This window comes from Molothrus ater, chromosome 20, assembly GCF_012460135.2.
Source record: "Molothrus ater isolate BHLD 08-10-18 breed brown headed cowbird chromosome 20, BPBGC_Mater_1.1, whole genome shotgun sequence".
Lineage (NCBI taxonomy): Eukaryota > Metazoa > Chordata > Aves > Passeriformes > Icteridae > Molothrus > Molothrus ater.
Genome location: NC_050497.2, coordinates 334,223 through 469,103, shown reverse-complemented (window position 1 = coordinate 469,103; position 134,881 = coordinate 334,223). Strand labels below are relative to the sequence as shown.

At 55.2% G+C, this 134,881-nt stretch overlaps 11 protein-coding genes across 18 annotated transcripts in view; 9 read left to right on the top strand and 2 right to left on the bottom strand.

Moving 5' to 3' along the window:
* Positions 1-38,832, top strand: part of RABL6 (RAB, member RAS oncogene family like 6) — a 53,930-nt gene extending 15,098 nt beyond the window's left edge. The window contains exons 4-15 of one of the 2 annotated variants that reach the window (XM_036393868.2): positions 4,127-4,179; positions 5,257-5,348; positions 6,200-6,340; positions 7,381-7,486; positions 11,862-11,965; positions 21,382-21,734; positions 23,977-24,106; positions 31,175-31,393; positions 31,975-32,320; positions 34,347-34,518; positions 36,075-36,124; positions 36,764-38,832. In XM_036393868.2, the coding sequence (XP_036249761.1) occupies positions 4,127-4,179; positions 5,257-5,348; positions 6,200-6,340; positions 7,381-7,486; positions 11,862-11,965; positions 21,382-21,734; positions 23,977-24,106; positions 31,175-31,393; positions 31,975-32,320; positions 34,347-34,518; positions 36,075-36,124; positions 36,764-36,967 (1,970 nt within the window). In that variant the 3' untranslated portion in view covers positions 36,968-38,832. Of the gene's footprint in view, positions 1-4,126; positions 4,180-5,256; positions 5,349-6,199; positions 6,341-7,380; positions 7,487-11,861; positions 11,966-21,381; positions 21,735-23,940; positions 24,107-31,174; positions 31,394-31,974; positions 32,321-34,346; positions 34,519-36,074; positions 36,125-36,763 lie in introns of both variants that reach the window. The other variant, XM_036393867.2, reaches the window with a different exon arrangement.
* Positions 38,833-48,832: 10,000 nt separating this feature from the next.
* AJM1 (apical junction component 1 homolog) lies at positions 48,833-57,726 on the top strand. 3 transcript variants are annotated; one of them, XM_036394107.2, is made up of 4 exons: positions 48,833-49,075; positions 52,114-52,187; positions 52,437-52,515; positions 53,925-57,726. In XM_036394107.2, the coding sequence occupies exon 4, from the start codon at positions 53,985-53,987 to the stop codon at positions 57,213-57,215; it is 3,231 nt and encodes a 1,076-aa protein (XP_036250000.1). In that variant the 5' UTR covers positions 48,833-49,075; positions 52,114-52,187; positions 52,437-52,515; positions 53,925-53,984; the 3' UTR covers positions 57,216-57,726. The 3 variants fall into 3 exon arrangements, with proteins under 3 accessions (XP_036250000.1, XP_036249999.1, XP_054372963.1); XM_036394106.2 differs by lacking the exon at positions 52,437-52,515; XM_054516988.1 differs by lacking the exons at positions 52,114-52,187; positions 52,437-52,515.
* A 280-nt stretch (positions 57,727-58,006) lies between these two features.
* Positions 58,007-59,677, top strand: PHPT1 (phosphohistidine phosphatase 1). Its single transcript, XM_036393708.2, has 3 exons — positions 58,007-58,249; positions 58,392-58,516; positions 59,287-59,677. The coding sequence occupies exons 1-3, from the start codon at positions 58,108-58,110 to the stop codon at positions 59,377-59,379; spliced, it is 360 nt and encodes a 119-aa protein (XP_036249601.1). The 5' UTR covers positions 58,007-58,107; the 3' UTR covers positions 59,380-59,677.
* A 96-nt stretch (positions 59,678-59,773) lies between these two features.
* On the top strand, positions 59,774-73,057 carry MAMDC4 (MAM domain containing 4). Of its 3 annotated transcripts, XM_036393704.2 has the most exons (30): positions 59,774-62,009; positions 62,125-62,611; positions 63,116-63,229; positions 63,639-63,812; positions 64,007-64,147; positions 64,399-64,544; positions 64,667-64,751; positions 64,992-65,120; positions 65,361-65,507; positions 65,657-65,751; positions 66,009-66,167; positions 66,463-66,547; positions 66,959-67,108; positions 67,437-67,541; positions 67,730-67,861; positions 68,105-68,235; positions 68,322-68,427; positions 68,702-68,818; positions 69,035-69,169; positions 69,281-69,411; positions 69,483-69,699; positions 70,047-70,184; positions 70,289-70,410; positions 70,496-70,586; positions 70,793-70,939; positions 71,229-71,363; positions 71,617-71,744; positions 71,825-71,939; positions 72,080-72,255; positions 72,799-73,057. In XM_036393704.2, the coding sequence occupies exons 2-30, from the start codon at positions 62,566-62,568 to the stop codon at positions 72,838-72,840; spliced, it is 3,639 nt and encodes a 1,212-aa protein (XP_036249597.1). In that variant the 5' UTR covers positions 59,774-62,009; positions 62,125-62,565; the 3' UTR covers positions 72,841-73,057. The 3 variants fall into 3 exon arrangements, with proteins under 3 accessions (XP_036249597.1, XP_036249598.1, XP_036249599.1); XM_036393705.2 differs by lacking the exon at positions 64,992-65,120 and having other exon boundaries at positions 62,125-63,229; XM_036393706.2 differs by lacking the exon at positions 66,959-67,108 and having other exon boundaries at positions 62,125-63,229.
* Positions 73,058-74,118: 1,061 nt separating this feature from the next.
* EDF1 (endothelial differentiation related factor 1) lies at positions 74,119-77,289 on the bottom strand. Its single transcript, XM_036393707.2, has 5 exons — positions 77,159-77,289; positions 76,981-77,032; positions 75,822-75,982; positions 75,178-75,271; positions 74,119-74,655 (listed from the first exon to the last, which is right to left on the bottom strand). Exons 1-5 carry the CDS (start codon positions 77,234-77,236, stop codon positions 74,594-74,596), a joined length of 447 nt encoding a protein of 148 aa, XP_036249600.1. The 5' UTR covers positions 77,237-77,289; the 3' UTR covers positions 74,119-74,593.
* A 3,041-nt stretch (positions 77,290-80,330) lies between these two features.
* TRAF2 (TNF receptor associated factor 2) lies at positions 80,331-102,622 on the top strand. Its single transcript, XM_054516977.1, is given in 11 exon segments — positions 80,331-80,368; positions 81,573-81,793; positions 82,383-82,461; positions 82,812-82,910; positions 92,363-92,434; positions 93,976-94,050; positions 95,606-95,936; positions 95,939-95,964; positions 96,934-97,111; positions 98,607-98,755; positions 99,449-102,622. Coding segments are annotated over 10 exon segments (1,416 nt in total). The 5' UTR covers positions 80,331-80,368; positions 81,573-81,605; the 3' UTR covers positions 99,668-102,622.
* A 946-nt stretch (positions 102,623-103,568) lies between these two features.
* FBXW5 (F-box and WD repeat domain containing 5) lies at positions 103,569-116,861 on the bottom strand. The gene is given in 10 exon segments (XM_036394133.2): positions 103,569-105,410; positions 105,879-106,091; positions 107,132-107,279; positions 109,778-110,258; positions 111,588-111,736; positions 112,989-113,015; positions 113,018-113,162; positions 113,777-113,934; positions 116,199-116,409; positions 116,788-116,861. Coding segments are annotated over 9 exon segments (1,758 nt in total). The 5' UTR covers positions 116,389-116,409; positions 116,788-116,861; the 3' UTR covers positions 103,569-105,163.
* Positions 116,862-117,276: 415 nt separating this feature from the next.
* On the top strand, positions 117,277-123,258 carry C8G (complement C8 gamma chain). The gene is made up of 7 exons (XM_036394226.2): positions 117,277-117,432; positions 118,248-118,387; positions 119,050-119,120; positions 119,423-119,530; positions 119,822-119,923; positions 120,098-120,136; positions 123,143-123,258. The coding sequence occupies exons 1-7, from the start codon at positions 117,292-117,294 to the stop codon at positions 123,211-123,213; spliced, it is 672 nt and encodes a 223-aa protein (XP_036250119.2). The 5' UTR covers positions 117,277-117,291; the 3' UTR covers positions 123,214-123,258.
* A 28-nt stretch (positions 123,259-123,286) lies between these two features.
* On the top strand, positions 123,287-125,890 carry PTGDS (prostaglandin D2 synthase). Of its 2 annotated transcripts, XM_036394279.2 has the most exons (7): positions 123,289-123,453; positions 124,401-124,540; positions 124,623-124,699; positions 124,817-124,930; positions 125,137-125,238; positions 125,439-125,464; positions 125,724-125,890. In XM_036394279.2, exons 1-6 carry the CDS (start codon positions 123,355-123,357, stop codon positions 125,462-125,464), a joined length of 558 nt encoding a protein of 185 aa, XP_036250172.1. In that variant the 5' UTR covers positions 123,289-123,354; the 3' UTR covers positions 125,724-125,890. The 2 variants fall into 2 exon arrangements, with proteins under 2 accessions (XP_036250171.1, XP_036250172.1); XM_036394278.2 differs by having other exon boundaries at positions 123,287-123,453; positions 124,623-124,930.
* A 916-nt stretch (positions 125,891-126,806) lies between these two features.
* LOC118693498 (lipocalin-15-like) lies at positions 126,807-129,312 on the top strand. The gene is made up of 7 exons (XM_036394141.1): positions 126,807-126,902; positions 127,519-127,658; positions 127,849-127,913; positions 128,203-128,316; positions 128,795-128,896; positions 129,009-129,030; positions 129,186-129,312. Exons 1-7 carry the CDS (start codon positions 126,807-126,809, stop codon positions 129,187-129,189), a joined length of 543 nt encoding a protein of 180 aa, XP_036250034.1. The 3' UTR covers positions 129,190-129,312.
* A 1,279-nt stretch (positions 129,313-130,591) lies between these two features.
* On the top strand, positions 130,592-134,176 carry LCNL1 (lipocalin like 1). Of its 2 annotated transcripts, none has more exons than XM_036394001.2 (7): positions 130,592-130,702; positions 131,150-131,289; positions 131,773-131,843; positions 132,427-132,537; positions 133,054-133,155; positions 133,386-133,411; positions 134,000-134,176. In XM_036394001.2, exons 1-6 carry the CDS (start codon positions 130,607-130,609, stop codon positions 133,409-133,411), a joined length of 546 nt encoding a protein of 181 aa, XP_036249894.1. In that variant the 5' UTR covers positions 130,592-130,606; the 3' UTR covers positions 134,000-134,176. The 2 variants fall into 2 exon arrangements, with proteins under 2 accessions (XP_036249894.1, XP_036249895.1); XM_036394002.1 differs by lacking the exon at positions 134,000-134,176 and adding an exon at positions 133,854-133,987.
* Positions 134,177-134,881: the final 705 nt, after the last annotated feature.

The window sequence follows — 134,881 nt, the reverse complement described above, 5'->3', positions numbered from 1 at the left end:
AATGTAAAAATTGAATCATGATGATGTTAATGAAATCGCATCTTTTCCTATTGCCATAGCGTTGTGAATTCCTGATAAGCATAGCTTTAGGAAAATGTTCCTATTAAGCAGTAAGAACTTGCTCATATCTAACTTTCATCCTAATGTTATGACATTTTTGTTTTCCTTCTGTACGCTTAGGACAAAAAATCCTCCTGCGTGATGCTTTGGGTGAGAGCCAACTGGACTGTAGACTTGCAGTAGTAAATATCCAGTGCTGCTGTAGCATAGTGCTGACAAGACTTGATCCTCCTTTTTTCTTCCCTTGCCTACCAAATCCTGGCTCATGTGCATATTTAGAGTTGGGCAGAACACTGCATTTATCAGGCTGGATTTGAAACTGTCAAAAATGCATGTTCTGAGCACACATTTCAACATTAAATTTTCCAGGCTGAAATTCTTTTGCCAGCATTTCCCTGTTTCATTTTCAGAGGAAATTAGGAGACCTCTGTTTAAATGATGGGGGAAACTGTGTTGAAAGCCCTCATGTGGGTTGTAGCTTAACTAACTAACAGGAGCATCCATGAACTGCAGTTTTCAGCTTCTGTTGTGTAAAGCACCTTTAGGCTCTCACCTGCTGAGCAGTGCTGCAGTTCTGCAGTCACAGGGGGCTGGGAAAATTGCAGGAGTTGCACCCTGAAAACTTGGTGTGCATTTCTGGACTGAAGTTAACGGTGATTTTCCTGAGTGTTGTTTCTCCTGGTGCTCCCTAGAAGTGTCCTCCCTGTCCTTGCTGGTTCAGCAGTATGGGTTTTCCCTCCAGAATCTACTGGGATGCAGACGGCAGCTCTGCTGGCCCTGCCTGGATGGTGACTTAGCTTGGTATTGGTTATTTAGCGTCCAGATGATAATTTGGAAATGTGGGGAGGTTTGTTGTGAAAGCTTAAAAGCTGTGATGTTGATTAGTGTGGTGAGGCAGTGGGGAATGGCAGCTGTCAGACTGCACTGCTCCTCTTGGCTTGCTCTTGACTATTTGGGATTCTTTTTTAAATGTGCAGACTCCCTGGAGTCCAGACTTCCTTGCTGCCTGCTGCATTCTCCTTGGGCCTGCTCAGGGAGCTGGGATCATGTCTGGAAAGCTGCCGTTTGTTAAAATTTTCCCAAGATGAGCTTGCCTCCAGCCATGGATTGTATTGGATTTTGTGTGGCGTGTGTAGTAAATATCTCCTTTGCTGCTCTTGGAACTGACAGAGCACAGGAAAGATCTCTCTTAGCAGAAGTCACAATCCTGACTCATCTTTCTGTCTTTGCAGAAGTTGTGTAACTGCTGCAGGTCATAAAGCTATAATAGATCCTGAATTTAGAGAAGCTGCTTGAATGCAGGGGATTCAGGAACAGTTGTAAATTCCTGTCTTGTAATTTCTGCCACTTTGGTTCCCACTTATTTTTGGATACCTGACTGAAGGCATCAAATCATATTCTTCTTCTGTTGCCCACAAGGTAGACAAACATTTTCCCTTGAATTGAAGATTCCTTTCCTCCTTGCTGCACCTTCACCCCTCTGTCTCCCAGACATGTCCTACAGGAAGAATGAAAGATCAGAATTCATATTCCTATTATTTTCAGATGTTCCAAGTTAGATAACACAAGGGATGCACGTATTCCAGATGTGTATTTTAGACTGGTGAAGGGTAGCAGCCCCCTTGCATGGTGGACAGCATTTGTTGTACTGAATCCTTCTATCCTGCAGCAAAACTGATGGTACATACTGCTGCAGAGACTCAAGTGATGATCACAACCCCATTGTCCAGTAGGAGCTGTTCTGCAGACTCCTGGGCACAGCTGCCAAGTGTATTTAGTGCCAGAGTTGCTCTTATGCCTGTAAATGAAGAGCAGCCTTTGTTCTAGGGAGGGGACCTGAGCCATAGCAGCATACAGACCCGTGTTTTCTAATTGAAACTCCTCCATTACACATCAGTACAACCTCAAAATCTGGATCTCATGCATACAGTGACACAATTGTCACTGTGCCCTTGCTTTATAGGCTGAATTACATCTTGTCACTGCATAGATCTTATCTTTGTCTGGTTCATCCTGCAGTTTGGGTTCCAAAAATAGAGGCTGTGCCTGAATCTGTACACACATGCGCTTTTCAGCTCTCTGACTCCTTTGAGGTGACCTCCTTTGCAGCACTGATGAGCAGTGTGTGAGAATATTAGTCATTCCTCTGGATACACACAGAAAACCATGAGCATGGAGAGGGGTGTGGATTCTGTATTCTGTCTCAAAGCATTGACTGCAAATGTGCCCAGGTTAGATAAGACACCTTGATTTCTCAGGATGGGAGGAATGATGGAGAGTATTTGTGGTGGCTTGGGCTTCTCTTTTTAATACCTAGAAATGTAGGTCATGCCAAGCATAATTCAGCAGTGACTGCAGAAATAGTGATGTTTGGATATTCAGAGAAGCCACATAAATGTCACTCGCTTGAAATTAATTGAATTGAAGTGGGAAGAGACATGCATGGCCTAGACATCCCACACCTTCGGCTGCATGGGGAAGAATCAGAGCCCATACTTGGATCCCTCAGGGAAATACATTGCCCAAATGAAGAGGGATCAGGATTAATATTTCTGCTGCTTTCAGTTGTCAGCAGTAAGCTGACATGAGTGGGGCAAACATTTTGCAGTGATGCCCAGAAGCACCCCCAGAATCACCTGCTATAACATGCAGCATTCAAGCTTTTCTGAATAACTGTATTTTCTTACTATTTATCCCTGAGCTGTGTGCAGGAAAAACAAACCCTGTTTCACATGCAGCATCTGGCAGAACCCTGAAGTCCACATGTGATTCAGCAGAGTTAAGAGCTAGTGGAAGCTATTTTGATCCTCAGTGTTAGAGAGTCTTTTACAGAGTCAATGGGAGGGTTTTTTCAGGTGCATCTGAGCTGCCAACACCTTCTGTTATCAGCGACACAGGAAATTTCTAGAAGTGATGAGAGGCAATTCCAAGACTATGCCAAGTATAATTTAGTTAACTCTTCATTATTTAGCCTAGGAAAAGACACAACAAAGTTATTTCAGAAGTACAGTTCTTAAATGCTGTCAGTAACATCTGGGATGTACTTGGTATCTGTCAAACATAACTCCTGATCTTGCAGGGTTATTCTTTGTGCAGTGCTTACCATTGATAAAATTCTGGAAACTCAGAACATTCAGTTTAAACAAGAAGCCAAAATTTTTTCATGGTGTGTCCACACTAAACCTCTTTGGCGGTAGGTGATAGAAGATGTTGAGATTCCTGTCAATCCTTAGAGCCAAGTGTCTACACCAGAAAATCATGTCAGCTGATGGCTACTCTGTTAATCATAGCTACAGATATACCTCTCTGCTGAGACTCCAGGCTATAAGATTTGGAAACACAGTTAGTGTGTAATTGACTTGACACAAAGTTTCCAGGGAGGCTGAGGTTTTAAAAACACTGTTTCTGGGGTGCTGAGTTAAATGCTAGTGGTACTTCAAAACGTCAGAAAAATGCTTCTGTAAGGTGTAAGGAAAGAGAGAAGTCTCAGGGGCTGCCCTTTAACTGCCTTAGAGGAAGCAGATGAGTTGATATTCTTGTAGGTGGGACCATGGCTGTGGGACTGCAGGGCAAATCTCTAGAGTGGTTTTCTAGTGTCTTTCACAAATGTTAGGCTCGTTGCTTCTTGCACTTTTCTGGGAGCCTAGTCAGAGTTGTACCTGCTACCTGGCTTATTTTTGTGTGCTTTGGGTGGTGCTTCTGGAGGATTTATTTTCTGTGCCTTCACTGATGATGGCCAGACCTGACCCTCTGGCTCTGGCCTTTGGAGCACATATAGGCTGTCTCTCCATCTTCACAACTTCTTTCCTGCAGTTTATTTGATTTCTCTTGGATTTCTTCCTGGATAAGTTCTGTCGTTGGATTGCTTTACTGCTCCTTTTTTAATAGACTAGCTGGGATTCTTCAGCAAGGCATGCCTATCCCACCCCTCCTCACCCCCCAGGCTTGCAGTAGAAGTAGGATTTGCTTTGAGGTTGTGTTCTAACTGCAGTGCACCTGTCCAGACTCATCTTCCAGTTCTTTGCCCAACGTAATGTTTTTTATATGTTTTACTATTCTTTTTAAGGAAAATGCAAAAAACGAGGAGATGGTTTGAAACTGGAGAATGACCCTCAGGAGGTGAGTCACCTAGAATTCAGAGGTCTGAGGCCTCTTGTCCACCTTTGGTCCATGAGGACCAAGTTCTATATTTGTTCCTGCCCTAAGGCCTTCCTGGCAGGTGGGTGAGGGACAGTGGGTGATGCCGATGCTCTTAATTTCCTGCTCTTGCATTTCAGCCCTGCTCCTGCCCTCACTGCAACTTCCCTGCTGTTTTCCATTCTGTCACTGGGAATGACTGTGCCCCAGATGTTTGCTCAGCAGCTTTGTACCTGTCTTCCTGTGGGCAGAGGCAGAAATTCCTTTTGTCAGGGCCTTCTTGTGGGGCCTGAAGAAATGACTTGATGCCCTGCTCTGGCCGCACCTCGGAGCTGGGCTGTTGCACTCTCACTGGTGCCCATCTGTTCAGGCTCAGATGAGGAGAATTTTCCTCAAAATATTCTCCCATGGGAAAAGCCTTTATGAGAACAGTTACCACAGCTGCTTCTTCCTTTGCAAACGTGGGTGCATTTTCCACTCTGGGAAAGGAGTGAGAATTATTCCAGGGGCACCAAATTCCAGTAGGAGCCATGGGGACTGAGCTGGGACCATGGAGAACAAGCTGAGACCAGTACTATGTGGACTTAGCAGCATGCAGAGTCCAAATGATGAAAAGCCAGTTGGGTACTAATCCTGTCAGCCATCCATGGGAGAAACTGCCCCCTGCTTTTGGACACCAGCAGCATTAAGAGTAGAGCCAATATCTGAGTCAGAAAAAAGATGGAATGGGAGCTGTGTCCTCTGTCCTCCACTCTGTGGTTTGTATGGACTTCTCTTGCCAACACAGGATTTGGGAGCACAGGGGAAAGGACAGGGTTGGGTTTTAGCATGTGCTGTCAGAGACCATCAGGTGCTTCACATCCTGTTCCTATGGGAAGTGGAAACTGGGAACCACCAAGTATCTTATTTCAATGATAATGAAATAAGAAATCCACAGGTACTCCTCACAGTGGTTGTCACTTTAGAAAGTTTGCTCAGTCAGTACTGTATCCATTGTGTTCTGTATCAGCCTGAAGTTGAATCCAGTTATTTACTGCTTCTTTGCCTTTATTTCCTCAGGCAGAATCGGAAATGGCTTTGGATGCAGAGTTCCTGGATGTCTATAAGAACTGCAATGGCGTAGTGATGATGTTTGACATCACCAAGCAGTGGTAAGAGATCTTTACTGGCACCATGTGATTCTCCCTTGTTCAGGCAAAACAAATGACTTCCAGATTTCCAGATTCCCAGTGTAATTTGGAAGCTGATAACTTGCCTAATGAGTTGGAGCAAGCTTGTATCCTTTAAAATAAAAGCTTTATCTTGTGACATGGCTTTTAATACAGTCCTCTCCTGGGCTTGTTCCAAACAAGTAGTGTCCCAGTGGGTTGTGTGCTGCAATTGCTGATATGCTGCTGGCTGAGGCTTGATAATTAGTGCTATCACAGGTGCAAAGTGCATGTTGCAAACCCCTGCTCACCAGAACGCAAGGGAAAGAAGGATGCTAGAAATTCCCAAGAAACTGGAATTAGTAAGGATTATTTAGAGGCCCCAGGCTGCCTTAATCTACAGAAGTAATGAACTGTTGGTTTTACACATCTGAGGAGAGTAAGAGAGATAAGGAATCCAGACTGGAAAGAGGAGGGGGTTAGAGCTCCTGCTTTATATTTAGGCTGCTGTTGTTCAGGTTTGGTGTGGATCACTGAGCCTGTGGACAGCTGAAGGGAGGGAATCCTTCCTTCTGACCCCACAGTTTTGCAGGACTGAGGTTGCTGTAGGAGATGTGAAGGTTCTGGTGAAAGTGGATTATTGAGCTTTTGAAATTGGTTTTGAATAAAGAATCATGCAAACATACTGAGGGTTAATGTGTTTCTCTGATGGGGTAAAGAAGTCACAGACTTGGAAGGATTTTGGAAAAAAAATTCCTGTGTTTTTTTTTCTTTGTGATTTGTGCATGAAACTGCTAACAGAAGGATGTTCCCACTTATCTGCTCTCTCATCTGCTCTCTCCCCTCTGATGAAGGACATTTAACTATATTCTGAGGGAACTTCCTAAAGTGCCGACCCACGTTCCAGTGTGTGTGCTTGGGAATTACCGGGACATGGGGGAGCACCGGGTCATCCTGCCCGGCGACGTGCGGGACCTCATTGACAACCTGAACAGGTGAGCAGGCAGGGCAGCAGGGCTCAGCTGCTCCCTGCCATCCCCTGTCAGTGACCATGTCCCTGCCGTGTTTCACATCCATGTCACGTGTGCCCTCTGTCCTACCGCCTGCCTTGGGCTCCCAGAGCTCCCCGTGTCTCACAAGCAGCAGCTGCTGACACCATGGGCCCTTTGATCTGGACCAGATGGTTTGCCATGCTCCTGGAAACAGCATGAGACAGCATGTGCCCGGCAGCATGTGCCTTTCAGAAGTGCTGTTCCCAACAAATCATCTTCTTTCTGGATAGTCCTTCTCCTGTGAGAGAGTCCTCTCCCCATAGCACAGCTGTTCTTTGGTCCAAGTGATTGAGCTACACAAGAGCCAGCCAGTACAGCTGTGTCCTTGTTCTGCCTCTGAGCGTCCCTCATGCAGCACTTTCAGGGCACAGCCAAGTCAGATGTCCCTCACCAGCCAGACAAGCATTTCCCTTAAGCAGAGATCTGAGGTGCTCTGTTACGTGGTACAAAATAGTATTTGTTGGTCAAGATTCAGTAGATGGTACCTTTGTATGTAATTTTATGTTTTCAAGGTATTTTTTAATTTTCCTCATTTCTTGTTTATGTATGTGCCAGGCACAAAGAAATGGTGTCAGTTTATCATTTAGACTTTATCCATTATGAAATAATTTCTTTACAAAATAATTTCTCAATATTTTTTTTGTCCGTCCAATTGTGGTTTTTAAAACAAAGACCTTTACTGTGAAATGAACAACTTGTAAAGCTGTGAATCCCCAGTTAGGAAACCAACATCCTAGTGTCCTGACAGAGTATTTCTTAGCCTGGCAGGCACATGACACCGTCACACACCAACAGCCACCTTCTGCCACCCTTCAGTGTGAATTTTGGCTGTACACAAAATAATGAGTCCAAGCAGAATGATGCCCTGGGCTACATTTGAGTGTGGGGGCTGGCTTGTGGGGTGGCTCATGGTGTGTAAGTCAGTCCTGTGCAGGCTCTGCGGGTTGTGCTGGGTACAGTGTTTTCCTCTCTGCTCGGCACAGGCCTCCCGGCTCCTCCTATTTCCGCTATGCTGAGTCTTCCATGAAGAACAGCTTTGGCCTCAAGTACTTGCACAAGTTCTTCAACATCCCCTTCTTGCAGCTGCAGGTAAGGCAGGGATGTTATCCTGATGTGCTGCGTGTGTGGGACAGATTGGATTTGCTTCCTTTCTGAGGCAGGAATTTGGCATTTGGGGTTTCATTTGCTGTTAAAGTATCCTGAGTAGATTCTTCTTTTCATTAGACTTAGTATAACAAAATTAGTGCCTGTGAATGATTTAAACGTGTCTCTGGTTGCAAGAGGCCAGCTGTGCTGAGTTCCCAATGATGACCTCTGGAGAAAGGCTCCATTTTCACTGGCATGAAAATGGCATCCAGTGGTGCAGTTGCCAAGTCAAAAATGTAAAATACACACATCTGTTAAACTTTGAATTTCAATTCTGTTCAGTTAAAACTGAGATGAGAAGAGATTTGGCTGTTATCTGAGTAGTTCAGGAACCTCCATTTGCTGAAAATCTTAGCCTTAATGGTAAAGGGCATTAGATATGAGATCCATGTGGTTGCATCCTGTTCACATGGATCCAGTCTCATATTTCCTTCGTATCTGAGGATTCTTGGGAGGGCTGAGGGAAGGGCAAAGGCTCCAAAGAGTGGGATTCTCATCTGTGGGCCTTTAGAAGATGGGCTTTTGGGGTGATCCTACGGGGGTCATTTGGGATGAGTAGCTCATGCTTTTTGAGGGCACATATGATGTTGTGTCACTGTTTTCTATTTGATGGGCAAACCCCAGGCAGTAGATCTTTATTATTTTTTACCAGTAATTGAAGTGTATGTGGGTATTTTTATATAAATAATCCCCAGTGAAATGCTAGTTCAGAAGGAGCTGAGATATATTAGTGGATGTTACCAAGTCCTCAGGCTGCAGAACAGAAAGAACCAGGATAAGAGAATTGAATGTATAAAAGCTCAGTGAAACAAGTCAAACAATTTTTTGAGGGGGGGGGTTGTAGAAATATGAGCCGTAAATCCAACCTGCTGTTCAGTGGAGAAGATTGAAATTTGCCAGCATGTTGCTAGTGAAATGTTTGGGTTTATGACACTGCACATTTGAAGGCTTTTGGTTGCCTCCACCCAGTTTTTGGGGCTTTACTTGATGTCAAACTTCACCTAAGATGGGCTGCATTGGTTTCTCCAGCACCCCTTGCACTTGTGCCTCAGGTTTATGGGCAGTGCCTCATGCTGCTCCACAGTAGCTGCCTTGGGGCACTTCACTGCTCCCAGACACTCACTGGGAACCTTGTGTTGGAGTGCACAGGGACCAGGGCTGGCCCTGTTCAACATCCAGTGCAGCATGAGCTGAAATCTGTAGGAAAATCACATCTAGGCTTAATTCCTGAAGGTTCTTCTTGTATCTTCAGAGATCCTTGTCAGTACCAGGCTCCAGAAGGGAGCTTCTCTCCTTGGGGCAGAGCAGGATTAAAGGAGAGGGATGCTGCCTGGTATGAAATGCACATAGGATTCAGTCAGCCTCAGACATTTCTGTGCCTCTCAGTCTGCCCTCCACAGCTTTCCAGGGCAGAGTGGTCCAGCTGTATCTGAGGCTGTCTCTCAGCAGGGTTGGGGTCAGTGTGTGGTTTTCAATGGCACATTCCTGTGCTCATTTTATAGTCACACATCTTCCCCGGCAAAAGCAAGGGCTGAAATCCATACCCCCCAGTTCAGATCTCATTCTCTTTGTCAGCCTGAGCTCTTCAATTATTTATCAGTTCCTTTACAGGGGCAGGATTGGCAAATCCGAGGATGCAGTTCAGCTGTAGGTATATCTGGAAACCCACAAATGGCATCAGGTCACCCAGGCCTCCAGATGCTGTGCTGGAAGGAGACAGGATTCTGCAGACAGCTGAGATTGCCTTTTCCCAGGAAGCCCTTGCAAGTGCCTTTCAGCTAAAGCACTGGTCTCTAGCATGTTATTTATTCCCTTCTTTTGGGTCATTGCAAAAAATAAGCTATTTCTTTAATATTTTAATAACCAGCATGGTAAAATAGAATATATTTTTAAAGTGTTTGAAGGTAGTGATTTTTAAAGTGTTTATTAGTAGTGATGAATTTGTACAAAATTGATTGCACGTCTATCTTTATTAAGTATATATTCTTGATTTATTGTGATCTGTGAAAATGGAAATAAATAAAACTGGTGTATGTCTCAGTACCAAAGTATAAGGCAAGGCACACCACTTCTTTAATAGACAAGTCTAATTAAAGTCATTATCAAAGAGCCTAAGGTAAGCACTGGAGAGCAGTAGCCCTTCTGTCTCTGTTTGTTCAGCTAATTTGCTCAGCATGTATTTCACTTGTCTTAGGAAACTGGGGACAAAGAAGCAGCAGACTTGCCCTTTTTTGTCTCATTTTTGCTTATACTGCATAATATGAAATACTGTAATAATATGAAATGATGATATCTAATGCTTCTGAGTTCTTGATTTTCTTGAATTCTGAAATCTAGAATTTGAATTCTCAAGTCCTCATTAGTACTTCTGATAAGGGTAACAACTTTAAATATGAATAGCATATTTTGCTAAATCTTTCTTGTCCATAAATGACGATAAAGGAATTGGCATTAAGGAATGACTTCGTAATTCCATGCATACATGTTAATTAAAGTCAAGTTTCCATCTGCAGAGAGCACTTGAATATGATGAATAGAAATTACTCAGCAAAGAAAAGAGAGATTGCTCCAAGCTCTTAACACAATGGCAAAGGTAAACATGAAGACTCTAAATGCTTTGGAAGCAGTAAATTAGCTTAAATGATCACAGAAACACTTACATTTCAAGAAGGGCTATGTCTTCCAGTAAATTAGGGTTATCAACTGTGATGAGTCACCTGGTCTTACAGTACAAAATAAAAATTACTTAAACTTTTTTGCTGATTTCAGTCATAGTAGAATCTGACATGGAGGGCTCAGGCTGTGTTGTGACCATTCTCCAGAGCACAGCACTTTGTGTGGTTTGTGTGAACCAGATGAGTTAATTGCTCTTCAAACCTGTGCAGTGGCTTGATAGCTTCAAAGTTGTCACATCTATGAAACCATAATGCTAGCAGCATGTGCATGTAGAGACTGAACACCATTACTTCATGCAAATATTTGTCTTCTCAGATGGATATTATTCTGGGAATTATGTAATAGATTTCCTTTTAGGCTTTTAATTTGATGGGATCTTTCTGCAGTGAGTTCAAGTGTTGTCAGACAGGGAATTAAGAATTCACCATGGTTATTGATGCTAGCCTTCAAAAATATTTGTCAGAGTAAAGCTGAAATGTACTTGGAGGATAAGGCAGTTATCAAAGCAAAAATCTTGGCAGTTTGGAGGAAGCCTTGGGTTTCTCTTGCATGTCCTCCTGCCCAGGCAGGGATGCAGCCTGTGGCACCACAGACCTGCTGTCATGGGAACTGTGCAGGGCTGGGAGTCACCAGCCCAACTCAGCACAAGCTGGCCCTGCTCCTGTGCCACCTAGTGCATAGGCAGTGGGAGAGGGAGGATTGATGCCCTCAGGCACAAACACGTGGCCTTTGACTCCAAAATTTGGGAAGTGAGCTCATGGGCAGGGCCAGTGCCCGGCTGTATGCCAGCCAGCTGTGTCTGAGCAGAGGGGATGGGGCTGTGGGGCAGCATTTGCACCACTGACAGCTCTAGTCTTGTCCAGGGGATCCAGAATGATGTTTCTGCAGGAGTGGATGCTGTGTCAGCCCTGCAGGGCCGCAGCCCTTGAGGCAGCTGGCTGTGCCTGTGGATATCGATCTCTCCTTGCTGTCGTCTGGATGTCAGGAAGAGGGAGCCCTTCCCCTCAGCTGAGGTTTTTGTTTGAGTTCTGTGGGAAATGTGGGAAAGGAAGGACATAGTGGGGCAGTCCTGGATTACATTAGTGCAGTCAACTGACTTTATTGCCCATTGAAAATGGGCTAGGGTGTCTGTCCCCCATCTGTGGAACAACAGCTGGAGGCAGAGGGGCAAGGACTTCCAAAATGTCACTGAGTTGATAGGTTATGCTCCCTCATCTACCCCAACAGCAAAAAAAAAAATTATTGGGAGGCTTTGCATTCAGCTGGGTCCTGCTTCCAGAGGGGCTGATCTAGCACAGAGAAAATCAAAAGGCCTGAGTGAATGAGTTGCACAACTGATCTCTGCAGGGGCTGAATCCTTTCTCCAAATGTAACTGGTGCTGTGGTGTCTGAAATAACATATTATTGATTTATGGCTGAGAGTAGCTGACAGAACAAGGTGCTTCTTACACACAGACTTTATGGATTATCTGCTTTTTATTCACTTTCCCTTTGTGCTCTGTATTTAAATGGACACCATGATCAGGGCCAGGGCTCCTGTTGCACATGATGTTGTGGTAAAGTGGTGACACAGGATCTTAGTGCACAGAGATCTGTTACAGTGACCCTTCTGCTCAGACCCAGCTTGTTTTCCTTTCCTCAGAGGGAGACGTTGCTACGGCAGCTGGAGACAAATCAGCTGGATATTGATGCAACTCTGGAGGAGCTGTCAGTGCAGCAAGAGACTGAAGACCAAAACTACGAACTGTATGTCACTGAGCTGTCTTTTCTGCTAACTAACTGCTGCTTTGGGTGTCACATGAATGTTGGGCAGCCCCAGCTGTGGCATGTGGCCAGGTTGAAGGGTCTAGCGAGTAACGTTTAGGGATCCTTTGGATAAAATGTTGCTTTTGAATGTCATCACCTGAAGAAAAGCATGCACCTGGAGATCCCTGTGAAAGGTCTGGTTCCTACAGGCACGTAATTGGGGAGGGCAGGGCAGGTGGGGCTGAGCAGCACACCTGGAGCCAGCACGTGCTGAAGTAGATAAAGTGCTGGAAGGGGATATTTTCCATCTCTCAGCTGCTCAGCACACAAGTTGGTTCCACTCCTGGCTGTTGCACTCCTGTGTATTTTGTCTTAAAACAGCAGAAAGTAATAGCAACAACACTGCTGTCTTTTGTTCCCTTTGAGCACTTCTGAACTCTTTGGTATATTTCTGTGTCTGTTCTGCACCCTGGCTGCTTGTAATGGTGTTTGCCAGCTTTAGCCCCATAAAGCCAATGCACCTGTAGCACAGTGAACAGGAATCCATGTTCTGTAAATTCCCATGACAAGGCCTTTATTGCAGTGGTGTGCAAGCCAGAAAAGTCAGCCTCAGAATGTATTGAAAAAGATTATTTACAGGCAGCTTTTGTTTGGAAATTGGAATCGATGATTATGAAATATTCATGCACAGGCTTTTGGACAAGCATTTTTCAGACCACGTTTCAAGGTTCTATAACCTTGTTCAGCATGTTTTCACTGGAGGGCATTGAAATACCCCAATTCACACAAAGAATGCTGTTTCCAGAGCATTCACCTCATTCTTATCCTGAGGGACTAGTTAGTCACCTCATGCCTTCAGCACTTCTGTTGATGTCCCTGCTCAAAGGACTGGGTTGCATGGGCTGTGCTGTCAGATTGTTTTCCATGCTTTTGTTTGTACTTCTTCAGTAATGGGAGGATACTTAATAGTATCAGGAGTTGGCAGAGCTGTTTCAAATTCACAGCACAAGATCTTTCTGTTTTGTCACCTCTTGCCCTTCCAGCAGCTTTAGTGTGTGCTGGGTCTCCATATGTGTCACTTCAGCTCACAAATCCAGCAGAAAAACAGGTTGGATGGGGCTAGGAGCAGCAGTGAAAGGTGTCCCTGCCTGGGGCAGGGGCATGGAGTAAGGCGAGCTTTAAGGTCCCATCCAACCCAAACAGTCTGAGACTCTGTGACTGTGAAATCTATCTTTGCTATATCTACCTCGGGGTTAGTCTGTGTTGGGCTGGCTCTGAGAAGAGATCTTAGATCTTAAAGGCAGCAGCAGCAGTGTGGTAGTGCTGGAGGGGTGGCCAGACCTCCTAGTTCCAGCAACAGGTAGTAGATTGGATCATCCCACCCAGTGTGGCCACACTGCCCTGCTGGGAGGCTGTTGGCACTGTCAGACTGTAGATTAACTTAACGTGGCCTCAGAAATATCAGAGCCTGACAGAGGAGTTGATGAAATATTAAAAGCAAGACTTTTCTCTAGGGTTCTGGTTTAGCAAATAAAGTGACATCCTTATGCAGCTGGCCAGCTCCTGCATGTTCATATCTGTACTGAAGCCAAAATTCTTCACTCTCAGAAAATAACACTTCTTTAGAGAAAGGGCTTTAAAATGCCACTGGATGCTTCCTAGCTAGAGGCATAGATCCCAAAAGAAAAGCATCAGGGAGTGTCATGCATCAGTACTTTGATCACACTGGCTAAAGAGAGCTATTTTAGGGTTTTTAAGGTTTTTCTCTGTACCCCAGGTAGAAACAGAGAGTCTGTTTGTTTAAATGGCACCTCTGTGGGACAGATGAGCTGCAAAGGGGTTACTTCAGCCCTGGAGTTGAAAGGTATGCACTTCTTACACTCAGTTTTTATCCCTGCAGGAGGGATAAAAGAGTTTTTATCTCCAAGCATGAGTTTTATAGCCAAAGACCCAATTTAAAGAAGTACATTCATATGTCAGAGAACCCAGGTTTGGGTAAAGCCTCAACCTTAGTAAACAGTTTGGGCTAGGAAACAGAGTACATGTAGACACAACAGTGTGTGATGGGAATCAGAGCTTGCAGTGGTGAGGCAGGTCTGCACTGCTCATTATTAGGGCTTGGGAAGATCCTTGCAGTGATGCTTGTCAGATGCCCCTCATTTTTGGATTACCAGGTGTCCTGGTTTGAAAAGACAGGTGCCTGCTAAGGAAGGCAGGAACCTCCCTTGAAATGGAAAATGCTAACCCCCTCCCTCTGAATTATTATAATTTTGAAATCATGGGGCTCTCAGGCAAAGATATGGGAGTAGGAGTAACAGTTCTTTACTAGGAAAATTAAAAATACAAATGCAATAGTACAAAAAAAACCCCTACTGCCAGAGTCAGAGCAGGAGCTGACCCACCCCCTGTGTGTCAGGGTGGTGGCACAGCCCCATCCCATGGGGGCTCAGCCCTCCTGCAGTGCCAGCTGTGCTGCTGCTGGAGCAGGGATCCTGCACAAGGGGGGAGTTTTCCTCTGCAGCTCCAGGGCTGCTGGAGATGGGCCTGGGCTCCCTCTGGCACTGCAGGGCAGCAGAAGCTGCTCCTCTGGCAATGCACTGGGCAAAGGCTGCTGTGCTGTTCCAGGCTCAGATTGGATCCAGGTAGGAATGCTTGGCTCCTGCCCTGGGCGCAGCATCTCCCCATGGGATGCTGGAATTGGATCAGCCATGCAGGGACACTCAGTGGCCCATTAACAGAATATATTTTCCAGAGGGAGGATTGGTTGTGGAAGAGATAAAGAAAACTGCCCTACCTGGTTTTAACAGGTTGCCCAATGAAGAGAAGAAAACTGCCCCACACCTAACAGATGGCAGTAGAATACACACCCAGATCTTGCATTTTCCAAACTAAGACACCAGGTTTAATATGCTACATCAGTGAATATCCAAGTGAGCACATTGTCTGCTGCACTGGCCCTGTTGTGTACAGCATGTGTGTTGGTGCAGTGTGACTTGGTGACCCTTGACAGATCACAGAACTGTGGAATCCTTAGGATTGGAAAAACCCTCTGAGATCATCAAGTCCAGCTGTTAATCAAGCACTGCCAAAGCCACCACCCAACCATGTCCCCAAGGGCCGCATCCACATTTTTCAAACACTTCAGGGATGATAGCTCCACCACTGTCCGGGCAGTCTGTTCCAAAGTCTGGCTGCCCTTTTTGTGAAGAAAGTTTGCCTAATATCCAACCTGAACCTCCTCTGGTGCAACTTGAGGCCTCTTTTGCTTTTTCCTTTTTATTGCTTGGTAGAGGAGCCCAACCCTCACCTGTCATACCTCCTGTCACGAGGCCTTTATGTTAGTTGCTTCAGTTCAGACAGCACTGTGAGTTCTGCTATGGGTCACCCAAATTGCACAGTAAGGGGAGATGACGCAGGTATTTGGGGCCACAGGCCCTGGTGTGGCTGCTGCAACACTTCCTCAGAGGCCATTCCTGCTCTCCTGCCATAAAATCAGGGCACAGAGCACAGCGAGGTGACAGCACTAGGACATCTCGGTTATTCACCCCTGTGCACGTCTGGTAGCTACTCTGTCACAGTGACCACTGCTAAATTTGGCTCAGTGAGAACTGAAAGAGAACAAGAACTCTTCCTCCTGCTCCAGCGGGGGGGACGTGAGGACAAAACGTCACTGATGCAAAATGTGGATCCCAGAGACAACACGAGGTGGCACACGACGCTGCCTCTTCCGCCTTACGTAAGCCAGCCTGGGCAGCCACTGCCTGGATGTGCCTGTTGGATACACAGTCTGCTTCCAGTTCTTTCCCTGTGTTTAGGCTTCTCACTGCCTGACACACCTCTGGATCTGGTACTGTCCCTGTGCTTTCAGACTTTACATCTTCAATGCTGCTAAAAAGAACATTTCACCCCTTTTTGAATTCTTGAATTCTTATTAAACAAACAGTAATGGCTTTTATGATGTTCTGAATTTGTACCTAATTTGCTCAGTTTCTCCATTTTTAATTGTACCCAGCTTATCTTCTGTTTTCAAGGAAAACTTGTATATGTTCAATGTGCCCATTCCCCCACAGAAGGGTGCCAGGGCTGGGCAGCACTTTTGGTGAAGAAATTTTCCCCAATACTCAACCTAAACTTCCCCTGGCACAGCTTGAGGCTGTCTCCTCTCACCATGTGTGTGCCAGACCAGTGACTGCAGACAGATATTTGGGCTCTCTTGCTGAGGACTCTGCTTTGGGGAGACACATTCCCCAGAGAGACAGCTTTAGTCACTGCAGAATCATTGGCTAGGGGGTTGGGGGTTTATTTGCTTTTTTTCCACATTGAGCATAGCACATAATTTCAGGAAGACCGTGGTGCTGAGTAACACTCGCACAGTGGCAGGAGGAGCTGCTGTTGGAGCTGTTCTCTGGCATCCTCCACTGTATGTAAATACAGGTCCGGAGTGACACCAGCTACAGGCTGAATTACCAGATGGGAAAGTAAACCCACTCCTGCTTTCTCTTCCCCTTGCCCCACTTTTATCTTCTCCACTTGCTGTGAATCTTTGTGGTCATCAGACAGGTCAGGAGCCAGCCTGAACTGGAATGGGACTTTATCTAGGTCATATTTTTTGGGGGTGCTGCATTAAGAATTAAGTGCATCTAAGCCTGTCATCAGTGTTGCTTGAGAAGTGGGGACATGGAGCATGTCCTATATTTTATGGAGCAGGGAGTTACCCTGCTGCATCCATTTTGTCAGGTGGAAAACAGGATGACAGCAGGAATTAAACCTGCTTGGCCGTTGATTCTACATTCAGGGACCTGGGCTAGGGGGATTGAGGAAGTAACTTTAATGAGCCCAAAACAAATATGTGAAAATCTAACCCTTGCTAACCCTAGTTAAAATTATGTCATCCAGCCGATTAATCTTCATTTTCACAATTAATAAAATAACCCAAAGCCTTTCTTGCCACATGAACAATTTATCACAGCACGTTAGAACGAGGAGCCAAAAAGCTTTAAGCTGCTCCCACCTTCAATATTAAATGAACACAAGCACTGACAATTTTAGGAATTGTGAGGCTAACAAGTCCTTTTGTGTTTGCCCTGGGGGCAGAGCAACAGGAACCTCAGGCCTGGATGAATTTTTGTTCCCACAGAGCGTGCTCATCTTTAAAATTGCATAAAAGTCTCCTCTTGCGAGCAGGTCCAACCACCAGTGAATTATTCAGGAGTTTGAGGATGTTTTGGACTTGTTACTTGGTCTATAATGGAAGGATTGAAAGGCAAATAAGGAGCCCCTGTGTGTGAGGACAGATGACCCACCTGGACATGCACGGTATATTTGCAGTCTCTGTATCCCAACGGAATAAAGGTGCTCAGGTGTGAGTTCACCTTGTGCTTTAGTAGGACCTGGTCTGCTACCTCCAGAGTGGGCACAAATCTGCTTATTCCACAGTAAGGTTTTGAGGGAGTGCTTTTCCAAAGGTCTGATGGATAGAACGAGGAATGGACAGATTGTGTAGAATCTGAGCAAAAACAGACACATGGCAGGTTTGGCCTGGTGTGTTCCCAAAACAGCCACACTTGTGCCTCTAAGGAGTGTGTGTAAAGCCAGAGAAAGCATTCATGCATTATGTAGTATTTTCAAAGTGTGGAGGATGCTTAGACACCTCCATCCTGGAAATTACTGCGAGCTTGCTGGCAGCATTTAATGTGTGCTGGTTTTCCACCCACCTCCCTCACAGAAGATCTGTCTATAAAAACTCAGCAGAGTTGGTTTCTGCAGCCTGTGTAGATAGAACCAGTGTCAGACCACCCTGATTTCCCCAGTGTCACAGCACAAGGCTTGGCCCGCGTCTCTAGCTGGTCAAGGTGACATGAAGCGCACGTGTCACAGCTGTCCTCAGTGCTGTGCTGGGGTAGGAGTCTGTGTTGTGCTGTCCCCAGATAACCATTTGTATCTTCCTACTAAAGAACTTGCTGTCTCCTGTTTTTATGCCCTTCACACACCACAGGTGACTAAAGGTACAGGAGCACAGGTGCAGACAAAGCCTGCATGTGTTTTATGCCCCAGTCTGGTTGTGCTCGAGGGAAGAATGACACTCTTTATACTTCAGTTATGTAGTGGGGTTTTTTTCCTCCAGCTCTTAAATTTCATGTGTTTCTGGAGGAAAAACAGGTGGTAGTCACAGCCTTCCCTCCCTCTGGAGCTGGCTACTTTCCCAGAACAAAGCAGGTTGTTTCCAAAATGGGCAGCTTTGGCAGAATCACGTACAGTAAATCTTTAAATACTCTGGTATTGTTAAGAGTTTTCTGGGCTTTGTTGAGTCCAGCTTTAACTATTCTTTGAGCTTCATAATCTGTATACTGATGTGAGTCTATACATTCTTTGTGTCTCATCGTTTCCAAATCTTCAGTGTACAATCATCTTACCCTACCTGAGTCAGCCAGTTGCCTCGATGGTGGGACTCAGCAACTTGAGGCTCAGAGGTTGTTCATTCTGGTATCAAACTGTGTTGGTGATTTAGGTGTTCCCACAGTCAGGAGAGCAAGTACTGCTGGCAGCAGTACCTTGGCTGCTGGGTGCAGCAGTGCCCAGGCTTGCAGGCTTCCATCCAGAATTGCTGTTGCTCTAAACAGGAGCATGGGTGCATGTAGATCATCTGGGATTAATCTCTCCTCACAGCTGGGAGGCAGGAGTCTTTAACACTGAGTGGGTCTTGGAGGAGGAGGAGTGAGTACCACAAAGCAGAGCTGTTCAGTTCTCCTGTCTTTGGCTCACCAGAAGGCCTGGATCAAAGCTGAGAGAGGAGGAATGGCAGAATTCAGCACTCAGCATGTGATGTGGAGCCGAGGAGTTGTACATTGTGTGCAGGCAAAGCTCACAAACAACTTTGCGGGCCATGGCAATTCACTTGGTGTGGGGATAAAGAGCCTTAGCTTTGTTGGATGGGGGCTGAATTGCAGGGCCTCGTGGTTTGTCTTTCCCACCCCACAGACGCCATGCATACCCTCCTTGGAGGATGCAGAGTCATGGCCCCCCTCCTCAGGTAGGGAGCACAGTGATGGAGAGGTATTGAGCACACACTATCATGTTCTTGCAGCATGTGTGATGTATTGTGCACCTTCCAGACCAACCTGATGCAGTCTCCACAGAGCTCAGTGCAGGAGTTAAACTCTTTTATGTTTTTTCTCTGGTACATGACAAATCCATGCATCATTTTCAGTGGAACGTGTTGTCGCGCAGCTCGCCCCAGGAGAGGGAGGATGGGGACTGGATGCTGCATCACATACTCTGAGCTCAGCTCTGCCAGGAGCTTATGTTGGTGTAGCCAGTGTTCTGGGTGGAATAGGCACATGGTCTTGGCCTGGATCCTGGTGGAAGCATCAGTGAGAACACCACAGCATGGCACTGGTGTAGGTGCCTTGACAGTCTGCAGCTTCCTTATAAGGGACAGTGGAGGTGCAGCACCAGTCTCTGCTCTCTGTGATCAGGGACAGGACCCAGGGAATGGCTGGAGCTGCATCAGGGCAGGTATAGGTTGGATATCAATGGACAACATGTGACAGCCAGGCTCTGGCATAGTTGGGATTGCAGTCCTTAGTCCAGACTTCTGGAATAAGCGAGGCAAGTCTTTCCCAGCCATTCTCCTGTGGAGAACTGGGAGCAGGAGCGCTTTTCCTCACCCTTGAGTAGATGACAATTTTGTTTGTGCTGTTGAATTTCTTCCTATTTCTGTTACTTGGGATCATCCAGTTCTATCTATATCTTGTCCCTGTCTGTTTATGTTGCCTCACCAATCCTGCTTTTTAGTGCTGCCCTTGATCTCCACTTTACCCAGTTACTTAGTTAGGAAGGACTGCTGGTTTTCCAATTTCCAAGTAACAGCTTCCTGGGACTATTGCTCCCTAGGGCTCCAGACACTGCTGGTCACAAAGTATATTATTTTGTTCCTTAAAAGTATATCAGGTTACTGCCTTAAAATAGGAAATCATATCTCAAGGCTTAGAGTTTCTTAGCCCCCACTGTTTGTGTTCTGCTCAGCAGTCAGTCCAGGGAAGGTTCTGGCTGGCTCAGGTCCCTGAAGGACAAGGTCATGCTCTGTGTGGGAGAGGAGGCTCTCCCTTCACATTCTCATTGCCTGGAGCACAACCAAAGTCTGTCTTGCAGAACCAACTGAATCCAGAGCCTCTATGCACAAATTCATTAAGCTTAATGAGATGAGAGGTGAGACTGGGATGTGCTGGATATTACACAGGATGCTTCACTTTGGGTGTCCTCTCTGTATCTCTCAGCTGTGCAGCATGTGGCAGATCTGTTTTTCAGACCATTTAATGGCAAAAACTTGTCTCTGTCCACATTTCTCTGCACACAGTGTGTGAAACAGGCTGCTGACCCCACGGGCTGTGGAGGGAGGCTTGGGTTAGGCTTGGGTTTCTTTTGGAAAAGGAAAGAGCTTTTCACTCCGTATAGTGGAACAGGCTTTAATGTTCTTCCAGTCGGGAACCCAGCCAGGACCACAACCTGCTCCAGTGCTCCTGCTACTTGGCTCCAGGGCCTCTCACACGGAGGGGGAGTGTGTGCAGGGGAGAGCCTGCATGTGGATCTGCACCCTGCAAGAAGGGTAATGGCAGTCAGTCTTCTCTGAGCCCTCAGGACAGCTCTTTTCTTTGGATATTCAAGGATTCTCCTCTCAAATCCATTCTTGGCTGATAAAGAGGTTATTACAGCAGTTTTCTTGAGTACTGTGATTTGTTCTGCAGAATGTAAAAACATGCCATTCCTAGAGCACTTACTCCTTTAGAGACATGTCCAACAACTGACTTCAGGTTGCATTTCAAGCCCTGACATGTTATTATAGTCTGTCTATTCAGGGAATTTCCAGGACTGTAAGTTTCATCCTGTAGTGCAGAGCAGGTTGGGATACTCCACACCTCAATGCAGATGGGGCAAGTTCAGCTCGTGTGGGTAAACCAGATTTATTGTGACCCAGGGAGTCACAGTGTCACTGGAAGCAGATCCATACCCTCCCAAGCCCAGCTGGAAGCAGACCCATACTCTCCCAGCTCAGCACACAGCCGGATGAAAAGGGCTTATTATAAAGGAAGGAGAACGACTTTTTATATGGGCAGGTAGTGACAGGACAAGGGGCAATGGTTTTAAACTGGCAGAGGGCAGGGTTGGATGGGAAGAAATTCTTCCCTGTGAGGATGGGGAGGTCCTGGCATAGGGTGCCCAGAGAAGCTGTGGCTGTCCCTCGATTGCTGGAAGTGTCCAAGGCCAGGTGGGACTTGGAGAAGCCTGGCCTAGTAGAAGGTGTCCCTGCCCATGGCAGAGGTTGGAATGAGATGAGCTTTAAGGTCCCTCCTAACCCAAAGCAGTCTGGGATTCTGAGATGCGCCATTCCTTATATTTGTAATTTATCTTCCCCACAGGTTCCTGGAAATGATGGAAGCCCGAAGCCAAGGACACACATCACCACTAGCAACAAACGGGCAGAGCCCCTCCTCCGGCTCCCAGTCACCCATCATACCTCCGAGTTCCGCATCGACGGGCAGCTCCAGCCCCAGCACCCCCCAGCCGCCGCTGCCACTCGCCACAAGCGCCACCATCTCTCCTGACCCTGCCTCATCCTTCTCACCAGTGCCTGCCCCCGAGGCCCCGCAGACCCCCGCGCCTGCCGCAGCTCCCGCCGCCCCCCCGGCCACCGCCCCCCCGCCCAAGCGTGGCATCATTGCGCGGCTCTTTGGGACATCCCCCGCGGCCGAGCCCACTCCTCCCCAGCCAGGTAGGTGCTGGTGCCCTGGCAGGATGTGACCCATAGGCCTTCCAGTTTTCATTTCATTTTTTCCCTGCGAGAAGCTGAGTAGACAGGTGTGTGAAGGCCACAGACGCCATGCTTGTGCAGCAGGTGTCCAGGGAGACTTGGGCTGTCATTCTCTATTTTCCCTGATCAACATTTTGGTTTGTCTCTGTTCTGGATGGGGACTGTGCCCAGCCAGCTGGGTGGTGGCTGTAGCATGCTTAAGAGGAAGATCCTGAACGCACAGGACACACTAATAAAATAAGTAAAATGTCAGGTTCTTACCAGGAGCAAAAATACCTCTTGAATAGCAAAAAAATGACTAGAGAAGCTATTTGAAGTGCCATCCTTGCACACATGTGGCAGTCCGGAGGGGCTCCGATGCGTAACGGAGAGAAGCGGAGCACTGGGTTTAAAGGTTATTCAGCCAGAAACGGTCACGTAGGTCCAGGCTCCACAGCAGATCCCCCTCTGGGGAAATCTGCTCCTTCAGAGCAGGTCTGGGAGGAGGAAGCCCTCGGCTGCTGCCTCAGCACTGGTACCCGCTGGAGCAGCACAGCCCTCGGTCCAGAGCCTGCCGGACAGAGTGCCAGGCAGAGGCATCAAGGGTTTGATGCATGTAATTTTACTGATCTGGACCATAATTTGTCTGTCACATTCACTTTGTTTGCAGAGCTAACTGGAGCTGCAGAGCTGGCACTGCCTAAAAATCATGACGTGGTTTGAGTCACCCTTTGGAAATACCTTCCTTCTCACACTGGCTCACAGTGCTCCTGAGACACCCACAGAGAGAAAGGAGGAGGTGCTGGGGACACAGGTTGCAATTTCAGATATTGAAATGGTCTGGTTTTAGATCTGCACACAATGTTCTGCATCCTGTGCCTCTTCCCAGATATGACACAATGCACCCATTTTGGTTTGTTTAGGACTCTTCCTACCCAGAGAAAATAAAACAAAAACCAGAGAGGAGAGGAGATGTTAGAAATTCCTTGTTGATAAAAACAACCTTTATCATTTTGATCTGTAGAAAAAAAGACTGGTCTACTACCAGTGTTATAATGGTTGGGTTTGGGGCTTTTCTTTTTCTTCTCTTTTTTTGACTCCTTCTTAGCTTGACAGCTGTTTTGGTCTTGTGACTTTCAGCCCTGATATCTCGGAATGCTTAGGAGCGGTTGCAAAAGGCAGCCAGGAAGAGCCGATGTGTCAGTGTTGCAAGGTTTCAGTGGTGTGCCAAGGGCCTGCGCCTCCGCTGGAGTGTACCCAGGCACCAATTCACTGGAAAGCAGCTAAAAAAATCATTGTTACCAAGTAATACTTGGTTTTTCTGGGAGTTACTATTTAAGATTTCTCTTGAAGTCTTGGAGTAGTAATTCTTTTGGCTGTGGTTTAGCTTGCACCAGTGCTACTCTGTGGCATTAGTGGTACTGTTGGTATGTAGAAGTGATCTGAAAGTTGTGCTAAGGAGAGTGAAGTCTAGAAAAAAAAGGCACAAGTCTTGTTTTACCCAAAAGAAAAGTCTAGATGTAAAGTGCAGCATGAGCAGAGGAAAAACATTGAGTATTGCAAATTCTGGAAAGGTTAATCACTTCAGGCTTCTTAGTTATGCTAATTTCATGAGTTTTCATCCTGATACCTTGAAGATGGGTAAAGGTGTTTCTACAAATTAACTGTATTAAAGTCACTCTCTATTTGAGGTAGCTCTTGAGCTTTTGTTTACACAAAACATCTAAAAGCACAATGTGAACAATTCTGCCTTGGACAGTTACAGCTGAAAAAAGCAAGAGGATAGGAGAGAGGGTGAACTGAACAATGTGGAAAAGGTAAGAGAATAGTGAAGGGATATCCCCCAGAAGGAGTGCACATAGCACAGGTGTAATAAAACCTGTGGTACGGTCAGTCATAGCATTCCCTGGAGAGTAGAGCCAGGTCTTGCCAGGGAGGTTTTCAGTCTGTCTAAAAGCTTGGGTCAGCCTGGTGCATTCTAAACCACAGCGGCCATGATCTATGATTGCCTTCATGTCAGACTCTGGGCTGTTTTATATCCTGTTCATAACCTTCCTCTTCCCTTGCTGTGGAACCAGGGTCCTGCCTCATGGCTGCTGCCACCCTGGGCAGCACAGATCTGGAAAAAACCAATTTCTGTCTTGCTTGTGGTGACACCATTGTTTTACAACTCCTGTTGCTAATGCAGATCCTGTTGCTGCCACTCCTCCCCCCAACCCTGCAGCCCCTGCCAAGGTACAGAGCGTGGAGGACTTTGTTCCTGAGGATAGCCTGGACCACAGCTTTCTGGAAGACCCAGCACCACAGAAAGACAAAGGGAAACCACAGGCCAAACACCGTGTGGATAGTGAAAGGTAAGAAAAGGAGGGTGGCAGCAGGGATGGCAGGTCCCCAGCAGGGACACACCTGGATGTGCAGCCTGACTAACATGGTGCAACCATTCCCTGATTCCAAAGCAGTTAGCTGTCCCAGAGGCTTTCTGGCTGTGCAATGGTCAGTCATAGCATTCACTGTTTCCCATTTAGTGACACACACTGCTCCCTGGGAAGGAGGAACATCACAAAAAGCAGATTATCACCTTCCTGGTGCTGCTGTTTTGCTTTGTGCCCAGATTAAACCACTGGGCCCTTTGTGTCAGGAAGGGATTTTCCTTCTGGCTGAACACACGAAATCATTTGAGATATTTTCCTCCTGGAACACTTTGCAGGGATACTATGTTTTGCTTAATGAATATTTACCTTCTGCAGAGGCACAAAGTGTGGCCAAATTCCTCTATGACTTGGTAATGTCATTCCTGAGGCACTATAAATGGATTTGGGGTATGGTGGAGGACACTTGGAAGCAGAGTACTCTGTAGCTCTGTGGGATTCTGGAAGGAAGGATGGAGAAAGTCATGCTCCTTTGGGAGTGTCACTGCATGCAGAATTAAAAAAACTCTTAGGGGGTGCCTTCCTTTTTCTCTGTGTCTAGTGTTTCTTCCCAGAATTTTCTCACTAAATTGGAGAGACAGAGATTTGATTGATGATAGGGAATGGGTTGGATATTCACATCCAGAGAGTAGTGATCTATGGCTCAATGTCCAGTTGAAGATGGGTGGTGTTCCTCAGGATCTGTACTGAGACATGGACTTCATCCATGAAACGGGGATTGAGGACACCCTCATCAGGTTTATCAATAACATCAAGCTGAGTAGTGTGGGTGACACTCCTGAATAACAGGATGTCATCCAGAACCTGGAAAACATGAGAAATGGCCCATGGGAACCTCATGAGGTTCACCAAGGCCAAGCTCAAGTGGCTGTACCTGGTTTGGGGCAACCTCTGGGATCAATCCAGGCTGGAGGGTGTAGGGATTGAGTGCAGCCCTGGGGAGAAGGACTTGGGGGTGCTGGTGGGTGAGAGCTGGACCTGCCCCAGCCCTGAAACTGGGCTGATCCCCAGCATGGGCAGCAGGGAAGAGGGAGTTCTGCCCTGCTCAGGTGACACCCCACCTGCAGAGCTGCCTCTAGCCCTGAGGGCTAGCATCAGGAGGATGTAGAACTGCTGTAGAGAGTCCAGAGGAGGCCATGGAGATGCTCCAAGGCCCGGAACCCCTCTGCTCTGGAGCCAGGCTGGGGGAGCTGGGGGTGTTCACCTGGAGAAGACAAGGCTCTGGGGAGATGTTATTGCTGCCTTTCAATATTTAAGGGACGATGAGGACAGAGATTTTAGCAGGGCGTACTGCAATAGGACAAGAAATGGTGATTTGAAACTAAAAGAGGGGAGATTCAAACTAGGTACAAGGAAGAAGGATTTTACAAGAAGAGTGGTGAGGCCCTGGCACAGGTTGCCCAGGGAAGTGGTGGATACCTCATCCCTGGAATGGAAACATTCCCAGTCTGGCTGGATGGGGCTCTGAGCAACCTGATCCAGTTGAAAATGTCCCTGCTCAGTGCAGGGGGTTGGAGCAAGCTGAGCTTTAAGGCCTCTTCCAACCCAAACCAGTCTGTGAGTCTATAATTATCTCCTCAAAATGGCAGAGCTGTGCTTATGCCATGAGCTGTGTTTTCTCTTTTTTTTTTTTTTCTCCCTTTTTTTCTTTTCCTGGCTTTGGTGTTTTTTAACCAAAAAAAGAAAAGGGGATCGTGTATACTGAACTGCTCAGACAAGGGAATGTGCAGCGAGGTGTCTGAAAGCAGACTGTCTCTTAAGAGGTGACCTAAGCATACTCTCAGGCTCTGTATCCGTTGCTCAGAATATTCCTTGCCTGCTGCCTCTTGTCATCAACACTGGATTAACCAGGAGACTAATTAAGCGTGGACACTGCTCATCTGTGAATTCTGCCTCTTTTAACATCCTTGTCAAGACCCAGTGTTCTCTACTTCAACCACAACAACCTTAAATCAGTGCTCTTTGTGAGGCTCAATGCCTGTGTAATGCAGGTCAGCCTGAATCATCATCCCTTGTGATGGCAGAACACGTGGATGTTTTATTAAAACTAAAAAAAAAAAGGCAAGAAAAAAGTGGGGTTGCTGGCAGCATGCTGGCCTACAAAGCGTTTTGCTCGTGGCTGTGGCAGAGCTGAGATATTTTCCTGGGTTTAACAAGGAGTTGTCAGAAAAGCCAAGCCTGACCTTCTGAGGGACTGGGTCCTGAGGTGCCCTCAGAGCTCTGGAGCTGCAGTTCTACTGTGGTTGGGAGGCTGATCCTTCACAAAGGTTTCTCTGCTCCAGAGTGTCAGTCACTGGAAGCAAATTAGTGTTAAACTGTATAAAAAAAACCAAACATGGTGGACAGGGGTGCGAGAACCCTGCTCCTTTGTTTAGAGTTCATCCTTTGCTCACAGTGATACCCAGTGCAGTCACAACAGCTCTGTTTCCCTGGGAGAAAACATGGCAGCACGTCCCTGCACATTCACACACTCATTTCTCCTCTGCAACCTGGCATCCATGGCTTGCTCTGGTTTCTTCTATATATCATGCAGTTTTCTTAGTGGCCTGGCAATTTTCCATTCTGTTTCTTGCCAAAAAGGGCCTACTAGAATAAGCCAGAGATGCAGATGTGGTTTGGACCATCACCTGCAATCTTGGAAACCTTTCAGGATGTCACTTACAGCCCCACAGTAGCTAGGAACAACATTCCAGTTCTGTAAGCACTGTCCTTGATAATCAGCTTCTGCTGCAGTGAGGAGGTGGTTGTAATTCCCATAAAATCTGCTGCAGAAATTTATCTCTGACCTAAAGAACACAGTAGATCTGTGGAATCACTCAAACCTTGGGGAGATTTTATTGGTTTCAAAAAATGGAGTCCTGGAAGCTGCTTTTCCCCTGTATCTGAGTGAAGAACAAGGCCTGAGAATGTCTCAGCAAGATGCATTCAGGTCTCGTGCTCTTTTTGAAGCAGATACCTGAGTGTTGAGCTTACACAGCTCACCAGCATGCCTGGGTGTGCTGTAGCCAAGGGGGTAAGCTCCAGGACTGAAGTGTCATTGAAGATGTAGCAGAAGAATGGGCCATGTTTTGAGAATTTGTGAAATTACTTTTCCTGCCCAAGAGGACTCACCTTTTTGACTCTGAGCATGAGTCCTGCAGGGAGCTCTGGGAACACCTCGGTGTACTGAGGTACATTCACAGGGTTGGAAGGCAGCTTGGGGGCCATCCAGTTCAACCTCCCCCTCCTCCTGGGCCGCTCAGAACTGGTTTTCCAGACCCGTTTTGGATTTTGAGTATCTCCAGAGAATCCACAACCTCTCTGGCAACCCATGCCAGTGCTCAGGCATGCTCTCAGTGGAAAAAGTGTTTGCTTATGTTCGTGGGAACCTCCTGAGTTACAGTTTGTGTTCCTTGCCTTTTGTCCTGGCACTGGGCAGCACCAAAAAGAGCCTGTCTCCATCTTCTTTGTACCTCCTTCAGCTGTTTAAATACCTTTATAAGGTCTCCTCAAGCCTTCTCCAGGCTGAGCAGTCCTGGCTTTCATGTGGGAGATCCCTTCCTCATGTGAGCAATGCTCCAGTCAGTTAATCATCCTCATGGCCCCTCACTGGATTCACTCTTTCTTTGCTGTGCACTGGACTCCAGCTGTGGCCTCACCAGTGCAGAGCAGAGGAGCAGCATCACCTCCCTGATCTGTTGGCAGTGCTTTGCCTCATGAAGACCAGGACACCATTGGCCTTCTTGGCAGCAGGAGCACCTTGTTCAGCTTGGCATACCCCAGGCCTGCAGTGACGTCCTGGGTTTTGTTCAGTGACACGTTGTGGTTCTCTGACTTGCAGTAGAGAACTCCCAGAATCAGTTCCTTTACCAGTTAATTAGGAAGGTATTTCAATCTCCCAATTTGCTGTTTCAGAACTTAATTTGCTGCTCTTTAACCTGATGCCCTGAGCCAGCATGGATATGAGTGCACCAGAGGACCTAATCTGGCTCCAAAGCATCTCACCCTTGGCTCCTGCTGGGTCAGGCAGCCTGGGTCCCTGGGGGGGCTGAAGGTCTCTGAAAGCCAGTTTATGCTTTACCTGACAGTGTTCCTGATCTTTCTTTTCTGCATCCTTAGACATTTATCTTAAAGATGGATTAGATGTGTGTGTCCTTACATCTGAAGGGCTTTGAAGTGGTTCTTTGCTTTTATGGATCTGTTATGGATTCCATGATGCCCAGCTGTGCTAGCCCAAGGGAGGGAAGGTTCACAGTAGAAGACCAACATCTCCTAGAGCAGCCACGCAGGCTCATCCTGCAGCGTGGGATTCCCTCAGTTTACCTGCTTTATTACAGCTTGGGTTTTTTCTCTTTCGTTAGCCCTGCAAAAGGATGTGAGAGAAGCCCTTGAGCTCCTGGGGCTGTGGGAACCCAGCCCAGCTAGGTTTGAGGCTGTGAGCTCAGGTTGCATCAGGGTTTGTTTCCTCCCTAGCAGCCAATCTGTGACACACTGGAAGCTCACAGAGGACACCCCAGCAGTCTCTGTGGTCACTAGCTCAGAGCAGACCTCAGTGAGCAGCATCATTTTTGGGGGGTACCTGCACCTGCAGCCACACTAGCTCAGTGCTCATGCCAGCTTGGCAGCGCTTCAAGGATTGCAGGGAGCGGTGCAATGTGCTTTGCTTTGCATGCTTTGCCTTCCTTCCAGCTGGAAGCTCAGGACCACAAGCTGATCCTAGTGTTGCCTTGTCAGAGCCTGTTTATACTGAAGCAGTGATTTTCCTGATGTATATTCACTCCACTGCTCTGCTCTTACGCTGTCGCTCAGTGATCTGTGTTGGCTGGAGATGGAGGCAGGTTTTTCACTGCGGAAGGATGTGACCCACTTTGGTGAGGGGGTGTACACACAGGGATGTACACCCATTGGGACTGGGAAAGGTGGAAATGCTGCAGGTCTGTGTGGAGTCTGGAAGGACAGTGGCAGGAATCTCTTAAGAGCCCCTGTGCCTAATAGAGCAGTGATGTGTTGAGGAAAGGCAAAGTGTCTAGTTCAGAATAATATCCTGCCATTTTTAGGAGGCAACTCCATTTTCTTTTCAGTGCATTTCAAGAGAAAACCCTGCCAGTGCTTTGAAAACCTCAGGAATCACTCACTTGTCATTCCTCCAGCTTTGGGGGCTGCTTGGGCACCAGTTTTCCTCTCCTTTGTGTGGCTGGGCTGTGTGCCTCCATCCTGGCATAGTGTGAGAGCAGCAGTGTTAGTGATGAAGGGGCTCTTCAGCAGCCTGGCCCTGCTCAGTAGGGCGCTGAGAGCAGGTCCTGAGAGCAGAGGAATCCACACCAAGAGCAGAGGGAGGGCCTGTCCTTGTCTTAGCACTCCAGCCCAGACAAGCACTGGTTGTGATCACTGCTGTCCCGTTGTCACAAACAACTCCATTGTCTGTTGGCATATATATTAACTCTTTTAAACTATCTTGTCAAGCAGTACCCAGCCATGTAGAGGAGCCAGAGTGAGCAGTTGCCATCATCCCAGCTCTGTTTAGGGTATTTCTCATCTCACCAGCACACCATACTTGTGTATGTGGTGTTCCCAGCACATACAGTGCTTGGCCTGTGCTGGGAACCCCACTTACTTGCAGTTAAAGGATTTTAGGGTTTTGTTTATGTCTGTACAATCTAATCTGTTCCAAGCTATGTTTTTTGTCTCTGTATAAAAAGAAGGTTGTGCTTACACCATCCAGGTGGCGTCATTAAAAGGGCAGAGACTTGCGTGTGGGGTTGTCAGGAAGGAGCTGGTTATCTCTTGTGGATGAAACAAATAGAACAAGGAAAGGTGATGGCAGAGGCTCATCAGCTGAGCCTGGGGAAAATATCTATATTCCTGACATGAGCACAGTTTTCAGAAAATGTTAAAATTGAGTCCTAGGGACATTCAGACAAGAATCCTCAGTTTCAGCCACAAAGCTCTCTCAAGCTGCCTTTGAACACAGAACTGTGCTACATCTAGGGAGGCTGATAGACTCCCAGCTCTGGCAGTATGTCCTTAGGTTAATTTAATTTGGGCAATGTTAAAGCTTGGCTATGGTGTCTGTGTATCTGCCTGCTTCAGGGAGCACTGCAGAAATAGAAATGGTTCCAGGAAGCTAATAGCTGCCAGTGAACTCCCATAGCAGTGACAGTGTATGATCAGGTTTAATTACAGGATATGGGGATGAAGACAGGCAGTTCCCATGGTTTGACTGACTGATCCTTGCATGGTGGATGGAGCTCCATGTTCTGATGAAGCTGTGGCAACAGGCTTCTCTGTACCTCTGAGGCTGATCTTCTCCAGCCGCTCATTTCCAGCTTGAGGGGCAGCAGCTGCTCTGTGACACATCCTGCTGTGGCCTTTTTGGTGCAGGGCCAGTGCCACTGCTGCAGCCTGCAGGGAGCAGGTCCAGCCTGAGCTGGACAGTGGCAAGGGAAGGCTGGCAGCGCACAGAATCACAAAATCACCAGCTGGTTTGTGTTGGAAGGGACCTTAAAGCCCATCCCATTCCAGCCCCTGCTACAGGCAGGGACACCTTCCACTATCCCAGGTTACTCCAAGCTTCGTCCAACCTGGCCTTGCACACTTCCAGGGATCCAGGGGCAATCACAGCTTCTCTGGGCACCCTGTTACAGGGCCTGCCCACCCTCACAGGGAATAATTCCTTCCCAATATCCTGTCTAACCCTGCCCTCCTTCAGCTTAAAGCCATTCTCCTCGTCCTGTACAAAGTCCCTTTCCAGCTCTATTGGAGCCCCTTTAGGCACTAGACAGGGCTCTCACACCTCCCTGGAGCCTTCTCTTCTCCAGGCCTGACTATCCTCATTTTCAGCCTGTCTCCAAAGCAGAGGTGCTCCAACCCTTTAATCATCAGCTGCCCCAGGCTGGGGACATGTCCCCAGAAGTTGGCTGTACAAGCCAGGCTAGTCTCAGTGTTCATGCAGGGGGAGGCAGGTCTGTCCAGCACCTCCTGGGGTGCTGTGTCTGATCACTCTCTGTGTTGCAGTGATGGAGAGGCGCCTGGAGGGAACCCCATGGTGGCAGGTTTCCAAGATGACGTGGATCTGGATGACAAAATCCCCAGCGCACCAATGCTGGCAGCAGAACGGGTGCCGAGCAAGAACGTCACCCTCTCCAGTGAGGAGGAGGAAGAGGAAGAGGTGAAGGATTCTAAGGTCATCCTCATATCTGATGGAGACAAAAACACAGAGCAGGAAAAAAAAAGGTACAGAGGATAGACCGAAGTGTGGGGTTGTGCTGGCAAACCTGGATCTCTCCTCCATCTTGCCACTGACTGTGTGTGGCCTTTGGGAAGTCTTGGTGTCTCTGTCTGCCTGTTCTTCAGCTGTAGGCTGGGGCTGTAGTTACTGTTGGTGTAACTGCTGTGTGTGGTGTGTCTTACCCCGTGCCTTGGAGCACTGTGCTCCTGTGCCAGTGGGGCGGTTCTGCATGCTTTTCCTCAAATTTGAACAAGAGTCTGGAACTAAGCACCAGAGTGGCTGTTTGTAGTGGTGTGGGGAGGAGAGAGGAGTCAAGTCTTGAGTGAAGGGAGTGGAGTCACTCACCACACCCTGTGCTGGGGAATGATGATGTTCTCCACATACCACATCCTGTGGGGTGAAGGTTAGGATTAGGCACACGAGGGTTATCCTCAGCCTGAGTGGTGCATTTGACCCCACACCGCTATAGGATGCACTGCCTTTCCCAGTGGGATGCATGATGCAGCCTTCAGGCAGGCTTAGCTGTTAACTGTGCCTTGCTCCACAGAATAGGGTGGACAGACTCTGACAACTTGTTTCTTCTCAGGTCTTCCAGAAATTCTCTGAAACCCCAGAGTGAAGCAATTTTGACCAAAGCAACTGACCCGAAGCCTCCTGACAGTTTACCTCCCCGTTCTGGGTCTGAACAAAACAGCAGCAAAGGCAACACAAGCCTGGCAGCTCCTGCTGCTGGCCCCACAGCAGCAGCCCAGGCCTCAAAGGCCACTGCCCAAAGCAAAGGACTTGCTTCCAAGCAGAAAGTGGTCAAAGAGGAGAAGCCTGAGGAGTCTGACAGTGATCAAGAGGGACCAATAGCTACTCAGATGCTCTCATTCGTTATGGATGACCCAGACTTTGAAAGTGAAGATTCTGACAGCCAGAAGAAAAAGATGGTAAATAACAGCCCGTGTTGCTGTGAGCTGTGCCCAGCTGAGCTGGAAGGGTTGAGGCATTGCCATGAGCAGAGCCTCCCTCAGCAGCAGTTACTAAGCAACCTGCAGAGTTTGATGTGAGCACAAACCCTGTAATGCTCTGAGTATGGAAGCCACCTGGCAGCAAGAACCCCATAGAATCACAGATCCATAGAATACCCTGAGTTGGAAGGGACCCAGAAGAATCATCGAGCTCAGCCCCTGTCCCTGCCCAGACCCCCCCAGCAGCCCCAGCCTGGGCATCCCTGGCAGCGCTGCCCAAAGGCTCCTGGAGCTCTGGCAGCCTCGGGGCCGTGCCCATTCCCTGGGGAGCCTGGGCAGTGCCAGCACCCTGGGGGGAAGAACCTTTTCCTAATATCCAGGCTAGACCTTCCCTAACATGAAGTTTGTGTTTACAGACACAAACAAGATTTATGCTTGGGTGTTTTACTGTGCTGTTTACTCTTAGCCAGTCCAGCAGTGCCAAATGCAGAGCTACTGGGTTTTCATGTGAACTTTAACATGCAGAAGGGTGTCTCTGCCAGAAAGAGTGAACTCCTTGCAGTCAATCCAGCAATAAAAAGGCATCACAAAATTTGCTTGGCAAAGCCTAAAGGGAAGAAGGAAGGTCTGCTTGGGAAGGACTTTTCAGGACAGCAGAGGTAGCTGTAAGGTCTGTGACGTTCAGCACATGCCAGCAGGTGTCTGCTAAAACAAATACACCAGGGGTCCCCCCACACCTACCCTGTATTACGGTGGAGAAGACACTTGTCCTGCACCTCTTCTCTGAACTGGTCAGAACTTGCTGCATGGCTTGAGATATCCCTGAGTTTGGTGACCACTTCTCACAACCTGCAGAGCAATCTCTGGAAACTGCTAGCAGTGAATTGGGATGGGCAATGGCTGTTCAGGGGTGTCCTGATGTCTGGGTTTGCTGGTGTTCAGGGGGTTTCCCTCAGTTCTTATCATTCTGGAGTCCTGTTGAAAGGGCTATTGTCACAGTTTCTTTGACCTTATTCATGTGTCATGCTGTTTATTAAGTAATTTTCTATTCATTTTGCATCTTAACTTCCTGCTTTTCTTGACAATATGAAACCAAAAGTATTTGGTGCAAATTTCCATCTCTTGCATGCTGCAGTGAGAAGGGATTGATGAGAAAGGAGCAGTGTCCAGGAATGCCTGACCCCAGGAATGCTCCATAGGATGTGAATGCTTTCCCACTGCAGGGTGTACTGGTCAGGCAAACCAGTACAGCCATTGCCATTAACAGGGTGGGGGCACGGCCTGACCAGCAGCACAGTGGGGCCGTTTTCCATCTGTGTACAAAGATACAAGGAAAGGTTGGATCAGATTCTGAAGAGGATGAGTTGGCAGGTATCAGAAGATCATTAAACTGATTTTCCATTCCCATCATGCAGAGATGGAGGATTTTGGGGTAATTTCCAGGCTCTGCAACATCCTGGGTTTTAGCTCATGCTGAAGGGGCAGATTTGCCCTGGGAGCACATTCCCTTTTGGCTTGCTGAAGGGAATTATTCTGCAGACACACTCTGCTTCCTCAGCCCTGCTGCCTCTGGTACCTGAGACCCACAGAGCTGCACAGCAAAAAGCATTTGTCACTAAGGGCTGGAGGGGAGTTTTCAGTCTATTTGATTGGATTTTCCCAGAACAGAGATGCCTCCCCAGGGCAGAAGGAAGCTGATGCTGGTGAGCTAACAGAGTTGAAGGTCTCATTTAATCCCTTTATATTGGGAATTTGATTTCAGCAGCCCCAGTGCGAAGTTTTCAGAACACCCTTGTCAGTACCAGTGCAACCGAGGCATTTTACCAAGGCAAAAATTAGAGCTCATGAGATCCAGGACATTGATTTCCAGGCAATAACAGCTCATTTCAGCTGGCATTTCCTTCTCTCCTCCCCACCTGCTGACATCTGACATTTTTGTATGCAAAATGGTTAGAGATTTTGGTTGAAGTATTTGTCAGTGTTGTCTGCCTTTGCTTCTCTCTAGAATGAATTCCCAGTGCGAGAAGATCTCTCTGAAATATCTGATGATGATACCTCACTGGGAAAGCCACCCCAACCTGTGAAATCAACAGTCCCCTCCTTTAAACTGAAAAATGACTCAGATCTCTTTGGCTTGGGTTTGGAAGAAGCTGGTCCCAAGGAGAGCAGCGAGGAAGGTAAAGCTCACACCTTATTTCCACTCTTGCTGCTTTTGTTTGTCAGGCATCTGGTTTTTCCAAAGTCTTTCCAGCAAACCAATTTGCACTAAATAAAATACCCTCTAACTTCATGCAGTGCCCTGTGTGAGTCGTAATCTGGTTTAGCACAGCATAAATAGCTTTTAAGTTTTTCCCCATGAGGATGAGAAGTTGGCTTCTCCCTGGCACCAGCCATAGGTTATTTTTGTCCCAGCTGCAAGCAGAAGCACATCTTTCACAAGCTGCTGCTGTGTAAGCCTTCCTGCTTAGCCCTATGTGCTTGGGAATTGGTGTTCAGCATTGCATTGCAGTGTCCACCCCCTCCAGAATTTGGATCAACTTGAACAAAATGCTCTGACATACCCTGCCAATTTCCTCTTCTGTTTTTGAGAAAGATGGGGTGGGATCCTATTCATGCAAAAAATTCCTGCTGTCTAGGCATTACTGCAAAGCAACTTCCTGTAGACCTGCCCCAATGTCAGCATGAAAGATGGGAATTTAAAGATTTAAGGAAGGAAAAAAGCTGTGAGCAGCACCAAGAGAGCGCTCCTTGAATAGCTGTTCCAAAAGTGTGAGGAAGGTGTCACAGGCTGCCATGGTTCCGTCAGCTTGTCACTCCAAGCTGCTGAACAGCGGAGCTTGAAATAGCTGTAAGTGCATCTGCAGAGGCCCAGGTCAATAATTTAACTTCAGTTTAGATTCTTAAATAATTAATTGTGGGTTCCTCCTATCTCCTCTTTTGGTGATAAATATAAAACCATCTCTCGGTCGTCAGTGATTGGAGCTTGACTGGCAATTAGGCTTCTCCATGGCTGCATTTACACATCAGCTGAGGAAAAAGGTATTTGTAGGTAAGAGTGACAGTCAAACAGCACATGTGAAAAGTGGTGCTGCTGTGAAGCCTCTTGTGAAGCAGCCAAGCAGGTAGTCCCCTGTTCAAGGAGGTTTTGTGCAAAGGCAGTGGACACTCAGCAACCAAGTCATCAACCATAATCATATCTGACACATGTGACAGGGATGGACTCTGGGACTCGTTTGGTAGTGTGAAAGTATTCACCCCTGTAGAGCAGGGATGCTTTGGGAATGTCATTTCCATATACAGTGTGAGCAGCAGTGAGTGTTGGCCTGCCAGGGTGTCCCATCTGCTGATACCATGTCCTCAGTCATCCTCAGAGAAGATGCCTGGGAGGATTTCCATCAGAGGGGAACTGTTCCCAAGAGCTCTTCTTCATTTCTGGAAATAACAGTCCAGTCCCAAATTTGGCCTTTGGACCAGTTTGTAGAGCTAGACTCTAGATGTGTTTCTTAGTAGCTGTGACTCAGTGAATGCTAGGTCAGTGTTGATCACACAGATCATATAATGCTCATAATTAAACGAGACAGATATGGTTCAGTCAGGGTGTGAGTGCTGGCCTTGCCTTTGCCCATGGATGCCCAGGATGGAGCATTTTGTTCTCAGGAATGGGGCCAGGGCAGAATTACAGCTCTTATCATTTAAATTAAACACAATGTTTCTGGGTTGTTTGTTTTAACAGATAAACAAGCTTCTAAGGAGAAAAAGAAGAAGAAAAAGAAAAGCAAAGAGGTATTGTTAATTAAACAGATCTGCCGTGTTACCCACCTGCCAAGAACAGACGTGGCCTTCCGTGGTTTCCTCCTTGGGAAAGGGACTTGGTGGACTCCCTTCTATGCTCACATCCTCCACCTCTGATCTCTGCCTCCTAGGCTCTGCAGAGCACTGAACTTCAAAGCAAGCTTATAGAGCAGTTGAATTTTGGAAAGGGAGTGTGTGAGTTTGTAAAATACAGGATGAGGAAGAGCAGTGCCTCTCTGCTACACTGTGTTCATAGCACCATGATTTTCAAGCAGAAGGGTGCCCACAACATATATCTCGTGGATAGTGAGGGAAGCCTGCAGGAGGCTTTGTGCCATTTAAGCCTGTCCAGTACCGTGGTATTGTTGGGCACAAACTCTCAGAAAGACCAGTGCCCTGTATAACCCAAATGGTTTGTCTGCTTCTCTGTCCAAGCTTACAGAAGGGTCTTCAGTGCTTCAACCTGAGTAAGAGTCCTAATTCAGTTGAAGACATCCCTGCCCATGGCACGGGGGTTGGACTAGGTGCTTTCCAGCCCAAACCATTCTTCAGAGTCAGGTGTCAGGGCAGTACATCCTGGGTCACTGGCACTCTCAGAGCATTTGCTAATAAAAATGTTCTCATTTGCAGGAAGAGGACAAGTCAGTGAAAAAGAAGAGCAAACACAAGAAGAGCAAAGAGAAGGAGGAGAGCAAAGAGGAAAAAGAGAAAAAGAAAAAGAAAAAGAAGAGCAAGGAGAAAAGCAGTGAGATAGATGAACTTGAGGCTTTTCTTGGCGGAGGAGGAGCCAGCATGAGCAAACCACGGGGCGGGGGGGACTACGAGGAGCTGTAGTTTGGCTGCGAGTGGACTCTGCACCATGGCTGTCTCCATCTTCTCTGATGAGTCACCCCAGGACAGGCACAGATGTGTAAAGCTTTGGCCCTTCACTGTATGATCTCTCAAACCAGAATGAGCAAAACAAAAGCTTTACATCTATGTGTGCTGCTCTGGTGCATCGTTACACAAAGAAAACCAAGCTGAGATGTACATGAACCAGGGGAAGGTTCAGGGCATGGCTCCCAGGCCTGCTGCCAGGCTGTCAGTTTTTCTCCTTGCAGAGATGCCCCATCAGGTCACTGGCAGGCTGTGGGGCAAGGGGACCTGCCTCATGCTCCATCCCTGCTGCATTCCACTCCTGCACACCTGAAATTCCTGTCTTGTTAAGAGGAGTGCAACCAAACATGCTGCATGAACACATCATGCTTGACTGTCTCAAGTCTTTAACTTCTTATCCTTCCTATTTTTTTAAGGAGAAAGATTATATTGGCCATTGCTTCACCCAGCAGTTGATGAGCTTTAAGTCAAGCAGATCATGCTATGGTACAGCTCTCTAAAGCAGCAGGCGCAGGGACAGTGTGAGAGAGAGTGTGATTGTTAAAGTCCTTTGAACAGGACCTTTCTGCACAGCAGCTTAATTAACCCTCACTGGCGCTGCTGTTGGAATTCATGAAGCCCATTGATTTCCGTGGCCCCAGTGTCTCAGACACTACATGTAAGCTGCTATGCAGTTTGGGAAGACAATGAAAAGTGCAAAGCTAACCTGAAAGAGAGAAAAAAATCAGTGTTTTTTCTGCATTTCCCACCCTTGAATTTGCATATTCCAGAATCCCCTGCTGCTGGGACCTCTCAGGGACATGACTCCATGTGGAAATGAAGATATCCAGAGCTTCAGAATTGGCTACAGGGCAGTGTTGGCATGGCAAGGCATTTGCTTCTCAGGCATTTTCCAGTCAGGCTGTAAACCCTGGCTGCTGCTCTGTGCCGAGAGGGACCAGCACTGCAGCTCAGCAGCGTCCATCCTGCTCCAGCCTCTGTCCATCCTGCAGCCAGCCAGTGTGCTGACTTTCCTGCCCCAAGCAGAGAGCCTCCTCTGTCCCGTGAGTTTGGGAAGTCTTTTAGTTTTTGCTTTGAACTTAAACCTATGGATTAGTACCTGCTCAGCAGCCATTGGAGGGGCACTCTGGCCACCCCTTGGTACTCACCTGTGTCTCAGTCAGCAGTCCCTGTGTTTGATGGAGCTGGTCAGTCCTCTGTACCCCTCCTGGCTTGGGTCTGGGGTCCCTTGCTCAGCTCAGATGGTGAAGCTTCCTCCAGGTTCTGTGCATTACATTCCCCTCTTCCTTGTAAGTTGATTTGAGGTTTGGTTTTGTTCTCCCTCACCCCTTTCTGTTGTAAAATGTCAGCCATGAAATCCAAACTGGAGTTTCCTTCTGCATCCCTATAAAGCAATGTTCTATTGATCCACTAACCATTCCAGAGCTGTCTTGACCAGCAGGCATTTCCTGCTCCATTTTTCTTTTTCTTGTGCCCAAAATGCACTTGTAACCATTTCCCTATAAAACAAACTGGTTTCTTGCTGTATGAGCAGTGCGTTGTTCAGGTTTGTCTGCCATTAGCATTTGCCTCTGAGCATTCCACATGGCACTGTAGGGAAATTGCATGGGACAGTTCAAACTTTGCACAGCCAGGGAGGAATAGGAAGATTGAGACGGGACCGGTTTGCTGCCCTTCTGGGCAAAGGCAGGTGGAAGTTCAAGCCTCAGCTGCTGCAGTCCCGAAAGTGCTTCTGTTCCATCAGGACTTTGGGTCATGTTCCATTTTTGCATTGAAAAACCCTGGTACAGTCCATTCTGATTATAAAGCTCTGTTGTACACTTGTCTCTGCACATCTTCTTCTACCCCAGAGCCTCTGTGCCTGGGCTCGGGAGCTGTGTGTCTCTCCTTGTGCTGCTGTGCTCCCACACCTCACGGGAAGGGGGTGCTGAATTAAAATTCATTCCAAAGAAAAGGAGCTGAACATAAAAACCATGAGTTCTTTCTCCAGAACTGACGTCTGCCCTGAGGGAGCTGTTGCTTCCCCCAGTGTGGAGGGGGCGGGGGTTTGCTCAGGTGTGGCTGCAGGGGGCTGTACTGGTGGCCAGTCCCTGCTGACAGGGGCTGGCCTCGGTGTGTCTGGCTCCTGTGCCAGGTTTGCTGCCGTAGGAGCCTCCACATTCCCTGCAGCTTGCCAGCACAAGGAGCTGAGGCAAAAACAAGCAAAGATGAATCATTCTGCTCCAAAATACTCCTGTAAAAGAGAAAAGTAGATGCGCAAGGATCTGCTTACACTGGCTGGCTCTACCTACGCTCGAGCCACAGGAGGGTGTGTGGCATGGCTTGGCTTCTGCAGCAGGGCCAGAGAAATCCCCACCCTGTGGTAAAGTGGGAGTGTGGAAGGGAAAAGCAACAAAAAGGCTCTTTTTATAATACACACAATCCCAGAATGATTTAGGTTGGAAGAGACCCTAAAGCTCATCTGATTCCAGCCTCCTGCTGTGGGCAGAGACACCTTTCAGTAGACCTGATTGTTCCAATCCCTGTCCAACCTGGTCTTTTTAGGCTTGGGCTTCTCCCTTTTCCAGGGAATGCTGAACTGGTTTGAGCTACAGCATGAGCTGTAACCCAGAGCCAGCAAGCGTGAGGGAGGGGAGAAGGAAATAGGCCTTGTTTGAGCCAGGCTTTCCCTTGCCATCCTTTCAAAGAAGCTAAATATAAAAAGTATGTACGTGCCTGTCATTGTGGGGAAGCTTCTGCAGGATCACAATGATATAAATAGTTACTGCAAGCATCTCTGCAGGTACCAGGGTATTTGCTTTTGGTTTTATCACTCATCAAAAAAAAAAAAAAAATCAAGAGCTTGAGGCTGAGGAGCTACATTTTCTTGGAGCTAGTGCTGGTCAGAGCTGCAGGGGCTGGGTTTTGAGCAGTAGGAGGGAAAAGTGCAGATTTATCACTGCATTTTGGCTGGGGTTGTTTACCCAGCACAGCATGGGAAGCCTCATCCATCAGGGACAGGGTAGTGCCTGCTCCCCTGCCTGCCTGGGATCTCCAGGGCCACCAAAGTGTCTTGGCTTCCACTGTGCTAGCTTGGAGCCAGAGCACTCGGGATAAGCCAGGACAGAGCTCCAAGGGCCCCTGCTCTCACCCAGTGTCCTCCTGGCCAGGATGGCCCAGGTGCTGTCCCATTCTCTGCAGGTGTTTGTTTGGGGAGCATTCCTTGCTGTACCCATCCCTGGAGTGGGACAGCCCAGTGTGACAGTTCACAGCTGTTGTCACTTGGCAGCTCCTGGTGTGTGACAGTGCAGCTGCTGAGAGGGGCTGTGAGTGCTCAGAGGGGACTGTGGGTGCTCAGAGGGGACGTGGGTGCTGAGAGGGGCCGTGGGTGCAGTCAGACTCTGGAGCAGACTGACACTGACCTGAGCCCAGCAGGTTCCACCATGCCTGACAGCCTCGTGGCTCCTCAGGTGGGAGCCAGTTTTGGGGAGACCTTCCCACTGCCCTGCACCAATGGTCTGAAGCTGCCCACCTCCTCTGTTCTGTGCCTGCTGTCCCCAGGATTCCTCCTGTGTGCACAGCATTACCCTCCTGATGGCCCAGGTCTCCTTGGTACAGGTGGCTGGCTCAGCCTGCTGAAAAGGTTCTTCTTACATCAGTCTGTCCTAGTGGTTGACATAAAACTCCTCCCTCCAGGGATCCAAGCTGCTGAGCCACCTGCGCCAGCCCTGCAGGGCCCAAGCCAAAGGGACCATGGCTGATACCTGGTCCGTGGCTGTCAAACCCCAGGTAGGGAACCAGCCCAGGACAAGCAGACAGGTCCCTGCAGTTTGTGCCACCACCACTCCAGCTGTTTCCCTGCCCATAGCAAGTGGTTGAAACCAGCTGATATTTAATGACCCTTCCAACCCATAGCACTCCATGATTTTATGAAACCTGTGGAAAGCTCTCCATCACCTTCTGCTTGGCGCTCAGGAGCTGTCTGATCACTGCCATCCAGATTTATTCCTGGACAATTTATGCTGATTTGTTACTTTGCCAGGCTCTTGTTTAAGTGCTGCTCCCTCTCCACAGCCCCTTTACCAATGGGGCTCTGTCCCTGCTCCACCATTGTCCTGCTGGCCAGGGCTGGTTCTTAATGATTCCCATATAATCCCTCTCCTACTGACCCTGGGATGGGCTGGCCTTTTCCACAGCTGTAGCCTGTGTCACCAGGGCACCCAGCCTTCTTCATCCCCCATGGTCAATGCCAAGGGCCACATGCAAGGAGTGCCCTGATGGTGCCCTTTGAGGGATGCAGCTTTGCCCTATTTCTGTTGCTCCCATAAAGTCACGATAAGTCTCCCTAGCTTGCCAAGGCCTGGGGTGGGAATTTGCTTCCTTCCTCCCAGCAGTGAACATGAAAAAGTCATTGGAACGTGGATTTTAGCAGGCCACAAAATTAATGTGTAAAGCTGTGAGTGCTCTTGGAGGCTTTGGGGGGGCTGTGGGGCAACCTGACTGCCCCCAGCCCTGGACTAGGATGGACCTGGGTGGGGGCTGGATTGGGGGCACAGTGGGTTTTCTGCCTGCAATGTCCCTGCATCCAAGGGTCCGGGTGCCTGGGGAGCCCATGGTACTTCCCTGTCCTTTGGGATGCCCCAGAACAGCCAGATGAGTGATGGTGGGGAAATCCTGCAGTAGGACGGGTTTAAGGAGCAGGGCTGTAGCCTAGCAACAGCCTCAATCATGGCATAATAAAATTAATCTAGTGCTGGCTCAGTCTGCTGCATAAAGATACTAGGGCAAGTAGTTGAGCCTTTTTAACTGGTGGGTTTGCCTCCAAACCAACCTGCAGCATCTGTGGCATGTCTGAAGTGTTCCTGGCCCAAAGGTGCTCCACGGTTAGTATCCAGGCTTCCTCTTCCAACCCCGTGGCAGGGTGGTTGCTGAGCAGAGGGAATTATCCTCTGGTACCTTCAGTGAGCAATCCTGGGCCCTCCCGGGGGCTCAGACAGACCCTGGTGGGGGGAGGTGGGGTGAGGTCAACTAAACTGGGGACTCAGGCAGCCTGTGGGAAACAGGGCTCCATTCCAGGCTAAAGCAGGGCTGACGCCTGCACGTGTGCTCTGCTTGGAGCTGCATGGGGATACTGCCATGGAGCAGCCGGTCTGGGAAGCCCTTGAACTCCTGGGTACCCCCAGGGTATTGGCAGGCTCTGCCTTTGGGCAGGAGCAAGGAGGGGAGGCAGTGGTGCAGCTCTCCATCGCCACAGAGGGGAGATGGGAGGCGGACGGGGGTGCTGTGCCTCCTGGTGGCAGGGGACACCTGCGGGATGTCAGTCCCGCCTCTCCGTACTCCAGGATGGCACGGAGAGCACCCCCAGCGCCTGAGGCTTGGCCTGTGCAGCAGCCACGGCTGCAGCCCAAGCTGGTCTGCAGCCTGGCTGCGGGAGGGAGTCAGCCAGCTGGGGAAAGAGCAGGCTTTTCCCTGGAGCCGGCAGGAGAAACACCCCTCCCCATGGCTTTGGCAGGCAGCGGCTCCGTGACAGGTGTAAGGTGATGAGTTCGTGCCTGCTGGGGCCGTCACCACTGTCTGGGCACCCCTGCAGCTGTGGGAGGTCCCGAGTGACCAGGCTCTGTGGCATCACTGAGGGGAGCTGGAGGGAGGCTCAGCACCCTGCCCAGTGCACTGGTGTCAGGGCAACACCGAGATCCCTCCTCACAGCCACTGTGGGGCACAAGGGGATCTGAAACAGGCTTTGCCTGTGGCCCTGCTGTGGGTCAGCAGATGGATGCCTTGAGCCTGACCTCTAGACTGCTTTCCTGTGAGTCTTTGGGGACTAACTAGTCCTTCCCAATGAACCCCAACAGGAATGTGGGGTTACAGCTCTCTGTGCAGGCAGGGACTTCTCAGTAGCTGCTCAAAAGGCACCCTTGAGTGCCACCAAAGCCCAGGAGCCTGCAGTGCAGGGTCCAGCTCCCTCCCCAGCCCCCAAGAGGGCAGCAGGGCCTGATTTCTCCCTTGGTTCACAGCTGGAGGCAGGGAGGGGATGCGAGGGAGAGAGGAGAGACACTGAAGAGAAGAGACCCTCCTGCCCCCAGCCAAGCATCACACTGATGCCAGCCAGCTTGGGAAAAGGAGAGCATCACCCACAGACAGGAGCTGCAGGGTGCCAGCAGCATCTCATCCCATTCCAGCTCTGCCTCTCCCAGCTGTGGGATCCCCATGTTTCCTTGGAAACAGGATTTTGCAGCAGCTTGCAGTGGTGCTGCCTGCAGTGGGGGCAGAGGCCCATGCCCACAGGACTGCCCTGCCCTCTCTGCGCCCCCAGCCCTGCCTGTGCTGCTCCCTTCTCAGCCCTTCCCCCGAAGCAGGGGTGGGATGGCTGCCAGACCCCTTCTGCTCCCCCGAGGCTGATCCTGCAGTGGGTGCTCTGTGCCCACCCTGTGGCCCCGCTGCAGGCTGCCCACACAGGAAGGATGGGGAACAGAGAGCCCGAGAAAATGGGAAGGTATCAAATGATCAAATATTCATCCCCGCTGTGAATTGAACAGCAGGATGGAGTGGAGCAGCCCCAATATTTCCCGGAGTCACCACATCACATATATGAGTCCCCAGCATGGCAAGGCACTGGGTGCCAGTCCACCCCCATTTCCCACAGGGGTGTCACAGCCCACAGGGTGGGCATAGGTGGGTGCCACAGCCCCCCATCCGCATTTTGGGGTGCCCCGCGCCGTTCACCCAGTGCTGGAGCCCTCACCACCGCCTGGGTGGCTGTAGCCCCTGGGGGGGACCCAGCACCCCCCTCCTGCCCCAGCACAAGCCTGGCCAGCCCCAGCTGCAGCCTTCTCCCATGGAATCCCGTCCTGCCGGGAGCGCGGCACGGACCCGGCATCGCCTGCCGGTGCTGCGGGTGGCACCCTGACCCCTTCCGGGCCGCATTCGGGAAGCCGAGCGAGAGCCAGGAGCTGCCTCAGCGGAGGCTCACGCTCGACTCGAGGCGCGGCCCAGCCCGTTCCGACGCAGGCATCACCCCGCGGCTGCAATCGCCCTGACACCGGCTCCGGCTCCCAGGTGGCCCCGGGGACGGGCCGGTGGTGCCAGCGCCGCGCTGTCGCTTCCTATCGCGTGCCCCGATGAGCTGAGCGGCCTCTCCCTCACTCGGCCCTGCCGAGGCCGCCCGGCCCTTCCCCAGCACAGCCAGCTCGGGAACGTGTCCCCAACCGTGTCGGGGACAGCGAGTCCCGAGCTGCCGGCGGGGTCTGACAGTGCCACCCTCCCCCCCAGACAGCCCCGGCTCCCCAAGCGAGCAGGAGCAGCCCGCCCTGGCCCTTGGGCAGGCGAGGGCACCCCTGGGCAGACAGCTGGGCCCCCGGCTCCCCAGGCTGGGCATTCTGGGGACCTGTTGGCTGCTTGGCATCTGCCAGCCGGCCACGTCCCGCTGGGCAGATCCCAGAGCGCAGCGGCCCTGGGCGGGCTGGATGTGCCGGCGGGGAGGGAGGATCTGCCCTCTCCCCGTTCCTCAGTAACGCGCCTGGCACGGGGCAGAGGTGGAAACTGGGTTTTTTGTGTTTAATGTCCTCCCAGGTATTTTTCCCCAAGCGGTTTTCGGAGTTTCTCTGAGGAATCTCCTCCTTTTGCTTTCTCAGAGTGGCCCATGTTGGCTTCCCCTGGCATCACCAGACCAGTGCCCCTGTCTCACTGCCAAACTGGGGCTGCCGGAGGGGTCGCAGATATATATTTGAATATACTGTTTGTCAAAATTTAGACAAACAGTAAATTCAAATGAGATTTTATTTTATAAAGCAGGTAAACCACTTAAAGCTCCACCAACACTTGAATACAGGTTTGTGATTTCAAATGGAATTGTTACTGCCTGACTGACTTGAGAATGCCCAAGATTTTAGGACAGCTAACCCAGAGGATTTCCTTTGGGCAGTGTCCCAACCAAAGGGCAGAATTTCTGATGGCAGTCTTGCTGCTCCAAGGGCGATGGGCTCCACTGACCTCCACTGGGCCTTGTGGTCAGGTCATGGAATCACAAGCTGGTTTTGGAAGGGACCTTAAAGCCCATCCCATTCCACCCCTGTGCCATGGCAGGGACACCTCCCACTGTCCCAGGCTGCTCCCAGCCCTGTCCAGACTGGCCTTGGGCACTGCCAGGGATCCAGGGGCAGCCCCAGCTGCTCTGGGCACCCTGTGCCAGGGCCTGCCCACCCTCATAGGGAGCAATTCCTAATTCCCAATATCCCATCCATCCCTGCCCTCTGGCAGTGGGAAGCCATTCCCTGTGTCCTGTCCCTCCATCCCTTGTCCCCAGTCCCTCTCCAGCTCTCCAGGAGCCCCTTCAGGCACTGGAAGGGGCTCTGAGGTCTCCCCAAAGCCTTCTCCAGGCTGAACAATCCCAGCTCTCCCAGCCTGGCTCCAGAACAGAAGGGCTCCAGCTCTCTCTTCTGTCGCCCCCCCCTGGCTGGGGTCTGACCCTCTGTCCCTCCACAGCTGTCACACAGAGGTGACAGGTCAGCCTGCCCAGGGACAGTTGGTGCCATGGCTGGCCTTAGTGTTGGGAAGGCCTCCATGCCTGCTGGGGCAGCTGCTGCTGCCACAGGTATCCTGGAGAAAACCCTTATTCTGGAGGCCTCCCCTCACTGCCCACCTGCTCCTGCCCATACTTGCCTCCTGATGAACCTCTGGCCCTCCTGGCAGTGTTTTTCACATGCCCAGGAAGGTCTTTCTAATGCTTCAAAACTGCTCTGTGCTGGCCCAGTCAGAACTGTGCTCCCCTACTTATGTCCCAGTGGTCCCTACCAGTCCCCCCTGTCCCTGACCTCATTGCTGTGCCTCCACAGGTCCTGGTGTGACCTGAGGGCTGGCTCAGGGGACCCCCAAGCCCAGCAGGTTTGGGGAGTGGCCCCTGCCCCTGTGCCTGGCCCCACAAGGGTCAGCATCCCCAGGGCAGGCGTGGGGGGTTCCTGTGCTGGGTGGTCCCTTCCTGCTCTGAGCTGCGCCAGGGGACACAACGGGGCTGGATCAGGGGATCTCCTGCGCCAGGTTAATGTCAAATCTCACAGCGAGCTCTCAGTGTGGCCTCAATGAATTGGTCTTTGGGGAGGGCTGTGAGGCCCCAACACCACCCCCCTCCCCAGCTTTGCAGCTGTGTAGGACAGGTGTGACCCCAGATGTCCCTCCCAGGATGAGATCTGCCCTGCTTTGGGTCTCACCAAGTGTCCAGAGTCACAACAGAACTCCAGGGTGACCTTTGGGCATGTTGTTCCTCTGTGCCTCAGTTTCCCCTTTCGATGGGACCCAGCAGAACTGAGTCTGTCACCTGCAGACACTTTGGCCAGGTCCACACTGGCAGGGGCAGGTGGGGAAACTGAGTCACAGGGACACAGTGAACATTGTGGCTCTGCTCCCTGTGGGGTCTGGGGGAGGACTCAGCACCAAGGAGGCAAAGGCCCCACAGAAAGGGGGATTTGCCCCCACACTGGCCCAGCTTGGCTGCTACTGGCCTTGACAGGAAGCTACAGTGGGGCAGCCCAGACCCAGGGACAGAAGATGATCCTGCCTCGGGACAGGCACCAGGCTGGCCTTTTCCTTGTAGGATTGCAGGACTCAGGCTTGTGGGATCCCTCTGGCTATTCACGTGTTCCTGTGGCACAACAGGGCCCCAGGCAGCTCGGCCAGGGACAAGCCTGGACCCGCAGAGCCATGGCAGGGCCCCAACACCTCTGTCCTCCACACAAGGGTCGGGGACAATTCCATCCCAACCTGCTGAGTCCTGCTGCCCACATGGCTGTGCCAAGGGGGTCCCCTCCATGTGAGGGGCTGCCACCCCTGTGGGTGGTGTTCACAAGGCAGCCCCCCAGCCCTGCCACCCACCCCTTCTCAGTTCCTGGGGGGCTGGGGTTGCCTCCCCTGCCTGAGTGCCACAGACTGGGAACCCGGGTGTCACAGCCTAAAGCAGCAGCACGGCCCCGTGCTCAGGGCAGGTGACAGCCCTGAGCAGCCAGAACGACCGCAGCCCTCAGGGGGATCTTCTCCTCTGCCACAGGCTGCCACTGGCTCGAGCAGGAGGAGGAGGAGCAGAAGGAGCAGGAGAAGGAGGAGGAGCAGGAGGGGAAGGCAGTGTCCAGAGCCCCATTGCCCCGAGCACATGACATGGCGCTGTCATCTCCGGTGCGTGGAGACCTGCCCGCGGTGCAGTTGGATCCCTAAGCACCTTCCAGCCTGGAATAGCAGCCTCACACGAGGAGCAGATGGTCCCACTGTCCCTTGCCATGGGGCTTGGGGGACATGGTCCAACCCGTTTGTTCCCTGATTTCGGACTTGTGGTCACTCCAAAACCCAGAGGTCCAGACAGGTGACCTCAATCCATGCAGGTGTCACCCAGGGCCACAGCTGCACGGACAGAGGGTGGCACTGTAGGGGATGCCCTAAGGGGAGCATACTCCTCCATGCGCGGACTCGGCATTCCACAGGGATGGGCTCTGGCATCGTTCGGGTGATTGCACCCACGGGCGATGTGGATGGAGCCTGCCCGGTGTTCCGGCGGGCATCAGCGGCCACAGCGGCGGTGCTCGGGGCTGGCTGGCGCGGGGTTGGCAGCAGGCGGGAGCAGATGGAGCAGCACGGCGGGGACCGCGGGGACAGGAAGCCGGGGGCAGCGGGAGCGGCTGGACCAACAGCCGGAGCCCGTGTCCTGCAGAGAGGAACATGAAGTGTCGGGGAGTGCGTGGGGGGCGGCGGTGATGGGGCCCATCTGAACATGGTGCGGGGGTCCTTGGCCCCGTGTGTGCAGCAGGGACAGGCTCACCCTGCTCCCAGCTCCTCCTCCAGCTCCTGTGCCACTCGTCAGTGCAATGAGCTCCTGGCGCTCAGCCCGGCCCCCAGGGCACACACCGCTGGTGCCAGTGGGCTCAGCAATGCCCACTGCTGCCAAGGGCATTCCTGCAGGAATCACAGCAGTGCCAGCCCACCACAGGCCCGCCAGCACTGCTCTGCCAGGCACCGGCACCAGAGAGAGTGGAAGTCCGTTTCTGGAGCTGCAGTGAAAGAAGGAAAGGGTCTTGGCTACAGGGATTTTGAATCAAGCAAATCCCGGGGTGCACCTGCCATGCAGAAACGCATGGAGAGCAGCAGCCTTGGATCAGGGCTTGGAGCCATGGCAGGTACTGGTGGGTCCCAGGGCCATGGCCATGGCCCCTTGCCAGGGCACCCACAGGTGCTGGGGCTGCCCCCGAAGCTGTGGGCAGTGGAGGGCAGCTCAAGGAGGTGATGGGGGGAAACTGAGGCACAGCTGTGACCATGGGCCTGTGCTGTGCATCTCCGGATGCTGGGGCCTGAGTGTGCCAGGAGCTGTTCTGTGCCTCCTCCGTCCATCTCCATCACTGAGCATCCCTGTGGATTCCAGCCACCACAGGCAGTGACAGCCCCGGAGACTCTGGGAAAACGAGGCCATTCCATGGAGGAGCTTAGCAGGGGATTTTGCTGCCCAGTCGGCCCCGGCCGCGCAGAGCCGCGGTGATGGGGCAAGGTCAGGCAGGACAGGCGCGGGGGGCTGCCCACACTGGGCAGCTGCCGGTGCAAGGCCCTCGTGTCTGCGGGGGCCGTGAGGTCTCTATACAGGGTGTGGGGCTGGGCCCGGGTGCCCCCGCGGGACATTCACACCCATGGAGCGGGGAAACCCCTGAAGGATGGCATCGGGGGCCCCCAGACCCTGCCCGGAGGTCCCGGGGGAAGAGGGTGTGCTGCGAGGGGTGGGGGCGGGGCCGGGAACCGGGATGGGAACCGGCGTTAGGGAGCCGGGCGGGGGAGCGGAGATGGATGGGATGGGGATGATGGGGATGAGGACCGGTCTGGGGGCGGTGCCGGGGGAGGCTACGGTCCCGGTGCCGGCCCCACCGGTAACTCCGCCTGCCGTATTAATGGGAAAACAAGCGGCTGCAGAGCGTTGGGCCGAGCTGTGCTGTGCCGTGCCGTGCCGTGCCGGATCGGGCGGAGCCGGGCCATGGTCCCCAGGGCGGCGGCAGCCCCAGCCTAGTGCGGCGGCGGCGGCGGCTGGGGGATGCGGCGGGAGCCGCCAGAGCGGCTGGCGCGGAGCAGGTAAGGGGGTCCCGGGCAGGGGGCTGGGGATTGCTGTTCCCCCCGGGGGCCCCCCCTCGCGGGCCTCCCCTCCACCATCGCCTCGCAACACATCATATCTCATCTTCCCCCTTTGCCTCCCACCGTGTTTCACATCCCCATCCTATTCCCCGAAGATCCTCCCGGGGCATCCCAACCCCCAGGCTCCCCACACAATCGTCCCGTGCCCCACATCCCCGTCCCCGTCTATCTGTGCTCCCTCCATTCCATCAGTCTCATCGGGGCCATCCCCATCCCGCGCTCCTGAGCCGAGTCATCCCACCCCATCTCACCGGTATTTCGGGGTTCTCCATACTCCCGTGTGCCCTATCCCCATCCCATCCCTATACCCATCCCCACCTCCCAGCCCCAAACCCATCCTCATCTCCGTCCCATCCCACCGCAGCGCTCGAGCGGAGCCATTTCACCCCTCCCCCCGGTGCCCAGCTCAGCGCCCTGTGCGGCCCAGCGGGCCCGGTGCCGCCCGGTGCCGGTACGCAGCGGGGTGGGGGTAGCCGGGGCCACCGCCCCGGCGTCTGCGGCAGCGCCCGGGACAGACCCGCTCCCCCCCGGGGGCCACCCCATGCGCCGTCCCCCCAGTCCCGGCCCCACAACTCGCTCTCCCGGCTTGCTCCTAGTTCCCCTGCCCCCCGGCTTTGCCCGTTTGCGGGTGCCCCCCACGCTGAGGGATTAGAGGGGCCGGGGGTCAGGCCGTCCCCTGCACCCCGGGGTGCTGCTCCCCCCGGCAGGATTACTCCTCTGGGAGCACATGCTGGGTTCGGGTTTGGCAGCCATCTGTGCCTGGTGGGCTTGGGACAGGGACAGGGGGCGATGTGGCAGTGCCAGGGGCAGAGAGGCTGATTCACGGGGCTGGGGAGCAGAGTGGAGGGGCTCTCTGATGTGTAGGGCGGGCAACCCCCACAGGGGCATAGGGCACCATGTGCGTATCCTGGGGTTGGCGGGGGGGGGGGTGGGGGGAGCGTCTATTTGCCACGGATACGGAGCAGCGGCGGGATGGGCAGGGGGCTCTCTCACCACAGACCATGTCGGCTGCCAGCTCCCGGTGCGGAAAGTGCCCAGGCAGCAGCGGTCATCAGTGTCCCGCTGACACACACACACGGCGCACAGGCCCGTGAGCAGCAGAGCTGGCTGTGCACAGCGGGCACACACGGGCACAGACACTGCCCCCACGGCAGCTGCTGCTGGGACCTCCAGCATCATCTGCTCGAGCAGTGTTTGCAGCAGGACATTGTCCTTGGCTGCCTGTCCCGATGCAGGGGCCGCTGGTGCGCTCAGGGTAGCACTTGGGGCAGTGCAGGACAGTGCTGGGGCCGTGCTGGGGCTGTGCTGGGGCAGTGCTGGGGCCGTGCTGGGGCTGTGCTGGGGCAGTGCTGAGGCCGTGCTGGGGCAGTGCTGGGGCCGTGCTGGGGCCGTGCTGGGGCTGTGCTGGGGCAGTGCTGGGGCCGTGCTGGGGCAGTGCTGGGGCCGTGCTGAGGCCGTGCTGGGGCAGTGCTGGGGCAGTGCTGGGGCAGTGCTGGGCAGTGCTGGGGCAGTGCTGGGCAGTGCTGGAGCCATGCTGATGCTGCTGGCCGTGCCCGCGGGGCCGTGAGTGCAGTGGGCCCGGTGCAGTGCAGTGTGTGCTAGGGCTGCTGGGGGGGAGGGGGGAGGCGGCAGTGCAGCGTGCTCAGCACTCTGCATGTGCAGGCAGCGTGCAGGCACCGTACCCACTGCAGCACTCCTGCCTGCTCAGTGGGATGCACATGGGCAGCGAGCAGGTAGGATGGGCAGCAATGCCCAGGCAGTGTGCGGGCAAGGGTGGGGAATGTGCGGGCAGGGTGCGCGGAGCAGTGCCTGGCAAGGCACCAAGCAGGATGGGCAGGCAGCAGCCCTTGCCATGTGCAGAGACAGGCAGCAAGTGGGCAGTGCTGAGGGCAGGGCGGGCAGGCCGTGCACTGGCAGGGCTGTGTGTATGGGCAGCTTGGGGCAGAGCGCAGGCAGTGTGTGGGCAGTGCCCTGGGAGTGTGGGCAGTGTGCAGGCAGTGCCCACTAAGGTTGTGGGGCAGGCAGGGTACTGCAGTGCGTGGGCAGTGTGGGGTCCGCACTCCTCCTCCCACAGCCCTCACGTGGCACACGCAGGCAGTGACCCAGTTCCGGGCATCCTCCGTGGGCCCCTCTGGCAGCGGGGTCACCCCCAGCCCAGCTCCTCGTGCTGCCGGAGCCCGGTGCTCACGGGCAGCATGGAGGGAGCAGCGCCTGGGCCCGTGCTGGGAGCAAGGGCAGGACCCCACGGGGGATGTCTCCCATCCACTCCTGGGCACCGGCCGCTCTGCAAGTGCTGTCGGCAGGTGTCACATCCACGGAGTGACACCGTGTGGGCATCCCGGGTAGGGAGGCTGGTGCCTGCCGAAACTGGGCAGGGCTGGGGGCAAATGGGGGGGGCATCCAACCAACCGGATGCCCACTAGCTGGGGGGTTGTAGAGAGCAGAGGGGATGCAAAACCCTCTCCCTGCAGAGTTGGTGTCAGAGGCTGGTGGGCATGTGAGCATAATGGCACTGGCAGCACCGTGGGGCCATCTTGGCTCTGCCCCCCTCAATAGGCAGAGGGTTCCAGCAGCTGCAGGAGGGCTCTGCTCTCCCTGCAATGCCACAGAGCCCCAGCTCCCCGTGCAAGCCTCCCCCTGCACCCACGCTGTCCTTACCCACACTGTCCTCGCAGAGGAGGAATAATTTGGAGAAACCATGGCAACCCCACAGCTCCACCGGCAGTGGGTGCCGCTGGGTGGGTGGAAGACACTGGTGCCCGTGGGATGCAGCGCCCACATCCCCAGTGCACAGGGATGCACACACGCTGGGTGACAGTTCTTTGGGTGGCAGTTCTTTTTGGTTCAGCAGGGCTGTGGCTGCAGGGGTCTCTTGAGGGTGCTCCATGCGCTCACAAGGCATCCATGGCCCCAGCAGCCACACCTCCACTACACTGGGGGGTGCCCAAGGAGCCTCATGTGCCTTGTTTGTTTTACAGTGCTGGGATGGAGTCACCACAGGCCCCTCGGCCACCTCAGCCCACCCACCCCCTCACTGCTGCTGCTGGACCAGGTAGGACCCTGGGCTACAGTTCCCTGCCTACCAGCCACCCCGACACCACAGGAATGGGCTTCCTAATGCCACTGTCACCGTCGCTGTGGCATGGGGTGCTGCCTTGCCAGATCCAGCCCAGTTCCCGCATACTGTAACACAGCAGAGCCAATACTGGGCCACCTTTTTGGGGGCAAACCTGCCCTCCCAGCTCTGCAGGGAGGCACTGGGACCCCCATCTCCTTTCTCATGGCATCTTGCTCTTCCCAGCCCATCACATGGACAGACACCCCAAGGCCACTGGAGTCACCTCAACTCTGGCATCAGCACCCCCCCAGCTTTGGAGCAGGTAATGAGGAGGAACCCAAGTCCCCTCCCCATCTCTGCATAGTCAATGCTTATTGCTAAATAAAGTAAATTCTTTTTCTCCAAGAAACATCCTCCCTGTGGTCCTCTGCTGCTCTTTAAAGCCAAGTGTCCACCCATCTTTAGTGCAATACAGAGCAGCCAGCATCAACCAGTGCACCCAGACCCTTGGTGGCCACAACACCCAATGCTCAGAGGACGTGGTGAGGTGACAGCTGGGAGGGTCCCTGTTGTGGGCAGAGAAGGTGCACATCTCCCAGTGCAGGTGACAACCCATGGCAGCTCTCAAAGGGCTGGTAGGGAAGGTCAGTGCTACAACCCACTTAGTCCTGTGGACAGACCCCTTCCTCTGTCCCCACCATGCACTATGGCAACCTTGTGCTGATGTCCTCATTGTCACACAGCTGTGTCACGCTGTGGCTGGGGACTCTGCCCACCCTGGCCACCCAACAGCATTGTCCCAGAGCACTGGGGTGCTTGGTGCTGTCACACAGTGGGTGTCAGACCCCATGTCCCACAGCAGCTGAAGCCACCACCAGACTTGCTTTCCAGCCCAGGGGACATGTCACAGCCATCGGTCACAGAAGACAACAAAGCCAGAGGGTACTGAGCCAGCACAGCTCCTCTGGCACAGGGAGGTGATGCAGGTATCACTGCTTACATGTAGGTTGGGGCACCCACCACAACACCCCTCTGCCACCCCTTGAGGCCACTCCTGATTTGGAAGACCCAGAGAGTGTGCAGCTCTGTGTAGCCAGCACTGTGACCACCCCACATGGGTGTTTGTGGGCCACAGTGGGTGCAGCCACCACAGGGGGGGTTGTAGCTCCTGCCTCCTACAGAGCCCCAGACCGTGGTAGCTTCCCAGCCACCATGGTGGGTGCTCATGGTGCCTGTCCCTGGGCCCTGGTTCCCCCTGCAGTGCTGGTGCTGGGACGTGGGTACACACAGTCCCAGGAGATCCCTCAACACTCCGGTGCTCTCATCAGGACTGAGCACACACTCCCCATGGAAAACCCTGGTGTTGAACCCTCACATCCCTGCTCAGAGATGCCAATTCATGTGATTCTGCAAGACAGTCCCTGTGCCCTGTGGGCCAGGAAGAGGGCACAGTACTCTGTGTTCTCCTCTTGCTGTGCTGAGCTGGTATGCAGTTCCCTGGCTGTCCCCATCGGTGTCCTGCCAGCCACTCTGTGATTTGCACCCTGGATCTGGAGACTTTTTCCAGTTTCTTCCTCCAGTTGATTGACTATTGACAGCAGCAGCGGAGGCTGGGATGCCCCCAAACCTTCCTTTCTGAAGAGATGGCCAACCCCCAGCTCTGAACCAGGAGCAGTGGGGATTGATATGAGGTCACTCCAGGATTGAGGCACCTCATGTGTTCTCTTGCAGGGGGGGCTACCGTCCTCTGAGGCCGTGTGACAGGGAACTGGCAGAAGAGTCTCTTTTAAGATGACACGAACAGACCCACCTGACATTCTGGTGTCCACGGTGTACCAAGACATCAAGGTGGCGACAGCAGCCCCTGGGGATTCCGTTGTCTGTCAGCCCCTAGCACAATGTGACGCCTCCATGTCCTCCTCCCTGTCCCGCGAGCCGCAGCCCTTCAACAAGCGCCATTGTAGGAGTTTCGACTTCATCGAGTCGCTGGAAGAGCTGGGCACCCCCTCGGCCATGGAGCGCGCCTGCCCGCGCCCCGGCATGCCCGAGCCCACGCCGGGGCCGCCGGGCAGGCAGGCGCCACCGAAGCCAGACCCTTACAGCGGCAGAGCCCCCGCGCCGCGGAGCGAGCCGAAGCGCCGAGCCCGCTCCAAGAGCGCCCCGCGGGTGAAGTCCACCCTGACTCCGGTGCCCATCACCGTGGCGGCATCACCGCCGCCAGCCCGGCGTGGGCGGGAGGTGCTGCGGGTGGCACGGGAGCCCTCCCGCACTGATCCCTCGCCGCGCCGCGAGGGCCCGATGCCGCTGCGGGCGCTGGCCAACGAGGTTCACCCCATCAAGCTGCAGCCGCAGCGGAGCAGCGTCAGCCGCATCTCCCCGCTCTGCCTGGGCAGCAACTGCTACGAGGAAGGGCCGGGGGGGAAGGTGGGCGCCAGCCCTCACGTCAAGTGCCGAGTGGACATCAAGCCGGACGAGGCAGTGCTGGTGCACACGGCGCGGAGCCTGCGGGCAGCCCCGAACCGTCCGGAGCCGCCGCGCTGGCCCCGCACCCCTGGGGCCGCCCGCAGCCTGACCGTGCCAGGGAGCCGGCAGGCATCCGCGTCCCGCACGCCCACCCCCAGCGACTCCTACAGCGGGGACCCTCCGCTACTGCCCTACCCCGGTGAGTACTACGAGGCAGACCCCCGGGCACTGGCGTACCAAACAGTGCCCGTGCCAGCCTCACGGGAATTCAGGGAGTACCCCGACAGGGGCTGCATGACCTTTTCGGCCCCCGGAGTCCCAGCCAAGTTCTTCTACGCAGAGGAGTCAGCGCGGTGCCCCAGCCCTGCCATGCCCCTCCGCAGCTCTGGCTATGCCAGCTACCCCTACCCCAGCCGCCACGCCGTGCCCCAGCCCTTCTACACCGAGGACCCGGCCAAGGCTGCTGCTCACACGATGCCGCCCCGGACGTTGTACGTGGAGGAGGCGCGGGGTTACCCGGTGCAGGAGGCACCTGCCCGCACCTTCTATGGGGATGAGCCCCGCTACTACGCCCCGCGTGGGACTCCGGTCAAAACCCTCTACGCCGAGGACGCTCGGACATATCCAGCCCTCGGCTCCTCCCCCCGTGTGCTCTACGCCGAGGACTACGGGAAGTACCGGGAACGGGAGATGCTGTCGCGCACGTGCCCCCCGCCCCGCAGCGCACAGTCCCTGCACTTCGGGGACTGGTACTGCCCCGAGCGGGCCACGCTGCCCTACCAGAGCCTGCAACTGTCTCGCTTCACCCCACAGCCGGCCGGGCGTGAGGCCATGTTCTCCTCCTGGCATGCCAGCTACGGCGTGACTCCACCGCGGCTGGGCCGGGAGACCCAGCACTACTCCAAATCCTGGGACAACATCCTGGCGCCAGCAACGCGCAGGGAGGAGGCCCTGCTGCGTGGGCGCAGCTATGAGAACCTGCTCGCCCATGAAGAGCACCGTGCCTTATCCCCTGAGGAGCGCCGGCAGCCTGTGGTGATCAACCTGTCGAGCTCACCCAAGCGCTACGCGGCCCTGTCCCTCTCCGAGAGCTCCATCCTCGAGCGGGTGCACGCCGACGGCAGCCGCGGGCCCTCAGGCCGCTCCTGGTACGTCACTCCGGAGATCACCATCACCGACAACGACATCCGCGCCGAGGGGCTGGGCCGGAGCGAGAGGCGCTCGGCCAGCTGGGACATGCTGGACGCGGGCCGGGAGTGCAGGCCCTACGCTGTGCCCTGCGCCCCACAGCCCAGCCCCAGGGAGAGCGGCTCGGGGCGCCAGCGCAGCCTGGAGCAGCTGGACGAACTCATCACCGACCTTGTCATTGACTACAAGCCGGCACCGGGCCACCGCTCCGGGGACAGGGACAGCCTCGCGGAGCAGCTCAAGCAGCTGCTGAGCAGCAGCGCCTCGGGCCCCCCCCGGCGGGGCGAGGGCAGGCGGGTCCCTCACAACGTGCCCGAGGGACCCCGACCCACAAAGGAGCAGCCGGGCCCCAGCTCCCATGCTGGCACCCCGCGCCGTCCACCGGCCACCGGCCCCTTCGAAAAGTCACCGGAGAATTGCTCGCCCGACCTGAGCGCTGAGGAGGACGACATGATGATGTGCTCCAATGCCAAGTGCCGGCGCACAGAGACCATGTTCAATGCCTGCCTCTACTTCAAATCGTGCCACAGCTGCTACACCTACTACTGCTCCCGGCACTGCCGGCGCGAGGACTGGGACACGCACAAGGCCAGCTGCGTCTACGGGCGGGTGGGCAGCGTCTGCCGCCACGTCCTGCAGTTCTGCCGCGAGAACACCGAGGTGCACAAGGCTTTCTCACGCATCGCCAAGGTGGGATACCTCTCCCGCGGCCGTGGCGTCCTCTTCCTGGGCTTCCCCAATGCGGGCTCCGCCGAGAACTTTCTCCAGTTTGGGCTGGAGAGCCTGCTGATGTCCCCCACGTATCTGTCCCTGCGGGAGCTGGACAGCTACTCGGACAACCTGGGGGAGTATGCCCAGGAGCTGCGGGAGACAGGCAACCAGTACGACCCCAACGAATGTTTCCTGCTGAATGTAACCGTGGCCGTCACTCAGAAAGTGCCAGAGAGGCCCTCACCGAAGATGCAGGTGCCGACGGTCAGGAAATATGCCAAGGTGGCCTTAGCCTCCTCCAGCCCTGAGAAGAAGATCTTGAAGAAGGAGCGGGACATGGAAACGTTGATCCTGACGCCACCGCCCGGAACGGCGGACATCGACAAGGAGGGGGAGGAGGGACGGAAGGCACGGGAGGTCTGCTTCATCAACATCCAGCGGGAGCTGCGCATCCGCGGCGTCTTCCTGCGGCATGAGTTCCCCGCTGTCTACGAGCAGCTCTGCGACTTCGTGGAGAGCAACAAGCGCTTCACCCCCACCACCATCTACCCCATCGACAAGAGGACGGGCAAACAGTTCATGTGCATGATTATGGCGGCCTCCGAGCCTCGCACCCTCGACTGGGTGGCCAGCCCCAACCTCCTGGACGACATCATGTGAACGCAGGGCGGGGGGCACCCCCTCTGTAGATACGTGCTGTCCTGTCAGAACCCCCTCGGCTGTTACACCAAGGGGCACCAAGGGGAGGGGGCTGCGGGCAGCCAGCAGTGCTGGGGGGGGCAGGCGGTGACGGGAGCACAGCCCGAAGTTTGCCCTGAAGCCCAGAGCCTGGGGAGCCCCTGCAGAGCCCTCTCGGGTGAGCGGTGCTTGGCCAGAGCGGGGGCGCCCCGCACCCCCCCTAACCCCTGCCCACTGGGGCTGCCGCAACCCAGAGCCCCTCTGGGCTGCCCCAGGCTCCCCTCAGCACGGAGGGTCCCGCAGCGGCCATACCCAGCGCCTGGGACTGGGCTGCACCAGGACCGTGTCCCCGCCGCGTCTGTGTAGCCTGTGCGTGTTACTGCGGGAGCGTCAGGTGCTGGGGGGCTCTGGGATCCCAAACGGGCTCTGGGCACAGAGCGGGGCAGGGCTGGGGGGTCCCTGGACGCTGCCGGGGGAGGGGGGGAGCGGCCGCGGTGAGAGATCCACCGGGGGGGGGGGGGGGGGGGGGAGCGCTGACCGGGGTCGGAGGTAATCGCCAGTGAGGGGTGACCGTGGCGGAGACCAGGGAAGGCGAGGCAGAGCCGGGGTCGTGGCCAAGGCCCGTCACCCGGGGCGCCCGCGCCGCCCTGCCCGGCCCTGCTCCCCGCTGTCAATCCCACCGCCTGCACCGGCACCGGCGACAGCCTCCACCCCCAGAGCCGCTTCGCGGCGGGACCCCGCCCCGGCAGAGGGCGGAGCCTGGCTCTGCGAGCGCTGGTTGGACGCCGGGCGGAGGAGGCGGGAACACGGGCAGGGGCCGGGCGCTGGTTGGACGCTGGGCGGAGGAGGCGGGCACGGCGCGCGGGCGGCAGCGATGGCGGGCTCGGCGCTGTCGCGGGTGCCGGACGTGCAGATCGATGGCGACGGTGTCTTCAAGTACGTGCTGGTGCGGGTGCGCGGGGCCGGCGCGCCCGCCAAGGACGTCGTGCGAGGCCACAGCTGGGCCGAGTACCACGGTGAGGGGCGTCGGGAGCGCGGGGCGGGGCTGTGGCCCAGGGTGCCGAGGGAAGCGGGCGGGGGCTTGCCGGGCGTCTGGCCCGTCACGGGGCGGCGGCTGAGGCGTGGGGTCCCCGCACCACCCCCGCTCCCTCCCTGCAGCCGACCTGTTCGAGCGCACCGCGGAGGAGCTGGCGCGGCACGGCCTGAGCTGCGAGTGCCTGGGCGGCGGCCGCCTGTCGCACCGCCCTCAAGAGAGGAAGATCCACGTCTACGGGTACTCGGTGGTAAGCAGGAGCCGGGGGGAACCACGCAGGGACGCGTCATCTCCCTTCGCGGGGTGGGTCCCGCTGACGGCGGCCGAGTTGGCGTCGCATTCCCTCGGGGGTGGAAGGGGTGAGCGGAGCGGCGCTCCCGGGGCTCCTGGGCGTTCTCCCGAGTGCCGCAGGGAGGGGAGACTTCGCAGAGCCCTTTCGGGTGAGCAGTGCTTAGCCAAAGCAGGGTCACCCCATGAACCCCCCCAGCACCTACCTGTGGGGCTGCCAGACACTCACAGTCCCCGGAAGTCCCATGGGTATAGTGACTGTACCCAGCGCTGGGTGCTGCCAGGGGGAATTGGGCTGCACAAGAACCCTGTCTCCACTTTGTGTGTCCTGAGGGTGTTCCTGCAGGAGTGTCAGGTGGGTGCTGTAGGGGCCTTGTAAGAGTGACTGGAGGCACTCTTGAGGACATCACTTACATGGTGGGTTCCTGGATGCTGACCCCAGCCCAGGGCTGTGCTGCAGCACCAGCTGTGCTGGGTGCTCAGTGCAGAGCCCAGCTGGGACCAGGACAGGGTGCTGATCCTTGGGCCACAGTGCACACAGTTTTCCCAGCTTCAGGGTGGCACTGTTCTCTTGCCTGGGTGCTACACCAGCCTCAGCTGGAGTCAGGAAGGACTGGCACAGGCTCTGTGGCCTCTCTGCTGCTGGGGTCTGCCAGAGCCGCCCTGGGGATTTGCCAGGCTTCCCTGCAAGTTCTCACCAGCTCTCCTTGGGAACCTTCTTTTCCTATGCAGGGCTTTGGACGAGCTGACCACGCTGTGACCACAGAGAAGCTGAAGGCAGAGTATCCCGACTATGAGATTACCTGGGCAGATGAAGGGTACTGACTCCTCTGTCTGTGGTGCCAGCCCAGAACTGGCACAGCTGTGTGCAGCACCGGGGTAGTGGCAGCAGGCTCGCCATGCTCGGCCATGCTCCAGGCTCTCCTGATTTTCCTGTGTTGAACTCGCCCGTTCTCCGCTATCACCGGACTGTCCCCGTGCCAGATGCTCCCACCTCCCTGGCATGGCAAAGCTGGTGAAGCCAGTGGTTGCTCTGCCCCAGCCCTCTGGCACCAGGGGCTCATCCACGTGTATCTGTGAGAATTAAAGTCGTTGGAGGAGCACAGCTGCTCTGGTGGCCATGCTCACGGCTCGGCTGCTCCTTCCCATCTCTGGGTTATGCCTGTTGACAGTGGAAGCGACCCCCCAGGTTATCCACCCCTTGAGGGGGGCCTGGCATGGGAGCCTGGCATGGGAGCAGGCAGAGTCTGGGGTGGGAACAGCAGGAAGTGTATTGGGATTTGCCTTGGAAAGGGTTGAGGCAGGAGAGAGGAAAGCAATGCCCAGGCCTGGGAGAGGGAAAGGCAGGATGGACCTGGGGGAGAGACCAGCCCCATCTCCTGTGAGGAGGGAACTGAGCTGCCTGGGAACATGATTGGGAAGAACATGCCCATTCCCACTCTGGCAGGTTGTCACACCTTGAGGAAGAGCATCCTCCCTGACTTCATCCCTCCAGCCACCCAGGACCAGCTCACAATTTCCCAGGGATTCTCCCTGCTTGTGCTTCCAAGTGAGGAGCAGTAGAGGGAGACTGGGGAAAGCTGCTGGAGGCTTCAGTGGCTGGAGGGAGATGTGGGGGCTCCAGGGAGATGTGCAGGCTGAGTTGTTCAGTCGCTGTCCCATGTGAGGCTGGGGCTGGAGGATCCTCCCAGCCCAGTCCCAGCCCCATTTCATTGTCAGACTGACCCTGTGTGCTCCCTGCTGCTGCCTCTGCCTTGTGCCTTCAGGGATGTGGGCTCCTTCCTCTGTGTCCAGAGCCATGCAAGGTGAGCTCAACCTTCAGAAACTCAGCCTGTACCCAGTGTCCAAAGTTCAGCCTGTGCCCACACTCCAAAGGAAGCTCACAATGGGGGGATGAGTTTCACAGGCAAGAACATAGCTCTGCTGTGCCTCATCCTCCATCCTGCAAAGTGGCTCTCCCCTGTGCTGGGGGGAATGTTACCCAGAAGTTACAGAGTCAGTTGCAAACCTGCAAGTCACTGGTTTGGAACTTGGAGGCACCTCTGGGATGTCCTGTCCATTCACTGGCCTAGCAGAGCCAGCTTTAGTGGGTCCATCGTGGTGGGATTGCTGAGATGTGCTGTGCAGGCTCAGGAGTTGGACTCAATAGTCCTTGTGGGTTCCTTCCAACACAGGGAGTTCCATGATTCTGTTCTAGAATTAGGCTGCTGGAAGCTGTGACCAGGTGGGGTTTGAGAATCTCCCCAAATTGAACTTCTCAGCAGCTTGGGAGTCTGCTCTGGTTTTGACAGTCCTCACAGGAAAAAAAGGTTTTTCTTTCAAGTGGTTTTTGCTGTTCTTGCTTTGTTCTTGTCTCAGTCCTTACTGGGACACTCCTGGCTTGAAGGGTTGGCTCGCTGCACCCTCCTGCCAGGGCTTACCTGGGTGACATTCCCCTACACCTTCTCCAAGCTGGGTACATTCAGCTCAGCCTCTCCTTGTGGCAGGTGCAGTCCCCTCATCATCATCAGGGAATATCCTTCTGTAGAGATCAAAAAACCATCTGGACACATCCTCCAGGGAACCCTTGTGGAGCAGAGGGGTGGGATGGGGTGACCTCCTGTTGCGCCATCCATTCTGTACTATCCTGTTGTCATCATCACTCAATCTGCTCCAGTGTGCCCACGTCTCATACTGGGAGCACCAGCATCCCCAGTGCAAAGGGGAGGGGGTCGCATCTCTGAGAGAGGCTCTGCCCATGGCACCCAGGAGGCCAGTGACTACTTTGCCAGTGGCCATCTTTGTGCTGCCAGATTTCTGGGCAGGGCTTCTGTTCTCCAGCATGCCTGGACTGGGGGATGTGGGCCTGCTGGTCCTCACTGGGCCTGGCTGGCACTGGGAAAAGGAGCTGAGCCTGTGTTTTACTGCCCCTGATGCAATCCCGCTGCAATCTGCTTTCCAAGGCCGTTGGCTCAGTGGAAAGATCTGCTCAAGGGGGCCCCTCTCAGGGCACGAAGGCTGCGGCAGCAGCAGGGAGAGGGGTCCTGTGGGGTAGCAGCTCCTTCTTCTGCCCAGGTAGGGAAACCAGTGGGGTCAGTAGTTGCCATCACCAGGCAACACTGGTGGTGATCTGTGGAGCTCTGGCTACCAAGCTGTGCTTCTTCCAGGCTCATCAACCCTTGCTGGGGCTCTGCCAGGAATGTTTTGCCCCAGGACTGACCTAGTTGTGGCCCTGGAGCTGTGCCCCTTTGCCCCATGGCATTCATGAGCTGGGTGCTGAGATGCTCCTGCCAGCTGGAGCAGAGCAGGCAGGGTGAAGGCTGGCTCCTCCTGATGGCATCTTGGAATCCCCAGGCTCCAGGAAGACCTCAGAGCCCCTTCCAGTGCCTAGAGGGGCTCCAGGAGAGCTGAAGAGGGACTTTGGACAAGAGCTTGGAGTGACAAGTGGAAACAACTTCCCATTGCCGGAGAGCAGGGTAAGATGGAATATTGGAGATACAGCTGACTCCCAGCTCAGCTGTTCTCTCTGGCCAGAGTGCAGCCCACAGCCAACCCTGCACCCAAAGTCTCTTCCACTCTCCTTATGCACAGGGACTGACAGAGCCCCCATATCCCTGGCAGAGGTGCCAGCATCCCCCACAGGGCTGGCAGCATCCCTGGCTCAGCAGGAAGTGTTCTCATCCATCACCAAGCCAACACATTCCACGGGGCTGTGCCCTGTCCCAGTCAGAGTGTCACCCACCGTCCTGTTCTGAGTGGAAAATGGGCTGAAGAAGAGAGGTTCGGGGGAAAAGCCGAAGGTCTCCACAGGCACCTGGCTGCAGCTCGCTGCTGAGGTGTCGCTAGTGCTGCTGACAGGACCGCGCTGCGCTGTCCCAGCCGGCACAGGCGTGCCATAAACCCGCTGCCTGGCCAGGGAGCCGATAACAGCGGGGCTGAAGTCCAACACAGGCAGGTCCAGGGGAGCACATTCCAGCCCGGGGCTCACAGTGTGGCCTCTTCCATCTCCATTTTACCATTGTGGTGGCCGGGATGACTGCAGGCAGGCAGGCGATGCTGGCCCTGCTGGTGCTGCTGGGTAAGCTCTGCTGACACGGGTGGGGATTGTGTGGCTGGAGGGAAGGGGCCTTTATGCTGGCTGCTCCACTCTGGTCCTCCACGGCAGTTTGCCCCAGCACTGGGCTAGCCCACTGGGCTCTGCTGGTGAATTCAGCCCAGGGTTCCCAGGGTGAGTCGGTGCCAAAGCCCCCAGCAGCGGGCTGGGGAAAAACATCCAGATATTCCTGTTTCTTCCAAAAAGGGGGCTGGGACTGGAAGCATGGGTGTGCTGTAGCAGAGTCAGTGCCCTGGCAGGCTCTGGCACCCCGAGGCTGACGGTGGGAGGTGGCAGTGTGAGAGATGTGGAGTGCCAGGACAGTGCCTGAGCAGGGGTCGTCCAGGGGAAAATGCCACTGAGAGCTCAGTACTTGCCCCAGCAGGGTCCGAAACCGAGGTGCTGCAGGTCACGTGTGCCCTCCGTCACCTGCTGCGGGCACCATGCCTAATTCTCTGCGGGTTTTTAGCCCCATTGTCTCTCCCATAGCCAGAACTGTCCTCCCCAGTGGATCCGTGGTCGTCAACAGCTGCAGCAGTGCGGCTGAGCAACTCTGCAACTTCATCTGTGACTGCAGCGACTGCTCGGATGAGAACCAGTGTGGTGGGTGCTCAGACCCCCCAGGCCCCCAGACCCACCCTCAGGCCCAGCTCCTGGGGTGAGAGCAGGCTATGTAGCAGGGGGTGTTGTGGGTACAGGTCCCTAGGGTGGTGCTGGTGCCCAGGATGAATGCAGGGTCCCCCAGGATTGGTACAGAACTGCGGGGTGGGTGCAGATCCACAGGGTAGGGGCAGGTCCCTTGTGCAGGTGTCCAGGGTGAACACAGGTGGCCTGGGTGCAGGTGAGTCTGCCAGGTGGGTGCAGGATCCCAGGTTGTGTGCAGGTCCTCTGGGCTGGTCACAGGGCCCCTGGGTAGGTGCAGACCCCCAGGATAGGTGCAGTTCCCTGGGATGGGCACAGGTCCCCAGGGTGGCCCCAAACCTGCCTTGACCCCCCATCTGCCCACCTTCAGGGTACCTACGGGGCTCAGCAGTGCTGGGCACCCCCTTCACCTGTGACTTTGAGGACAGTGACTGTGGCTGGCAGGACGTGGGCACCTCGACGTATGGATGGGTGCGAGGCCGGGCCAGCCTTGCCATGTGGGGCATGGGGCCTCATTCAGACCACACCGTGGGCACTGACCTGGGTAAGTGGGAGCTGCTTGGTGAGCAGGTTCTGGGCACCCACAGTACCACTCCACTGGAGCTGGGTGCCAGAATATCTATCTTTCTAGGGTGCAAGGGAGGGAGAAGACCCTTGGAGGGGCAGGAGTAGTGCTGGCACAGCTCTGGTGCCACCCCATGGGTCTGCAGCCCCCACTCTGCTTTCTGCTCTCCCCAGGTTGGTTCTTGGTCACCATGTCCCCCCCAGCAAAGACCACAGCCACAGCCTGGCTCAGGTCACCGGAGATGCGGGAAGCAGCTGCCACATGTGAGATCAGAACCTGGTATCACCTCTCAGGGAGATGTGAGAGCACCCAAGGTGGGCACAGGCAGAATTGGCTACTAGGCAGCGGGGGGGGATGGGGCCGTCTGCCCCTGTGGCAGGGACAGAACCACCGACATCTTGAGATGGGTCCTTGCCATCCTGTTTGCCTCTTCCACGCTCCACACACAGAGCTGGTGGGACCTGGGGGGTCCCAGTTCCAACCCCCAGAGCTGGCGGGGCTCCATTCGTTCCTTTGGGTACCCCTGGATGCCCTGTACCAAGGGCACTTTTGGGGCTTCCCTCAGGGCTGAACCAGACAGAGCGGCCGGTGCTGCGCCTGGCTGTGGCACACAGGGATGAGGTGGTGGAGCTGTGGCAGAGCCCTGAGCGCAGCAGGGAGGGCTGGCACCAGCTGATTGCCTACCCCGGACGGATCATGGAGCAGTTCCAGGTGAGACAATGTTGATACTTTGGTACCCAGGCACTGTCCCCATAAGCTGGGACCAGAGGAGCTGGGTGATGTTCTGAGACCTGGCCTCGGCAGTTCATGCGATCCTCATCCTCCCATCATAGCTCATCTTCTCCCTGACACAACCACCCACCTGCGGGGCAGAGGTGGCGCTCGATGACATCATGTTCAGGAACTGTGGCTTACCAGGTGAGTCCCACATCTGCTGGGATGTGAGCTGGGATCTTGGGGGAATTGGGTGGGGTGCAAAACCCAGGGGAGCTCTCCCATTGCTCAGTGCTCCCATTGTCTTGGGGCACTGCGCCCTGGCCAGAGCATGAGGTGGGCAGCAAAAACCTGTCCCTTGAGCCACCCCAAGGAATGATGTGGCAGTGCTCACCATGTCCCCGTGGGACCAGCCACTTGCTGACATATGTTCCCCCACCCCAGAGGTCGGGCAGCAGGCCTGCAGGGCCCAGGAGAGCCGCTGCCAGCGCGGCTCCTGCCTGGCACAGCGTCGTTTCTGCGACGGCACCGACGACTGCGGGGACAACTCGGACGAGGGCACAGCGCACTGCAGTGAGCACCCCTGGCCCCAGGGAGGAGTCCTGTGGATAGGCTGAGGGTCCACCTTGGTGGGGCAAAGCTGTGCTCTGGGCTGGCAGGGGCCCACCCAGTTCTGCCCTACGCCAGGAGGGCAAAATGACCCTGAGGGTTTGCAGAGGGGTGGCATCAGCCCAACCCATTGCAGGGATCCATCTGTCCAAGAGGGGGCTGGGACCTCAGTTTCTGGGTCACCTCTGTCCCTTCTCCTCACAGAGAACTTCACTCGCTGCTCCTTTGACTATGATCTCTGTGGCTGGGAGACGGCGGCCGGGCCACCAGTGTGGGGCAGGAACACAAGCCTGAACCTGGGCACCTCCTACAGCATTCCCACTCGGGACCACAGCAACAACAGCAGGGCTGGTATGTGGCGGGGCAGCAGTGCCCCAGGGGAGCCCCACTTGCAGGTGGACGGGACACACGCCAGGGCTCTGCTCAGGGCTGTGCCAGGACAGCGGTGTCCTGCACCCACGCATCTGCCTGGCTCCACTCAGCCCCAGCATCTTCTGCAGGCTTTTTCCTCCATGTGAGCAGTGACCCCACTGCACAAGCTGGTGGCACAGCTCAGCTCAGCAGCCCCACCTTCCAAGCCACGAACTCCTGTTCTGTAAGTCACAGCTGGGACCTCATGTCACAGCTTATGTGAGCATGGTGGTGACAGGAGATGGGGTTCCCAACTCTGGGGACCCTCTTGCAGGGCTGGGCTGTGGTTGGCCCTTGCTGGGGATGGGCATCAGGTTTTTGGGGGTGGTTTGGTGACATCTCTGGTGCCCATTGCCCACCTGAGCTCCTCACAGCCCCTCTGTGGGATGCAGGGGGCTGTGTGCCCCTGCCCTAAGGGCTCACTCTCCTCCCAATCCCCAGCTCGTACTGTACTGCCACCTCCATGGCTCAGCCACCAGCAGCCTCAGCATCTCCTATGTGACCAACTCTACCAGGCACCTGATGAGGGAAAGGACAGGAGACCTGGGCAGCTGCTGGGTCCGGGAGAGAGTGGACTTCAATGTGACAGATCCCTTCAAGGTGGGCTGCTGCTGGGCTGGGGGGAGCTGGGCTGCCCCTGGGGTCCGGGACCATAGCTGTGGACAGGGGCAGCACCACCCTCCAAGCCCACTGTGGCCATGCCAGCCCACACTGTGCACCCCTGTCAGCCACAGCATTGCCCCTGCTCCCACTGAGTCCCTTCTTGAGCAAAATGTGAGTCAGTCCATGACAGGTTCTGGCTCCCCCCATCACATGGCTCCCTGGTGTCACCCTAATCCCCCCCGTATCGTGCAGGACCCCTTGCTGATGTTTCTGACATGGTGCTTTCCTGCAGGTGCTGATTGAGGGGGTGGCTGGCAGCGGGGGGACCGTGGCTATCGATGACCTGATCCTGTCTCAGGGCTGCGTGAAGGAGCAGGGTGAGCTGGTGGGCAGTGTCCCTCACTCTGCTCCAGTGTTGGCCGCTGTCCCAGGTGTCTTGCACCCATGGCACCACGCCTAAAGGACAGGCATGGTCTGCCTGTCCCTCTGCTCATCACAGGGACCATTCTGGGTGCAGGACAGCAAATACTTGCCCTGGGGTGCTGGTATCTTTTTCCTGGGGCTGTAACACTCAATTTTCTGTGTCAAAACGTGTCACACAAGCAGCTCTTACTAGGTCCTGGGTCCCCTTCAGCTGGTGGCAACTAGGCTGAGCTGGGACGGGATGGATGGGAAATGGAGAGCCAGGAAGATGCCTGGGGACATGGGACAGTGTTTGAAGGGCTGACACTGATGCTGTTGCTGTGCCATTTCACCACTGCTCTCCATCTGGGGTGTTTCACCATCAGAGAAGCCTCTGGTCACACTGCCGAGGCAGGCACATGCCAGCCCCTGCGCAGCAGACGAGGTGGCCTGTGACAGTGGGGACTGCATTGCTGCAGAGCTGGCCTGCGACTTCGCCGACACCTGCGCTGATGGCTCCGACGAGGAGCGCTGTGGTGAGAGCCAAGGCAGGCACCTGCAGCACTGCCTCAGCAGTGGAGGGGACCAGGCACCCCTGGGCTGGCGTGGCTGGGACATGTGCATGCCTGCACAGCCCCTGGAACGACAATGGCCTGGCAAGACTGAGCCTGGAGTTTTGGATTGCCCAGAGCAGCTGTGGCTGCCCCATCCCTTGGAAGTGTCCAAGGCTGGTTGGACAGGGCATGGAGCACCCTGGGATAGTTTAAGGTGTCCCTGCCCATGGCAGAGAGGTGGAATGAGATGAGCTTTAAGGTCCATCCAACCCAAACCATTCTGAGATTCTGGGATTCTTTGACTTTTCAGGGACAACAACCTTCGAGTCAGGGGCTGGCGGCTGGCACGACGTCAGTGTGGGGCGGCTGCGCTGGGGTCTGCAGAAGGTCACTGAATCTGACATCTTCTTCACAGGTGAGACTGTTTTCACCACCCAGACAATGCTCTTCAGTGCTCAGCACCACAGGAGCCTCCAGAGCAAGGACTCCCAGTGGGTGCCACTGCACAATGGGGGATGATGCACAATGGCAGGATGCTGGGCTGGGGTGCTACCAATGATGTGGGACCCCAGTCCTCACCTCACAGAGTGTTTCTGTACTCAGGGACTTTCCTGGCCCTCCAGACAGGAGAAGGACAGATGATGGGTCCTGCAAAGGCACGATCGCCTCTGCTGGGCCCCTCTGGCCCTGCCTGCACCATGGAGATGAGCTACCACATCCACAGTGACCACCAAGGTAACCTCCTGCCCACCCCCAGGGTGCCCTGACTGCTTCCTACTCCCAGACCCCCCATGCCCAGCTGCCTTTACTGTCTCTCCCAACCCTGCTTTGCCCCATCACATCATCCTGGAGCTGGGGTGTCTGTGTCCCTGTCTGTGTCCCTGCACCCCGTGACCGTGGGCTGGTGCCATGGAGGGCTCCTACAGGGTGGCCAGGGGTTTTGGGTGCCCACAGCCTCTGCACCACCTCTTGTTCCAGGCTTCCTTGCCATCAGTGTCGCAGATCACACTGCTGGCACCACCCAGCTGGTCTGGCAGACACAACATCGTGGCAGCACAACTGGGGGTCATGTCCGTGTCCCGCTGGGAGAGAGAAGCCGGCCCTTTCAGGTGTGCACAGGGACCAGCCTGGGGGGCTTTCAGTGGGACAATGCCAGTGCTGCCAGGCACCCCAGGCTCATGGCTGCTGCCCTCAGGTTGAGCTGCTGGCACTGGTGGATCTCCAGGGCTCAGCAAGTGTCGGTGTTGATAACGTGACATTCGAGCAATGCTACCTCGACGTGGTGTCACCCACAGCTGCGGGTATGGCCAGGAGTGCGTGGGCAGGGAGGGTAACCCCACACCCTTTCCGTGGGGGCTGCCTGGTGGCTGTCACTCTGTCCAAGAGCAAGACCATGGTGCACAAGGCCAAGGGCCAGGGCAAGCACATATCCTGCCTTGCCCTGGGACCCCTGCATGGGGTAAACTTGGGGAGTGGGGCAGGCGAGCAGGGGGGAAGAGACATTTTGGGAGACCCATTTGCTTTTGTGATGCCTTACTCCTTTCCACTTCTATCCTGTCACCTCTTTCTGGCCAGAGCTGTCCTGCAACTTTGAGAGGGGCATGTGTGGCTGGTACCAGGATCTGTCGAGTGACTTCAAATGGGTCCACAGCACAGGGCAGGGACAGGGCTCTGACCACACCACTGGCTCGGGTAAGGGGCTGGTTGCTCTTTGGGGGAACCCAGGGGCCCAGGACATCCCATAACCTTCCATTCCCAGGGCCAAGGCATGCCTTGTACACTCCCAGCAGCCCCATGCCCACAGAGCAAGCTCACCTATGGCAGGCTGGGAGCACCCAGATCTGGGCTGTGGGTGATGCAGAACACTCACATCATGACCCCTCCACCCTGGCTGTCCCCAACATTCAGGCTACTTCTTGTCCGTGGACTCCTCTGTGCCATGGAGCCACGGGCAGCGGGCCCTGCTCCTCAGCTCCCACCAGGAGCTGGCCACTGCCCCACGCTGTCTCTCCTTCTGGTACCGCCTGGCGGGCCCACAAATTGGTACGTGCCCCATGGCATCCTCCCAGGGCTGCCCAAGCCTGCCTCCACTCTCAGGACAGTGGGGTTCCCAAGGGCTGTGGGATGGCTGCCCCCATGCCCCCCTCTGCCCAGGTACCCTGAACCTCAAGCTGTGGCCAGAGGGAGGAGAGGAGGTGGTGCTGTGGACCTGCCGCGGGAACCAGGGCAGCATCTGGCACCGGGCATGGGCAACACTGCCCTCCACGGGCCAGCAGCGGTACCGGGTGAGGAGCAGCCCCCCACGTCCCTGGCCCCAGCAAGGCACAGCCTGTCTGACACCGCTGTCTGGGGGCAGGTGGCTTTCGAGGTGCTGCATGACGGTTTCCTGGGGGACGTGGGGCTGGACGACATCACGCAGACAGCGGGACCCTGTGGGGCCAAGCTCTCCTGCTCCTTCGAGGTGGAGGGCTGTGGGCTGGCAGCCAGCGGAAAGGGCACCTGGCAGCGACAGAGCAACGGCACCGGCACCACCGCCGGTCCTGTGGCTGACCACACCACCGGCACCACCGCAGGTACGGAGCCGTGGCAGCCCTGGTGCTTCCCTGCTGCTCTGAGTGCCCCTGCCTGCTCTTGAGTGTCCTGCCTGTACCCCACACCAGCCTTGCCTGCTCTCCCTGTTCATGCCTGCCCTGCCTTCCCTGCCTTCCCCAGGATGGGAAGGCAATACTGCACAGGGCTTCCCAAACCTGGAACTCCCAAAATGCAGAGTCTCCCAGCCCCAGGGCTCCCTAATCCTGGGGAGGTTCCCAAGCTGGGGAGACTCCTTGACCTGGGGGGGAAAAACCCAGCCCCAATTGTCCCCTAGTGCTCCCCAGCAGGGCTGGGCAGGGGTCACAGCACAGGGGCTTCTCTTCTCCAGGCCATTACATGGTGGTGAACACGGGCAGGCTCTCCCTGCCTGCAGGGCACACGGCTGCCCTCACCTCCCAGCCCTACCAGCCCTCCATGTCTGCCCAGTGCCTGGCCTTCTGGTACCAGCTGAGCGCTGGGACCCCAGGTGAGCACCACCTGCCCTGAGACCTCTGGGGACACCTCCAGATGGGTGGGGGCCCCACATAGCACAGCCCTGGACCCCTGCTCCATGTTGGGTGCCCTGGGCAGGCTCCCTCAGGGTGTTCGTGGAGCAGAGCAGGGTGAGGAGGAAGGTTCTGAGCATGAGCACCATGGAAGGGAGCAACTGGCACCGCAGCCATGTCACCATCCAGCCCGATGGTGACTGGCAGGTGAGACAGGGCAGGGTGCTGGGGGCAGCTGGAGGTGATGAGGGGTGCATAGAGGCTGCCAGCCTCAGCATGTCACCCTGCTCAGGTGGTGTTTGAGGCAGTGGGAGCTGGGGGTGACCACGGATACATCGCACTGGACGACCTGCATGTGTCGGAGGGAGCCTGCCCCAAGCCAGGTGAGACCCCACCCCACAGGGGCACTATGGATCAGAGGGGAGGGGGTGGGACATCCTATGGGAGCATGTAAGCCATGGGGATAGGGACAGACCTGTTCCTGCCCTGAGCCTGGCCTGGCCCAAAGCTGGGGGTGGTGTGTACCACCCAGGTGGCCCATGTCCTGCCAAGTAGTACTGGGTGTCTCACAGCCCTGCTTTCCTCCCAGCATCCTGTGACTTCGAGCAGGACACTTGTGGCTGGAGCAGCCCCTTGGACCCCCGCTTGCACAGCTTGGCCTGGGGCTGGAAGAGTGGGATCACCCTGGCCAAGTACCCTGGCCCTGAGCAGGACCACACCCTGGGTACAAGGAACGGTAGGAAACACCCATCCCTGCCTGGGAACCCTGGCATGGCCGGAGTGAGGAAGAAGAGCTGGGGGTGGATCGGGTCAGTCCAGTCCATGTTGTGAGGCCTGGCCCCACAGCATCCCTGTCCCCTCTTCACCTGGGGAGGCAGCTCAGCCCCAAGGGCAGTGAGGTCCAGGGCTGATTTGTGTTCTCCTCCAGGCATCACTCGGCATTTGGGGGAAGAGTGGGACAAGTGGGGTGGGACAAATGGATGCAGGACTGGGGGACACCCTGCGCTCTGTCCCTACCTGCCCAGGTCACTACATGCACTTTGACACCAGTGTGCTGGGTGCCAGGGGCACCAGTGCCCTGCTGGAGAGCCCACCCCTGCCTGCAGCCACCGACTCCTGCCTGCGCTTCTGGTACCACATGGACATCCCGGAGCATCTCTGTGAGCACTGCAGGGACAGGGAGGAGGGGCCCATGGGTCCCTGGGTCTCCCTGGCTCCATGGGAGTGGGGGCCTCAGTCCTCCCCACCTGTGGACCGCAGACACTGCTTCAGTTCCAGCTGGGCAGTGGCGATGGCCCATTCCCTCTGGGTGCTGCCATCCCAGTAGAGGATGGCATGGCTGGGAGGGCTCGGTGGCTCTTGTGGGCTCGGGGCAGCTGGTGATGCCAGAACGCCTGTGCCCCCTCCCTGCAGCCAGCGGGGAGCTGCGGGTGACGCTGCACGGCGCGGCGGGGCAGCGCACGGTGTGGAGCGTGCCAGGGCACCGCAGCCGGGGCTGGCAGGGTGCCGTGGTGCCGGTGCAGAGCCCCAGTGAGTTCCAGGTAAGTGGGGCCACCCTTACCTGGGGTGCAGGGTGTCTCCGGGCGTGCATCAGCCCCCCAGACCCCACCTTCCCCCGCAGATCAGCTTTGAGATCACCACACGGAGGTGGCCGATGGAGGGGACAGTGGCACTGGATGACATCATGTACAGCGCCAGGGTGGGCTGCCATTCCAGCCCGGAGAGTCCAGTGGAAGGTGCGGGGAAGAAGGGGGGGGGGGGGGGGTGCAGTTCTGGCTGTGAAAGGTCAATCCAGAGCTGCCCAGGGTGCTGGGCTGAGGCTGGAGGCAGTTCTCTGGGCAGTGGGTTGAAATGACAGCATTTCCTCCCCCTGCAGAGAAGCCCTCCGGCAGTTTCGTGGCGGAGGTGGCCCTCAGTGCGCTCCTGGCCCTCGTCATAGTGGCGCTGGTGGCTGCTGGGGGCTGGTACTGGCTGAAACAGCGAAGGCTGGCGAGCAGGACACCGACAGAGAACAACAGCTCCCAGGGCTTCGACAACATCACCTTCCGAGATGTAAGGACAGGGTGAAGGACTTGCCTAATTACCCCAGCTGTGCTAAAACAGCGATTTCCTAAAAGCTCGGCAAATGCCAGCAGGCTCTCCCTGACCCCGCGTTCCGCCAACGCGACAGGGAGGTGCAAAGGGCTCTGCCTCTTATCTGCTTGTTGACAAACAAGTGACCCTGAGCTGCAGGACTGACCTAAAAGTGCTGCTGCCACCAGGCAGCTGCTCTGGAAAGAGCTGAGTGTGCTCCCACGCCCGAGTCTTGTGGGAACGGGGTCTGGCAAACCTGGCTCATCCTCACTCAGCCAGCACTCAATTTGGTGCAAGGTGGCTTAAGCTGCAGGTCCCTTGGATCTGCAGCAGAGCCACCAGCCGCATCATGGTCTCCAGCAAGAGATGTGGAGCCCCCTGGGCACACTGGGGGTTTGGTGCCTCTGCCAGGGTCATGGGGCTGGCACACAGGTTGTCCTCGCTGCAGCCTGGAAGAAATCCTGGTGTTTCACAGCAGACAGCCCACGTTTGTCACCAATTCCCACTCACCTTTCTTTGCAGGACAAGGTCATTATATCTCCACGGGAGGGGGATGAGTCTTGAAATTAGCATCCAGCAGCAGGAATTGCCTGCTCCCCCCCAGGCAGACCACCCCTCGACAGGAACCCACACTCCATCAGCTGCCTGCTCTCTGCCCCCGGCACCAGGAGCTGGCGACCCGGGGAGCCTGCCCCGCCCAGGGACACACCGCTGTCATCACTACCTCCAAGTGCTCGGGAAAAGCCTTTGTGTTGTTTGTAACATGAAGTTTTGCTTCCAAGACACAGCAATGTGCCCGTGCTTTGGCAGAGGGCACAAGTGGGAGTTCTCACAGTGGCTGTCCTCATCCAAACAGGGTTCTGGCCATGGATGGGAGGGTGAAGTGTGAGGTCCTGGCCCCCAGAGCTGGGAAGAACAGTGGGCGCTGCAGAGGGTGTGAGCCACTTCCTATGCCCAGGACAAAGCACAAGAGCTCCCAGGGCACAGAGACCCCAGGGGGAAGAAGCTCAGTGCTTCTGCTGGTTTTGGGGAGGGTGAGTGATGGGTGCGAGGGCAGGGAGCAGAGGGGGGCATCACACAGCACCCCTGAGGGCAGCAGGCAGCTCCCACTCTGGTGTATAGGTGCCCACCTGCTGCCTACATACCTTGTGAATGCACTTGATAAACATCACTGGGAAACCCAGTGTAGGCTGAGGTGCAGGCTGAACTCAGGGCCTGGACCCCCACCCCTGCACCCAGTGCACCCGAGGCCAGGACCCCTCCCTCATCCCCAGCTTTCACACCTTAACACTGTGAACTCCAAACCCAGCTCCACACATAGCCCAGTTCAGCCACTGCACAACAAGGAGTATCCTGCTACCCCCAGGCCCCATGTACAGCTGGAGGGACATGCTGCTTTCCCAGATTGTGACCAGAGCCTGTCTCCCTCTCACCCAGCTGTGTCCCCCTTAGGTGATGCCTCAGTCATGCCAAGCACCATCCCTACAGACCTGTCCTGCTTGCAGAAAGGAGGACCCAAGAGAGCTGAGAGCTGGGGAAGGGCAAGGAGGGCTCAGGCTTCAGCTGATGTCTCTGCACCTGCCTGGCTGTGCAGAGCCCCACAGCCTCCCCTCGCCTCCACAGCACCGATTGCGGCCCCAGGCTGCTGGCCAAGCTGCACCATCCCCAGTGCAGGGAGAGGTGACACAGCCAGGAAGGCTGTGACAGTGCTGGCCCTCATCCCATGCACCCCAGGTGTCCCTTTAATTACAATCCCAGAAGGAAGAGGTGATGCAGCTCCAGTCACACCCAGCCACAACATTTACTAACAGCTGGTCACGTGCAGCAGCTCCCCTGGGCAACTGAAGGGTATCAAACTTTATTATAGATCTCTTTAAAACAGGCTGGAAAGAACAAACCAAACTCATTGAGATACAGTGACTGAGTCATCATTTCTGATCAAGCCCCAACTCTCCCAAATTATTTATATATATCTCACCCATCCCCCAAACTGTTTCAATTAAATCCTCCCATTTCAGACCACCCTAATTGCCTTAACATCAGCTGCTGCTAACACCACAATGTACATGTTTTCTGGCAAATCAGAGGCAGGGTTTGGGTTTTTTCTTGGGGTTTAGATCCTCAATCTCTGAAAAGGAGCAAGGAAAAACAAATATCAGGAAAATTGCTTCTTTAAGGTTGCCTTTTTACAGCAGGTACAGATTCAGCAGATTTCCCCCCAAAGCAAGTCTGAAACCCTCTTGTTCAGCTTGGCAATATGCAGAGTGGTTGAGGAGAACCAGATCAGTCTGAGCAAACTGATTTCGAGGCTTTGTTGTCATTTTCCTTTGGGGCCAGTTTCCAGCGGTTTTCCAATGTCCTTTCCACGCAGTTTGAGGCCTGGAATAAGATAAAGGAGACCACCACCATCAGCACTCAATCATTCACCCAATAACTTTTATTTCCATCAAATTCAGCCTTAAGGAAGAGAACATCCAGAAAGAGAGCAGGGGAATCAGAGTTCAGGAGAGTCCTACTTTAGTTTCTAGGAGCACCAGACCAACTTCAAACAAAAACCAATCAGATGGGATCTGAACCAGCCCAGGAGAGTAAAACCAACACAAAACCCTTCTACAAGTGCAATCGGGCTTCCATGGGTCTCAGCATCTCATAGGTTTTGGGGGCAAGCACACAGGGATGGTCCCCAGGGCACAGCCGCAGGCATGAAGATGCAAACAAAGATCAAGAGCTCCCAGTTCTGGTTCAGTCAGCAGATCCAGGTTTTATCAGAACATGTCTTAATGGCACCACACCCATGATAAACTCCAGCCAGCAACGTTCCTCACAGGAAAAAGGTAAATACTTTCCCCCAAACCACCCCTCCAAGCACTGGGATTATTTCTGAAGTCTCTCTTAACTCACCAATGGCTCTTTCGATCTTGCCCATGACCTGGTTATTGGGGATTGCCCGTCCTGATTCGTAGTCAGCGATAACTTGTGGTTTTTCATTGATTTTCTGAAAAGAGAGGATGAGTCTCAAACACAGCAATGCTCAGCAGCAGCTCTCCAGGACTCATACAGATAAGGAACAGCCTCTCATTACGCCAGGACAGATGACAAAGTGCTGGTCCCAGGCTGACTCCATCCCCACTGGCACCTCCCTGAAATGTCCCAGTGCTGGTGACATCCATCCTGAAGGGACTCTGACCTCCCTCCTTCTCAGGAGGAATAGGACCACCAGGGATTGCTGCTCCTTCAGACATCAGGGAGTTGCTAACACCACTCAGCCCAGATGGTACAAACCTCTAGGGTTGGTGTGAGCTGCTGGGAGGAAGCAGGGAGCAGCCTCCCACCAGCTCAGCAGCCACAGACAGGCTCTGCCTCCAGCCTGGGGCTCAAGGGCTCCACAAACCTCAAAACTTTTCCCAGACAACTGAAGCTGCCAGGACATCAGATACCAGCGATACTGCATTCCTCAAACTTCCAGCCCATGACACCCTCCCACTGCAGCTGCCCATGAGGGAACAGGAAAGGTGCCCACCCTCACCTGGAGGTGCTCCACTCACCGTGGCCAAATCCTTCTGAGTGAGGCCCTTGCTCTGTCGGCCCTGCTGGATCACTTTGCCCACCTCCAGGGAAACTCTGTCATGGTGCAGCTCCTCTGTTTCACGATCAAGCTTGGCCGTGTTCTTTGTAATGAAGTGTTGTTTGTTCTGGCCTGCTGCCCCTGTCGTTCGAAGTAAGAACGAAAAAACAATCAAGGACAAACAAAATAAGGCTCAGAGCTGTGCCAAAAAGTATCAAAGGACTTTTTCCAAGCCCTCAGCTGCCCAGGATCCCAGGGTGCTGTCAGGATTTCAACATACCAACATTACCATTGATCTCACCCAATTCTCCTGCCCATCAGGGAACATTACCTTAGCCCTGCTCATAGTGCTGTGCACACCTAGCCATGCAGAGCCCTTCCCTTTCCCTACTTCACACCTGAACTTCCCTATAGACAGGGCAAGTCTTGTTTTTCATTGGGGATTTAATGCTCTAACTTTACTGCAGACACATATTTGTGCTGCAGCACAGAGAGGTCAATACTTGAACTTGAATTGTGCTTGCTCAGTATGAGGCACCCCAAGTAAGTAGCTTTTAAGCAATTTTCTGACATCTTTGATTAAGTGAAGTCTAATTGTACTTAGCTTTGCTAAAAGACAGCTTCAAAAACATTATTTTCTCTCATGTTAGATATAATATTTAAGCTCTAATTTCAATCCTTTCTCTCACATTAGTCTCTGGCATTCAGTGTCCCAAAAAAGCTGATTAACCTTCTTCAAGGATCATTGCTCTATTTCTAACCATCAGAATAACCTCCCTACAGTGAGAGAACCTGGCAATTTACATCAGAGAAGAAACAAGGCATTTTTAACAAGCAGCGCCATAGGAAGATCGGCAGCCATTCAAATTCGCAAAAGAAATAAGCTGCCAAAATGGGAAGCTTAAGTTTTGTGATTCACAGAAGATTTTCCAATATCTCTGCAGGAACCAGGCAGATCTCCACCCTGGGCAACCAGAAGCTAAGGGGCAGCTCCAGGAGCGTCATCCCGGCGGCTCCCGGGGCTGCGCGTTCCGGCCCAGTTCGGAATCGCTGGCTCAGCCGGGCGGTGCCGCCGCCTGCCTCCTCTCCCCATCGCAGGCAGCCGCCCCAGAGCGGACCGGCCCCCCGCGGATACGCACACTTCTTGGAAGTTTCCACGTCCTCCCCGCGCCGCTGGGCCGCCAAGATCGCCTGCGAAAGGAGCGAAGGTGCGCGGTGAGCACGGCGCTACTCGGAGGGGTGGCCGAGCCCACGCCGAGCCCAGGCCCGCCGCCGGCCCGGCCCCGCACCCGGCCCCCCACCGCGCCCCCGGCTGACCTGCTTGGACTTGGCCTGGGCCGCGCTCGGGCCCTTCTTGCGCAGCACCGTGACCGTGTCCCAGTCGCTCTCCGCCATCGCTCCGACCCCGCCCGGGCCGCGCCCGCCGCCGGGCACCGCCCAGTGCCCGCCTCCAGGGGCGCGGCCGCGCGGCGCCCGCTGATAGGGCGAGGTGCACGCCCGTCAGGAAAGACAATCGCTCATAGGTGGAGGCAGGCGCGAGCGCAGCGGGCGGGGCCTAGGTTCCGGCATGGACTGTTGGCTTAACTGCACCCAGGCGTGACGCAGCTCCGTTTGATAGGCGCAGTTTCCTGCCAATCAGCCTCCTCGCTACGTGATTGGCAGGTGCTCACGCCAACCTGGGGGCGGACGGCACGTTCCTGTACACACTAAGATTGGCTATTGGCCCTGCCAGTCACCCGACACCCGGCAGGGATTGGTTTGTTCTGCGGCGCTGTCAGACCCGTTGACCTGCTCCACTGAGCCGAGCCGAGCATGCGCAGCGCGGCGGTTCGGGAGCCGTGTCGTTTTCCTCCGGCCCGTTGGCCCCGGGCGCGCCTGCGGGCACCGGCAGGGCTGGGCAGGGATGTGCCGTGGCGGCTTCGTCCTGCGGGGAGCCCGGCAGAGCGTCCACAGGACGGACATGGGCATGGAGGCGGTCCGGAGGGGCCAAGGGAGGAGTGGCTGAGGGCACTGGGTTGGTTCAGCCCAGAGAAGGCGATACTGAGGTCAAATCTCGCTGAGGCTGCAGCTCCTCCCGCGGGGCAGCTCCGATCTCTGCTCCCTGTGACAGGGACAGGAGCCAGGGAACGGCTGGGGCTGGGCCAGGGCAGCTCAGGCTGGAGCTCAGGGCAAGGTTCTTCCCCCAGAGGGTGCTGGCACTGCCCAGGCTCCCCAGGGAATGGGCACGGCCCCGAGGCTGCCAGAGCTCCAGGAGCCTTTGGCCAGCGCTGCCAGGGATGCCCAGGCTGAGGTTGCTGGGGGGTCTGGGCAGGGACAGGGGCTAGGCTGGGTGACCCTGGTGGGTTCCTTCCAGCTCAGGGGATATTCTGTGATTCGATGAAAATCCCTAAACTGCATCAGAATCAACCAGAAATTTACGCAGTCACAGTAAAGGCATGAAAAGGTCCTCCTGCTCTCGTCATTTCTGAAGCGAGAGGGCACAAAGCTAACGCTCCCCAGGCGGATTTTTGTAGGGTCTTTCCATGACAAAGCGCAGGATGAGTGGACAGAGCCGGGTCACGGTGATGATCCAGGCATTGCTCGGAAATCAGGTGCCGGGACCGCCCGGCGGTTTGCATTTGTCATCTGTCACCGCAGCACGCCTGGCCCCGGCTCCCAGGGAGCAGGAGAAAGCAGCTCCGGAGGTGGGACATTAGCGGGGTGCAAGACTTTCTCCTCGGGCCCTGCGGTGGAGCCGGGGTGTCGCAACAGCAGGACTAGGAGCAGCCCCATGGTCCTGTCCGGGGCGGGCGTTCCTAGCAAACCTTTGGTGCGGGTTTCCTGTCCCTTTGGGAACAGCACGTCCTGCTGCCAGGTCACGGTCATTTCAGGAAATGCAGACAGGATTTTTCTTCGATAGATGACATCACCAAGTTTTCCATGCCGGTGTTTGCAGACCGGCTGTGCTGGGAAAAGGGCTGTTGCAGTGCAATGGGTGAAGCAGTGCCCATCCCAGGGGAGCTGTGCCCGTGCCATTCCCAGTGCCGACACACGAAGGGATGCACTGTCCCCGGCTCCCTGACAGGGAGCATCCCGCCCTGACGGTGCCTGAGCAGCACCTGGCCCCTCGCCAAGGGCTCGGTGTCCCGGAGCCCCCCGTGGCCCTGCCGCGCCCTTCACTTCGACCCGCTCCTCTCCGGCCCCGTCTTCGCAGCCAGGTTCCCGGGAGAGGCCGCTGTGTCGCTGCTCGGTCACTGCGGCCGGCTCTGACGGCGAGGATTTCCCCGGCACCGGCTGAATTCCCCGCAGTGAGAGCCCGCCCATCTCCGCCCCGCCGGCGCAGCAGGCGGTAAAACCCCGGAGCCCCCGCGCCGAAGCCGGGCTAGGGGGGCAGGCAGGCTGGGGATCCCGGGGGACAAATCTCGCCGCTGTGACCTTTTGCCGAACAAGTTCCTCTGCGAAAAGCACCTCGCCGTGACCTCAGTGCGGGCTGCGTCGCGCGTTTCCCCCCACGGCATTTTTCCTGCCATCGCCGTCCGGCCGTCTCCGTCCTGCCACCGCCCATCCTTCCCGACCGCTGGCCTCCACCTGTCCCCCGAGCCGGCGCCACGGGACGCGAGGTGGCCATGACACTCTGTGCGCAGGTAGGCGAGGGCCCACTGGTACCCAAAATGGCCAAAAGTGACTTTGAAACAATTCTGCCAGGTGCTCGCTCCAGGCCTTTTCCAAGGGACCAGGTGCTGCTCACCTAGGGAGTGCAGCGGGAGATGGCTGTCTCCGATGGGACCGCGGGTGGGTCAGGTTGAGCACCACGGTCCGTCTTTTTCCCCCTCCAGCAAATGCAGTGGATGCGTGAGGGGGGATCCCAGGGGATGGATGGGAAGTCCCTGTGATGGACGAGGGCACCCAGGAGGTCCTAGGAGGCGGATGAGATGGGCTCAGAGGAAGGATGAGGGAACCCAGCGGGTAGATGAGTAGTCCTGGGGGAGTGTGAGGGTGTCCCAGGGATCTGGGTTCTTTCCCAGCAGGGTCGCCTGAAGCAGGGATAGATATGGCAGGGGACAGTGGAAAGTCAGCGAGGAGTGGTGCCTGGGGAAGAGGACGGAGTAAGGGAGTGACTGAGGAGCTGAGGGGAAGTGACTGAGGGGGTGACGGGGGTGACAGTAGGCATAACTGGGTGTGACAGTGGGGTGGTGACAGAGATTGATGTGAGGGGGTGCAGACGTGGGTGACGGTGGGGTGGTTGTTGGACTCGGGGTGTCGGGGATGCAGGGATGGGTGATGGTGTGTTGGGGGCATTGGGGGTGCAGAGGTGGGTGTTGTTGGGTGATCGAGGGTGTCGGTGTGGAGGTGTTGGGAGTACAAGGGCGGGTGACGGTGTCGGGGATGTCGGGGGCCGGCCGCTCCCGTGGGCGGGGCCGCTCCCGTGGGCGGGGCCTCTCCCGTGGGCGGGGCCGCTCCCGGGCGGTGGGTGGGGCCTGGGCTCGCCACACGTGTCCGGGGGCGGGGCCTGGCAGGGCTTCCGGTGCGGGCGCTCAGCGAGGGCCGGTGAGTGCGGGGCCCTCAGGGAGTGGCGGGGTCGGGCCTCGCTCCCTTGGAGCCTGGCCCGGCAGAGAGCCCTCCTGGCCGCGGGGAGTCCGGGCCACACGGGGGCAGCCCTGGGCTCTTCTCCGCTTCGCGGTGTCTCTGCTCGTGGGGGCTCCTCCCGGAGACGGGCTCGAGGCGTTCAGCCTGGAGAAGGCTTCGGGGCGACCTCAGTTCAGAGCCCTTTCCAGTGCCCTTGGAGGGGCTCCGAAAGAGCTGGAGAGGACTGGGGACAAGAACATGGAATGACAGGACAAGGGGGAGCAGCTTCCCACTGCCAGAAGGCAGGGCTGGATGGGATATTGGGAATTGGGAATTGTTCCCTGTGAGGGTGGGCAGGCCCTGGCACAGGGTGCCCAGAGCAGCTGTGGCTGCCCCTGGATCCCTGGCAGCACCCAAGGCCAGGTTGGATGGAGCTTGGAGCACCCTGGGACAGTGGGAGGTGTCCCTGCCCATGGCAGGGGGTGGAATAAGATGAGCTTTAAAGTCCCTTCCCATCCAAACCAGGGGACTCCACGGGTGTGCTCCTTAGGTGTTTTAGGTGCCTGTAGAATGTAATCACAGGGAATGAAGGTATGAGATGCATAAGCAGCTAAAACAAAAGCATTTTATTCTTTGCCTTCTTTCCAATTTGCTCGTGCCTCTTGTGTCCTCATTTTCCATCCCTCTGGGGAACCCTTTGTGCCTGACTGGGCGCCACCACTAAATCTGGGCTCCACTGTGTGCCGAGCTTCCTCCAAGGAACATGCGGGTCTAGCTGCCTCTGAGCAGAATTTTGGTCCCTCCTGACAGCTGACGAGCTGTGGCTGGGCTGGCCAACAGGTTTTTGGTGAACTGAGTTTATTCTATTTATTTCTTATCACCTTTAAGACAGTTTTTTGCCTTATATAAAGCAGGAAGACTTGATATCTCTAAACAGGCTACATTTCAGTCAGCTCAGACAGGGAGTTTTGTTAGGTCTGTACTTCATGTCTCTGTGTTCTGAATTTAGTTCTAAAATTCAAGTTTCCTCCCATATTTGGGAGGTGAAGGCAGGGTTTTAGGGTGGTTTACATCAGTACGTTTACTTGTGTTGGGGGACAGTCTAATAGTCTGTGGTAACACAGTTTATATGACAAATCACCCCCATACAATTATAATCAATTGGAGAAAATACTTTTATTTTCAGTCTCTGGAGATACAGCCAGAACTTTTCGTTCACATGGCAGCAGCAAACTCTTCTCCACCTGGTTCTCTGGATCTAAACCAGCCTGGGTTTGCAAAGGAGATCCTGGGAACTAAACTGGAGGTCAAATACCTGTGCTCCGATTGCAAGAACATCCTCAGGCGGCCGTTCCAGGCGCAGTGCGGCCATCGCTACTGCTCCTACTGCCTGAAGAGAATCATCAGGTAACTGCTGTGCCTCCAGTGGGAAGGCACAATATTTGAAAAGGCATTTTCAAGAACAAAAGCAGAGAGAAGTGTCGTTTTCAGGACCTTCTCACTAAGGGAGCTGTGTTCAATCACTGAGATTCAGCATCATCTCTTCTCTAAGGCAATGTGTAATCTCTGACTTGCCTTTGTTGACGCTTCAAAGTTCTCTTTTCCAGAATCCCCTGCACTGTTTTTGCCATTGAGGAAGCAGTCCAGGTCTATCACCTATTTCCTTCATCACAGTCATAAAGTCATCATTTCATTGTTGTGTCAAAATGGGAGAGGTTTAAGCACAAGCTGGCTTCCAGAGAAGTCTCTTTGTGTTCTATCTTACTGCTACCTTTGTATGAGGAAAGCCTAATAGAATGTTTAATTGGCAGAAGAAAAAAATTAGAAATAGGCATCAACAATACACACAAGCAAAGACTCAATGTGTTGCTTTAAAAATAAGAAAATACTGTCATTTCATATAGTTACCAGAAGTCAATTTATTGTTAAATCTTTTTTTAAATTTGTTGTTGTTGTTGTTGTTGTTGTGTTTGATTATTATTTTTCTGTCTGATAGTGCTGGACCTCAAAAGTGTGCCAGCTGTATCCAGGAAGGAATATATGAAGAAGGAATTTCTATTTTGGAAACAAGCTCGGTAAGGAAAAATACATTGAAAGAAACCTAACAGAAGACTGGTGTCAGTAACACCAGTTACAGTTTTTGCCTAAAACATGAGCTCTGAGAACTCCTTATTCGTAGGAACCCTTTTCTTCAGCTGTGAGAAGGGTGATTACTGTGTTGGACTCCTCAGTGCTGAAATCCAGGTCATGTGTGTGTAGTGGTGCCCTACTTAAAGCTGTCACAGAGATTTGGTTGCTCTTAACACACCTCTGAGGGTTGATTGGGTGACTGGTCTGGGAGGAGTTTTCAGAAAGAATTCAAAGTCCTGCTCAAAACTGCAGCCCCTCAGTAATATTTGTGGTCTGCTTGTTTTTTCCATTTCAGGCTTTCCCAGACAATGCAGCGCGGCGGGAAGTGGAGAGTCTGCCTGCTGTCTGCATCAACAGCGGCTGCACCTGGAAGGGAACCATCAAAGAGTATGAGGTACAGGCCAAAGCAAGGCTTGGCACATCTGCATCCTTCTTCCCTCTGTTTTTGGGGACGACTCGGGGTGTTGTCTGTGCTTGCTGACAGTGGGGGAAAGCTGTCAAATCCCTGGACTTTACTGTCAGCTGGAGAGGTTCCCTGAATGAGGATTTGTGTGCCCTGCTGAGGGCACAGGCTGGACTGAGATCAGTTCAGATTTGCTTGTGATCGCAGGGATTTGTTTGTGAGCATGTTCCTTCCATGATGGGAACCACCTGCTCTCCTTGCAGCTCTTTTCTGCTATACAAGACTGTCAAGAAATTGCTGTGCCATTAAATGGTTGTGAATTTCTTTGCATTATGTGAACCTAAAACTCTTCAGACTCCATCAACTCACAGAAAATGACCTGATCCCATTTCAGCTGTGTCCAAAGCTACCAGGACAGTGGGACTAGATGTTGGGTGCTGTCTGGTCACCCATCACTCCAAAGTGTTCTGGGACACAAGGCTGCTGGACAGGACAGTTTTTTCACCTCATTTCTCCTTGAAGAACCCACTAGCTTTTTAATCCAGATTTTAGTTGTGGCTGGGGGTGCCTGGCCTGTAGCATGTGACTGTATGTGAAGCTTTTGGCTCCTGAAAGACAATTTTGTCATCCCTCTTGGAATGGCAGAACCACCACGGGGGGGGGCCTGAGATAAGAGGAATTCATTTTATTTCTTTCTAACACTCACTCCAGATTAAGATCATAGCCTGGTGGTTCACAGAGCTTTGACAGTGACTGAGATATGTTTCAGAAGCAGGTTTAACCTTGGTCTGTCCAGGCTAACATTGGGGTTTTCCTGACAATGCCATTGCAAAGTGGAAGGAAGAAGCAACAGCTGTGCATCAGGCCTGAGTGTTCTGCCCAGACTGTGCCTCTGCCTGTTAGCAGAGAGATGCTTCTGCAGCTCTGCTTCCTTGTCCTGCTGTCTGAGCCTTCTGCTTTGTGCTCAAAGTTTAGTCCAAGAGATGAGGATGTCGGTGCTAAATGGTTCTGCTGCTCTGAACCCCCATTTATACATCTGTGAGAGGCTCATGGTGTGGATGTAGGACTGAAAAAGTATCAGGTGAAAAGCTTAACACTACCACAGCACAGAGTTTGGGGATTGCCTGTCCAGGAACAGGGTACCCTGGTACTGAGGTTTCAGGTTCAGGCTGTGCTGCTGGTGTCTGCAGATTGTTTGCTCCATGCTTTAATTTCTGCTGCTGCCCAGAAGTTCAATATCTTCTGCAATGATTATAGTGAGCTCATCTTCATTAGACTAAACCAAATTATCTGTCAGCAACTTCCAGTGCTGATGTGCTATGGCTGATGAGCTGTGCTGAACTTTTTCTTCTGGTTTTAAAAAAAGTCTTAACATGTTCTTGCAGAGCTCAGCAAAAATCTTTTGCTGCCAAAAGTTCTCCCTACGTATTCTGACAAGTGTTAGAGTGCTTGAGTCTGGCCAGAGCTCCCACTGGGAATTCAGAAGGGCAGCGAGCTGTCCTGGGATCAGGGCTGCAGAAGCATGTGATGCCCCAGAACCTTGTGCACTGTTGATGAAAAGCTCCTATATGGATGAGCCTGTGCCTTGTTTTCACTCTCCACTTGATCTTCCCAAACCCCAGTTTGGCGTTTGCTGGGACAAAGGATGATTGATAGATGTGTGGCCCTGGCGTGCGTGGGCTGTGGGTCTGCGGCATCTGTGATATCTTCCCCGCCAGGGGTTTTTATGAGTCTCAGGGAGTCCTGTGTGGTAGAAGGGGTGTGAGGGTTTGGAGCAGTGCTGCCTGTTTCCTCTCAGGGGCTGAGTCACCTCTGCTGCCTGCCCTGGTGGCATTCAGCCTAAGGAAGGAGGTTATTTTGTGCCCTCTCAGGAAAAGCTGGCTCTTTCCTAGGAACTCGTGGGAGGAGGCAAGGTCTGGCTTGTGTTATCTCCTCTCATATGCCTGCCAAAGAGCTGTGGTATTTAATCAGGCCTGGCTGTCCCCATGCTGCCAAAGCCATGTGTGTTGCTGAAGAGGGCTGGGAAAGGAGGCATTGAATGGCTGTGTTAGCCCAGAGCCTTGTGATACCTTGGGCTAAGGTTAAACCCAGCCTTCAGGGTCACAGTGCAGAGCTGCCTGGTGCAGAGGAGCTGCATCCGTAGCTGTGCTGTGGGTAACGTCCTGCAGCAGCTCAGCACTCCCACTCTGGAAAGTACCTCAGAGCTATTTCTGAGAGGACATGGAAAGTCCCTCAGAGTGAATTCACTGTTTGCTAATTTTAAAATCATGCATTGTGCTGAGAGAGGCTGCTGTCCCCTTGCAAACGTCTGATTTGCTAATCTTATCAGAGCACACATAGGGGAAACATGTTCTGCAGCTGGAAAGCTTAAACCTCAAGAAAAGGAGTAAAATAGATTTCAGTTTTGCTTTCTGTTCAGACTAAAGTTTGGCTCTAAAAGGAAAATGCAAAACTGAATGAGTGCTGTTTGCTTGGACATGACTTGCACTCTGCTTCAAGCTGTGTGGACAATATGAAATATTTAAGTCTGGATTTATGGCTGCATTTTTCAGAGTCTGTAAATATTTTGTGGCATTTGGATAAAGTAGTTTGGGGTGGGGCGGGGTGAAGGGTTTTTCCTTTTATTAGTTACCTTTTTTCCTGATGAGTCTGTCTGCATGTACATTTCGAAAATCAGGCTGTGGGCATGAGCCTTTAGATTCAAGAGCAAAGTCTGAGAAGGGCTGCAGAAATTAAACTCAGCCCATTAAAGCAAAAGGAAAAACCTCAAAAACAGTCCCAGTGATATCCAGGAGAGGGAGTTTGTGGTTCCTCAGCTGTGGTGTGTTCCTCCCACCCTACAGTACCTCTAGCTGTCCATGTCTCTCTCCTGTTTATCAACATCCTGTTGTCAGTTTTCATACACCTTTTATGTATGCCTTTCATCCCACTAGTTCCCTTCCTGTGTCCTCCCCCCAGGACTGGGATGGGAGGAGGGGGCTGAGGAGGGGGGTACACGGGGTCAGCTTTGGCATTCCCCTTGGTTTCCCCAGACAGGGGATTTAATGCAGCCCTCTTCAGCTGGAAGCAGAATTAACTGAGACATAAGGAAATGAAATTGTCCAAGTTTAGGAAGTTTTTAAGTTTTAAAACTTAAAACTAAGTTTTAAGCTTAAACATGACATCAGTGTTTAAACTAAGTTTTGTGGGGCTCAGATCAGCTCAGCTCCTGAGGCCAAGCAACAGTCAAGTGTGGGAACAAGCTGGCTTAATCCATGCTGGAGGGAATGTGCTTTCCTCGAGTTTGTTGTTGTCATTTTGGTTTTAGAAAGTTCTTTGTAAGTGGAACCTGGAAGGCTGCAGAAGGTGCAAAACTCCAATCCCGAGTGATGTTACTTAAAAGCCCGTGGTGTCAGAAAGGATGTCTGCAGCCCCTTCTGGGCTATGTAGCTTCCTGGCTCCAGAAGAACAGGATAACCAGGCATTCCTTTCTGCCCACCATGCATACTTAGGAGATGCTGTAGAGCCCCTGCCATGCCTTATCCAGGGAAAGCTCCCTCTTCAGAAGGGCGGCTGGGGGCCCTGAGCGTGTCATGCCCCTCCTTCCCAGCTGCAACCCAGGAGTGCCCCAACAGGTTTTGGTGGTGATTTTCAGCTGAGGCTGAAACTTCATCTTCAGGATTTTGCACATTGCTTAGAGCAGAGCTGTTGGTCTTTGAAGCTCGGTCACCTGTCTCCTGCTCCACAAAGTTGTTCCTCTGAGTGTTGTATCATTGTTGTCTATGTGGGGTACAACACTTGAGGCGCCGTGGCAGGGGCACTTGGTGCTGCTGTAGCAGGGTGACCAGCCTTCTCTTTAAAACCCAGTGCAGCATTTATTGACTTTTTCTGAAGGTTTTAGCTCCAAATTCTGGGCAGATGGTGAAGTGCAGTTTGCAGCTAGCTCCAGCAGGACCAGACAATTTTCTGGTGAGAGAATCCCTGACTTGCACATGGATGTGACCAAAAGGACCTTCTGCTTTTGGAAAAGGGATCAGACACACCTATACTTTCCAGAGCCAGAGCTGAGGCCCACAAGCACATCCCAGCCACAGTCCCCACAGTAGCTGGTGTAGCTGGCTGCCCAGTCACGAGGTGATTTCCTGTCCAAACCCGTGGTGGGAGATAGAGCCACGGTGAGTGCCAGAGAGCATGCGTGGGAGGAATTGGAAAGCCCCGGCTGCAGAGGGTCTGCTCTTCACTTCTGAAACCAGCTCAGCCTTCTTGTGGTGGCCCAAAAGTTAATGGTTTTGACATCTGCTCCTTGGAGAATGAAAAGCTGTAAGTCACGAGATTTGGAGGGGAGTGCTAAGTGTGGTTCATATGGCTCTACGCTGTGAGGAAACCCCTCACCATGAATGCGGGTGGGGGAATTGTGTAGGGATTTGGAAAAAGCATCCTGCAGTGTACCACCACTTCATGCTTGTTCATAGTTGAAAGCAACCAGGAGTGGCAGAACCTATTTTTAAAAATTACAGAAAACCTGCTACTGCTTCAAATGCATTTTGTACTTTCCTCTGTCCTAGGAAATCACTCTTGCCTTCACACTTGTCTTCAGTACCTGAAACACTGCCTTGGTGTCCCTCTGCCAGCAATCCCCAAATCAGACCTCTGTCTGATCAGCCCTAACAGTTGATGAACAAAACTTCAACACTGAAAACAAGAGTTCCTGCCTTGGGTCTGAACAGAGGCTTGAGCCAGGCCCACAGGAAACCCCACAAGGCTTCTTCTACCTTTTGTCCTCAATCAGGTGTGCACCAGGGCCCTGAGAGCAGTGAGGGTGTGCTGGGTTCCCAAGCCCTCACTGCCTGCCCAGATGGAGCCAACAGTACCTAGTGATGCAAACTTCATCTTTGGTTTTGACAGTTTCTTTGAAATGATGCCAAGTGAACTTGCTTGGATCTGTCAACAGCATGTCCCAGCAAGGGAGGAATTTGAGTCTGGCACCAGCCTGTGTGATTGTCTCAGAAATCTCCCATTCCTGTTTGGCACTGGGAATTATAGACTGGGTTCCTGCTTTCCAGCCTTGTGTTGCTGGGTTCCATGCAGAAGCACACGGACTGGATGTGTGGTCACCCTGTGCCTGGTAGCCTGACTCACCTGTATGGGGAAAGGTTCAAGCAAGCCTGGCATAGAACCAGCTTAGGACTTCTCTGGCAGGAGGAGCTGCAGCACACAAGGGCATGGGGACTTCAGAGGAGCAGGGCATCCCAAAACACCTGCCTTGTGTGGCACATTTCCATCTTGCAGGCTCTGGAGCCCCTGGGAAACTGACAGAGATGCACGAAGCAACCAGTGCTTCTTAGCACAAAGGATTCAGGTTCCCTCAAAACTCTCTTTTATACTGGAGGCTCATTTTCAGTGTTTTCTCTACAATTTCATGGGCCCACCCTTTTCCTTGTAGCCAGGCTACTGTGTCCAAGAAGCCAAGTGCTACACATGGCAATGCTGGGGCTGGAGACCACCCAAGCCCTCGTAGCCACTACTGTGCCCTGTGTCATGGCAGCTGGCTTTCCTCTGCCATCCTGGTAGTTTTGCTTCCTTCTTGTTGCTCCCTTCCAGCTGCCAAGCCCTTGAGTTGTCTGCTTAGGGTTACTGTTGCTGTGCTCAGAGGAGACTGATGGAGTGACTTTCCAAGACCAGGGGATTTTGCAGGAGAGCTGCAGTGTGCAGCTCACTCTGAGCCTGTCCTGCTGTCCCTTGTCCCTCTGCCAGCCCTGCCCTTTGCTGTGACCTTTCCACGGGCTCTGGCAGAGGTATCTCACAGGAGCTGCTTCAACAGTGGCATTTCCCAGCTGCCAGCCTTGTCCCTTTGCTGGAGGGGGAGCCCAGTGTCATGCTGATGGATTCCTAGCACGGTTACAAGACCTCAAATAAAAAACTGGACCTGTGTGGATGTGGCAGGTTATGAGCAGAGCAGCCAGGCAGCAGGGGCATGTCCTGTCCACCAGAGTATGGAGATAATGATTTCCAGCAGAAGCCTCTTCCAGAGTTGAAATTGAATTTAGGGATGCCCTGAGGTGAAATGGTGATCAGATTAAACTGAAGTTTTTCCTCTTGGCTGAGGGAGAAGTAGGGGAGCAACTCATCCTGGCATTGTATAGAACCAGAGAATGTACCAAGCTGGAAGTGATCGACAAGCATCATGCAGTCCATTTCCTGGCCCTGCACAAGACACCAACACAGACCCCAACAATCCCAGCCTGGGCATCTCTGGTAGCGCTGTCCAAACATTCCTGAAGCTCTGGCAGCCTCGGGGCCGTGCCTATTCCCTGGAGAACCTGGGCAGTGCCCAGCACCCTCTGGGGGAAGAACCTTTTCCTGAGATCCATTCTAACCTCATCCTGACACAACTCCAGCCATTCCCTTGAGTGCTGTCACTGGCACACAGAGCAGAGATCAGAGCTGCCCCTCATGAGGAAGCTTCAGAGCACAGTGAGATCTGCTCTCAGCCTCCTTAGGAATGATCACTGTGTGCTCCAGGGATCAGCTGCCCTTACCAAAACCCACTTTTCCCTCTGTATGCCTTCACTCCCCCGCACAGCTGCAGTGCAAGAGTGCTGCCCTTGCTGGCCGGGATGAAACAGCCTCAGCCTGCTGCCGGAGTGTCCAGAGAGAAACTTTGTCTGCAAATACTGCAAATTTAAATCATATACAGCTTTTCTGCTTTCCTGAGACTGAGGTGGGAGATTCCCAGTACCCACAGGCAGCTCCATTTGCTAGTAGGCCTGCAGGCAGAGAGGAGAGCTCAGCACCTTTGAGCAGCCTGGAGAAGAGAAAGCTCTGGGGAAACCTCCCTGCAGCCTGTAAGTGCTTAAAGGGGGCTTGAAAAAGATGTAGAGATACTTTTTACATGGACAGATAGTGACAGGAAAAGGGGGAGCAGTTTTAAACTAAAAGAGGAGAGATTTAGATTAGATGTTAAGAGGAAATTCTTCACTGTGAGGGTGGTGAGGCCCTGGCACAGGTTGCCTGGAGCAGCTGTGGCTGCCCCATCCCTTGGAAGTGTCCAAGGCCAGGTTGGATGGGACTTGGAATGACCTGGGAGAGTGGAAGGTGTCCCTGCCCACAGTAGTGGGGTGGAATGAAATGGGCTTTAAGGTCCCTTCCAACCCAAACCATTCAATTATTCTGTGATTCTGATTTCTCTCACACGCAGTCCCTGATTCTGATCCGCCCTGGTCCTCCCATGGGCAGTGGTGTCCGATTTTCTAACCTTTCTGGTGAGCTCCCAGAGAATGATATGTCTGATGGTGGTGGGTGATGGGCAGGCTGCTGTGGGGTTGCATCACTGTTTATTATTAGGGAAGGAAATTGATCAATCAGTGGCTTTGGTTGTAATTCAGTGGGAAGAACCAGGTGTTGCTGAAGGCTGTTAACTCTGCCCCATTTGATTTTCCTGCTCCTGCTGTTGGATGCTGCAGGCTGGTGTGTGCCTTGCTGGGTGAGCCATTGTCTTCCAGCTCCACTTTAATTCTTCCATGGCTGTCCCCTCTCTCTGATGCCTGTCCAGCTTGATTTCCATTCTGGTTTCCCTCTGGGAGAGTGCCTGCTCTTGCCTAGTCCCATGCACAGCCATGGATGGCTTTCTAGAGCTCCCAAAAACTTTCCAAGCAAGTGCCTGGATGTGAGTGTGAGTGGTGCTTATCCCTGTAGCAGAGGCTACAGCTGTGGGTTTAGGAAAGATATAAACAGGAGGATTGCCATTGCAGGGGGAGTGGATGTGGCAGATCAGGCTCAAGTGCCAGCCCCTGCTCTTGGCTCCAGGGTGGGTTGGATTTCTTCCAGGAGTGATACCATCTATCTCTGTTCTGACACCCACGTGGGGCAGGAGGAACAGGGGTTTCCAGAAGAGCCTGAAACTGTTTATACAGAAATGTTTGGATCTGTGCTGGCTGAAGCCTCTGGGTGTCTTTAACTATTTACATACAGAACAGTTGCTCTTTGAGCTCCTTCCCATGCTGCAGGCAGGGCTGCCCATTCTGGCCATTACGTCATGGTGCAGGGGGGATTCAGGGTGGAGGATAAATGCTGGGAGGTGGGGAGTGTGGAGAAGGTGGTAGTTTCACACCCACATATTGGCATGGGAGACCGTAAGTTTAAAATACTCCCTTTTAAAATAGTTGCCTCTGCAGTGAAATTTCCTTTTTTCAGTCAGACCATCTGTTCTGCCAGTGCTTTGTGGTTCATGGGGTAGATGTTATTGGGTGTTTCTAGAACATGAGAGCAGTAGGTGGGTAGAAAAAAGGGCTCACTCCCTCTGAGTGAGTGGGATAAAGGCAGGCACTTGACCTCCTCCTCCTCTGCAGGCAGCAGTGCCCTCCAAACCCTGCTGGCTGGCCAGTCATCTCTCCAGGGACACACAGTGAAACTCTCAGCTTAAGTTACTCACTTAAAGCATAAAAAGGAGAGAGTGACCAAGAAGCCGGGGTGGAGTTACTGCTGGTTTCACTTTCCACTTCCTGATGTGTGACACGGTGAGGTTTGTGCATGTTCCCCTAGAAGGTAACAGAGATTCATTGTTACCAAGTTTTCCAACATCTGGGTTCAGATGGCTGCATTAGAAATGCTCCTGGTTGGATTTTTTTTTCTGTCCCTACCATGGCAGGAGACTTCAGTACTCTTACATTTTAATTTGAGTTTTGATCTGCATATTCATGGTGTTTCCAATGCCTTGTTTCAACTGGTGGGTGTAGAACAAGAAGGTTTAAGCAGTGTGGAAATGGCACAGAAGCAGTGGCATGTTCCAGCATTCCATTTAGCCAGCACTGTTGCCAAAGAGTCTACTGAGGACAGAGATCAAGTTGCCCTGGTCGTTTGTTCAACCTCTCTGGCCATCATCCAACCCTGAGTCTGGCTGCAGAGGCAATTGCTTGTGTGCAGGGACTGGTAAATGAAACAGTTGAAAAACAGTTTTCTTTCTGCTTGAAAAATGGTATTCTAGTTCAAAAGTGAAGATACAATCAGACAGCTCAGTCCAGCATGTCATGAGCTGTCACGGGGCCTATGCCTCAACTGACTGATAACCATTACAGTGGAAAACGACCCAGATTATCCTGCTGAGGTAGTGGTTCACTCCACTCAACCTGCATCAACGTGTCTTCTCCTGGCAGAGCCATAAATGGAGTTTCCCATTGGTTATCTTGGCCGTCAAAGCAATAATTAGAATTTTTTAAAAATCATTGTAGCATCTTTTAAATAGAGGTTGGGTGCTACATAGACACCCAAAACTGGGGTAGCCTGGAGATCACACGATGAGTCAGCAGCTCAGAGGGATCAGCGTGACTAAGGTCTGAGTGTAGGTTGGTAAATCCAGTGTTCATCTGTAATAAGGTATAAACCCAGCCCCTTGGGATTGTGCCCATCACAGAACCTCCATGAGCCTTTTATTTGAGGACAAATATCTCCTGTATGTTCCTTCACAGGCTCATGATGAAGTCTGCCCTGAATTCCCGCTGACTTGTGAAGGCTGTGGGAAGAAGATTCCCAGGGAGAAGGTATCCATCTGACTCTGTGCCGTGGGGGTATTTGGTGTCCTGATGGGCTGAGTTTGGCATTCTGGCAGGAGGGAGAAACAGAGTCCTTTAGGAAATGAAGTGGGGAAAACAACTGAGTGGCAGCTGTTAATGTGGATGTGAGTTTTCCATAAGGATAGGTGTGAGGTAATGTGGCTCAGGGGCACTTGCAGGTCAGTGTTGGTGCTACCACTGCCACCTCCCTTGGAACCATGTATGGGGACAGAGCCTCTGTGGGAAAAACACACTTATGGGTTTATGTTCTGTGTAGAGCAACTGCATCAACAACTGCTGCAATTTTGGAAAGAGAGCCGATGTCCAGCTATATTAATTGATATCTAAGTAATAATCTAATGGAATCCATGCCTATAGCATTTCCAGGCTGCTGGCTCCTGGGACAAGGCTCAAGAGTCTGAAAAATTCAAGTTTTGGGAAACATTTTCAAAAAGCACATTCATCTGAAACCATCTTGCTTTCTACAGGCAAATATTTTTAGTAGCAGTGTTGGAAAAAGCCCTTTAGCAGGGCAGGGGAACAGAGGGAGCAAAAAGAGGGGCAAAAGAGTTCTTCCAAATGGGCAGCATAAGGAGGGGGTAGGGGTGGGGGTACAGCCCGCCTTATCTGCAGGCTGGGGTTTGAGGTACAGCCCAGCTTCTCTGCAGGTGGGAGCTGAAGCCCTGCAGGAAGCCACCTCATGGGGTCCCCATGGGTGATCTTCTCTGTGTTTAAATATTAACTCCCATGTTTATTTCTCCAAACTCTTGTTGATTATTTGCTGCCATGTTAACTCTGAGTAACCTGACTCATTACACAAGCCACATGGATCTAGAAGTCTTTAAAAAAGTGGTTTAAAAGCAGTTTTAATTGACATCTGTTGTAGCAGATGTAGGAGTTAAGTGGGGAGGGAATATGGTGGTGTTCAGAACAGAGCTCTGGTATCTGATGGTGAGGGGTGTGCTAAACCCAAGCTGAAGCTGTGACAGTGCTCGTTGGATTAATCATGTGCTGTGTGGGAACCTGAACGAGTCATCTCAGTGCTGAGGGGTTAGTGCCACCTCTCAGCAGAAATGTAATGCTGGGATGGAGGTAAAAACACCAACCTGTAGCACGTCCTTACCAGAGTTGTGTGAAGTGCCCAAAATGAATGTGCCCTTGTTTCATGGGGTTATTGTCTGTGCCTCCCATTCCTCAGCCCTCAGGAAAGGTCATTATTCTGCATCCACAGCTTGATCCTGTACCCATTGCTTTTTCACTCTTGCATGTGCAGATGAGCAGTGAGACCTCCCAGCCATCAAGAGGAGAAATTAGGCTTTCTTCAGGTGTCAGGGCTGTATTTGTATTCCGGTGAAAGTCACACCGGATGGCGGGCCGAGCCCAGGTTTAGTGGGCACTGTGACAGTTAGTGATTAGCCATAGCTTGGGCATTCTTCAGCTTGGCTGTAGTTTCCCAAATGTCAGTGGGGTGGAAAGGGAGCACTAGGGACACATAAGATCTAACACTGCTCTCCTTCCTCCCTTTCTAGTTTCGGGACCATGTGAAGACGTGTGGCAGATCCAAAGTACCGTGCCGGTTCGAGGCTGTGGGCTGTGCTGAGGTGGTAAGGGCTCCTCTCTCGGGTTTCCCTGGGGCTTTTCAGTCCCAGCATTAGAGTTCCTGCAAACTGCTGTTGCCCAAACTGTCACATGTGTCACATCTGTTTTCCTTCAGGTATTTGATTAAACCTCTTGCACATGGAGTATTTGATTAAACCCCTTCACATCATCTGCTATGCAGAGTCTGCGCATCCCAGGAATTAAATTCCTGTGGGATGAAATCTCCTTCTACTTTAAGAGCACCCTAAGTGCTTTGGGACTGTGGTGGTTATGCTTCTTTCAGGGGGAATGGCTTCACACTGCCAGAGGTCAGGTTTAGATGAGACTTTTAGAGAGAAATTGTTCCTTGTGAGGGTGGGAAGGCCCTGGCACAGGGTGCCCAGAGGAGCTGTGGCTGTCCTTGGATCCCTTGGACAGGATGAGCTTTAAGGTCTCTTCACATCCAAGCAAGTGTGTAATAACTTGTGATTACGGTGATTCTGTAAGCAAAGTACTGGGGCCAGGCCATTTCTCTATGTCACTTAGTTTTTGCAGGTCCTACTGGTTCAAATAAATCCCTCCTCCAGGAGGTTATGGGAGGCTTTGTCCTTTGTTGCTGTTAGATACATCTGACAGAGCTTTTCTGGGAGGGGTTGGAGGAAGGCAGAGCAGACTAGTACAGCTGGGGGAAGTGTTTAGCAACCCTCATTGTATGTGATTTGAAACATTTCTAAAACTAAACAAAAACCCAAACCACCCCCACCAAAACACATTTTTCCATTATTTCTTTGTTTTTTCCCCCCTATAAATTATAAATTTAAAGCTGATGTTGTGATCTGTGTTGTAGTGTGTTTTTATACTTTGAAATACTTTGAAGTAGTTTTGTTTTTGTTTCCTTGTATTTTTCCCAAATGGTTTATCCCAGACTGTACCCAACTCCCTTTACCTGTGTAATCCCTCTCCCTGGATGAGATCATCCCCAAACCCCCACCCTGGCTCTCTGCCAATCACTCAGCATCCCATCCCCTCCCTCTAGAAGCTTCGGTCCAGGATGTTGAGTGATTAGCCAGAGGCCAGGGGTCAGCCCCCCAAGCCCTGCCCCATACGCTGTCCTAAATGTCCATCCCCCAGTACCCATCCCTTAGGGTCACTTCTTGGTTAGTAAAATGTTATCTACTTTGGGTTTCCACCTCCCTTTAAATGTAACCTTGGCACATCTCCCGGGGCTTTCAGCAGGAGGCCCCCTAAGGTGCAGGAGCTCCCCAGAGCCCCTGAATAAAACCTTGGATTAACCCCTGCTAAGAGTTGGCCCTTTATCTTCTACTGATGTCTCTGGTGTCTCTTCTGCTGCAAAGGCAACCAGCCCAGGTGCCCTCAGTACCCTCGGGGCACAGAGAGTGTCTCCCCACTGTCGGCCGTGTTGGGGTTGCCCCCCCGGTGTCTGCCGACTCGGGACTGGCCGAGGGTTCCTGAGAGGCTCCCAGAGGGACAGAGACAACCTGGATAGAAGGAATTTGTTCTGTGGATGGTGACAGTGTAGATTGCACATGCTGAATGGGGGATGTATTTCTCTTCATGTAGGTGGAAAATGAAAAGCTCCCAGAACATGAAAGGAAGTGTTTGGCAGAGCATCTCTACATGCTTCTGAGCTCTGTGCTCAGCCTCAAGACTGGTGCTGGGGACCTGAAGCCCCTTCCTGTCCCTTCCTCATCACAAAACAGTTCCCCACTTCTGGGAGCAAACTCACTATGCTCGGAGTCGGAGCTCTCCCGGTCCCTAGAGCTCTTGGGAAGGTGTGAGGCCCTTGAGAGGAAAACAGTTACCTTTGAGAACATTGTCTGTGTGCTTAACCGGGAGGTGGAGAGAGTGTCCCTGACAGCTGAGGCCTACAGTCGCCAGCACCGGCTGGACCAGAGAAAATTGAAACGCTGAGCAACAAGGTGTGTAACTGCTCACCTGGGTTCCCACACTCCCAGCAGAGGTTGTTACCTGTTTCCTTTCTGTGTCATGAGCTAGCAAAGCTTCACCACTTGGTCCTGAAACTCCACAAATCTGAAGGCAGAACTAAAATACCCTGTGTGCCTGTGCTCAACCCTCAGCAGCTCCCTGGAAAAGCTGGGAATTTAACTGACCTGTCTAAAGCATCAGACCTCTGTTAATTATCAAACTGGGTGAGATACTGAGGGGTTCTTCCTCAGCACAGTTTTCTGACAAGAGCCAGAGCACCCAGAATTTCACTGCGTCTCCTTGTGCTGCATCTCACTGAATCTGTGGGGCTGCTCACCTTCCAGACTTTTCCAAATGAGTGCTGCCTTTGCCAAAGGAGTGCCATCAGTGCTGCTGCCTGCAGCGATAGGCTGGAGGTGTGAAGGAGCTGCCTCCACCAGTCTGCTCCAGCACAGTCCCTTGTGGAGGGCCCCTAGTGTTCCTGGCACCTGGAGCTGTGCAGTTTGCAGCGTACCTGTGCTCTCTGGGCAACCGATCTGGCGTGACCCTGTGTGAGCTGGCAGGGACGAGCCCTCCAGAGGGTGTAGGTTCTTTACTTTCTCAATTTAGTTTTGTCACAATGCTGAGTTATTGGGGATTTTTTTCCCCATCCTCACTTCTTGTGCTGCTCAGCCAATGGAGCAGCTCCTTGGAAGAGTTTTACATTGGCTAAGGGGAAAGTTCCCAGCTCAAGCACTAAGCTGTTTTGAAGGATCTTCTCCAGAGTGACAGGGTGCAGAAGGAAGCTTCAATAAATTGGCTTATGTTGCTCGGTTTCTCCCTCCCTTCTCCCTGATGGTTTTTGGAGGTCTCTCACTAAGGAGCCGTCCCAAGGGGATGCCGGGGTCTCTTGGGGTTTGCCGGCTCTCCCAGGCCCCAGAGCCTGCGTGTTTCTAACCTGCACCACGTGTCCCACTGAGCAGGTCCGGCAGCTGGAGAGGAGCATTGGGCTTAAAGACCTGGCCATGGCTGAGATGGAGGAGAAGATCCGCAACATGGAGGCTTCCACCTACGATGGGGTTTTCATCTGGAAGATAACAGAGTTTGCCCGGAAGCGTCAGGAGGCAATAACAGGCCGCTCTCCTGCCATCTTCTCTCCAGGTGTGCAAAGTCCCCAAAATCTTTTGCATCTCAGCTGCATGTGGGTCTCATGGCAGGACCTCTGCTTGGGAAATGCTGCCAGGCTGAGAAAAGAAATATTCCATGTGGAAGGGGGTGTTTTATCTTGGAGAGTGAAGCATGCAGAGCAGTGCTGTTCCAAGAGGGAAGAGAGGGCTGACAGGAGAGAGATGCAGGCTGTGGATGGGATGAGAAAGGGAATTGGCTGTAATCGTTTGGTTTGCATTAAATGTAAAGGCAAGGAAATACCAGCTGATATCTGTGTTAAAGAAAAGGAAGTGGAGATACTGCTTGCAGTGTTGTGAGGACAGAGTGCCACAGGGTTTGACAAAGGGCAAAATCTTGAGCTAAAACCAGCAAGTTGTACAAGGAAGGTTCATTCAGGGCCTGACCCAGGACAAGCCAGGGTGAAGGCCATCAGTCTGGGGTGGGGGGGAAGGGGGAGGGCCATACTGGCTTCTTGCTTTGCAGGATGCCCAGCTGCATGGTCCCTCTCCCTGGCTACTCCCACCGCTCTGGAGCCATCTTTCCTTCTGTTCCTTGATAGGTTTTACATTCAAAGGGTGATGAGAGTGCTGAGAAGGCCATAGGGCCCAGTGGGGATATTCTCCTTGGACTAACAAAAGGGTCATCTGTCCTGAGAACCTTTGGGTAAAGCAGGTGGGGAGGAAGGAGCAGAGGAAATGAGCTGGGTATTTCCAAGAGGAATGCAGTGACAAAGATCCGATCTCTTGCTCCTCACCCTGTGGAAGAGCACAGTGTCTCTGCTATTCATAGTCTGCCTGTTGAGAAAAGCACCAAGTCCTGCAGTAAAATATTGGCTGTGACCCCTGATCTCTGCCTGTGCCCACTGAGCCTCGTCCAGCCAGTCCCAGATGTACTGCTCTGTGCCACTGTGGGAGGGTGACTTGTGGCAGGTCCCCTTCCAAGCTGTGATCCCACACAGGTCTAGTGTCACAACACAGGCATTCCCAGGACTGCTGGGGAAGGAAAGTGTCTGAAATCCCATCCTGGCCATGCCCAAGCCATGCTGTGGAAATCCAAATGAGAATTAAAGTTCACTTGCTTGAGCCCCTGCCCGGATCAGAGGCAACAGCTCACAGTGGGGATGCTGAGAGTGCTCTGCTGCCAGCCAGGTGCTTTATGGGGTGGGTTTGTTCCTGCTCACCAGTGTTACTGCCATGAACCACAGCTCCTTCAGCCCTGAGGTGCAGGAGGATTGGCCCAACTCTGGGGCAGATCTCCCCTGGCAGTGAGGGAATAGCCGGGGGACTGGTAACTGCTCTGTGCACAGCATCTGCTCAGGCCAGGGGCTGCACTTCCTGGCCTTGGGCTTTCCAGACCACCTCTGGTGCAGCCCAGACCTGGCTTCTCCCAGATTCCAAACTTCAGAGCCCTCAGATTTCAGAGAGATTTGCTGTTGCTAGGCTATGCTGCACTGGACCCTCACTGTGCCTGTTCCACACTTCTCTAACAGCTTTCTACACCAGCAAGTACGGCTACAAGATGTGTCTGCGCGTGTACCTGAATGGGGACGGCACCGGCCGTGGGACCCACCTGTCCTTGTTTTTTGTGGTGATGAAGGGACCTAACGATGCGCTGCTGCGGTGGCCCTTTAACCAGAAGGTGGGTCTGGAGCAGAGCCCACTGTGCCCATCCATGGCCTCTCTGGTTTAGCACCCACTCGAGTTTCTCAGCACCGTCACTCCGGGCCACTTGACAAGGCAGAGGAAGGGCTGTGTATTGACTGCCCTGGGGGTTCCCCAGGTGTGCTGAGAGCACTGGCTGTGCTGTGGGGCAAGGGGGTGACATGGGCTGTTGGGAATCGCACAGAGCCTCTGCAGGGGTTGAGGGCAAGGGAAGGTTATGGTGGCCTCAGAGCTTGGGGACAGTAGGTGCTCATTCCCTGTCAGGAGCTCAGATCCCAGCTCTTGGGCACTGCAGATTTGTGGAACACATGGAGGTGGAGTGAGCAGGCAAAAGCAGATGCAGAGAGGACAACAGCCCTGGCTCAGGGAAATACCTGAGTGCTGTGTCAGTTCTGCGAGCAGAGTGTAGGTTTTCAGTCAGTCTGACAGACTTGTGCTGCCACAGGGAAGTTTCCAGTGATAGGCAGGATGTGGGGATGGGGAGGGTTTCTGCAGGACATTCCTGAGGTGATGTTCTCTGCTGGTCCCACTCAGAGGCATTTCTCTGATTTGCAGGTGCACAGGGTGGCTGTGGCTGCTGGTAGCTGCATGCATCACAGCAGGTCACTGGGCTGGGTTTCCGTGTGTCTTTTATTCAGCCACTCCCCTATGCTTTCACCTTTCCCCACAGGTCACCCTGATGCTTCTGGACCAGAATAACCGGGAGCACATCATCGATGCCTTCCGCCCTGATGTGACGTCCTCATCCTTCCAGCGCCCTGTCACGGAGATGAACATCGCCAGTGGCTGCCCCCTCTTCTGCCCTGTGTCCGTCATGGAAGCCAAGAACTCCTACGTGCGTGATGATGCCATCTTTATTAAAGCCATCGTTGATCTCACAGGCCTCTAACCCTCCTGACCTTGGAGCAGTGAGCATGGAGCCAGCACTGCCCAGGGCATCACCCGCTTGTGCTGCACTTCAGGCAGGTCTGAGAGCAAGAGGGGGCACAGAGAGGGGAAAAGCCCTTCCTGAAAAGGAACCTTTGCTCTGGGTGGAAATGAGGTGTCTGATGGGAGCTCTCTTTCCTGAGGAGAGGGTTGGGTGAACACTGGCAGGCTGTGGAATATGGAAGATTCCCTGCAGGGACTTGGATGTCTGAACTGCTGCTGTCTGGACTCCAGTGGAAACCAGTGCAGCTCTTGCTCTACCAGTTTAGCCGACATCCACAGCTCTCTAGTAAAACAGCGGTTTACCCTGCCTGAGCTCCACCTCCTGTGGATTTTGGATCAGCTGTCTAGGATTTCCCTCTGAGATCTCCATGTTCCTGGAAGTTGTGGGGTGCCATGGCTCTGCACTGCTGGTTGCTCCACACCCCGGGAGACAAGGAGGGTGTGTGACAGCTGCAGTGCCAGCTGGGCAAGAGAGACACAGACTGGTTTGATGCCATTGGTGTGTTAGGAGGGTGCTGAGCCCAGCTGCAGGGCAGGGGAGCCCTTAGTCCAGCCCTTGCTGGGTGTGTGATGGGTGGTGTGTGCTGGAGTGTGGAATGGGGCAGGAGGTGCTGCTGCCCAGGAGGGACCATGGGGCAGCACCAGGGATGCCTGTGGGGAAGAAGTGAATCTGCTGTGGAGATTGTCCCTGCTGTGCCAGGAGAGGAGGGTGACACAGAGCTCGGTGTGCACCCTGAAAGCTCCAAGCCCTGCCCCTCTCTGCCCTGTGTTCCGAGCAGCACTGGGTGGGATGGGTGCTGTGCTGGGAGCTGTCTTTGCTCATAGGCAAAGACACCGAGAACTGGCTTTGTTTCCATGGTGGGACAGCTCCACCAGCCTTCCTAGGGCTCCTGCTGCTGTTGAGCTCCTCGTCCGTCTGCGGCTGCACTGCCGTGTCTGTCTGGGCACTGCAACCTTGGCCGTGGGATGTGTACTGTCTGCCCATGCAGTGGGCACTGCTGGCCAGCGCCTGCACTCTCACAATGCCTGCAGTCACCAGCAGCAGGTCTCCCTCACTGTTCTTCCCCATCCCTGAGCTCAGGAGTCATGGGGCACCTGGTTCCAGGTGGCAGCACCTTGGAGCTCTTCCTGCACTTGGCCCCACGTTGAACCTGCAGCCACCTGGGTAGGATCTGAGGGCTGGAGAAGTGAAGCATGCTGTCCCCTTTCTGTCCCTGGGCTCCTTCCCTCTGGACAGCACAGGTTCAGCAACCATGAGAAGGTCTCAGTGTTAGTGGGGAAGAACTGGCTGCCACATCCCTGCATAGTGCCCTCTACAGCTTTGTTGTGGCCATGAGTAGCTCTGGATGGGCCCTGATCCAGGGTGAACTTGAAGCTTTGCTGCCTCCTTTGCCTGGGCTTCTCACACCCATCAGTGGCTGAATGTGCCACAGGAGATGTGTTGGTGACAGGAACCAGCTGTGAACACCCTGCATTGATCAGGGGCTCTGGCTGGCTCTTGTGCTGCTCCTCAGGCAGTGAGGCTGGAATGTGGTCACCCTCCTCAGTGGCTGCCAGGGATTGGCCCTCCACTGCCAGCAGCTCCTGCCAGGTGCCCAGCCTGGGTCTGATGGCTGCAGAGCCTGCCAGGCTTGTAGTCTGCTCACACCTTGGCTCTGGCACAGCCACCCTGAGGGGTCCGGAACACCATCAGGCTCTGCCCTGGCAGGGAGCCCTGCAAAGTCTGGCTGTCCCCCTCATGTGCTGGCACAGCCCTGACCTACCCCTGGGGCGGTTTGCAATGTCCCTTCTGCTGCCCAGGAACTCAGGGGCCTCTAACCTTCCTGACCTTGGAGCAGTGAGCATGGAACCAGGAACTCAGGGGTGCCCAATGCCCTGGTGGCTGAGCTGCCCCTTGGTCCAAGCTGAACCTCTTGCACCCATGGCTGCTGTGCTGGCCCGGTGCTCTCCAGACAGGTGCTGAGGTGACCTGTGAGCCCCCTTTGGAATCAGTGCATGGAGCTTCTCACATGTGTGTGTGCAGGGTCTGGGGACAGAGCCAGCCCCTGCTGTTGGGGGCGGGGGACAGAAGCTGGTGACAGCACAGCCTGAGGTGGGAGAGGGGTCACAGGACCCCTCCCTTTGTGAAGTCCCCTCCAGCCTGTCCCAACAAGGGACAGATCAAGCCCTGTGTTGCTGCTCTCACCCTGTGCCTTATGAGGAAAATCCAGGCTAGCAGAGCCCTGCTCCCATCTACAGCAGCTCCCCAGAGATGCTTGGAAAAGCCTGGGAAGACACAGGAGGGTCAACTCTGCTCATAAAATTGCTGGGAGTTGAGTTTTATGTGGGGGGAGCTTGTTCTATGTTGATCAGAATGTCTGCTCGTGGGGTGCTGCCTGCAGCGGGGCTGGGGGCTCTGGCCAGGTGGTGCCAGGAGGGACTGTGGAGACACTGGCTCACTTGGGGGTGGGGGGGTCTGGGCTGCTTTCAGGGTGGGAACTGGTGCTCCTGCCCCAGCACGTTTGGAAGGTCTGTGGGAGAGTCGGTGCTGCAGCAAAGCTCAGGCTGAGCTCTTCAGGCCACGGGCTTACTGCTGGAGGGGAAACACAGCCTGTCAGCCCCTCCTGCTGGGAGCCCTTTCCTCCCCACCCTTTGGTACTGCTGATGCTGCCGGGCCTTTTTTGGTTCTTAGCAGCTCTGGAGCTGGCAGCAGGAATTGTGCCCATGTGCTGCAGACAGGGGCCCAGCCACTTCCTGGGCACAGCTCTGCCAGCCTGGCGGCCATGTGGACAAACACTGGACACAAGCCACCGCTGGATTTTTGTGTTTTTTTTTTTTTCTTTCGACTACACCATCTCAGCACTGTGATCTAGGTTTTGTTTTCCTTGAGGGTGTAGTATGGTCAGAACCACTAATAAAAGCTGTTTGAACAGCATTGCTGTGTATGAGCCAGGGGATCCTGGGCACAGCACGGGGGAGGATTGTCTCAGGGTAGGGGGGTTTCTGTGCTGGGGGATTATTTCTGTGCTGGGAACTCTCCCCATCTCCTGCGTCCCTGCAGGAGGATTCCCAAACAAGGAGGGAACAGGGGGATCTGTAATGGGAAGGGAAGGAGCTGGAGTCTGGCTGTTGGAGCTCCACTGGGCCAAAGGCCAGTGGGAGCCAGTGCAGCAGGGCTGGGCCGGTGGTTCCAGTGGTTCTGCTGCTAAGGCAAATCCAGCACTCCTGTTCCTGGGTTGTAACAGCTCTGAGCTCCTCCAGAACAGGCTGCTTTTCCCTCACCGCTGTTGGGAGCCCAGTGCCTGCAGGATGCCTGTTCTTGCCCCTTCCATGCTGCAGCACCAGCCCAAGGACTAAACCCATGTGGGGGGGCAGCAGCCTGGTGGCCTCTACTCACTGTGTATGGAAGAGACAAACACAAGGAATGACCATGGGCACCTGTCCCCTCTGGGAAGCCCCCAGACCCCCCTTCATACCACAGCAGCTGCTCCACCAGGGAGATGCAAAGGGCAATGAGGGGACAGTGGCATTGCAGCTCAGGAGGCTGCTGTGGCACAGGAATGCCAAACAGCATTGGAGGGCTCTCTGTTTACCCGTTCTGTGCCTGTTAGTGCTTGGAAAACGTAAATCCAGGAGGGATCTAGCCCCTGGCCTGTCCTGGAACCCGCAGTGTTCAGCCCTGGCTGCCATGGATGCTTGCTGCCCTTTGGCCATCCTCTGCCTCTCTCCTGTTGCTCACAGCTCTCTACCCACACTTCCCCAGCCAGGGCAGGTAACCACAGGCTGGGCAGCAGTGCTCCAGCCCAGCCCTGTGACAGTCCTGGCCTCAGCTCTGGCTCAGGCAGAGCAGTACTTGGAAAAACAAGCTCACATTGCAGAGATGCTTTAGCAGAGTATTTATTCAATGCCAGAGTGAAGAGCAAAACTCAGTACAAACAGCACCTCAGTGCCTTGCTCGCTGCTGCACTGAGCTACAGGTGGAGAGTTCACAGTTGGGGAAGGAAGGGAGGCTGTTCCTTTGCTGTGTGACTAGACAGAGCAGGATGTGGAGCCTGTGTGCGTACACAGGAAGGAACCCCTAATTTCATGACAGAAAACCTGAGTACAGGGGTTTTGGATGAAGCTGGGGCACAGCAGGACACAGGTGCTGACCCTCCTGCTGCAGAGGCTGCTAAAGCCTTCAGTGCCATTGTGACAGAAGCTGCCACCTCTGTCAGGTCTATCAGCAAGCCCAGACTGGGAATGGCACAGGCACCTGCCCCAGAGCTTCCAGGGGGCCCCAAAATGCCTCCCCCTGCAGCTCCTTCCCAGCCCTGCTTCCAGGAGCGACAGCAGCTCCTCAGGGCCCCATCTAGGCCAGGTCAAGATTAGGAGCTTAATTTTAGACTCTGACATTTGGGTACCTGCTACAGGGACAGAAGCTCAAGGGACAGACAGTGAACACCACCGAGTCCGTAATAACTTCAAGTGACCGTCCCCACTGCCTGTGGGGTCCTGGAGGAGCTGACCCCTCCATGGTGGGTCAGCCCCAGGGACAGGGAGCTTATTCAGCTGTCACTGCAGGCAGGAGGGCTCCATCCCCATCACCTGCAGGTGAATGAATACCTGCAGCACCTGTGGGTGTCTACGCTTATTCAGAGAACATACCAAAAGAACCTAAAGTGCCACGATTGGGTAGCATGGGCAGGAGGTAAGCTGTCCTCATGGGTACCCCAGAAAGGGACAGCAGATCCCCCACAATAAATACGTTCCCGATCCATAGCTTATTGAAGTGCTACTCAGAGGAAGACAGAGGCAAAGCCAGCACCATATGACCACCAGCCCTCCCCCCCTCCCAAGTTTAGAAACTGGCAATACCAATACACAGACCCTGGGGCCAGTCAGGCTCCCAGCCCTGGCCCTGCTGCCCCCTCACTGCCCCCAGTTCCTGCTGCCCTCTTGGGCAGAGGTGCCATGGGGAAGAGGCACTTGACATTCCACAGCAGCCAGACAAGTTGCCCGTGGAGCTTTGGGACAAACACACATTAATAAAACGCCAATATTAAGAGTCCTGCAGTCACGCAGCACAGCTGCAGCATGGCTCCTGCCAAGCACTCTGCAGCTGGCAGCTCCCAGTGTGTCCTGGCCACGTCCCCAGATCACACAGACCTACACTGGACGTGCCTCAGTGTCCCCTATGCCCAGAGCTCACCCAGAGAGCTATGCCCAAGTAGCAATGCTGGTGAGAAGCTGTGGGAGCCCACCCTGCAGTGACCAGCTCAGCTGCTGCCCAACAGAACCACAACAGGGCCCCAGCTCTTATGTCCTGTCTGAAGGCGATGCTTCAAGGAGGAGGCGATTCCTGCTGCCAGGGCCCCTCCTGGCTCAGCCGTAGGATTTGTGTGCCTAGAGCTCATCTCTGTGCAGGGCTCAGGGCTCTGTGAGCTCAGAAGGAGGTGCTGCAGTGAGGAAGCTGCAGGAGCAGATGTACCTGGGTTCAGCTTTTCTGGTTCAAGAGCCAGGAGAAGAGCAGTTTCCTGGGCCGGGGCCTCCTGGCCTGCCGGATGCGCATGGCCCGTGGGGACCGCCACACCTTGATGGTGGTGTCATCACTGGCTGTCAGCAGCAGCTCCTGCTCCACTGGGCTGAATGCCACTGAGTTCACCACATTGTCATGCTGCAGCTTGGCCAGGCAGATGTTGTAGTGCCGATCCCAGATGTAGCCGTGTCGATCCTCTGCCCCACTGGGGTGGAGAGACAGGGGTCAGGGTGTCCCACTGGTCCCAGTGTCAGCCCAGCAGCCCCAACACCCTGCCCTTCCCACTCCTGTTCTTCTGCGGGGATGGGGGCAGAGGGTACCCAAGCCCCTGTCTCCATGAGTTTCATACTGCGCAGGCAGCTCCCTCTGGAATCCAGGGCCTCTCAGCTCAGCCCACAGCACCTGCAGCCCCAAGAAGGGCATTTGCCACCTGCCACCAAACACAGCACAGGCCCAGATTTACCCTTTCCTCAGGGATTTAAGGCAGGGTATTTACAGCAGGACCAGGGCAGCCACCCTTTATCAGCACTTTCCAAGTCAGTCCCTCTGCTCTTTCCAATCCCACTCCCTGCTTTCCTTCCAACACACAGGAGTGTTCTGCTCACACGGCCATCCCATAGCAACAGGCCCAGGCCTTCCCAGATGCAGGATCAGGATCCTGCCACCCCCTCACCTCGCTACGAAGTCCCTGCTGACGTCCAGGAAGATGAAGAAACACTCCTCGTTGGGGGTGTAGGCGCGGTGTGCACGCAGCGCTCGCTTCACCTCCTTCATGGTCTTCAGGTCGAACACGTGCAGGTCAATCTCCTCAGCAATGGGAGGCGGCTGCATCGGATCCGAGATGACGCAGTCCCGTGGCCAGGCCCGGCTGTTCACATACAGGTACCTTGGGGAGGGCAGAGAGGGGTTACCTGCACTGCACCAGAACGCACAGAGCTCCCTGGCACAGCAGGGATGGAACCTGCAGCCCAGCTCACTGAAATCCAGGCTGAAACAGGGAATGGACTGCTGGAACACTCCTGGCCATGTCTGGAAAGGACCACTGCACCTGAAAGGTGATGCTAGGGGTCAGGTCACACCTCTCTAATCTCACTGGAACTATCTTTAACAATGGGGCTGTCTTCTGGGCAGCACATGTAGGGGGACTCTTCCCCCCTGCTCCATTCAGGTGAGAACCCACCTGCAGAGCTGCCTCCAGCTCTGGGAACCCAACACAAGAACAATGTGGAGATGCTGGACTCCAGAGAAGGCCAGGGAGATACTCCAAGGGCTGGGGCCTCTCTGCTCTGGAGCCTGGGAGAGCTGGGGGTGTTCAGCTTGGAGAAGAGAAGGCTCCAGAGATACCTCAGAGACCCTTCCAGGGCCTAAAGGGGCTCCAAAAGAGCTGGAGAGGGACCTGGGACAGAGAGACAAGACAAACGGAATGGCTTCCCACTGCCAGAGGGCAGGGTTACATGGGCTATTGGGAAGAAATTGTTCCCTATGAGGGTTGGAAGACCCTGACACAGGTTGCCCAGAGCAGCTGTGGCTGCCCCATCCCTGAAGTGTTCAAGACCAAGTGGACAGAGCATGAGCACCCTGGGATAGTGGAAGGTGTCCCTGCCCATGGCAGGGGGTGGGGATTAGATGGTTTTTAAGCTACCTTCCAACACAAACCATCCTAGGATTCTATGGATGATCTACCTCAGGAACAAGACGCATTGGTGTGGGGGTAGCTCCTCCACTCTCAGAAGGAGCCACCCTGTCCTGAGCTGGCTCAGGAATACATTCCTGCCACGGCTGGGGGCAAAGCTCAGCAGTAACACACCATCACCACCTGGATCAGCAGGCACCCAATCCATCCACCACTTCATGTCCTGGTCACCCTACAGAGCCTGTGAGCAGCTCTTGCCCACCCTGGCAGTTGCTGAAGCCCTCTGTGCTCACCGGTGGTCAGGGGAGAGGCCCATGCCAATGATGTGCCCATGGATGTCGATGACGTGATCCAGGGAGTCAAAGAACTCGTCTGAGCGCCGCTCCTCCCCCAGCACTGGCCCTGCGGTTGTCATCTGATGGGGCAGGATCCTTTTAATCCCTGTGGGACAGAAAGCAGAGGGAGGCAGTTCCATAGGCTGCTGCCAGCAGGGCTGGGGGAGGTCCCAGGCTTCAGGGAGGCGCTTCCCTTGGTGCGGGTAAGAAAGGAGAACCAGCTTGCTGTGCAAGGTCTGGGACAGGGCTGCTGTCCTGGCCAGGCTCCTTCAGGTGGGCTGCACATCAAACCCTAGACAGGGAGATCCCAGTGCCTGAGGGTACAGCCAGACCTTGCCTCAGCCATCTCTGGAGCACATGGAAGCTGCGTTGGCCCAGGAGACACGCTAGTTGTAGAAGGGTTTTCCTCTGAAATGATTCCCTGGGCTGAGCCCATTCTCTGCAGTAGCCAGCCTGGAGCAGCCCAGCAGATGCATGAGCTGTGGCAGGGTTTTCCCCTGACACTGTCAAGTGCAGATGGGGATCTGTCCCAGAAAGTTTAAAGAACAGACATTTAAACCCAAACCGTGCTCAAGTAATTTGTAGCTTCTGAACCTCCTGACTAAATGAGACAAGTGATGGGTCAAGCCCTGTCCCCTTCCAGCTCTGAAGAGGTCCAAAACACAAACAGACCCACAAATGGTCCATCCCCAACAGCTTCCTAGAGGACCCCTGTGAGCCTCAGTAGCTTCTGGGCACACACAGGCTTCATCCTCAGCAGGTCCAGGGGAGCTGGAAGGTGGCCCAGGCCAGCCCATCCCATCGCCCCTCTGGAGGAATTGCTAACAACACCTTTGATTTTAGCCCTCTCCTGCAGCCCAACAAGATACAGGTGACACCCCATTACAGCTCAAGTCCAAGGCCATTCCTAATATTTCTTCCCCTGAGCCTGGGACCTTTGAGAAAGGACTGGTGTTCTTCCACCCCACTGGTGCTGCTCACCAGCATCTTCATCCTCACTTCCACAGCACCATGCTCCCTGTTCCAAACTCAAACACACATGAGTCAGCAGGACAGGCTGCTCAACCTGGAATCAGCATGAGAAATGGGAACTCAAGTTCACGCTGGAGCAGCACTGCACAGAGTGGGAGGTGAGCACAGAGTGAGCTCCTTCAGGTCCTGTGGGCACAGAGCAGGTGCACAGGGCCAGTTCTGCACACAAACCAAAGGGTAAATGACACTGCAGTGACTCATGGTGGGACAGGAACTGAGCCAGTGTCCAGCCCTGCAAGCAGCAGCCTGTACTGCAAGTGCTGGCTTCCAGCCAGGGAGTTAACAGAGCTCAAAGGCATCACACAAATCCCTCAGCCCTGGGAGGCTGCGGAGGAATTGGGGAGCCCAAAGGCCCTGCCTCGGTGTGTGGCAGCCTGCAGTCTGAAAGGTGGCCTCAGCTCAGCCCAGGGGATCCAGGTGCTGCCTCAGCTCAGCCCAGGGGTGAGTCAACATGGCTGTCTGCAAACCCAGCCCACAGGCAGGAGGAGCATGAAGCAGAGCTCATTCAGTCCAGGTCATATTCCTGAGGTGGGCAAAGACTAAGCTGCTTACAGCTCTGGAAACTGCCTTCCCCTGCCTTAATGGGCTGTACTGGTGTGGGACCATGTCATGGGAAAGTCAGGAGAGCAAGAAAGCAAGGCTGTAACTGTGTGAGCAGTGAAAAGAACTGAAACCATCTGGCTTCACAGCAGTCTTGTCTGGGAACAGCTCCCTCCTTCCCCACACTCCTGGTCCTTTCCAAGTCTCTGCCAGCTTTATGGTTTCTTGGGGAAACAGCCAGTCTCCCTATTCCTGCTCCCCACTGAGGAGCTCCCCGAGGATTTCCTGTAAATTCAGGCTCTGCTAGACCTGTAGTCTTAACAGGGGTGCTGCAGGTGAGAGCAAGTGACATCTTAACACAGGACAAGGTCACCAGCAATGCCACGGCCTGGCGCATGCCACACCCACAGCACATTGCACCCCACTAGTACAACAGAGGAGGCTGCAACCTGCCCAGCCTCACTCACCACACAAACACTGGCTTGTGAATTCACTGGGGGAGGGAATCATCCCCTTGGAAACCTCCCCAGTCCCAAGTGTCTCACTGAGGCTGGATGCCCACATAAGGGTGGTTCCACCCATGGCAGAGGGGAGGCAGGCAAGGGGCAGGGGCACTGCACAAGTGACTCACACATCAACTCCATGCTGCTCAGACCATCCCTGTCTACCCCCATAAGAGAACAGGACCAAGGTCCCTCCACACACTCCTCCAGGGCAACCGCCATCCTGCCCCTGCACACACTGCTGCTCATGGCTGGTGTCCTTAATCAGAAGCTCTTTCTGGCTTTTCTGCTCAGCCCTTGCCATGACTTTGGCCACGTATCATGCTGGCAGCAACAAAACAACCCTCAGGCAAGTGGAAGAGGTGAAACTCCCCACAGTGATGGGGCCTCTCAGAACCCAGAGCAAACCCCAGTTCACACCTCACAAACAGCAGAAAGACCAAGTCTTTTCCTGACCCAAATCTCAAGCACATCTGCAGCCCAGGCCCCTAGGGAGCCCCGGCTGTACCAGGCTCAGACCCAGCCTTACCTATCTGGTGCGGGGAGTAGGTGAGGCATCCTGTGGTGAAGATCAAGTACTTTGTCTTGCTGTTGCTGTCTGTGGGGAGCAGGTTTGGCTCGGGCGGTTTAGTTCTGTTTCGCACAAACAGCTCAGCCACCTTTGTCTCCAGCTCTGTCTCGGTCATGGCAGGCCTCACATGGCCCTCCATGATCCCATCAAAGAGCTGCTGCAGCCCATGCTCTGCTGGCACACCCCCGGCATCTGGCAATTCCTGTACGGCTGGCTCCGGAGGCGGCTTGGGCTTGGCCCCTTCTTCCTCACTGTCACTGCCGAGATCAAAGACTGGGCAGGTGGAGGAAGCAGCCAGCTGCTCCTCATAGTCCAGGAGCAGATCCGGGGAATCGTAGCGGCTGCAGTCAGCCACCATCACGGTCCGGATGGTGCTGGCATTCAGGTTCTGGATTTTGAACAGTCTCTTCACTACATTCACATTCTCAGACTCAATGCCCTGTGAGCAGAGGGGGCAAGTGAGCAGGAACCACCCCAAGTCAGTCCCACAGTTCAAACCAAGACCTGAGCTAGTGCAGCAACACCAGCCCCCACAGATCCCTCCACACTGTGTGTGGGGCACTGACACAAGAAGGGGCCCCAGGCTTGCCAGCTCTCCTGGGCTCCTTCCTATCGTGGATGGAGACAGAGTGAGAGAAAACATTCCTGCAGGCAGGCAGCAGTGGAGTGAGGAAGCACAGCAGCTGGGCAGCCCTGCTGCCACCATACCCTGAGGTGATCAGCTGGTACTACCTGGTGCTTTACAGTGCAGGGCCAGGAGCTGAACTTGATCCTTGTGGGTCCCTTCCACCCCAGGATACTCTACATTTTATGATTGACAAAGATTTCAGGAACAGGCCTCTGTGATAAGCATGAAGTAGGATTCCTCTGCCCTACAACAGCAGCGGCAGAGAATCCCTGTGCTCCTGGAGCGTGCCTGTACCCCTCAGCAGGGGCAGCTTGGTATCTGCTCCAGACACACAGAGCAGGTCCTTCTCTGCCTCACTGTTCCCAGCTTGCAGCTGTACTCCCACGCCCCTGTTATGGGCAAGGTCCTTCCTGGCCTCTCAGGGATGGAAGGTGTAATGCTGGTGTAATGCCTCAGTGTAGCACGGAGATGTGGCTGTGGGAAAAGTCTCTGCTACCAGAGGATTTTACCTGGGGTCAGCATCTTGTTAAAATCACAAAACATGGGGCTGTGCAGGTGTGGCACTGAAACAGAGGCAAAACATGGGGAACCCGACTCAGCAGCCCAAGTGCTAGGGAGTGAATGAGCAGTTTGAGGCCATCACACTCAGCTCTCCAAGTCTCACCACGGAATCAGAGACAGCATCTGGCCCAAGAAACCTCAGCAAGACCAGGCAGGACTGAGCTCAGCCTCCAGCTCACACAAACACCCTGAGCTACCAAGTGGGAGAAGGGCCATTGCTGGGACACATGCCAGGCTACAGCAGTCCCAGGACCAGCTTCAGACTATCAAGGACCTCAGCAGCCCTGCTGTTGGGCAATGCATGCTGTGGAGCACTGCAGCCAACACCTCAGCCTAATTAATGTGGCAAAAGTTAATGAGATCTCAGGGCAGAGTTAGAATATTGCAGTGAGTATAATAACACTGAGCATGGAGAAACCTCATGCAAGGGTTGCCCCGAGCTCAGGATCCTGAGGGCAAGTCAGAGGAGACAAACAGGGAGGACAGGAGGATTGAGCCACCCCTTCCCTGCAGCTTTCCCTCCCCCAGGAACCAGCAGGAAGCTGCACTGCCTGTGAAGCTGGAAGGAAGGCAGCTCACCTGGAAAGCATTGTTCAGCCACAGCACTGAGCAGGAGGTTATGCGTCCAATCCGATGCAGATTGCCTGATATCAAGTTGGTTTCGTTCAGCCAGCAGCCAAACACATCATAGGGCTTATTTCTCACCCTGGAAAGCAGCGTGAAGTTCTCTGGAAGGGAAATATGAGTGTGAGGCAGTGACTTCCAGCAAGAGCCCTGGAGAAACCATGTAGGACAGAGGAAGTGAATCCAGGTCTCTGTAGGAGGGGCCAACTCCCATCCAGCTCCCAGCCACTGCTACAGACAGATTATTTCTCTTTTCTCCAGAGATGTGTGATGATACCTTGCACAAAGGAAACCAAAATAACAGGGCAGTGCACAGAGCCAGAGCACAGAGCAATTCAACCTCCCGCCCTTTCCCTGAGCGGGGCCCAGAGCAGGCCCTGGGGACAAGAAGGAGTTAAACACATACAGAATTTTCCTCCCACCCCTGCGGCTTGGGGCCTCTCCAGCCAAGGCAGCTGTGCACTCCTGCTGCACTCCTGATTGCTGGTACTGTGGGACTCTGCACAAAGATGGTGAGATAACAGTGGGGATAAGCCTCATACACAGAGCTGCAGCAGAAGTGAAGGAGGCTCAGGTGACAACACCTCAGAAAGCCCTGTGAGACCTAAGGGTGAGACTAGGGCCACAAAGGTGACCTGAGAGCTGGATGCAGCCACTTTCCTCTGGAGATGGGCTGAGAGGGCTGGGTGTGTCCACCCTGAAGAAGAGAAGACTCTGACAAGACCTTAGAGCTCCGAAAGAGCTGGAGAGGAACCTGGGACAAGGGATGGAGAGACAGGACTCAGGGAATGGCTTCCCACTGCCAGAGGGCAGGGATGGATGGGATATTGGGAATTAGGAATTGCTCCCTATGAGGGTCGGAAGGCCCTGGCACAGGGTGCCCAGAGCAGCTGTGACTGACCAGGATCCCTGGAAGTGTCCAAGGCCAGGTTGGATGAGGCTTGGAGCAACCTGGGATAGTGGAAGATGTCCCTGCCCATGGCAGGGGGTTGGAATAAGCTGAGCCTTAAGGTCTCTTCCAACCCAAACCATTCCGGGTTTTTGTAGCTCTATGCCAAGCACCACATATGCCATAGGCAGGAGCTTCAAGATGAGTGATGTGGATAACCCTTGCCCACAATGGCACTTAGAAGAGAAGTGAAGGTAAATACACAAGCACTGCCTTGAAGTGTTGCTGCAGTGACCTGAACAGAGTTAAGGCTGTCTGTGAGGTTTCCCCTCTAGAACTGTGATTGGAGCCCCTCAGCTGAGGAGTCAGGACGAGCTGAGACAAGGCTACTGCACACCCAAAGAAGAAGGGAACCCCCTCACCCAGCACTCATATGCCCCAGGGAGCCCCAGGGAAGCCCCACTTACCCATGCTGATGACAGCAATCTCCCCGAGGAGGAGTTGTGAGGCCCCACAAAGACACCAGATACCAGCAGGAGGGAGTCATCGGAGTTGAACTGGGAGAACTGAGTGTAGCTCCAGTTGTATGGCCTCATGTTGGAGCTGTGCTGCAGGGAGATGTCCAGCTCATTGCTCCAGATCTACAGAGAGATGGGACAGTCAGGAAGCTGCTGAGAAGGCTGAGAGTGGTTCTCCTTTATCTGTTCTGCCAGTACTCACCAGGACATGAAAAACAAACAGTATCAAAAACCCCATTTAACTGCCTTCTGCTCACCACATCCCTGTCCATTCCCCTGACAGAAAATGGAGAGGGGCCAAATGGAGAACTGCTGCTCCACTAGCCAGAGGAGGTGTTCAGGCAGTGAATGGTGCCATCACAGCTGGATTTCCAGCATGTTCAGACAGATTCCTCCCAGGACAACCACTCAGGGAAGACATGATCCATTGCAGTGGATCATTATCTCCCCAGTCTTCATCAGACCCAGGGCACAACAGGACACTGATCTGCACCTAGAAAGCAAAGCATCTCGGCCACCTCCACACACACTCAGGTTGGAGCTCCATGCAGCCCTCAAGGCTACATTTGCACGAGTCATTAGTTCTATGGCTTAGAAGACAGCTCAGCACCCACAGGAACCAGCCCATGTCCAGGGACATCTGGTCAAACCTCTCCACAGACTTGTCAAAGCCTGCTCAGGGCTAAGCCCCACTGGACCAAGGCTGCAAGAGCTGGACAGGGCACCTACCACTTTACCTTGACCGTGCAGTCTTTGGAGCATGATGCAAACAGGCAGCCAGAGTGGGAGAAGCTCAGGTGCAAAACTTGGTCATTATGCTCCTTCAGGGCCTGCACCTCCACGCAAGGGATGGTGTCGTAGAGCCTCTGGAACTCATCGTACCACGAGACAGCACCTGCAGCACAGAGCAGGGACACGGGGCAGAAGTGTGAGGGGAGGGAAGCAGAGCTGGGTTAAACATGGCACCAGGCTCTAATAAACCAATCCTGGCTCCTGTGAGCAAGGCCAGGAGCTCTGCTGGGGCACCAACCCAGGGCTGCAGCTCAGCTACCAGCCCTCAGCATTTTCCTCAGCAGCTTCCCTACTCCTACACACAAAAACCCCTTTCTTCCAGCACACACACAGCTCCACATCACACTTCTGCTTTCCAAACCAGCACTGAACCAGCCCAGGCAGAGGTGCTGGCTGTCAGACCAAAACAGTCCTGAGAAGGAACATGTGTGCCAGCACAACCAAATCAAACAGGTGGGACAAGAGGGAAGCTGCTCCTCACCATACCCAGCTCTGCACTGATTACCTCTATCTTGTCTAACACAGAATTAAGACGGCTCTAGAAAGGGTCTGGGACCAGGAAAAAAACATCTCCATGAGGGAAGAGACTTGGAAAAATAAAAGAGAAGAACAGAAGCTGAGCACAGCGTGCTGAGCACAGCCTGGGGCACACTAATGGGAGTCTTACTGATGGACAATAAAAAACAAATAAAGAAAATTTTTAATGAAGGGCCCAGCCAGGCAGCCTACAGACTTCTTGCAGCAGCAAATCCCAGAGAAGCAAAGAGGATTAGACATGTATATGGATAAGGGCCAACTTTCCTTGTGACACTGAACAGGACTGAAGGATTTTTTGGAACATGCTGCAGTCCAGGAGGCACCTGCTCCTGTAGGCAGGGACCAGCTTGCTGCCAGCACATCAAACTGCTGCTCTAGGCTTCAGCCTCCTCTGAACCTCCTGGTCCTAGCCCATTCAGCTGGGAAAAGCCTGGGCAGGCCCCATTTGGCCAAGCAAACCCAACATTTCATCTTACAGACCCACTGCATACCATTCCTCTAACCATGGGGCTGCCCAGGGCAGCCCCCAAACTCATGCTCTAGCCCCTGCCCACACCTGCCAGCTGTCCCTGCCCTGCTGCCCTGTGCAGGGTGCCCACAGCTCCCTGCCAGAGAGGGGCCTGAATATCTTACTGAGCTACAGCAACTGCTTGACCCTAATTAGTGCTCAAGAACAGGGCTGGCAGCTGACTAAGCAGCTCCAGGAGGCTGGGAGGGAATGAGCCTGGTCAAAAGGCTTCAGAAAAACCCTAAAGAGAACATCCTCAGCCCCATGGAGCTCCCAGGGTCTGCAAGAGCAAAGTCACATAGCCTGGAGGAATCCCATCAACATCCACTTCCCCTGAGAGCCCTTCTGCAGTGCTGTTCCTGCTGCAAGGAGATCAGCTCCCACTGCCTGATCCTTGGCATTTCTTCCTGCCCTTCTGTAGCCACTGCAATTTCCAACCCAGGATCCAATTCCCTCAGCCACAACTGGGGTCCCCCACACAGCCCCACAACACACCGAGAATGGGCTGCTTGAGGAGAAACCCCCCTGGGCAGCAAGGGCCCCTCTGCCAGCTCCCAGCTGGTGAGACAGAGCTGGCTGATCCTTCCAGACTGCACCAAACTGCTTACAGCACTGGATGCTCAGCAGGGAGCAGAGCTGTGATCACACAACTGCCACCCCCAAGCCTTCTGACAGCTCGGCCAGGGACAGCCCTATCAGGCTCTGTCAGCTCCTGTTGTGAGCCCAGATCAAGTCCAACCTGCCCTGGTGCTGTAGGGCAGGTGCTGACTCAGCACATGTGCCCAGTGCTGTCACAGGGCCACACATCCCCCAGACAGCACAGGTGTCCCTGCAGAGCTCAGCCCCTGGGACCCTCAAAGCAGCCAATGGTGCTTGTGGCAGTGCCTGCTCCAGCTGCAGAACAGAGAGAGCTGCAGCAGAGGGGCTGCCAAGTCCCAGAAAGGCCAAGCTAGCAGTGATTCCACAGATCCCATGAAGGCTGGGATGCAGCAGCCTGTGGTGACTCACTGCAGCTCCCGGGATCTCCTTGGACAGCAGCTCCAGAGAGCACCTGCCTAGAGAGCTCAGGAAACCTTCTTTCTGTGAAAAGAAGGGAAACGCAAAGCATTTTCAGCACTTTGACCCCCATTTCTGAAGTGTCTGGGCAGACCCAGAGCCCCTCCCGTGCACATCTCAGCCCAGGGCACTGTGACACAGCTGAGGTAACGTGTTTCGGGGGTTCCAGCACCTGGCAGCGGCGGGCAGAGCGGGGGGAGCGCAGCCTCCGTCCCGAGCTCACGGCAGGTGCCGCCCCCCGATCAGCCCCGCGCCCCAGAGCGCACCTGGGTGCCGCGGCACATCCCGGGACACGCGGTAGTAGCGGTAGAAAAGCTCCTTCCACAGGAATTCGTCGCGGGCCACAGCGCGCCACTGCTGGCAGACAAGCCCCACCGAGAGCACGTCGGCGTGGTCCAGGTACAGAAAGATCTCGAACAGGACGGTGTCCGGGAGCCGGGGGCAGCCCGCGTCCATCGTGTCATTCTGCCGCCGCGCCTGGAACCGAGCGCGGTGCCGGTGTCAGGCCCGGAACGGGGACGCGCACCCACCGAGGGCCCGCGGCCCTCCCGAGCCTTTCCCGCTGCTCCCTTCGTGCCATGCCTGGTGCCCTGGTGGCGCCCGGGGCCAGTGTCCCCTCCCTCGCCGTGCCCGCTGTCCCCGGTGTCTCCCATGGCCGGTGCTCCGCCTGTGCCGTGCCCGGTGTTCCCTGTGCCCGGTGTCTCCGGTGCTCCCCGTGGCCGGTGTTCCCCCCGTGCCGTGCCCAGTGTCCCCGGTGTTCCCCGTGCCCGATGTTCCCCCCGTGCCGTGTCCGGTGTTCCCCGTGCCCGGTGTTCCCCCCGTGCCGTGCCCGGTGTCCCCGCTGTCCCCCCGCACCTCGGCGGCTCCGCTGCCCCCGCCCCGCCGCGCCACTTCCGGCCGGCGCTGCCGGCGCTCCCCCGCCGGCCAATCACCGGGCGCGTCCGGCCGCAGTCCCGACGGCTCGAGCACAGAGCTTTCCGCAGCGTGCCAGACGCAGCGAGCCGAGCGCGGCGCGATCGCTCACGAGTGCCTCTGCCGCGACAGCGCTGCCCCGCCCCGCCCGGTCTGACCACGCCCCCGCAGACCACGCCCCATAGGACACGCCTATGTCCCGTTAAGCCACGCCCCGTTCCAAACAGGCCCCGCCCGGCCCGGGAGCCCCCCGGCCCGGCTCGGCCCGGCCCGGCCCCGCCCCTCCTCAGCCGCCAGCCCTGTCCCGGCCCCGCTCTCTGCGCTCCAGCCCGGCCCTGCGCTCACCCCGGCCATGACCCCGTCCAGCCGCCCCCAGGGCTTCTGGCTCCCGGCCGTGCCCGCCTGGCCCCGCCGCTTCCCAGCAGCGCCGGCCTCGCACAGCAGCACATGGCGGCCCTGCGCACCCTCCTGCTCCTCGGGCTGCTCCTTACGGCGAAGGGGCAGAGGGTGGCGCGGAGACGGCGGCCGCCCCCTCCCCAGAGTGCGCTCGAAAAAGTGGTGGCTCAGGAGGCGCTCAGCCTCCACCAGGTGAGGGCTTGGGTTGAGGGGTCTGTGGGCATCTGCCGACCCCGCACTTGGTTGGGCTGCAGAGAGCCGCGGTGGCTCCTGTGTCGTGTGTCCCCCCCAGACCCGGCTTTGCAGCCCATCCTCCTGTATCCCTGTCCGGCATGCCCGTCCAGCGCCGACCCCCCTGCGCCCTTCCTCCCCAGGCCCACCGTTGCAGCCCGTCCTGTGTCCCCCCTCCAGGTCTGACCCCCACTGTCCTCCCCAGCCTCAGCCTCCCAGCCCATCCCCCAAGCCCGAGCTCCTCAGTGCCCCCCACACACAGCCAGGGCTTCCTGAGCCCAGCTCAGCCCCAGCACCGCCTGCAGAGCTGCCCACAGAGCAGGCGCTAGGGCCGGAGCCTCACAGGAACCCCTTCCTCACCCATCTGCAGCTGCCGGAGGGCCGGTGCAGCCACTCTCACTATGGGGCTGGGGCTGAGATCGAGGCTCTGCTGGCGGGGCGAGCTGGGGCTGTGGCATTATGTGATGCCCAACAGACACCCAGTGTGGCACTGGGGTGCCCGCAGTGCTGTGGGCAGTGTGAGCCATGGGCAGATGCCTTGGACATCCCCTACATACCCCCAGCCTGTCCCCATGTCAGACTCATTCTGCCCTGCTATCCCACCAACTAGCACCTGAAGGGCCATTGTGCCCTGTGGGCAAGGCTGGAACAGGAACAGTTCCCAAGGAACAGCTGTGGGCAGAGTTGACAAGTGAGAGGGAGGGTGCCCAAGGTGGTTGAGTGGTGGCACCCCAGGCTTGTGGCCCTGCAGATGGTGCCACCCCTGTGCCATGCAGCTCTCAGGGAAGTGGTTCCTGGTCGGCATGGCCTCCCGCTGCAGCTACCTGGCAGAGCACAGCCACCAGCTGGAGGCCACAACAGTGACAATGACCGTCCTGGATGGGCAGAGCCTGGCCATCAGCACCTTCAGGAAGCTGTGAGTGATGCCAGGCACAGGGGCCGTGGGCAGGGACAGGGATGCTGCAGGCAGGGCGGAACAGGACCAGTGCCTTGGGATGGGGACTCTGAAAGCAGTGCCAGTGCCCTGGCCACAGGCTCCAAAGAGGACAGAGCTGCCCCAGAAGGAAGTGTGGGTGGGATACTCTCCAAGGAGTTTTGTAGTCAAAGCCCTGGCCACGATGGGTGCCCTGGTCATGATGGACACTCTGCCACCCGCATGTCCACTAGCCCAGGCTGAGCTGAGGGGGCCCAGGCTGGTCAGTGTGAGGACAGCCAGGCTGGCAAAACTGAGACATGTGGTGACTCGAAGGCTGCCCGGCCCAGGACTGGCTCTTAGGACTATCCTAGGAGCAGCATGTCTGAGGATTGGGACCTTCAGCACATCTGTCACACTTTCCTCAGCCTGATGGGCCCTAAGGTCCTGACCAGGCTCAGCGTTGCAGGGAGGTGGCAGGGACTCCTTGAGCTCAGCATCTCTCACAATGTCTCCCCAGTGTTCTGGGACATCTTTCCCTGGGGAGAAAACCAAGTCCCAAGAAAACAGACACAGCATGTGTGCCTTGGCAGGCAGGGTGGGCAGGGATCCTAGAAGATCCTCCACAGCCTGTACTGACATCTCCTCCTCCTCTCCCCCTGCAGGGACAGGATGTGCTGGGAAATCAGGCAGCACTACCTTCCTGCCCAGGCCCCCGGACGCTTCCTGCTGAAGGGTGAGGGAGACTGGTCTGGGGTGGCAGGAGGCTGCTGGAGCCCCCCAGTCCTGCTCTCAGCAGGGTTTTGGTACCAATGTCCCTCTTCCCAGTGCACTCCCAGTATTTTGTGTCTTGGGTCCCTAAGTGCCAGATGCCATCACAGGTGACACCATGGGCTGGTGCCTGTGGGGTTGTCCCACTCTGGCTCTAATTTTCACCCCTTGTACCCTCGGCTTGTGGTGAAATGAAAGCCCCTGGATGATGCTGGGGCTAACCAGGACTGACTGGGATTAACTGGGCTATCCTCTCATCCTTCCCAGGCCATAGGAAAAGCAGCAAAGTGGATGTGGTGGTGGGTGAGGCTGACCCCAGCAGCTTCATCATTCTCTATTACCAAAAGGGCCGCAGCATCTCTGTTAAGCTCTATGGTAGGTTGGGGCTCTGGGTCTCATGGCAGGTGAAGGACAGGGGTGGGAAACATGTGCTGGACTCTGGAGAGGCCAGCTGAAGCCTTGGAGGACCCAACATTGGAATGGGGGTCACTCCTAGCTTGAGAATTGTTCCCATATGCTGTGGGGGGAGCAGGTGAGGGGGAAATTGGGAACCCACTTCTCTGACCTGAAAGCCCCCTGGGCCCTGAGCCTTGTGTAAGGACGTGGGTGGCTTTGGGCCAGGCCAGCTAGGGCCCGAAGCCACTGCTGGTGTCTCCCCACATGCAGGACGGAACAGCCTGGTCAGTGACGCCGTCGTGGACAAGTTCGAGCAGCGCGCCAGGGCTGTGGGGCTGAGCGAGGATGTCACCTACTACTTCCCCACCTATGGTGGGTGGCACACGCTCCTCAGGGAGACACGTGTGGGTTCTGTCCCGATGCTCTGGCCACCCCAGGGACAAAGATGCAAGGATGGGGCTGTGCCCTGCAATGTCCTGGGGGTGCAGGGGCTGGAGGGTGCCAGGTCCCAGACAAGGTGATCCCCCTGGGCTCTATCTCTTTCAGGGTTTTGTGACTCTGCAGATGAGTTTCACGTCCTCGATGGTGAGTTGGGGATGCTGGGTGATGCGCTGGGTGCCCCCATGTGCCAGGCTTGGTCCCACACTGGGCACCAGTTGGGTGTCCCTGTCCTGACAGTGGGCTGGGCACACTGGGCCAGATTCATGCTGCACCATGGCTGTGTGGTCCTGCCCCAGGAATGTAGGAGGGCTGGGCTGGCACGGGAAGGGCCATGCCAGACCATTCCTCGGGACAGAGCCTGTGCCCTTGTGTGGCAAACCGTCACTCACGATGGGCATCAGGTGGCAAAGCAAACCCCACTCACCCCCCACATGGGTCAGACTGGGCTTGATGGATCTATATTGGTGTTTCCTGGCATGAGGGCTGATCTCATGAAGGATGAGATGTCCTGGCACAGGGGCACCCTGGGGTGAAGGCTGGGGTCCCTGGGGACAGCTCCATTACTTGTCATTGGTGCTTGGCAAGGCAGAAGTAGGTCTCCAGCCCTGGTGCTGGGCTTGGACACCCCCGCCAGTCCCTCAGCACTTCTCTTCCTTCCAGAAACGAAGCTGTAGGTGCACATGGAGTTCCCAGGGGGTCCCACAGCTCAGCCCTCACCTCAGCCAGCTGCCCATGGCCACATAGACCTGAGCTCCTCAGCCCCTCCAGCTGTGCTGGCAGCTGCATCTGTCCTTGTCCTGTGCCCTCCCAGCTTGTGTCCCCCCTCTGCTCTGTGCCTCACTCTCCTGCAGGAGCCAGCAACACCCCAATAAACACCTCAGAGAAGAGCCTGTGTACAGGCCAGTCACCTCTTGGTCTGCCCCAGCCAGGCCAGCACTGCCTCCACCATGGCCTGCCAGTGCTTTGGGCATGTGCTCCTGGCTGGGGGGTGCCACGGGGGTGTTGGGGAGACTGTCCAGCCCTCTTTCATGCAGACTCCTGCCATCTTCTCTGTGAGCCTTCCTCAGCCATGGACAGCAGGGCAGAATTGTGGTGGTTCCTGGTCCAGCTGGCAGGGGCAAGCACTGAGGGGAACCACAGGGAGCCTGGGGCCACAGGGAGCATGGACTTATGGGCTCTGAGGGAGACCACAGCATCTGCCTTTTCCCCCAACAAGCTGGGAGATCACTCGAGGACCCGCGGAGGAAATCTTATTCCCACAATCCTGCTTCCCATCTCCAGGGCTGGGAAACACCCCGTTCCCCTGCCCCAGCCCTGCAGAGTTCATTCCCCGAGGGGCTGCTGTCTGCGCTGGACTCCTGCCTGCACAGCCAGCACCTTTCAGAGAGAGGCAGGGGACTGGGGAGCTGCAGGGTTAATGCTGCAGCCCCTCATCCGACCCCTTGTCCCTGTGTGCAGAGCCTGGCCAAGGCCACCCGGCAGCAGGCAGGTGCGGGGCCCCGTCCCCCCCTCCCGCAGCCCCCGCGGGGGGAGCAGCCCTCTGCCCCCAGCACCAGCATTTTGCAATCCTGGCGGGAACTGGTAACACATGTTGTTTATCAGGGAATTATGTAAGGGAAGCCACGTGATGTGCCCGGAGCCAGTCCCTGTTCCCACCACCCAGGTGCGGGGCAGCCGTGTCCAGCCCGGCCAACCCCCGAGCCTGACAGAGCTGGGCTGTGGTAGATCCAGCTCATTTTACCTGCACTCCGAAGTGGCTGCACCGGGCAGGGGGATAAGGGAGTAAGTGGAGAGCCCCTGGGAGCTGGGCTGGTCCCCAAGGATTCTCCACACCCTTCATACCGGCTCAGCCCATCCGTCGTTGGGGCTAAACCACTTCTGGGTGCAAACACCCAGGTTATGCCCAAGGGTCTGTGTCCAACCCCGCGGGGATCCACAGCCCAGATACCCCGTCCTGCCCCCAGCCCTGCTCTTTCTGCCCCTTGCCACCGTTGGTGTTCCCCTATGCCCCCAAGTGCTCCAGCTTTGCCACCCAGGTCCTTGGGCTGGCTCCCAGCTTTGCCACCCCCAGGACAGCCGAGCACCACCCGGATATCCATCGGGCACCCCCTCCTTGCACCTGGGCAGGGAGCTGGGGGTACCTGGCAGCAGAGGCGACTTTGTGTTCCTGCCGCAGTGCCAGTGCAAGTGACACCCCGGTTGTTCCCTGCCTCTGTGCCCGATGGAGAGAGTTTCCCCCAGCACCCTGAGGGTGAGCTCCGGGGGAGACTGAGCTCCAGCCCAGCATACGACGCTCCAGCCAGGCTCTCGTGATATCCAGTCCTGCCTGCTCAGCTTTTGTTTTGTTTTCATAAGTCCGCGGGGCCGGGCAGGCGCGGAGTGTGCAGGGCAGGGCGGCCTCGCAGCGGGGCGCGGGGAAGGGAATGTGCAGGGGGGGCTGCCAGGGGAAAACCAGCTGGTCTGAAAACATGCTCCTTACGTAAAGCACCTTGGCAGGGCTGCGCCGCGGGGCTGGGGCTCTGCCCGGCACATGGCCAGCCCTGCCCAAACCCTGCCAGACCCATGGGCGTTGCTGCTGGCACCCAGCCTACATCCACTGCACTCACCCTGCAGGGGCATCCCCAGATGGAGGGGGGCACGTTAGTACCCACTGGTGACCCCAAACCAAGGGGGAAGGGCATCTCCAGCCCCTCTTGTCAAAGGGTGCAGGGTGGTGGAGCAAGTGGGGTGTCAAGTTCTAGGGTGCATCTAGCTGCATGCTGGTCCCCAGGGAGCTGAACATGGGGCTCCCCGGCTCACCAGTGGGATGACCCCAAGGGTGCTAAGGCCAGCAGAGATACTTCCTTGGGTGATGCAGGTACTTGAGTCAAGGTAAAGCAGGGTGTCCTGTAAGAGCATATGCAGGTGTCGAGTCTTATGGGTTGGGTTGGGACCTGGCAGACACTGGACATTTCCTCCATCTCACTGGAGCCCCACTCTGGGTCCAAGTGAGGCCACCCTGTGTGGATGGGGCAGTGCTGGGCCCTCTCTGTGGGCTGCTCCCCACGCCAGCCCAGCAGCACTGGGGGCAGGGCAGCCCCTGCGCTGGCCGCTGGCTGTTTTCACTGCAGAGCAGTTTGGCACCCTGGAGCAAATATGTCATATCAACAGGAGGGAAGCATTCACAGGATCCCCTGCTTGCCCTTTGGCTTCAGCGCTCTGTCCTGCTCCAGCTTGCATAACGGCACAGGGGGAGGCAGGGCTGGCTCCCGGGGGCCCCCGCAACGCCTGGCCATAAATAGGGGCTCGCCAAACTCTCCAGCACTGCAGCGCTCTGCCTCCAGCTCTCAGCTCAGCTCGGCTCGGCTCGGCTCGCCTTTGCCATGCAGACCATGCTGCTCAGCATCCTGGGGCTGGCCCTGCTCGGGACGCTGCACGCCCAGGACGGCATTCCTGTCCAGGCTGACTTCCAGCAGGACAAGGTGACCCAGGCCAACCGGCATCACCTCCCTGGAGGTTTGGGCTGTTTTGGGGGATCCTTGCCCTGAAAATGTGGGGAGGGAGTGGTGCAGGTGGATGGGGGGCCAGGCTCGCACTGGTGCACATGCAGCCTCCCATCCTGGGGACCTCCCAGCACCTGGGTTTGGTGGCTCTGGAAGGGATCCAGCATTGAAGCTCCAGGCTGTGGGGCAGGACCCTGGGTTAGGCATGCGGCCAAGCTGCTGCTGTGCTGCGGAGTGGGTGTGGATGCACAGGGAGAGTGAGAAATGCAATCTCAGTCTGACAGCACAGAGATGGGCCATGGGAACCCCTCCCTCCCCAACAAAAACCCCAGCCCAGGGCCACAAAAAAAACAAGGGCTGCTGTGCTGGGATATCCCCTACATCCCTTCTCCCCTGGAAAAGTTCTGGGGGACATAGTCACCCTAGGGAGGTGATGAGGATGGCGGGAGGCACTTCCTGCAAGGACAGAGGTTTGGGATGTGCTGCAAGGGTGATCCCCAGCACAGCTGCTCTCCAAGGTGGGCAGTTCCCCTCAGGGGCATCACACTGCACATTCCATACACCAGAATGGAATGAGCCATGCTGGACCCAGTGTCCTGACCGATCCTCACACCCCCAGATGGATGGAAATGGTATCTCAGAGCCAGGCAGTCCTGTCACGCTCCCTGGGCTTGGGGTGAAGAGGAAGGAAACACCCAAGGGCAGTGAAGGACATGTCATGAAACAGGGATTTCCTTGTTCCTGGGTTTTGTGGTTGCCAAGAGCTGTAGCAGCTCCCTGTGAAATTAGGACCTTGGGACACTGTCCTGCTGTAGGGAATGGGGACAGGGGAGAGGAGAGGGACATGGCCTAGGCTGCGGCTGGTGGGGGCTGAGGGGTGAGACAGGGTCTGTGCCCAGCTGGGGCTGAGTGGAGGTTGTGTGCAGCTCACAGGGAGATGGTACAGCATCGGCCTGGCCTCCAACTCTAACTGGTTCAAGGAGAAGAGACACCTGATGAAGATGTGCACCACCATCATCTCCACCACAGCAGAGGGGAACCTGGAAGTTACCTCCACCTACCCCAAGTATGAGGCATGGGGAGTGGGTGAGTGGGGAGGAGCTACTGGGGGTGGCTATTGGTGCATCCCCTGCTGCTCTGCTTCCCAGGGGTGACCAGTGTGTGACGAGGAACAGTCTTTACACCAAGACAGAGCAGCCGGGGCGGTTCAGCTACACCAGCCCACGTGAGTGCTCAGCTTCCGTGGGGCAGCCCCAGACATGCTCCCAGCCCTGCTGTCCCTGCTTCTGCCTTGTGGCTGATTTGGAGCTCAGGGCTGAGCTGTGCCCCATGTTCCACACAGGCTGGGGCAGCAAGCACAACATCCATGTGGTGGAGACCAACTACGAAGAGTACGCCTTGGTGGCCACCCAGATCTCCAAGAGCACTGGTTCCTCCACCATGGTGCTGCTCTACAGTATGTCTGCCCCAGGACCCCCATGCTGTCCATGCCCTCCGGATGTCTGTCTTTCCCATGAGAGAAGGGCAGGGTTAGGGTCATTTCCCAAGCTGGGGTGACCTTAAGGGGATGATGGCTGGGTCAGAACCTCCTTGCAGGGCTGCCTGTGCCCCTGTGCTGGTGGGTATGGGGGGACTTGCCTCTCACCCTTCTCTTGGCTGCAGGCCGGACAAAGGAGCTGAGTCCCGAACGCCTGGAGCTGTTCACCCAGTTCTCCAGGGAGCAGGGCCTGACAGACGATGAGATCCTCATCCTGCCCCAGACGGGTGAGACTGGGAGCACAGGGATGGTGTCGGGGAGTAGGGGGTGAGGTACCACAGGGGGACTGAGAAGGAGGAGATCCTGCTGGCTTGTCCCTGCCTCTCTGTGGGGCCAGCCATGGGGTGCCCCCATTCAAGATCCCTCAGGGGGGCTGAGTTCCCACAGCCCCCAGAGGAGCTGATCTCCCTGTTTCTTCCTTCTGCAGACAAATGCATGGCAGATGCTGCTTAGGTGAGTCCTGCCTTCCCTGGGGCTTAGACCAGCCCTGTGGGATGGTGTGGGGATGCTTAAAGCCACATCACCCCACAGAGCCCCCAGCCCCTCCACAACCCTTCCCTGGGTCGCTGCTCTCCTCACATTGACTGGGGATCCCCCACCCAGCCCTGTGGGGTGTCTACCCACTCAGTGTGAGGCTGGCCAGGCCCCTGTCCCACGTGTGTGTAACCTGGTCTCCCACAGCTCAGCTATGCTCATCCCTCATCTTTTCCAGGAAGAGCCACCAGCTGCTGCCAGCCTGAGTCCCAACAGCACCGCAAGCTGGTGACCACCCTGCCCCATCTGACCCCCAGTGGCCCCCCAGCACCACAGCAGCCTTCGCTCCCTGTCTTCACAATCCACACCTCTATCCCTATCTCGATTAAAGCCCATAAAAAACCAGCCCTTGCCTGCTGGATTGTTGTGGGGCAGGCCCAAACAAGGCAATGGGCAAGGGAAAGCATGGCCAATAGGGTTGGGACTGGGGTTAGTGGTCAGGGCTGACCCCAGCTCCTGGCTATGGAGCTGCTGGGGTGAGACCCCATGTGCATTCACAGCCCTGCCCCATGGTGCTGCCTGGCCACTGAACCTGGCCTGTCCCACAAAAAAGGGTCCCTGCGTCTAGGACCCCTGGGGCATCTGCTCCCCCTCTGCTCCTTGGGCACCCTGGGCTCCCCCGACCTCCTTGCCTTGGTTTTCCTGCTGGAGAGCGGGCTGGCAGCATGGGAATGGGGCGATGGGCAATCAGGAGGTCTCCAGAAGTTTGGGGAAGGATGGACATGAAGAAGAAGGATGACTGTGAGCTCTGGGTGTGGCTTGATCCTGACCACCTCCTGGGTTCCATCCCATGAACCCAGACCCTCTCAGCAGTGGGTCTGAGCCTGCTGCTACCAGCCTAAGAAGACACCACCCCTTCTGAGGGCTCTGGGCTGTGGCTCTGCCTGGGGTAGAACACCAACACAACCATTCTCTGGCACTGAGGATCCTGAGGCAGGATCTGTCCCACCACTGACGGACCCTAGAACCAATGGGAACAGCCAGGAGGGGGCCCCTGGGATGCATGTCACATTTCGTCCCCATACAGAGCAGGCACAGGGCAGCACTTCATCCTGGCGTGCTCTGGGCTGGGTCTCACACAAAGATGCATTCATCTGGAACTGGGGGGGACAGGGCCAGCACTGTCACCTAAGCCACGGACAGGTTATCCCTGCTCTTGTGTAACCTGTTGCATAAAGCTGGCGTGGGCAGGAGTGCTGCCAGCAGTGGGGGCTATAAAGTGGGTGCAGCCTCTCCTGCCCACATCCACTCCAGGGTGAGGATGACAGCAGCACTGCCCAGCCTGGCTCTAGCCCTGCTCTGCCTGCTGCAGGCAGGAGCCCAGGTGTCTGTGCAGCCGGACTTGGACACCGAGAAGGTAAGCACAACACGGTGCTGCCTGGCACATCCTGCCTGGACTGGGGGGGCTGGCTGGGGCAGGGGGCCTGTGCTGCACCCCCGGGCACCTGCCAGCCCCATCCCTGAGCCAGCTCCAGGGCAGCTTCCAGGAGAGCCTGTGCAAAACCAGGTTAGTCCTGGCTGCTGTGTCCAGCACCAACAACAGCCCTACTGCAAGGACACCAGCACGTGGCGCCATGATGTCTGCAAGCATGAGGCACTTTCCCAGGAAACATGGGCCAGATGCTGCACCTGTACTCTTAGCATGGTACACCCAAGGACAGGGTGTTCTGCATGCAGGAAGGTGGCAGTTCCCTATGTTTGCCTGGCTGGTCCCCATAGAGGGTGGCAGGTCTGCCACCACGAGCTGGCAGGTTTCTATAGTGGGCTGTCATGTTCCCCATGGTGGAGGGCAGATCCCCACAGATGGTGGCAGGTCCCTGAAGAGGGTGACAGGTCCCCACAGAGAGTGGCAGGTCCACTGTAGGTTGGCAAATTTCTGCAGGGGGCTTCCAAGTCCCCTAATGGAGGAGTGCAGGTCCCCCTGGCAGGTCCCCACAACTTTTCCAAATTCCACCGGTGATGTCCTGCTGCAGTTTGCAGGGGAGTGGCATGTCACAGCTATTGCTTCCAACTGCTCCGTCTTCCTGAAGATGAAGGATGGGATGAAGTCATCCATGGCCATCGTCAGCTTCACACCAGAAGGGGACCTGGCCATGAAGTTGGTCTTACCCCTGTAAGTGTCTGTCCTGCTCACCGTGTTCCCTGTGGGCCAGGAACTCCCTTCCCCCCCACAGCAAATCCCCCACTGCTCTGGGTTGCCCAGTTCTGCCTCAGTGCATCCCCCTGGGCAGGCTGGGCCCATCTCACCCTGCTGCCTTCCCATGTGTCTAGTCACATTTGTCTTTTTCATGTTCCTTTTCCAGAATGGACAAATGCCAAGAGTTTGAGCTGCTCTTCCAGCAGAGCGGGAAGGCGGGGCACTACATGGGTATGTGTGGAGAGAGGCTTTGGAGCCATGGGTACCCCGAAACAGAGGGCATCCCCAGCCCCCATGCCTCGGGAGTAGTGGGAGGTGGGCTTGGCCCCTCTGCCTCCACGGCTCAGCAAGAGGTTGTGGGTGGGTGGGCACCTGGCTCCTCCACATTGAGCAGGGGTTCCTTCCTCATACCCCCTTCAGGCAAATTTGAGGTTTGAGCACTGAGCTGTGGGCCTCAGCAGGGCCCAGGAGGGCTCAGACTGTACCATGTTACCCAGACAGTCACCTCTGGGGTCCTTAGGAGCACAAGAGAAGAGGAATCTGCGTGTGATAGAGACAGACTACAGCCACTACGCTGTCCTGCACGAGGTCCAGCACAGCAAGGCAGAGCCCAGCACGGCGCTGCAGCTCCTCAGTACGTTGGGAGTGGGGACCTGGCTCCTGGAAAGGGATGGGGGCACCAGCAGCAGGCAGGGACTGGGCTCCCCACCACCAGCAGCACCCCAGGGCCACCACCAGCAGCACCCCATGTCCATCACCTAGGGAATTCATTTTGGGGTGAATGAGACCTTGCACTAAAGAAATCTCCAGCTGGTTGCAGGTTGAATCAGAGCCCCCTGCAGTGTGCAAGCCCAGCTGCAGCATCCCAAGCCTGCCAGCCACCCCATACCACCCCAAACAAATGGGTCGCTGATCCCAAGCGGCTTGTGGCCCTTTGCTGCCAGCCCAGGGCAGCTGTGGGTTGCCTGGCGTCCACCCTGTGTGTTCATTGCTTCACCTTGGCCCTTCCCTGGGGTTCAGCTGCTGCCCCGCAGTACCTGGAGCCCCAGTGTGGGGCTGGCTGCTGGGATTCCTTGCATTCACCAGCCCCCACTTTGGGTCTTTGGCTGCAGCAAGGGAGCAGGACGTGAGCCCCCAGCTCCTGCAGAAGTTCATGGAGCTCATCCCCACCATGGGCCTGACCGAGGACATGCTGGTCATCCTGCCCAAGTCAGGTGAGTGGCTCAAGGGCAAAGGGTGGCAGCTGCGGCCCCTCTGTATGCGGACTGTGCAGGGGCTCAGGGTGCTGCCGATTGCACACTCACCCCTCTCTTTGCTTTCCAACAGATCAATGCACCGGGGACATCAGGTGAGTGTGGCCAGGGAAAACTGTGACTCCCTTTCAGCATGGCCTGGGCTGAGCAGGGACTTGCAGGCCCTGGGGGATCCCCCACTTGCCTCGGGGCTCTGTCACCTTGGCTTTGCCCTGCTCTGACCAGTCATCTGCCTGTCCTGCCTCTGCAGCTGAAGGGCCACGTGTCCTCCAGACCTAGCGGACGATGGGCTCTGCGCCCCACTCCGTGGTGCTCCTTCCCATCCTCCAGGCTCTGGCAGACCCCCTGCTCCATACCAGGATCACCATCAACCTCCTAAATAAATAGATGCAGCAGCTTCCCCAGAGCTCGGTGCTTTGTTGGCAGGAGCAAGGTGGTGCCAGGGTCCCTAGGCACCCTGAGCACAACAGTCCTGGAGCTGACCCTTCCTGTCAGGCCCCCCACAGGTTTTAAGGGGCTCCCTGGATGTGATGTTTGCTGCACCCAGCATGGGGAGGATGGGGAGCAGAGGATGGGGAAGGTGCAGGGGAGCAGCTGCCAGGGGAGGGAAGAATGGAGCCAGGGTGGACAGGGGCTGGCACAGCCTAGCTGGGTGGTCAATAGCTCTGGGCAGATAGGGTTAAGCAGTCAGGCTCCCCAGGGCTCCCTGCAGGGACAGCCCCAGAAACTCCATTCCCTGCTCAGTCCTCTCCCAGGCCACCCAGCTGGGAATGGGGTGGCACCAGGGCTGCCTATGGCCAGACTGGGACCCACATGCCTGCCACCCCTCTTGGTCTCCCATCTCACCAAAGCAAGGCCATGCTGCCATGAGCCCCAAGGGCCGTTTTTATCCGCCTCCACCTCCTGCACAGTGAAGGCAGCCTCTGGTCCCCCCTCTGCCTCCCTGCCCTGCAGTCCCTCAGTGCCCAGGCAGATGTTGGGCTGTGACCCCAGGAGCCTGGCAGAGCCAGGCCACAGGGGACATCACACTCTGGGAAGGAGGGACACACTCCCACAGCGACATGAACCCCTTCTTCTGCCCACCCTGCTCAGGGTGCAGCCCGCTCGGCAGACCCTGCGTGCCCCAGCGAAGGTGGGGAGGCCGGCGCAGGCACCGCGGGTCAGGCTGTGCCTGCGGAGGGCTGGATTTGGGCAGGATCCCAGCAGCTGCCCTGGGGCACGTTTCAGCCCGGCCAGAAGAACGGGTCACCGAGGACCTTGGCGAGTTGGGCAACGGGGCTGCCCCGGGGCTGGTGCCGGGAAGAACCTCCCGCTCCTCCTGGCAGTTCTTGGCAGCCCGTTGGAAAACAACCGTTCGCTTTGTTCTTTCACAATCAACTAAAAATCCGGGGGAAATCCCAAATTTCAGCAGTGGTGCAACGGTTCCTGTAACTCCGTTTTGGGGGTGGCAGGCACAAGCCCCGCTCTGCCCCGGGGGTTTGTTCACCCTTGGCTGCCCTGCGGATCGGATCCACCCTTTGCCCAAGCCAAGCCCAAGAGGGTTCCCGTGGGGCTCGGCACGGCTCCAGCGGGGGCGGCGGGGGAGGGAGCGCGGAGCTATAAATCCGACAGCGCCAGATTTATATACAGCACTCCCCATCCCACGGCTGAAGGCAGAGGAGCTGGGGCGAGATGAGGACCGTGGGGCTGAGCCTGGGGATGGTCCTCCTGTGCTTGTTGCGTGTGCAGGCTGGGGACCTGGGAACTGCGGAGCCGGACGTGAGCAAGGTGACCCTCAGCATCCCGGGAAAGGAAGGGAAGGGAAGGGAAGGGAAGGGAAGGGAAGGGAAGGGAAGGGAAGGGAAGGGAAGGGAAGGGAAGGGAAGGGAAGGGAAGGGAAGGGAAGGGAAGGGAAGGGAAGGGAAGGGAAGGGAAGGGAAGGGAAGGGAAGGGAAGGGAAGGGAAGGGGCTTGTTCTCCAGTCACCAGCAGAGCAGGGAGGACTGTAAAGGTGTTTTGGTACTGGGGACAGCTGGGGTCACTACAGCCACCATTTGCTTTGCTGACACACCCAGGTGAGGACAGTCACCCAGCTCCTGCATAGGTGTCCCTAAGGGAATTTTGTTGCCTGGATGGGATATAGGTGTTACATGGACTGAGATTGTCCTGGCTTGGTCCCTGAGGAGGAGACACTCTAGACTGCTCCTCTGGACTCACAGCCTGCTCTCACTGTCAGATTGCAGGGACATGGTACATCACTGCTATGGCCTCTGACTCTGAGAGCTATCTCCAAAATAAGGACCAACTGAAGATGGCGATGGCCAACATTAAGGTCTTGGGGGATGGTGACCTGAAGGTCTCCTTTGCAATTCCTACGTAAGTCCCACATGCTTTTCTCCATAGGCTTCACTACCAAACTCCTCTCTGGACCTTCACTGGTGGGTCTCCACCTCAGTGTACTCACCAAAGATCTGGGCAGGGGTTCTTACAGGAACACCAGGGGCTTGGGACAGCTGTGGGCAACCCATCTTTAGGGCAGGCTCAGGACAACACTGGCCAGGACCAGTGCCACCACAGAGGGTGGGACAGGACCCTACAATTACAACTTTCCCAGCAGAACCAGCCTCATTCCAGAAGCTCAGAGCATGAGTGAGGGCATCGATAATGCCCAGGTGCCAGCACTGTCCCCTGCCAGCCCAGGTACCCATTGTTCTAAGGGTGGTATCTGTCCCCTCCTGCCCTGGCCACACCATCATATCTCTGAACAGCAAGTCTCACATCTGGGATAGCAACCCTTGAACAGGGGAGGGGAGAGGGAGTCACTTCACCTCAGCTGGAGCATCCTTCACTGTTCTGCAGCCCTGGGAGATGTATGAAGTTTGAATCGATCTACAAGCCAACAGGCAGCCCGGGTGAATACTACAGCTCTGGTGAGTGGGGGTGTCTGGCTCTTGGGGCAGGATAGAGGCATGTCCCACCATCCCTGTCTGAAGCAGCTGGCTGTTCTGGGGACATGGCCCTCAGGATTGCCTGCCCCTCCGGCATCCTGGGTGAGACATCCCTCTGTGTCCAGGTGCCAGCTACACCCCAGGGCTGGTGGCCCAGCAGCATGGCAGACCCCCCAATCCCTCTCTCTGGGATAAACACTTTGAGACCAAGTTTAAACCGTAGGGAAAAGCAGGTTCCTTCTGCAAAGAGGCTGTGAGTGGATGTTCCCAGGGGATGGAGCAAGGGTGGTTTTGCATCATTCCCAGCCCAAGGAGCAATCTGACACTGGCCAACAGTCTGCACTGACCATCCACAGCCCCTTCTGCCCTCGCTTCCCCATCCTTCTGCTCTGCTGTGGTCTGAGGACTCCCCAGGCTTCCTGAGGAGCCTTAGCAAGAGGGAAAACCAGGATGAGGGGATATCAAGGAAATTCAGGCTTGGTGGGCTTCATGCTCTTTACAGCCCCTTTGCAGAGTGGGGGTTTCCAGGGGGACGTAATTAATTTTTCTCCACATCCTTTTGCAGACAGAGGCAATAAGACGGTGCGGCTTGTGGATACCGATGGCAGCTCCTACATGGTTGTCTTTGCCACCAGAGAGAAAGAGGGGAAGACCTTGCACATGCTGAGACTTTACAGTGCGTAGCCAGCAGTGCTGAGCTGCTCCAAGGGTCCTGCAAGGCCAGGAGCCAGGGGATATTCTCCCTCCACTCCTGCCCTGGGTGTGGTGCAGGAGTGGGGCAGGGACTACATGTGTTCCCTGTGTGGCAGGGAAGGAGCAGGGGTTTGTCATGGCAGGGGAGGTTGGGGCTCAGGCTCCCAGCACTGTGCTGCAAGTCCATGGCATTGGGTAAGTTTCTTGGTGGAGAAGGGTGGAGGGTGGGGGTCCTGCTGCACAGGCAGAACAGAATCAGTGGGGACAGGAACCAAGAGAGAAGTCACTGCACTGGTGTCAGGACCTCTGGCTCATCTTGTATCCTGGGTGGGGTGTCTCATGCTCCTGGCCACCACTGCTCTCCAGGACCTCCACCAGTGCCTCCAGCCTTCTCCCAGGGATTGCCATCCATCCCACCCTCAGGTGGACACACTCACCAGCTTCCCAGGAGATGCAGGGTCAGGCACAGCCTGGAGCTAACTCATGTCTTTGTCTTTAGGCAGAACCCAGTGGGTGAGACCCAAAATCAAGTTGCTGTTCAGGAGACTTGCCAAGCTGAATGGCTTCACCGACAAGACAATCTGGATTTTGCCCAGGCAGGGTGAGCACTGCCCATGCAGGGACATGCAGGCAGGGACCAGCTCAGCCCATCGGTACCACCACTTCATGGTCTGAGCTGGCAGGAGGGAGTGCTGGCAGCCAGCGGTGCTCTGGCTGGGCACAATGAGCAAGAAGAAACCCACAAGTTCCTTCTGAGTAGTCTATTTTGGGTGCTAAATGGGATTATTCAGACCACAGTGCCAGACTTAGGCTTTCTCTTTTTTTCCACAGAGGAATGCAGACTTGGTGAACTGTAGGTGAGTTGCCGCAGTGCAAAATGGTGTTTGCAATGTTCTCTCCTGGAAATTTACCTTATTGGTGCCCCTAAGGCAAGGGCCAGCAAGAACTCTTTGAATTCCTCTGGTCTGAGCTGGTGCTGGAGCTTGCTCACGGGTAGGACCATTCCTTTGGATACTTCTCTACAGCAGGGACCCCCAGGTAGCAGTACCCAGGGACTCCCAAGGAGCAGTGTCCAGAGACCCCCAGTGGGAAGTGCCTGGCACTGAACATGGGCACGTGAGCTGAAACCACCAGAGAAATGTCTGCCCAGCCCTTTGAGCAGTGAGGGTCAGGACACCAGCTCCTGCCAAAGGGACCTTGGGGTTGTGGACAGGCAAACCTGGCCAGAATGGGTTGGTGTCTCACCATGCAAACCATATTTGCTGTTGCCCCCCTAGCTTGTGTTTTATCACCATACAGCTGTAGGAGTTACTAGAAATCCATTGCTGGAGATGCCTCACCCTGCAAATCTGGGGAGAACTGGAGAAGAATGCACTGATCCTAATGGAGAGTCCCACAGGTCTCCTTGCCTCACCCAGACGCCACCTCTCCCACCTATTTTCCAGAAAGTGCAGACTGGCTTGTGGATGCTCCTGCCAAGCAATACAAGACCCATGTTCTGAAGCTCCAGGCTCCTGCTCCACCATCCTTCTTCTAAGCTCTGTTGTCAGGACTCTGACACAGTCCCTGCTCCTCCAGCACACAGTCCATGCTTTTTGCCAAATAAACAGAAACCCTCCCCAGGTTTTGGTGTAGCTGTCTGGGGACAACCTGGGGTGCTGGGCCCTGTTGTCCCTCCCGTTGTCCTCCTGGGGGCTGTGGATGGCGAACAGCCAGGAGTGATCCCAGCTGAACTTGCCCAAGTGAGGGCAGTTTCAGAGCCACAAGATTTTTCCCTCCTGGGTGCCTCCCAGAGGGGCAGGACCAGGCCAGGCAGAGGTAAGGCAAAGGGTGCAGTGAGGCTGGGAATCCTGTGGGCAAGAGGGGATGCATGGAAAAGGTCACTGAGAGTGAGGCTGGAGTTTGGAGGGCTGCATCCACCCGCACCATCCACCACCTATCCTCCTCTTGCCCTGCAGTGGCTGCAGCTCTCTGCTCCCTGGAGAGAGCCCCAGGAGCTCATCCAACAGCTCAGGCTGAGCCAAGGCAGGGCAAGATTCAGATTTGGGACCTCTCTGCCTTATTGCAAGCTGTTGTGGAACATGGCTGTCTGAATCCTCTGGAGCCAAACCTGGAGAGCTGCCTGTGGTTTCTGGGCACCACACAGCGAAAAACCCTGCTGGAGCTGGGGTGCAAGGACACACAAGCTGACAGTTCATTGTTTTCTGGGTGTGAATCCCATCCCTGCAGAGCAGGCGGTGGGTCCCCATGCAGCACTCCACAGTCCCTCAGCCCTTCCATCAAGCTTGCATCTGTCTCTGCAGTTCATCCAATACTCCTTTATCCCC

Bases quoted from the DNA above. Each gene is read 5' to 3' on its own strand.
- AJM1 (XM_054516988.1), top strand. From the start codon at position 53,985: ATGACACGAACAGACCCACCTGACATTCTGGTGTCCACGGTGTACCAA.
- PHPT1 (XM_036393708.2), top strand. From the start codon at position 58,108: ATGGCGGGCTCGGCGCTGTCGCGGGTGCCGGACGTGCAGATCGATGGC. The intron at 58,250-58,391 runs GTGAGGGGCGTC...CCCTCCCTGCAG, and splicing joins CAGCTGGGCCGAGTACCACG to CCGACCTGTTCGAGCGCACC. The intron at 58,517-59,286 runs GTAAGCAGGAGC...TTTCCTATGCAG, and splicing joins ACGTCTACGGGTACTCGGTG to GGCTTTGGACGAGCTGACCA.
- MAMDC4 (XM_036393704.2), top strand. From the start codon at position 62,566: ATGACTGCAGGCAGGCAGGCGATGCTGGCCCTGCTGGTGCTGCTGG. The intron at 67,542-67,729 runs GTGAGACTGTTT...TTCTGTACTCAG, and splicing joins ATCTGACATCTTCTTCACAG to GGACTTTCCTGGCCCTCCAG. The intron at 70,185-70,288 runs GTGAGCACCACC...TGCCCTGGGCAG, and splicing joins GCTGAGCGCTGGGACCCCAG to GCTCCCTCAGGGTGTTCGTG.
- EDF1 (XM_036393707.2), bottom strand. From the start codon at position 77,236: ATGGCGGAGAGCGACTGGGACACGGTCACGGTGCTGCGCAAGAAGGGC. The intron at 75,272-75,821 runs GTGAGTGGAGCA...CTCTCTTTTCAG, and splicing joins CTCAGAAGGATTTGGCCACG to AAAATCAATGAAAAACCACA. The intron at 74,656-75,177 runs GTGAGTTAAGAG...ATCTTATTCCAG, and splicing joins CAAGATCGAAAGAGCCATTG to GCCTCAAACTGCGTGGAAAG.
- C8G (XM_036394226.2), top strand. From the start codon at position 117,292: ATGGCGGCCCTGCGCACCCTCCTGCTCCTCGGGCTGCTCCTTACGGCG. The intron at 118,388-119,049 runs GTGAGTGATGCC...CTCCCCCTGCAG, and splicing joins ATCAGCACCTTCAGGAAGCT to GGACAGGATGTGCTGGGAAA. The intron at 120,137-123,142 runs GTGAGTTGGGGA...TCATATCAACAG, and splicing joins TGAGTTTCACGTCCTCGATG to GAGGGAAGCATTCACAGGAT.
- PTGDS (XM_036394278.2), top strand. From the start codon at position 123,355: ATGCAGACCATGCTGCTCAGCATCCTGGGGCTGGCCCTGCTCGGGACG. The intron at 123,454-124,400 runs GTGACCCAGGCC...GGTTGTGTGCAG, and splicing joins CTGACTTCCAGCAGGACAAG to CTCACAGGGAGATGGTACAG. The intron at 124,931-125,136 runs GTATGTCTGCCC...TCTTGGCTGCAG, and splicing joins CACCATGGTGCTGCTCTACA to GCCGGACAAAGGAGCTGAGT.
- LOC118693498 (XM_036394141.1), top strand. From the start codon at position 126,807: ATGACAGCAGCACTGCCCAGCCTGGCTCTAGCCCTGCTCTGCCTGCTG. The intron at 126,903-127,518 runs GTAAGCACAACA...GTCCTGCTGCAG, and splicing joins CGGACTTGGACACCGAGAAG to TTTGCAGGGGAGTGGCATGT. The intron at 128,897-129,008 runs GTGAGTGGCTCA...GCTTTCCAACAG, and splicing joins GGTCATCCTGCCCAAGTCAG to ATCAATGCACCGGGGACATC.
- LCNL1 (XM_036394001.2), top strand. From the start codon at position 130,607: ATGAGGACCGTGGGGCTGAGCCTGGGGATGGTCCTCCTGTGCTTGTTG. The intron at 132,538-133,053 runs GTGCGTAGCCAG...CTTTGTCTTTAG, and splicing joins GCACATGCTGAGACTTTACA to GCAGAACCCAGTGGGTGAGA. The intron at 133,156-133,385 runs GTGAGCACTGCC...TTTTTTCCACAG, and splicing joins CTGGATTTTGCCCAGGCAGG to AGGAATGCAGACTTGGTGAA.